Source organism: Notamacropus eugenii, chromosome 2 (genome assembly GCF_028372415.1).
Source record: "Notamacropus eugenii isolate mMacEug1 chromosome 2, mMacEug1.pri_v2, whole genome shotgun sequence".
NCBI lineage: Eukaryota > Metazoa > Chordata > Mammalia > Diprotodontia > Macropodidae > Notamacropus > Notamacropus eugenii.
Window position 1 is genome coordinate 492,901,649 of NC_092873.1, and position 144,179 is coordinate 493,045,827.

General features: G+C 37.8%; 1 protein-coding gene across 7 annotated transcripts; it reads left to right on the forward strand.

The window, feature by feature from the left end:
- The first annotated feature begins 24,575 nt into the window (after positions 1–24,575).
- On the forward strand, positions 24,576–77,969 carry PRKACB (protein kinase cAMP-activated catalytic subunit beta). Of its 7 annotated transcripts, XM_072648859.1 has the most exons (13): positions 24,634–24,825; positions 25,301–25,366; positions 28,108–28,146; positions 51,273–51,334; positions 55,333–55,461; positions 60,146–60,217; positions 67,467–67,565; positions 68,594–68,676; positions 69,342–69,468; positions 69,589–69,684; positions 74,808–74,930; positions 75,327–75,491; positions 77,257–77,969. In XM_072648859.1, the coding sequence occupies exons 2-13, from the start codon at positions 25,327–25,329 to the stop codon at positions 77,380–77,382; spliced, it is 1,161 nt and encodes a 386-aa protein (XP_072504960.1). In that variant the 5' UTR covers positions 24,634–24,825; positions 25,301–25,326; the 3' UTR covers positions 77,383–77,969. The 7 variants fall into 7 exon arrangements, with proteins under 7 accessions (XP_072504962.1, XP_072504960.1, XP_072504961.1 ...); XM_072648861.1 differs by lacking the exon at positions 60,146–60,217 and having other exon boundaries at positions 24,576–24,825; XM_072648858.1 differs by lacking the exon at positions 24,634–24,825 and having other exon boundaries at positions 25,009–25,366.
- Positions 77,970–144,179: the final 66,210 nt, after the last annotated feature.

Here is a 144,179-nt window from a genome sequence, read left to right on the forward strand (position 1 = left end):
GATGAAAAGTTGATGAATGGAGGAAATAGGGGAACACTGAGAGTTTTGTCTTCCTGTTTCTAGCACCTACTACAATGCTTTTCACACTAATAAATTTTTGTTTAATAAATATTTGCTGATTAGTGAATTGAATTGAGTCAAGGGTAGCCACCCAAGATGGCTATGTGGGTCTGCCCCAAACCAGGACTTTTAAATTATCCCCTAAATTCACCCATGATCTCACATGGTCATTCTTTCTCATAAACATTACTTGTTTCTATGATTTGTTCTTTGACCCACTCATTATTTAGGATTTTATTATTAATTCTTCATTTGGGTGTGTATATTTTGTTTGTGGTCCCTGAATCAATGACTTATTTTATTAAGTTATGGTCTGTAACAGATGTATTTATTATTTCTGCCTTTCTACATTTGTTTGCAACATCTTTGAGCCATAATATATGATCAAGTTTTGTAAAATGTTCAATGTCATGCAGAGAAAGATCTATTTTCTTTTGTGGTCTCATTTTGAAGACTTCATAAGTCTTTTAGTTCTAGTTTCTCTAGCAATTTTCTCAGTACTATATTTTCTCTTTAGTTTATCCTTCTGTTAGACTTATCCTAAAATGAAAGAGGGATGTTAAAGTCTGTCACTATAGTGTTCCTATGTATTCTTTTTTTTAAAAATTATTTAGTATTTTATTTTTCCCAAGCTACATGTAAAAACAATTTCTAACATTTGTTTTTAAAACTCTGAGTCCCAGATTCTCTCTCTTAGTCCCTCCCCAATCCTTCTCATTGAGAAGAAAAGCAATTCAATATAGGTTATACATGTGTAGCCATGCAAGGCATATCCCTAATAGTCATGTTGTGAAAGAAAATACAGACCAAAAAAATTCCAGAAAAATAAAGACAATAAAAAAGTATGCTTCAATCTGTATTCTTTCTCTGGGGATGTATAGCATTTTTCATCATAAGTCTTTCGGAGTTGTCTTGGATCGTTATATTGCTGAGAATAGCTAAGGCATTCAAAGCTGATCTTACAATATTGCTGTTACTTTGTACAGAGTACATTTCACTTTGTATCAGCCCATGCAATCTTTCCATGTTTTTCTGAGAGCATTCTGCTCATCATTTCTTATAATATAATAGTATTCCATCATAGTCACATATCACAACTTGTTTAGCCATTCCCCAGTTGATGGGCTTCCCCACCACTTCCAATTTTTCTCCCCAGAAAAGAGCTGCTATAAGTATCTTTATGTGTGTGTGTGTGTGTGTGTGTGTGTGTGTGTGTGTGTGTGTGTGTGTGATTTTCCTTTTTGATTTTTTCTTTTGGGATTCAGACCTAGTAATGGTATTGCTAACTCAAAGGCTATTTGTGGTTTTATAGCACCTTTGTGCATAGTTCCAAATTACTCTACAGAATGGCTGAATCAATTCAACCCAGTTAAAGTCTCATTCTCCCACATCCCCTCCAACATTTGTCATTCACTTTTTCTATCCTATTAGCCAATCTAATAGGTATCAGGTAGTACCTCAGAATTGTTTTAATTTGTATTTCTCTAATCAATAGTGAGTTAGAATATTTTTTCTACATAGTTATAGATAGCTTTGATTACTTCATCTGAAAATTGATTATATCTTTGGATCATTTATCAATTGGTTCCTATTTTTATAAATTTGACTCAGTTCTCTATGTGTTTGAGAAATTTTATCAGAGAAACTTGCTTCAAATATTTTTTCACAGTTACTATTGCTAACTGGATTTCCTTCCATCTTATCCCCCCCCCCCCATTTATTCTAATCTCTCTCTCCTTTCACCCTGTTCCTCCTCAAAAGTATTTTGCTTCTGACTATCCCCTCCCCCAATCTATCCTCCCTTCTATCACACACCCTTACCTTATCCCCTTCCCCTCCTACTTATCTGTAGGGAAAGATAGATTTCTATACCCCATTGACTATTTCCCTCTTTGCACCACTTCTATGAGAGTAAGGTTCACTCACTCCTCCTCATTTCCCCCCTCTTCCCCTCCACTGTAAAGGCATTTTCTTGCTCTTTTATGTGAGATCATTTACCCCATTCTACACTTCCCTTTCTCTTTCTCCCAGTACATTCCTCTCTCACCCCTTAATTTTATTTTTTAAATATCATCCCTTCATATTCAACTCATGCCTGTACTCTTTCTCTATATACCTTCCTTCTAATTACCTTAATAATGAGAAAGGTCTTGAGTTACAAATATCATCATCCATGTAGGAATATAAACTTTTACTATATATTCTTATAGCTCATTTGAGGTTTCCTTTAAGAATTTAGATGCTAAGACATCTGTAGTATATAAATTCATTACTAATATTGGTTTGTTGTCTATGGTTCCTTTCACATAATGTAGTTTCCATGTTTATGCCTTTTTAAAAAAAAATTTGAAGGGTTTTGCTTCATCTGATCATATGCTTTTAACTCCTACTTTTTTTGATTTACTTGACGCATAGAACATTTTCCCCATCTTCTCACTTTTATTTTGTGCATGTCTGTTTTATTATATGTGTTTCTTGAAAGCAACAAATTTTAGAGTTTTATGTTCTTATCCAACCTGTCACTTTTTCACTTTATTGGATTGTTTAGTCCATTCACATTTAAAGGAATAAGAGTTAGATTTATATTTTCCTCCATTTGTCTGTAATATTGTTTTTTTAAATTTATTTATTTCTGATAGTATTCATTTGATAGTATTTTGATTTGATGGTATTTATTTGTATAGTATTTATTTGGTAGTATTTTGATTTATTGATAGTAAACGTAGTACTATGTCTCTTCAGTTACTTTAACATAATCATTTTAAAGTTGTTCTTAATCCCTTTGGTTTTCATCCCCTCATCCCTAGTCACTTCTCTCATTTGTTACTCCTCTCCCTTTGGAGTCTTGCTTATTAGTTTCATTTTCTTTCCTGATTTTATCTGATTAATTCCTCCTTCCCTTTTCCTTCTCAGTCAAGTAGATTCCCCTTTTCTTCTCCTTTTCTTTAACTAGTCCTATTTACTATTTTTTATTGCATTTTCTCCCTTTTCCCAAGAAATTTCTCTCCTTCACTTCCCACAGGTCCTTTCAAACCACATCTCATCAGATCCATGGATCTGAAATGAAACAAGTTTGCTCACATGACAGCCTCTGATCTAGATTTTGTATCTTATTGGTTTGGAACATTTTCAGCTTATGAGAATAGGAATGAAAATGGAAAAGGAAAAATGGTCAGTTACTTCATTCCTTTATCATTTTTGAAGATTTTTAAAGCATTTTCTTCCTCATAGCTATGTGAGGTAGAAGCATTATTGTCTACATTTTACAGATGAAAGAGCCAAAGTTCAGAGAGGCTAAATAATGATTCATCCAAAACAAGGATTGAACTCAGTGCTTCAAATTCCAAGACCAGGGTACTTTTCTCTGCAGCATACAGTGCCTCCACCCTTCACATACACATACACACACACACACACACACACACACACACACGCACTTGGGATTTATAAGGAAGCTTATCCCCTAAGGGATTTGATGAAAGGAAAAATTGTTAATGCTACAAGATATGTGACTCAGAATGGGGGTGGAAGGAAGACAGTGATTTGGGTACATGTGAAATCTTTCAAGAAAGGAAAATGTGGGACTGATCTGCTTTACCAGTTAATATATCTACCCATAGACACAATGGTCTTATGAAGAATAAATTACCTGACTTTTTACTTTCCTTTAATATCTTACTAACAAATAGAAGCTGCAAAATGAAGTTTTCCAAGTTACAGCAAAATTTTGGGAAGACAACATTGGTTTTGGAATCTGGAGACTTGGATTTGACTCCTTATTCTTCCATGGGTCTCTAACTCTGGATAAGGGATTTTATTTTTCTGACCTCATTCTGCTGACCTACAAAATGACTAGATGATCTCAAAAGTCCTTCTCAGTCCTAAATGTGATGATATAAAATGTATTAAAAAGAAAAACAAAAAACCATAACTCTCTTGTCTAAATCATAGACTTTGAAAAAAATACTTGTACTTCCACTATTATCTACAAAGCCAAGATCTCTGTCAGCTAGGGGTAATGGAAAAGTCATACAGTGGTTTCATGATTACTGGAAAACTGGAATTAAGAGTAACCAGGGGAAACCAGGAAATAAGCATTTACCTTTCAAAAAAATTTTATTATGAAGTTAAAACACATCAATAAACACGGACATTTTGCTATTCAGAGAACAAAAAGGGTTTGTAACTAAAACAATTTCATACAGTACAAATATATATACATTTATTTGCTTTTACATTACATTTCATAGAATACATTTGACACAATGCATCAAGTACATATTATATTTAACACAGTAGTAACAAAATACACGTAACTTTTTGTTCCTTTTTGAACTTTCTTCAGCTCCCTTCTCCATATTTTTAAAATATTACACTGACACTCTGTTTGTTTCTTCTGTTTTTGCAGTCCTATCACTAACCCCCAACTTTCCTTTACGCTCTTTCCCAACAATAAAACAAACCCAACAAAACAAAGCATGCAGTCTTCCCTTGTTAAAAAAAAAAAAAAGAGTATACAAAATAAAATAACCTGGTGGTTATCATTCTGTACCACCAGTCCATCACCTCTCTAACAAGAGCTGGGAAGCAGTTTTCATCCTTAGTCTTCTAAAGTCATGATTGGTCACTACATTGATCATAATTCAGAAGTCTTTCAAAGCTATTTTCCTTTACATTTTTATGGTCTTTTTTGGAAATTGTTCTATTCACTTACCTCTGCATCAAAACATGCAAGTCTTCCTGGGTTTCTGTCAATCCATCATATTTGTTATTTCTTAAGGTGTGACAATTTCCCCTTACATTTATACAGAATAATTTTTTCAACCATTCCCCAAATGATGAGTATCCACTTTGTCTCCAGTTCTCTGTTACAAGAAAAAGCACTGCTTGAAACATTTTATTACATATTGATCCTTTCATGTTCCTTTTGACTTCTGTAGGACATATTCCTGGTCATGGCTAAATCCAAGGCTATGCACAGTTTTTGTGATTTTTTTTTTAAGATAAACTTCCAAGATGTTTTCCAGAATGGTTGAACCAATTCAAACCTCTATCCATTCATTAGCATTCCTGTCATCCCATAGCCCCTCCAGCAATTGCCAATTTCATCTTTTGTCATTTTTGCTAGGTAGGGTACTAGGTAGAATCTTAAAATATTTCTAGAATCTTGGAATTCTTTTAATTTGCATTTCTCTTATTAGTTATTTAGGTGTTGCTTTTTAAAAAAATATGGCTGCTGAAATCTTGAATTATTTCTTTTGAAAACAGCTTGTTCACATCCTTTGACTATTTATCTGTTGAGGGGATGACTCCTATTCTTGTACATTAAAATACATCTTCATATTGACATTTACTAGCCATGGTGAAGCATGGAAGAGTTAAACCAGCAATTCTATACAAATGGATTTTCTGCTCTCCATTCTTTGTATTTTAAAATTCTTAGGGAATAGAATGAGGCAATAGCAAAGTCATTAGTTTAAGAAGCAATCAAGTAATCCTAGTTAGAAATATCGGGAACAAGACAATCATTTGAAGTTTTTTGATTCATCCCAAAGAGATGGAGGGCTCTGGCAGGGTATCAGGAAGTCCATTGGATATTAGAGTAACTGCCAAGTTGAGTGGGAACAGAAATGGGAGCCAATTCAAGGAAGTTAGATGAATTGTTTTTGATCATGTATTAACTTAGGAATAATAAAATGATAACTCACTTCTATATAGCCCTTTAAGGTTTATAATGTACATTTCTCACAACTGTGAAGCTGGTTATATAAGCAACCCCCCTTTTACAAATGAAGAAATTAAGAGCCACAGAGTGATTTGCCTATTGTCATTCAGCTAGTAATTGCTAGTCATGAAGCTCCAGCCCAGGTCCTCCGACTCTAAACCCTGTACTCTTTATTTAGTTTCTTCTTTGCTTAATTGTACCCTGTAGTTAACTCCTTCATAAATCCATTTCTCCAACTACATCTGTTCAAGTGGGACTACTAAATTTCAATATCCATAAAATTTTTAAAAGCAAGAGATCTCCTTTTAAGAAATACCTGTCTGCAGCAGAGAGAGATTAAAGCTTATGGCAGCTCCATTAATCAAATAGCAAATTACACACTTTAAATATTCATTTCATAAAAGAAAATTGTTACTAAGTGGGAAAATATTACCTGAAAATAGATCAAGCTGTTCAGAGAGGTGCTGTTTTCTGACCAGGATCCTGATGTGAACATAAGGTATAATCTGTTCATAATATGTACAGTACAACTTTTTTTTAAGACCTCAGTTCTGTTCAGTGACAAATTTTAACAGTATCTGTTCTGCACTAGAAGGTTATTCAGCACCTAACCAGAACTCTCCCTTCTCACATAAATGACATGAAATCATCCAACCTTTGTTTAAACACCTTTAGTGATGGGGAGTCTCTTACCACCTGAGGCAATCCATTCCACTTATGACTAGTGATACTCATTAAGAAGTTTTTCCTTACATGGAACGAAAAATCTATCACCTGCAACTTCTATACATTATTTCCTGTTCTGTCTTTTAGAATTAAGCAGAATAAGTCTAACCTCTCTTCCAAAAGATGTTCTAAAAGAGATCCTACTTAGGTACAGTGTAATCTTTGTGGTCAAGCAATCAGGGGGTTTTTCCTCTTTCTTTGAGGAAAAGGGTGTGTGCGTCTCCCTTAGGCACATCACTTAACCTTTCTGTGCTTTTATCATTCATCAAATGGGAATAATAATTGATTTTACTATCTCATAAGATTGCTATGAAGATCAAATGAGAAGGCACAGGAATGAACGTTCAAAATCTTAAAAGCTCTCAGTATCCAACTCCTTGGAAAGAAGTGGGACAGGATGAGGTCACTTTTTCTGCACAATTTGGTGGATCTGTATTTTCAGGCCTGCCTCCTAATGCCTTATTTGCAGAATTCCTCATTCAACAATTCAGTTAAATTTAACCAATATTTATTATTCACCTACTTTGCATGAGGTACTTCGTTAGGCAGTAGGGTTATACAGTCAAAAATAAAACAGACTTTCTGCTCTAGAATTTACACGCTAAAGTAAATATAAGTTAATTTGAGGAAAGAGCAGATGTTTGCAAATAGAGAGAACAAAAGCTTTACATAAGAAGAACTATACAACCTGATCCTTAATGGAAATAGTAGAAGCCATTTTTAAAATAATTGATTTTGGTTTTTGTCAAAAACTGAGGACAGCATTAAGCATAGATTATGAAAAATATTATTGTGGAAAAAGAAAAACTTTGAAAGCTCTCCTTCCCCTCCTCCACATGTGCTTTTTACACATATTCACCCTTTCAATTAATATTCCTCCTAAGAAATTCTACTTTGATGATGCCTCATCATGGTGTGAAGAGGACATTGGGTTCTTGAGGGCAATGCCAGGACAAAAAAAGTTCTGGCATGTTCTCCTAAACTAGAAACACTTCCAGTTCTGTCCCAGTGACAAATTGTTTCTGCTGTTTGGGGACCAACCTTGGCTATGTATAGGGCAGCTCATCACCAACCCTTTGGTAAGTAGATGATTAATTCTCTTCCATGGTTATTCATGTAACTATAATATTAAAAAATGGTTCTTTTGTTTCTGCAATTATGGTGATGAAATGATGGGAAATGGGACAGAAAGTGACAAGAATCACACCATTTTAGGATGTCTACAAATATTGGATGGTGGCATTCTACACATGAAGTCCTTGACCAATAACCTATGAGTTGAAATATAACTAGTGAAACAGAGGCATAGTCATATTTATATTCTTAGAATAAATCAGAAGGCATAAAGATATATCTAAAATGAAAGTATGATTTAGATTCTCCTTGACAAGGTGAATAGATTTCCCTTGTATCCTAAAGTTTTAATATGAACTCAGGATCATTTATTCTATCCAGTTCATTGCATGTCTGTGTTCTAGGGGGGGAAATCTGCAAAAGTCTATGTGTTACTTTTCTCATATTTACTTTAAAAATATCCTTGAAAAAGATTTTATAGAGATTAAAAAATACTTATTTGAATTGGTAGATGCTAGTGTCTTCTAGGTCAATTTGTGTTGGTGATAATGGCATCTGCAATGTTTTCCATTCTTTTGGAATCTTACCCTCTTAGAAATATCTTAAACTGATCCCTCAGTACCTTTCAAATTATTATCTCCATTACACATTTCTTCTATTTATATTTGGACAGATGCATTCATTCTGCTTGACTTTTCTTTTAAGTGAATATTTTACATTTTCATTTCACATATAAAGTGTTAAGAATTCAAATGTGATGGCTTCTTTTCACTAATAATGAGAATACTTCACTATAGAAATACTAACAAATGTGTTCTATCTCATAAATATTTGTTGTCTTCATTGAAGTTTTATTGATAAGTACTTTTTGGATAAGCTGACAGTGTTAACGTCAAGTTTTCTATAGGCTCATTTTCTCTTCTACTATTTCTTTCACATTTTGTGAGGTAATACTATTCAATATCTTCTGTAATCCTTCTCCATAATGTGTTGCAAATGAGAATTGCATTCTAAAACAGTGTTGCCTGTGGCTGCCATGATTTTTCCATTTGACAAGAACAAATGTTTGTTGGCTCTGCTAGCTTCTAGGTTCTTTCAGTCTCATCATTATGAGAACTGCTCTCTATTCATTAAAGTTATCTAGGAAATGGTACTATTCACAGTCAATGTCTTATATTTTATCTATTTCCCATTTTTCAAAGTCAACAACTTGTTTAAATAGGTCAGGTTGGAATTGGTGTTATTGAACACTGTATCTACTCATCTTTATCTTTGCCTTCAAACTTGATATTGATTTTGACCTTTGCTGTAACTAACCAATTATCTGACTACATAGAGATGTCTGCTTCTGAAATGACTGTTACATTGGTAACAAATCATTTCTGTTAAGATATGGACAGTTTAATTTTTATTTAACGCTGTTCAGTGTTGGCTGTACACAGAGCTTTTCAGATCTCCTCTTAAAGACTTTGTGAAATGCAGACTTGAGCTTCTGTATTATCACTAAGGATCTGTCTTCTTTCACATCTTAATCTCAATGCGTATTTTCCAATAGTCTTCTCACCATTCTACTTTTTGCCCACTTTTACATTGAAGTAATAAACTGAATCATAAAAATCTGTTGCATTCATGTGTGTCAAGAAATATGTTTATTTCATTTGAAGATTATCAGATTTCCCAGAATTTCTTTAAATCTTCATTCTCTACATTAGATTTTGGCACTTAAATTTTAAATATCCTCAGGGTAGTTTCCTTGTTCATCATAAACACAAAAATGATGATTCAATTTGTTTCAGTTAAGGTCAATTCGACAAAGAATTATTAAGTGATTATAGTGTCCACTGCACATCCAGAAAAGAAACTTTAAGGGGACCACACACTCCATTTGATTGTCAATTCACCTATTTTTTTTTTTTAATCTGAAGCACAGAAGCCTGCAGGAGAAGGGCCTGCTCCTTCAATCAGTCACAGTACACCTCTCAGTGACACATTCCCAAAACAAGGTTATAATTCTACCATAGATTCTGCAAATCTCTTATCGGGTTAATTCTATCAAAGATCTATATCACAATCCAATTCAACCAAATAAATATGTATTAAATTCATACTAGATGTAAAACATTGTCCTATATTCTGAATTTACAAAAACAAAAGTGATAACCTGATTCAGGAAGTTTCATTTTACTTGGGAGTAGGGGTGAAGTAGATGTCATGTACTTAAGCAAATACAATTCTATAGGTCTTAACCAATAACTTACAGTTAATTATTTAATTGTATCACTGTGTATCAAAATGTGTTAAATTACAAAAGAAAAACATCATTCATTTTGGAAATGTCTTGAAGTGAACATTTCACATGTATATATACACATATATTTTAATAAGAATTGTTCAGATTATCTTAGTTCTAAATTTTCTTGGCAGGAGTAATTCTAATTCATGAGTTCCATAGAGAATTCATCAGTTGTTATCTGGACTGAAGTGTGGCTCTTCTTGGATGTTCCTTTACATACACAAAAACTTAAGTCATTGACTGTAGGGAGGTATTCTGTTAAGAGCCAATGAAACAATCCATTACCAAAAGTTTATCACAAATATAATATAAATTTTATTATTATTATTATAAATTCCTTATGAGTTAAAGTTTGATTCCCCAGTCCATTTGTCAATTTCCTTCACAGTTTAAAGAACTAGAATTCAGATTAAATCAGGCTTGAGAAACTTTTCTTCCTTTTCATACTATGTGACACTGCATTTCAGAAAAAGAGTATTTTTGTGTTGGCCAAAATCCAAAGGGAAGATTTGATTTTCACTTGCATATCTCACATAAAAGCTCTTGCTAAATCCCTTGTCATTTGAGTGCCACTGTCCCCTAAATCAGACGCATAAAATGTGTGGTTTGTTAAATTCAACGCCATGTTTTTCTTGTGACTCAAGAAAATACATAATACCCATATTTACGAATATGGCTACTTTTCTGTTAAATCAATAAACTGGGATCGAGACAGAAAGCTTTCATAGAATCATAGATCTTAGGGCTTCATCCCTTCTGTGCCTGAGATGTGAAAGGGAAAATCTCACAAAATGAATGAAAATGACAACTATTTGATCTCCTGTAATAGGAACAGTTAGTATCCAATGTTCTGTCTTATTGTATTTGAAGAGCTGAGAGCAATATTATAGCAAGAATTACTCATCAAGACTTAACATTTGTTCTTTCATGAAGAAAAGTTTGCAAATTACATCATAAAAGTATGTGCGCTTCATTTCTCTTCCAGCCAGTCACCCCTGCTTTGGTCTCACTTTTTCTCTTCGCTCTTGGGGTTCCTAGGGGAACAACCTATTTTGCACTAGACCCATACTATCCAAATAACTCATGGTAGTAGGAGAGAGTTAAATTTGCTCCTCCCATATGATGTATTGGTGTGTTACTGCTCTTACCTTCAGGGCTACATGGTGGCCCCCTCAACTTGCCAGAAGGCTAGATTTAGGGACTCTTGCACTCCTTGAGAAAGCTAGGTCCTGAAGCTTTCACTACCTTACCACTGCCTCAGTTGGCTGACATTTCTGGACCAAGAAATTTCACCACTGCCTTTCCATGTCTGGGTCCAGAAATTCTTGCTACTTCTACAGCACCCCTGCTTGCTTCCATCTTTTAGAACCTGCCCAGTGTCTCTTCATGGCTGGTTTCCATGCTACTTCATAACCGTTATTCTCATTTCTGAATGCTCTTGAAACGAGCCTTTCAATTTTGTTAGTAAGGGCAAATCTAGTTTAGATGGATTTCAAACCAAGTTTTCTTTAAGTTGCTTATTATTTAAGTTGCTTTTCTTTTCTCTTTTGTAATGCCACATTTGTATCACATTATCATCCCCTATAATATTTTACAAATGAACTTGTACTCTACAAGTTTGTCTTGGCTCTCTACTTAAAAATTGCCCAAGTGTCTGGTGGTAGTACTCTTTTAGCCTCCTCACTGTGGCAGTCTTTAAGAAATGATGATAAAGTCAACATCTTTACTGTTTTCTATTTCCCATTTTAGTTATCTTAGTTATTGTTGTTCAGCCATTTTTATTTTAGAGAAAGTTTTTGTTCTGTTATACATTGAACTAGATGAATTCTGAGGTCACTTCTGATGCTATGGTCCTGTAAGAAAGTCATTTAAAGTTGATAATTCCAGTTCCATTAAACAATAGAAGGTAATCCAGCACTTGCTATATATGCAGTGCCCCATACTAAGTGATTAGTGTATGTAAGTTAGTACATGACAGTTTCTGCCTTCAAGAAGCCTCCAGGATAGTGAGAAATGATATTCAATTATGAAAAAATGAGTTGACAAAAGAGTGCTACAGATGAGTGCCATAGAAATGCAGAGGAGGGAAAGATAACTGGGATTTAAATGTTTATGGAAGTGTTCATAGAAAAATTGGAATTTGAGTTAGCCAGGCACAAGTAGGATCTGAATAGTGATTCTAGTTAGGAGAGTACTTACAAACAGAGATGGGAGCAAAGATGTTGAGATGTTAGACTCTATATTGTACCTTAAGAGTCTGTATTCCTAGTATTAACCAACAAGTTTATTCCTCCTTTGCAGATCAGGTCCCAAAAACTCTAAAGTCCTTCACCAAGTGTACTGCCAACATTCCCAATTAGAAATTAAGTTAAAAATAAAAAACAGAAAATGTTAACACAAACAGAAAAGTCAATTTATCCATTGCTCTCCCCTGAGTGAAGGGGATCTAAAACTAGCTAAATTATTTAAAGTTGGAACAGACCTGAGAGGTCATTTAACTCAACCAATCTTTTTTATAATAAAGGAACTGATGTCTAGGGAAGTAAATGATTTACCCAAGGTCACAAAGATAGTAAGAGGCAAAGAAGGCATTTTAACTTAGGCCCTAATTTTTGAGGGAATATTCTTTCCACCATACCATAAGAAAGCTATGAAACTCTTGTCCTGATTTCTAGGTGCCACAGTCATTATGTATGTACATGCCAAAGAGAAAAGAGACTATCCTTTCTATCAGCTTAAACACAAGTTCAAATGTGGACAGTTTATTAATTCCCTGACCTTGAAAAGGATCTTCTAACCAATTATTCCATTTCTGTCACTGATATTGCTTCTGGTTTTGAATACGTCCTCTCCTATATCCAATATATCCCCAACTCATATGATTTTTACCTTCAAAACATCTCTAGGATTCACCTTATCCTATCTATCCTTGTTTCCCATGACAATCTAGATCCTAAATACTTCATGCCTAAAAAACTGTAAAAGTCTACTAGCTAGTTTCTCTGTCTCATCTCTTTCCCTTCTCTGTATACCAACCACAGCTGTTTCTTATTTCCCACTCCATATCTCTCTGATCGGTTTTCAAGACCCTCTAAGAATGGGTCTCACTGTATTTATCCATCTTTATTTCCCACTACTTCACAACACACAATGTCACTGTCCTCTGTACATTTTTAACACTATATCGCTACATATGCAGACTAGCACTTGAGAAGAAACTCAGTATTCCCACTAACCACTTGAATCAATTCTCCTGCAGACAAATTTGCAAATCAGTGTAAGACCTAATTTATTTTCTGACAGTCTGTAAAACAGACACAAATAGCATTTAACGGGTAAGTCTCCTTGTTAACAATCTGAGTACATCTTGTATTTTTATTATCCCCTATCTTGAATTCAGAAGATTAAAATCGTGCCCAAGTTGTACATTACCCTTGTTATCTCTGTGAAAAATATGAGTTCATGAAGACCACAGTATACAAAAAGTGTCTCATCACGTATATAAGAATATGTATCATATGTATGGTATATATGTCATATATGTTATAGAATTTTTTCTTGGAGTAGGACTGTATTGCAAAGAAATGTGCTTTGGGATAAAACATATTGCTTCAAAATGTAAAGGTTATTTTTGTTTGATGTAAAAATAAGCTGTATATTCAATATTGTATTACTCATGATAATAAAAGGGAATTTTTAGGTTAAGTGACTTCCTATTGCTACAGATCCTGTAAACACAACCTCTTTGTCCATAATGACTCTGGTTTTCTTCAGGTCATTTTAAACTACCATATTACCTTGGTGATTTAAATTAATTGGATGCAGTGCATTCTAAATTATTCAAGTGCTGAATTATAGAACATTTTCAAAGAAATTCATTCTTCAAGATTTGTTACTTAGCTGCTATGTGTCAGCTATTATGCTACGAACTGAGGGGGCTACAAAGATGACTAAGATATGTTCCCCGACCTCAGTTTATAATCTGAGTAGAAAGATAAGGTAACACAAATAACTTTAATAATATGTGGTAAGTACCATCAGAAAAGCACAAATAGGCATTTTCATTTACTTTCAATTGGGAACTTTTCAACAAACTCGGTTGAACAAATTTTTAACATTTACTGTATGCAAAACACTTGGATATGCACAGAGGTCAAAGGACTGCACCATTCACTAGTAAAGCAACAAGGATTTAGGACAAAAACTGACACCTTGTCAAGGAGCCACATTGGAAAGGGGGAAATTATTCCTCCTCCTGGACCATTGCTGGCCATGTCTGCTATATGTCCTTTCTAAGAACACACACACACACACACACACACACACACACACACACACACACATACACACAGGCAAAGAAAGGGAGTGGGAGATAGAGGGAGAGGGGGAGAGGGGGAGAGAGAGAGAGAGAGAGAGAGAGAGGGAGGGAGGGAGGGAGGGAGGGAGAGAGAGAGAGCGCACAGTCTGTCCTGAAAATAACAATTTCAGTGGCATAATTCTCAGGGCAATACAAGAAACTTACACATAAAACCTGTGTCCTATTGATGAGTTTGGGGCTATATACTGATTTAATTTGAAGCTTTCTTGATATTTATTTTTCTTGAATGTGCAACTATTTAAGGTTTTACTAGGGAACAGAAGAATTTGGCTTATTTTCCCCCACTCATAGTCTACCCTGGAAACATATACTCTATCAAAAAATATTCCTCGGCTCCCATGCAAGCACTCGGGCTAATAGGTTATTGAATATAGGACAAGTTTTATTTGATTTGGTGATAACAAGAACCACAATAAACACAAAGAAATCATGACCAAGTCCATTAGCAGGCGATACACAAGTCCCCTTTCCTCTTTGTAGGTTTCCAACAAACCATCTAAACAGTCCTCCAGACTTTACATGGGTCACTAACTCTACCCTCCCTCCCCCAACCCAAACAACGGGAAAGAAATTAGGGCTACCAGTCAAGCACCTGTTCATTCTTGTAAGTCTCATATTCCCTAAGGATGCACAGTCCACATGACTCACAGTACCAGTGAGGGGAGAGATCCAGATTATTCCTCCATATCATGGTTCCTTGTTATGCCAATACTGTTGCCCATCTCTGTCTGACAATGGCTACTACTTTCCTTCTGTTTCTCCATACAGTACTGATTCCTTGATACACATGGTTCCCTAAAGAAATGATGGTTCCATCAAGAGACAAGCAGTTTCTCTGAAGAACTACATGATTGTGTCTGACTCCCTCAATTTCCCAATATATGTATTTTTGATTCATTATTGGTCTGTACCTACATATCTCCTCTAGAACAGGGATGATTCAAGACACTGAAGGTGGCAGTAAGAGTGAAGAATCAGTCTAATGTAAGTAAGAGAAGGGGAAAACTGTGAGGATGCAGGAGGCTGTGCTCAGACAGTGGAATTTCAAAGTTCTAGATTTTGGAAGTGGTATGATTGCAAGTTCTAAGGTTGTGCCAACAACATGGTTTTAGACAGGGAGATGGGTTCAAATCTTAACCAACACTTCTTACCTCTACAAGTCCTCTTTGGGCAAGTCATTTAACCTCCTTCTACCTCAGTTTTCTTAAATGTAAAGGGCACTAAAACACCTCTATTCCCTACTTCAAAACATTATTATGATTATCAAATGAGAATAAAAATAAAAGGCAACTCCTAAAGCACTATAAAAATGCCAGTTAAGAATACATTATTATTAACATTGCACTGTCTACATCACAGTTGTTATGAAGAAAGTATTTTATAAACCTGAACATATTATATAACTGTGAACTATTATTATCATATGACTTAAGTGGGGAAGAGTAATGCAAAAGAAAAAAGGTCCTTGAGAAATGGTGTCAGAAGACTAACTCTATTTGCCCCTCCCTCCTCCTTGCCCTATAAGGCAGGAGAAGAGATAGGAGATTGCAAGGAATTTGATAGTCTAACAGGAGATCCCAATTCTGGTTAAAACAAGAAAGTGTGGAAAACTTTGGCTGGAAAGTTAGAAATCAGGGTATTTGCCGAGATTAGAAGAGGTACCCTAAGGCACAAGAGAAAATTCTAGAAGATAGGATAACTCTGAAAGGAGTCTAGGGAGAGGTTGAGTTGATTAGAATAAAGTTGAAGGCTCAGGAAGGTTGAAATAAGCATAACAAAGCAAAAAAAATATTTTAAATAGATATAACTCAACACATTTCTAAGACAAAATCAGATTCTATGAAAATATATGAACCACAAGGTCAAATTGTAGCCAGTTGGCAACCCTGGTTCCTTCCCTAATGCACGTCTGTGTTTGCACTCTCTTCATTGGGTTTGCCTGTCATCCATCATTACATGGACATGGCTAGTAGAGCTATACATGTTTATTCACTGCTTTTTTTCCCTTTAGGACTAAATAGCAAGGGGACTATTAAGAAATAAGACAGGAAAGCTTTATTGGAGACAAATCCTTAAGAGCCTTGAATACTAGGTTAAGGTGTGTAGATTTAATTTGGTAGGCAAAGTAGAGCTATTGAAGATTTTTAAGCACGACAGGCAAATGATCAAATCTGTACTTTAGGAAGATTGATTTGGTGACTCTTAGAAGGGTAAACTTGAACCAAGGAGAGCCTACAGCACGCTATTATAATAGTCCAGACAAGGGGTAATAAGAGTTTTAACTAGGTGTTCTCAATAGAAATGGGAAGGAAATTTATTTTATTATTGACAACATGATTAGGATGCTGAGGGTATGTTTGGCAATGCCCTATGCTTGAGAATTTATTTCAGTATACATGCTGATAACTACTTGGACATGCTGGTCTCCCATTTCAGCAAACTCCTCAATTCCCATAGGCCTTCACTACTCTTCAAACAAAGAGCAAAGATCATACCTAAATTCTACCATTATCTGTATATAGCCTATGATCGAATTCCATGATCAAAAAAATATGAAATTTCTCTATCAGACCATAATGTCCTCTCTTTCTACCTCTCAAAAGACATTTCATCCTCCAGGCAAGTTCTCATCACCCCACTGCATCACCTACTTCCAGTCTATCACTCTTTCTCTGGTTTCCTTTTCTTTTCTTTGCAATCTTGACCCAATAGCTGACTCCCTGTCCCCCTTGTCTTGTGCTTTCTCCACCATGAACCCTAGGTGACCCCAACTATCTCCTTAGCATAGCACCTGGTATGCCATTGGACACTAATGGAAGTTACACAACCATTCATGTTGCTGCAAATCTCTTGGCCCCTTATTGTTGCATGACAATCCTGCTGTTTTTCCCTGATTGTCTATCACACTCCCCATAGTAGTGGGTCCAACCTTCTCTTCTCTCTTCAAGATTTTGCTGTCAACTCAGTTTTGCCTTCCAGTTTGCTGAGAAAACAGAAGCCATCCATCATGAACTCCCTCTTCTTCCCAATTCATTACCACAAGATCTCCTAACATATTTCTCTTCTCCTTTGCTCCAGTATCTGACAAATGTAGCTATTCTCCTACCAAGGCCAATCCCTCTACTTATGCCTTCAATTCCTTTCGCATATATACATTATATATGCATGTATACACACATACATGTATACATACACACATGTAAACATATATACATGTATATGTATACATATATGTATATCTTCAATTTTACTACTATTTCTACCTCTCAATTTTCAATCCTTTTCTAACTGCTTTTGCTGATGCCTACAAACATTTCCTGGTTTCCCCATCATTAAAGGATCTTCGCTTGATCCTAAGTCTCCTAAGTTTTCATCTTATATCTGGCTTATCACTGTTGTTATTTTTTAGTCATTTTTCAGTAGTGTTTGACTCTTCATGACCCCATTTGGGGTTTTCTGGGCAAAGATATTGGAATGTCTTGCCATTTCTTTCTCCAGATCATTTTACAGAAAAGGAAACTGAGGCAAATAGTGTTAAGAGACTTGCTCAAGGTCACACAGCTAATGAATGTCTGAGGCCAGATTTGAACTCAGGAAGCTGATGCTTCCTAACTTCAAGTCCAGCACCCTATGCATTATGGCACCACCTAGCTGACCCAGACTTTCACTACCAAACTCCTAGAACAAGCCATTGACATTTGTTGCCTCTATTTTTTTCTGGGCAGGTAGGTGGCACAGTGGATAGAGCAGCAGGCCTGGAGTCAGGAAGATATGAGTTTTAATCCAGTCTCAGATACTTACTAGCTGTGTGACCTTGACCAAGTCATTTAGCCCTGTTTACCTCAGTTTCCTCATCTGCAAAATGAACTGGAAAAAAAAAGAAATGGTAGGCCACTCTAGTAGCCTTGCCAAAACAAAAAACAAAACCCACATGAGGTCATGAAGAATTGGATATGATTGAACAACAACAACCTTTCTTCTTTTCAATTCTAAACTTGTTCCAATCTGACTCCCAGTCAAATGAAATTGCTTTCTCCAAGGTTACCAACAATCCTTTTATTGCTAAATCTGATGACTTTATCTTAGTCCTCATCTTTCTTGACCACTTCACAGAATCTGAATTTTCTCCCCAAGTTTTTTTTAGTGTGACAATATACTCCTTTGATTCTTCTTCTATCAGACTGTTACTACTCTCTCTTCTGATAGATCATCACTAATTTTTCACTCCCTAATTATGGATGTCTATCAAGGCTTTGTCTTCTTCTCTCTATACATTCTCTTAGTTGATGATATCATCAGTTCTTGTGTTTTCAATAATCATTTCTATGCAAATGATCATCTGATATATATGGTCCTAGTTTCCTTAAGTACTAGGTTCCCCATTACCCACTGCCTCTTGGATATCTTCAATTAGATGACCCATAGGCATCTAAACTCTTGGAACGGAATACATTACCTTCTCCACTCTAAATCCACTACTCTGTCAGACAACTCTTCAGTTTGGGATACCATCATCCTTCCAGGCCCCCGAGTTAGCAGCCTTAGAGATCCTCAATCTGTTCTCTTCCTTCACTACATCTCACCATATCAGTTGGAGCCTAAAAGGGCAAGGGGATCCCATTGAATGCTGATCCATCTCCAGTCATCCTGATGAATATCTGGTCACTGGATCCGGATGGCTCAGAAGGAGAAAGTGAGGCCGGTGACCTTGCACAGCCCTCCCTCATGCAAATCAAAGTCAACTGCAAGTCATGTCATCATTTCCCTGATATCATGGTCCTCTTCAAAAATGAAGGACAAACACAACAACCATATCAGTTGCCAAATCTTGTTAAGACTACCTTTATAATATATCTAGGATTTATCCACTTCTCATCCCTCACGAGTACCACCCTAGTTCAGAACCTTGACTGTCCTATTGATCTCAGCTTTCACCTTCTCCCTACTCCAATCCATTCTTTCTATAATTGCCAAAAAACTTTATGAAAGGACAAGTCTATCCACATCACCCTCTGCTCAAGACCCCATTGCACCCAGGATAAAAACCCCAAATGACACTAAAAACCTTTTACAATCTGAGATCAGACTCCCTTTCCAAGTTTATTTCATATTATTTTCCTTCCCAAAGTCTGCATTCCAGCCAACTGGCCTATTTACTGCTCCCTGAATTTGGCATTCCATCTTACACCTCCACACATTTGTACAGGCTGTTCCTCGTGGCTGGCATGAACTTCTTTCAATTGCTAGGTTCTTTCAAGGTTCAGCTCAGGTTACAATTCCTATAGGAAGCCATTCCTAATTTTACGAGCTGCTAGTGTACTGTTCTTTTGAAAATAAGTTGATTCTACTCAGTAGAATCTAAATTCCTTGAGGGCAAGGATTGCACTTTATTTTGTCTCTCTATCCTCTATATCTAGCATAGGGTATATCTATTCTTATTAGATCGGATTGGCTAGGATCAACTGGGAAAATGGAATGCTTATCCTGAAGGGAAAAGACTTTTGGAGGCTTAGAGCTGTCTTTATGTTCTTGAAGAGTCATCCTATGGGACAGGAATTAAGCTCACTTTTCTTGGTCCCAGAGGCCCAAAGTAGGTACAATGGGCAGCAGTTGAAAAGGTCAGATATATGTTTCATGTATGGGAAAAAACCCAAAACTTCACCATTAGAGCTGCTCCAAATTAGAATAAGTTGCTTCAGGAGGTAATGAGTTCTTCATTACTGGAGACCTTCAAGTGCAGACTGGATGACCACTTGCCAGAGATGTTGCAAAAGAGGCTGCTGTTCAAGTCGGGGTTGGACGAGATGGTCTCTGAAGTCCCTTCCAACTCTGAGACTCTGAAAATAGATTAATTCAACTTAGAATAAGAAAAGTGTTGCCTAGAAATGGTCTTTAGGTTACTTGCTTTAATGAATGACAATTATTTGTAATTCACATATAAATTAATCTTGCAGTAATGGGTATCTCTAAGTGTTTGAAGATGCACTTCTACTGTGCTTGAGTTAAGATAGTTATGTATTTTAAACATTTCCTCTTTAATTTCATTTATGCTACTAATCTGCAGTATGAGAACTTATAAGCAAAGTCAATCTATAGTCTAACACCTATTAAACTACTTCAAATTCAAGGGAACTTAATTTTGCTTGATTTTCACATGAACCAAATTCTGAGGTTAGGTTGCCTATATAGATTCATCATAGTGAGAAAGCTTGAAAAATAAGGTCTTATTGTTAAAAGTGAAAAAAAATTAAAAATCTTCCTATTTCAAGATGTTAATTTTGATATATATCTTCAGGGGAATCTAACTTTATCTGTTTTCAAATAAAAAGCTTCCTGTAATTTCTCTTAATGTTATGGAGTTAGTAGAAATTCTACAGTTCCATCTCCACCAGTTTACAAAGCATCACTAAAGCTAGTTGTAGAGGAGAAAGGGACTTCAAATCCTACTACCTATCTTCTAACTTTGTGCATGATAGAAAGACTAGTAGTTGTTTCAAATCTTTGCAGGTCCCTGCAGAGTTGAGCCTCTCTGCAGCAAATGGAACAATAAGAATTATTCTATCCACGTAGAACTGGTCAGGGAGAAAACTAAAATAAAAAAAAAAATCCAAACAGCTTTTCAGTATGTACTTACACCTTAACCCAAATCTTTTGTGACGCATCAAAGACCTTTTCAGAGCCAATGGTATTTTGAAAACTCTAATAACTGCATCCAAATCTGGACATCTATTAAAATGCGTTATTTTCTCTTTTCCACTATACTTATCTGTTGATAATTCATTAAAATAGTATATGTCCTGCATATAATGGTGAAACAGCATTTTTGTTGTGATGTCATAAGTATTTTGAGTTCTCTTCAGAATTTATGTCATGAAGGTCATACGTCAGATCTTAGCAACATTTGTTATGCCCATTGAAATAATATATAAAATTCAAGCTGCTCTGATTATATGCCCAATTATTTCATGTCATTTATTCTCATCACTGAACAAATTCCCCTTTATTATATCCTGTGCCTCAGTTTCTCCATCTGTAAAATGAGGGCCATAGGAATTGTGTTACCAAATTCAAGACTGCTGTAAGAAAAGCACTAGAATAAAGTTTAATTCAACAGGCATTTAAGTGCTTGCTAAAACAGTCCCTGTTTTCTATGACAATACCCTCTACTTGATGATTCAAGATTTGTTTTTGTTTTTTTTGTCTTTGTCTAGACTCTAGAACAGTGCCCAGCATATTGTAGGTGTTTAATAAATACTTTTTGGATGATTGAATGCAAAGCTTCAAGAGTTATATAAATATGGATTATTTTCTCCATGTTCACTGGAGGTAGTATTTAATCAAAATCTCCTAGCTGCAGCACATAGAGTTAAAATTATCATGTTTCCAAGTGTGTTCATAATGGGACACTTATATGCTAACAAGCAACATCCTAGCGACAGAGGTTACTGGAAAATCTTACTAATTACCATAATCAGTTCCCCCTTTTTTTTGTCTTCTTGGAGCTGCTTGCATCTTTAAAATCTTGAGGTATTTCTCAGTATATTGCTTTTAAATAAATAAAAGTATTTATTAACCCTATTGTGCTCCTGGCACAGCCAGCCAAAAGATACAAAAGAAATTAGAGGAGTGGGCCCTGGAACCCTGAGGTTAGTAACTTACTTTTTAAAGTCGGGTTTTAGAATTCGCATTTACAGAGCATTGGAGCTCAAAGACAAAATCCACATTTTAAAAATGCTCTTGTTACAAATATTAACTCATAAACAACTAGGAACATCCTTGAAAGTGCAAAATTTTATAAAGTGTACAGTAAAAGGAGACCAAGATTATGCAATGAAAAATAGCACTGAATTTACAATAAATTCTGAATTTTAATCCTGCTTTTATTTACTGCCTCTGTGATCTTAGGCAAATCATTGAACCTAACTGGGCTTCTGTTTCCTCATCTGATAAAGTCAAGGTCCCTTCCAGCTCCAAGTCTTATGAACTTTATTTTGAGATCATTACAGAAAGTTGATATAAATACAATACCAAAGATTATCAATACAGTATATCTGGATTGCTATTGCTCTGCAAAAATATTTGCAGTAGGTCAATCAAGGAGTTCTAAACTCAATTTCTTGGCTAATCAAGTTCATCAGGCTACTCCCCTGATCATCACTCTACATAATATATCTTGTGAAGCAACATGTTGTAAAATAATAACTTGCCTTTTATATAGTGTAGCTCAAAGTACTTTATATACATTACTTCATCAGCAACTTTGTAGGAGTTGGTTCGTTATGTGTTGTCATCCACATTTTACAGAGGAGGAAACTGAGGTTTATTCGCCCGTGGTCACAGGTAGCTTTTGAGTCCTTGACTAAGTAGTAATCTACCCAAATCATTCAATGACAAATGTATTAAACTCGAATTAAGCACCTACTAAGCCCGAGGTGCGGCGAAGATACCGTGCCGTGTTATACAAAATCCAAAACAAAGGCGGGGAAGGGGATCAAACAAGGTGTTTTACAGAGGAGGGTCGCACCTGTCTTATACCTTGGAGAAATCAAAGATTCTGAAAAACAAAGCTTAAAAAAAATGCATCTCTTACTACGGGGTCCGCTCGCAAAAATGTACATGACGGTGCGCCCGAAGCGGGAGATGCGCTTGGGATAACCGCAGGAATCTTACAGTTTGGCAGCGCGCTCTGTTACCGGAGTAGCGCGAGATAAGGCGGGAAAGGTTTATAGCAGGAACTCGCACAGAGAAAAGAGCGCTTGCATTCCGAGTTTGTATCTGCGCTCTCCTCTTTACGATCCCTGCGATCCCTTTTCTCGCTTAATCTATGCTGTTAAAAGAATGTTTAAATGAGTTGACTTCGCTAAGATCCTTCCCAGGTCTAAGTCTTGCGAACCCTCTATCTACTGTTCCCTTCTATGCTAAAATGACCGAAATCTGTGAGACCCGAGTGTGCAAAAGCGGCGTGTGAAAGGGGAGAATCCTCAGCATCTTTAAAAGTGCTTGTCTACTGTGCGATAAATACTTTGTTACAGGATTTTAAGCGGTTGGGTCCCGCCGCTGATAGAACAGATTGAGACCCATCCGCTGGCTTCTCTCTACCTGTTTCCATTTCAATCGCCAGCGGCCCGGCGGGCATCGAATCCCGTCGGCCACTTCTCTGGGCTGCCGATTCCCTGCTCTCCGCAGCTTATCCATCTCGTAGAGCAGACTCACCCTAGGTGCCTAGCAGCCCTTTCTCCTGTGAAAACACCTCTAGGTCTTTTAGCGTTCTTTTGGTACCACTCCGTGGCAATACTCAGCCGGCCCATCTATTTACCCTTCAATTTTTTACTCCATGACCGACCCTTCTCTTTCTCTCTTAGAATACATTTTGGACAGTGTCTTCCCGCAATGCGCAAATCAATGCAGCAAGGCATCGGACTTGCAAGTCATCGCTGGCAATCGGCTTCTCCAGCCTCCTTACCGCTCTTGTTCAGGGTGACCCCGCATTCCCGATTCTTTCCCGATCCGCAGCCGCGCGGCCAAGCTCTCCCAGTTATATTGTATCACTAAGAAAATATTGGGGTTCAGAATAAAAATATAGAGAGATAAAATGGGGTTCGGGTAGATTTATTCTTTTTTCCTTTTTAATATTTGTGCCTGAGAACTGCTTAGGATTAGGAAACGCACTGCGCAATTTCCATGGAAAACTTGTTTGGCGCATGCCCGCCTGGGCCGGGAAAGCGAGCGAGAGAGGCTGGGAAACACGCATTAAAAATGGGAATGGGGTCTTTAGCAGGGGTCCGTAGGTAGAGACTGAACTGATGAACATAAGCGCCCCTGCCCCTGCAGTCAAGGGCTGCTGGGGCCGTTGGGACTGGGTGGTCAGGGCCGGCGGGCTCGCTGGACTCGTAACTTACGGACTGGTTTACGCACAGAAAAGTACCCACACGCAGTCCATTAACACAGCATTGCGTGCGCTCTAAGTGACAATAGCCTGGACCCCATGTCCGAGCCATTGTCCCCTTGCCCTGGGCTCAGGGGCACCGCTTTCTTTTTCTTTACTAGCCCGCTGGGTTCGGGTTCGCGCTCGGCTTGGCCGGCGTACCGCAGGTAACTTGGCTTGAAAAACCCGGTTAGCGAACGCGGCCGCCTCGGCTTGGATTGCTGCAACAGCTGCGGCTGCCCTCTTGTGGACAAGGTGCTCCGCGGGACAGCTGCAGGAGCGTCGAAGAAGGCTCGGGTACCACGGGCTCTGCAGAGAGACCAGAAAGCCCAGTGCGTAGCGGGCTATCCATGCCACCCTTGAAAACCAAGGTGTCTTTAATAAAGGGGTTCTAAAGTGACCAATGAAATCCTGCTCACACATATGTATTTAGTTACTATGTTATTCTTTATGAGTGCCCACCTTGTTCCCACTGTCCCACTCTAGAGAGACGCCCCAGAAAAACAGAATCAGGCAGGCTAGGGCCTTCTCCACACTTAGTCATTGACCGTCACCTGAAGATCCAGTCTGCATCCCCCCCTGCCTTTCCCCAGCCCTCTCCTCAGTTACGAGTCCCAGGACCCGTTGGAATCACTTCTGAGTTTGTATGTTTTTGGGGAAGGGGTCTGCTTGGGGAAAGGGTCTACTATCTCTCTGGCTGGGCCAGACTGGCTACGTGAGGCAGCCTGGCAAGGAACAGGCAGACGGGTGAGGGAGGGGGGCTTGCTCCTCCGTGAGGGGAGGGGGAGCAGGGGGTGGAGCCTGATGGGGAGGGGGGCAGGGGTGGGTGGGGTTGGGGGCGTGTCTGCCCGCCAGCGAGAGTGTCTATCCCGCGCCCGCCAGTGCCAGTGCCACTGCTGTTGTGACCACCGTCGCCAGCAGCCTCCAAGGAGTTCCCTGAGCGGAACCCCTTAGAGTTTGCGAGTGAGCCGGGAGCTGTCCTCAGCAGCTCTCTGCCCGCACGCCTGCCGCAGGCACCCCAGTCACTGAGCAGTCAGGCGGCTTGCCCGCCTCACCCAGAGCCGACGACGTCCAAGCGTCCTGAAGACCTTCCCCTTCCCTCCCCTCCTTCCCCCGAAGATCCCGATCTCCCTGACTCCCCAACCATGGGAAACGCTGGAGCAGCTGCTAGAAGGTGCACCGAAGGTGAGAGTGGTGAGTCCTCCCAGGTGGGGAGGGCGGACGGACTTAGCCTCTTCCCCAGTCCCCCTACACGTCTGTCCGCCTGCCTTTTGGTCCCTGAGGGTCTCCTCTAATTCTGGCCAGCCTCCCCTAAATAAGTCCTTTAAGACCTATCCTTCAAACTCCTATAAGTCCCGTCTATTACTTTAGCCTTAGTCCCGTCTGGTTTAGTCTGTCTCAACGACGTGCTACCCCTCTGTCCAGCTCGTTAAAGAGCTCACTGGACGAATGAAGGACGGGGACAGGAGCAAATTCGAAGTGCTCCTCCCGAAGTCCACACAAGGATGCACCCCACGAATTCCTAGACACTACCCAGTCCAAAGTCCGGTCTACTGGCCGCAGACAACTTGGGGCAGCTGTCTCTAGCTCCCCATGTTTTTTTCCCGCCCTCCCAGTTCCTTACCTCCTACCTTTATGGTCCAGTTCAGTTTGTAAGTCCCCTTCTGTCCCAGTTCTCACCATCAGTCCACCAGACGGTAACCAGTCCTCTCTTGAGCCTCTACCCGTCTGAGGGGCAGGCTGGGGCTCTCCCAGGACAGACGGACTTGAGCAAAGACGAGGCAGGTGTTCCTCTCCCCCTGCCCAGATTAATCCCCTTTGAAAAGAGGCTATGAGGCTAGCAGGGGAGGGTGTGGGCGGGCAGGGGTCCTATTAGGGAGAGTGACAGTGAGTGCGTGCGCAAGTGTGTGCGCGAGTGTGTGCGCGCTTGTGCAAGCGTGCTTGTGCAAGCGCGAAGCGAGGTAATGAAACCTCCACGCACGCACGCGGGACCTGCCCGGTAAGTACTAAAGTCACGTTTCTTTTCCCCTTTTTTTCCCTCCTTCAGTATGTGTTAAGCTCTGAGCGCCCGGCTACAGCCGCGCGCACTTGTGCCAATCCCCTGAGCGAGCGCCACTCTTGACGCACGCGCCCCCTCCTCCTCTTGAGGGACTCAAGGAGGGCAAAAAAACACCTATTAGCCACCCTACGCCCCTTCACACTTGGCACTAACTCCCCTCCTCCCACCGCCCCATGAGGCACAGCTGTAAAAGACTCCCCCGCACCCCCATTGGCGGTGCGCCCTCACGGCAAACAGACTAGGAGCGCTGTCTGAGGTATATCCTTCATAATGTCTATGCTTTCGCACCTTTTGGGAGGGGGGAAATGCTGATTTAGCTAAGGGGGCGTATTTGAGGGGAGCAAAAGGGCCAACGCCGACGTTTCTAGAACCCCCGCCCCCCAAAAAACTGTCGCAATAAGTTTTATCAAAAATGAAAAGGTGACGCTCGAATTGAGCGGGAGTAAAATGATACTTCGCCACATACGCAATCATGTTGATTCCTCCGCTTTGGGGAGGGGGAAGTATGGCAACTACCACAAACAGTACAAAACACGACAATTCATGCCCCACCCGCACTCCTCTGCACCCCCCCCCCCGCCGCACTCCCCTCCCCCGCCCCAACCCCCTCTCGCTCTTCTTTCTCCTCCTCCTCCCTCATCTCCTTTTTCTCCCCTCCTGTCTCTCCTCTTCTAACTCCCTCCTCCCCCCTCATCCTCCCACTCTCTCCTCTTCTCCTCCTTCCCCTCCCTCCTCTTCTCCTCCTTTTCCTCCCTCCTCTTCTCCTCCTTTTCCTCCCTCCTCTTCTCCTCCTTCCCCTCCCTCTTCTCCTCCTCCCTCCTCCTACCCCTCCCTTCTCTCCTCCTCCTACCCCTCCCTTCTCTCCTCCTCCTACCCCTCCCTCCTCTTCTCCTCCTACCCCTCCCTCCTCTTCTCCTCCTACTCCTCCCTCTTCTCCTTCTCCCCTCCCTTCTCTCCTCCCCTCCTTCCTCTCACTCCTCCCTTCTCTCCCCCTCCCTCCTCTCCTCTCCCCCTCCCTCCTCTCTTCTCTCCCCCTCCCTCCTCTCCTCCTCCCCCTCCCTCTTCCTATATATTGCCAACTTAATGCTAATGCATGATTACATCCTTATATGTACAATGTACACACTGATGTATAGTCTGCTGGGGTTAGAAGATATTTTGTAACTGGTCAAATAAAAAGCACATACTGGTTTGTTTCTTATGAACTCCAGGGAACATTTAAAGTGAATTGAAGGCATACATAATGTCAAACTTTAGAGGATTCTATCTCTGCATTTTAAATAAATTTGGTTTTGTTTATTGACCAGTTAATGAATATTTTTTTCTTTAGCCAGGTTTCTGTGCTAGAGCCAAAGTAAAGCAATTTTTCCTAATCAGCATAAAGAAAAAAATTAATTCTAAATTATGTGCCCTTAAATCATTAAAGAATAATTTTTAAATCTTCCAAAATTCACTGATCAATTGATTTTCTATCTGTTTTAATTTGAATATGAAAACTGAATATTTGGCTTCATGGTGGTAGACCAGTATGGTCTTGCTGTTTACTTGTCATGAGCCAATAAAAAAGTGTTTTAAGATGTTTTCAAAACTATAAGAAAATAATCATTTTTAAGCTATCATGTTAATGAAGGGCTAATATAGAAGCAGATCTACTTGCTGTCTGCTGCTTTTGAAAAAAATGGAAAAAATTATAGAAACTTAGAAGCCTGCTATAGAGAAAAATATCCATCGAGTGTCAAATTAGTTATTTATCCTATTAATTTAATTTAAATGTCTCATTAAAGTGACTAAAACATGTGTTGGTGCCTTATTCCTAATACAAAAGAATGTATTTGTGAATTGAATCATGCAAGTGTTTTCCTTTTAGCCATGGATGGAGACGGATATCTTGAGAATGATCCTTATGGTAAGATGGGTTTTATGATGATCTGCATATTTAATTATTGGGCTACTAAAGTAGTCCTTCCTTGCCAGTGTTAATGTAAGGTTCACATGTATGGAAACATTCTCAATACATTTAAGAAATTGAAAAGGAGAAACCCCCAACATTTAATTAATTATTTCTATACACTCTTTATATAATGAGTTTCTTTTTAAAGGCTCAAATGTTCATTGCCAGCCTAGTTCGCATGTGTTCAGTACATTATACATGCAAACTGAAGATTACTGAATAGTTTCGAACAAATGATAGAAAGTGATAGGAAATAGCAAATGATATAACTTAGGGACAACTACTTAATATGTTGTGTCCCTGATTTGTGTGCATAATTTCAGCTGGAAGAGTGTTATTCAAGGGCATTGTTAATGTCCTATTAGAGCTAACCAGGTAATTGACCAATTGATAAATCATAAGAATAAATAAAAGAACCATTACCATAACACTGGGGAGGTTTATTGCTTTCGGTACTTACTGAAAATTAATTTAGTTAGCCTAGCTGTGAATCACCTAAGTGTTTAATCTGTTTTTTCTTTAAATAATTTTTCAACACTTGAGTGGATTCAGTGACCTCATAGATGTAGTCACTCCCTCCAGTGGTGCAGATTACCATGCCTATACTCCCTTCCGTAACACAGATCACAACCCATAAACTCCCTTCAATGGTGCAGCTCACAGGTTGTCCACACCTCATTCTATGTGCTTCTTATAGCAATTTACAGCTATCCATTATCATTCTAATAAATATAATGCAATAGAAGCAATGAATAAGTATTTATTAAACACCTGTTATGTGAAAGGCAGTAGACTAAAATGTGGAGGTACAAACACAGGCAAGAAAATCAATAGAGCTCTATTACAACTCCTCTATTCATAAACTCATAGATTTTGAATTAGAAGTAACCTTAAATGTCATCCAGTTCACTTGCCTCATTTTACCAATTAAGAAGCTGAGAGGTAAAGTGAGTTGCCAAAGGTCAATGAGTAGAACCAGGATTTGAAACTATGTCTTCTGACTTCAAAATCCTGAACTCCATCCCTTATTCTAACTGAACTGGTTTTTAGATTTTTTTTTTTATGGTAGTGGGCTAGCCACCCCTCCAATTACTTTAGTTTTTTGTTTTCAACAAAGGGAAAATAATGAACTCTGCAGTGTGGTTGGCTAACTACCTATACTTAAAATCCTGGTAAAATTCCAGAACATTCTATTGAAGTAGAGGCTAGTGAAAAGCTAGAAAAGGAAATGGTGATCATGAAGAGGCAACGTGACTGGCAGGCTTGGGGAAGGGGGCTAGAGAAGCCATGCCAGATTAACTTCATACTCTTTTTTGACATTCTCCTCTACCCACTCTTACCCCCTCCCTCTCAGGCCCCATCCCTGCCCCCCTTATCCTGCCAGGACCCATCTCTATCTCCTCCCTCCCCCTTCAAGTTCCATTCCTTGTCACCCCTTCTCCCCACCAAACCCCATTCCTGGTCCCTCCCAAGCTCCCTCCCTACCCTTCCAAACCCCATGCCTTGCTCCCCCTCCCTCTCAAGCCTCATCCCTTGCCCCCCTCCCTCCCTCCCAACTTCCATCCCTGGCCCCTCCCTTCTCCAAGTCTCATACCTTGCTCCCTCCTCTCTTCATTCAACCCCCCTACTCACCTGTCTTACACCTTGTCAAAAAAGGAAATGAAGTAATTCTGCCCTTACCTTTGTTTAACCAAGCCACAAATGATGCTAACTTTTTGTGATCATGGTTCCCCAACCATCTTTAATAGTACCTTCTAGAATTGTCACAGGAATTGAATTAAAGCTCATGGGCCAGGCATCCCATAGCCTTCATTCCCCTCCTCCAATTCATTTCTCCTTTTCCAGTCCTTTAGCATGCCTCCTATTCTACAAAACCTTTCATAGGTTATTAATGTAGCAACTGAACCCACCTGTTCTTTTAGGAGCCCAAGATTACATTTAACAGGATTTGATGATTTAAACCCAGCTAAAGCACTTGGCTTGGAATTTACTTTCTACTTCTCTTGAGTATCAGTTCCCCAGTAAATATTTGTTTCATTCTCTCTATTCCAAAAATTATTCTCCTTATTAGAGAAAACAGAAGAATTAAATAATTACCTGCTTTCTCTCCATTGTCTGTGATAAGTCAGCCTGTTCCCCTCGAGAAGCAGCCTCTTTCTTCTTTGATCTTTTCTCTTTTCCCGATATCACTATAAAACCCTAAATAAAGAGGCAGCCCCCAGTTTTATTTGTCCTTAATGTGCATAGGGAACCTTTGCTCTCCTAAGCCTTGATGCTCTTTTTATTTTTATGTAACTATCAATGCTTTCAAATTCATCTCCTGTTCCTTGCTTTAGCTCTGTTTTTCACCTATTATTGAAAAACTCTTAAATTCATTACTGAGTTCCTTTTGCATCCACATTTATCTCTTTAGGCAATTCCCCATGTTTCTCATTAGAATGATTTTTCTTTTTGCCCTCAGAATTTCATTCATATGTAGTAGCTATGGCCCAAAAGGCAACTCACTTTGCCCATTGTCTCCTTGATGATATGGAGACTTGATCTGTCCTAAATCCTTGTCTCCCACCACCCCCTCCATTGCAGTACCCCTTTATTGTAGCATTAATTCAAATTATTAGCTTTAGTTTCAGTAGCATTACAGGTTAAAAACTAATAGGGAATGAGAAGCAAGGACACACACACATGAACATGAACTTCGAGGGAGGCTAGGACAGCCACATCCCCCACCCCCATTACCCATATATAGTTATATATTTGTAGGTTTCAAATTGCTATGTAAGTTATTAAAATTGTTTATGCCAACGTAAAAAGGAGCCAGGTTCCTCTTTGACAGGAACAACGTAATTTATGCCAGATGGAGAAAAAACAAAAGGAAAAGAATGGCCAGAGTAATAAGTAGCAAAGACTTTGCGTAACCCTGACTTAAGAAATATAATAATAGCTTGTAGTGATATAGTACTTCAGGGTTTAAAGCCCTGTGTGTGTGTGTGTATATACATATATAAAATATATATATGATATATGTATATAAAATATACATATATTATGTGATACATCCATCTTTTGAAGGGAACCCTTTATAATCTGTTCTCCTAAAACCCATTGTCCCCAAGACTTCCTTAGGGGTAGCTACAACACAGAGGAAGACAAGCACAGACACATAAGGAAAATTAAGCCCACCAAACTGGCAGGTCTTTCCTGTTATTGCAAGAAGAAATCTCACCTGGGTCTCTTACCCTTCCTCTTTACAACATACACAATTCTGTGAATACATAATCCTTGGCCAATCTCAAATATCAGCCTAGAGGAGGGATTCTTAATCATGAACATCTCCTTCCCTGTTTTTAAGGAGGGGTCTGTGAATTTTAAAAAATATCTATGATTGTATTTAAATATAGTTCGTTTTCTTTCTAATGCTAAATTAGTTATTTTATGCTTTAAAAACAATTATTTTGAGAAGGGGTCCATAGGCTTCAACAGAATGCTGCCCAATGGGTCCAGGATACAAAAAAGGATAAAGACCCTTGACCTAAACATTCTAAGTCTTTCTGCTTTTGTACAGTGTCCCCAAAATCTTAATGCAGGTTTAAACTTTAATAGCGATCAGCTAACTGTTATTTTAAGCAATTAAAGCTTTAAACTGCACTAAGACTTTTGGGATACCCTATATACTGACTAGACCTCTTAAAAGTAGGGGAGAGGTTAGCTCCCCCTATAGGGATATTGGAAACAGCTGCTGCTTTCCTGCCCTGCAGATCAGCTGCCTTGACTCACTGAATAATATCACAGCAGTATTCTTTCTGCTGTACCATTCTTACTTATGTGAAAAGTTAATTAAGTTAACTAAGCTATTTATATGAAAAGTTAACTATATTTCAATTTAAATTTTAGTCACACATGCATGTACATATGGATATATGCAAGTACATTCCCTATATATGTTCTTCCTCTGATGTCTCATCATGGGGACAACTTTGGGTTTTCAAAGGCTATGCCAATGAAGCATAAGCCCTAACAGATGAAAAGGCAAATTTTATGTGACTGAGTAGACTAAGTCTGCTGTTCAAAGATCAGCTTAGTTAATTACCAAGAAACTCATCACAAGTAAGCTGTTCATCAGGATTTGGGGGCATTTTAAATGAAAATTAGTCATGGCCCTCAGTCCTACGTAACCCCTATCTGGTTCCCAATTGATGGTTGAGATGAAGTAGCAGAAGATGAGGGCAGGGGTTCTTATTTTGGACCCCTTGGACCTCTTATGGTCTCCTCAGAATCAAGTTTTTAAGTAAATAAAGTAAAATACACAAAATTATAAATAAAACCAAATATATTGAAATACAGTTATCAAAATTTTTTTAAAAGTTCAGAGACTCCAAGTTAAGAATCCCTGCTTTAGTAAATAGTATTACTGAGTTGCTCTGACAAAAAAAAATTTTGACCTTAAATTAGTTCTGATTAAATCTAGGCTTATGAATTTGCCAATTGTCAACTAATCTGTTTTTTTTTTCTAAAAATTAATAAGAAAAACAGGTCTTTTGTGACCTCATCCAATCATAGATATTCCCATTAATAATATGTATGGTTTGTTTTACATAAGGCAATCTCAGATTCCTTTTTTTCAAAGCAAATACATTGCAGATGTAATAGGTTTAAAAAAAATAGATGGTTTACATGTTTAATGACCAAAAGTAAGTCATCCCATTGACTGCAACCTTTTCAAAGATGAATGTTCCTTTAAAAAAATGTACTGCCCTATACTTAAACACTTAAAAATTTGTTCTATCTATCTAAATGTTTCCGACACTGTTGGTAGATCATATGCTTTGAAGTGTGTTATTTTAATAGAAATGATATGGTATATGGAGTCTTATCCTGGTAACTTGTGAATATGTAAAATGTGTGATTTGGGTTAGGTATATGCTTGGTTAATTGTGAAACAAATTTTCTCTGGGTGAGGTACTTGTTTGGTTAGAATGACCTTGGCTTCATAAGAACCTGAACTTTGTTAAGCTAAACTTTTAAATGTCTTGATACTAAAATTCTTTTTTTTAATTGAAAAGGAAATTATTGGAAATTATTTTCTTTTAATTAATAAAGCATAAGCCCTGTAAGATACTCACATTGTTAACTTTACGTAGGGTAAATTTTTTTCTAGATTTAAAGTATTAAAATAATAATAATGAGAGGACAGAAGACTAGACTCTGAAAATCAGAAGTTCTGGGTTCTAATCCTTTTTCATCCACTAACTAGCACTAAATAAGTCATAACTCAGTTTTTTGTTTCATCAACTATGAATTAAAGTGGTTGGTCTAAATGACCTCTGAACTCCTTTAAGTCTTGAAAACGCTGTGATTTTGATACCCTCATTAAGGATTTTTTAAAAATTAATGACAAGACAGATATATATATATATATGTATATGTAATAACAATAGATGGATAGATAGATAGATACATAGATACATACGTACATACATACAGCCATAGGAAATTAAAGGCTGTATGGGTAAAAAAAAGTGGCATGTCAGTTTCAATGTGAGCAAAAGTGAGGTAGTCTACAGGTGTCTCAAAGGCCTTAGTGCATTTTTAAGCCATTTTTAGCTTTAAAATATTTGAGCTAAATAAGCTTGAGGATTTGAACCTCAGCTCTGCTAGTTAGTACCCATATAATTGTAAGTAAATCATTTAATTTCTCTGAACTCATTTCCTCTTCTGTAAAGTGAGGATTGAACTAGATGAGTCTGAGGTGCCTCTAAGAAAGGCTCATCAGGTTCTAAATTTATGACATTATTAATTCAAGTAAAGAAATTCAACAAGAAAGGTGTAGCTGAGGCTGGGAGCCTCAGGGAATCTTTTCATATGTACCTACTGGTGCATAAGGTAAGCAGGGACTCATTATATCAAACTGAGGAGGGGGACCAATAGGTAATTGAAGCTTGTGATCCCCTCTCCTTCAAGAATCTTATTTAATGTCCCTGTGCTTTGGTACTCACCCTAGAGGATGGGTCAACCAGATGGGTGAGTCAATGATGATACAGTCATTCAGATTTCCAGGACCCATATCTGAAAAGCGATTGTTCTGAGACTCTACCATAGACTCCAAGGGTGTGTTCAAAAGCATAAGATTTTATAGTAAAAAAAGAAAAAAACTCAACCTATTCCTTTTAACAAACATTTGTTAATATATACTAAGGCTATCTATAGCTGTAAGTTTCTTGAACAATTTTACGCTATGTTTCAATTGGTAAGACTAAGTAAGGGATCATTATGGGGATGGGGGAGGGTGATCCTAGGATCACAAATTTAGAGCTCATCTAGTCCAGCTCCAACCTTTTACAACTTGGAGTACCGTGTTCTAGAGAAATTAAATTAATTTAATTTAATAAATTAAATAACTTCCCCAAAGCTACATAGGTGGGAAGTAGCAGGGTCAGAATCAGAACCAAGGTCTTAATTTTTCAGATGAGCCTCAAAACTATATATCTGTCCTCAGTTAAAACCCTGATTACTGCTCACCTGAACTATTACAATATTTTCCTAATTAGTCTACTGTCTCCCATCTCTTTTCTCTCCTGTCAAACTGCCACCCACTTGTCAAACTGACATTCCTAAGACATAGGTCTGATCTTGTCACTACCCTACTTTTACTCAGTGACATTACGTTGCTGGCTCTACTTAGCTTGCAGTCAGTTATGATGCCCCCCAATTTTTTCTGGCACATTTATATTTGTTTAATCTTTCACAGTTTTTTTTTTAACTTTGAGTACCAATTGTGTTAGTTTATAAATAGGGCCATTTCTTCAACTTATCAAAGTAATTTCAAATTTTACATCTCTTTAAGAGTATTAGCAAGCTCACTTAATTTAAAATAAAAACACTAATGAGTATATTTTCAATCTTTTATCTGAGCCATTGATTGCACAAAAACAGTGAGAGAACTTTGCCCTCATCTCTTAGTTTAGAAAAGTAAAGCCATCCTTCATTATGTAGTCATTTTATAGTCTACTTATACACTGAGACAGACCTTCTTCCCCCAGAAATGTGTAGCAATTTGGGAAAATAGACTTTAAAAAGTTCTGTTACGTTGAATGTTCCCAGTGATGAGTAAGAATAATAATCAATTATTTGTATAATTAATTAAGATTTTTCCAAGTGTTTTCTGCATAACAACCTTGGGAAGTAGATGGTACAAGTATTGTTATTCCCCTTCTGCAAATAATAAATTGAAGTATAGAGAAATTAAAGGAGTAATTTAGAATAAGAAAGTCCGGATCATAACCCAGGATGTGTGATTCCAAATTCAATATTCTTTTTTCACCCAAGCATACCAATTTCTTCTTTTTTGTGACTGGTTTTCACACATTGTGACACCTTGATATCCTAGCAACACTAACAAATTCACAAATCCTTGACATAAGGAAGGAAAGATGGGAAAGAATGATAGTTGAGAATTTAGATCTAGAGGTTTCGGGATTTTCCCCCTCGTCCTAGAACACCAGTTCTTAACCTTTTTGTCATGGACACCTTTGACAATCTATTGAAGTCACTGACCATTTAAAAAAAATTTAAATTCTTAATCGAAAGAAATGCTAAATTTTAGTTAGAAGTTAGTAAAAATAAAGATGTGATTTTCCTATTCCCCCCTTGCATCATCCCTGCTGTAAAAGAAATAAAATTCTTCATTCCCAATAAATTTCTCTTGAATTTCTATTGGACATCCCCCCAAAAAGAGGAATTTTTTTCCAGAAAACTGATTTTTTAAAATAACTAGTGTTTCTAATACTAGTGTTTACTTTTTCTCATCTAATTAAAACATGAAAAGAATTTAACATCAGCCTACAAGAGGCAAGAAGTGCAACTTGGCATAGTAAAAAGAAGTTTGGGTTTGAAGTCAGGAAAGACGAGTTCAAATCCTGCTTCTTATACTAACTAGCCATATGATGATGGGCAAATGACTTAAGCAATCAGTGCCTCAGTAGCCCTATCTCCAAAATGGGTAAAATAATATCTATAGTGCCTACCTCCAAAAGTGGTTCTTGTGAGGATTCAGTGAGATAATGTATGTAAAACATTGTGAAACCTTAAAACTTTGTATAAATATCAGGCATTAATTCTGCTTTCTGCATATATCTCAAAAGCTAGACAGAAATATAAGATGAATATTTTATATTTTTGAGCATTTCAAAGAATTTCTAATTGTAGCAAATCCAAAATTACTGTTTATCAAACCTGTTTGAAGCTTGTATTCATTTTTCCCAACTAAATGAAAATTCAATTCAACAAACTTTTGGTACATTTGATAGCCCATTATTTTCATAAATTCTTAATATGCTGAAAATTAGAAACTATGAATCTACATGTTTTAATTAGTATTAGTAGAAATACTAATGAGTAATTAGAAAAAGTTTTGAGTGGTATTAATGTAAACCCAAATCCTTGGATTTTAAAGCATAGTTTTAGAAGGCATGCTTTTCTGCTCCTCTCTGATCGTTGCCATACATTCAAAAATTTTTTGAAGTTAAAGATGCATAGAGAATGGAATGACATCTTAAATGTTACTGCAAAAGTCATCAGTTTTCAATTGTTCAAGCTAATTGAGGGAGGACAGGTGATTTAAAATAAACACATATTTGATTTTGGGATCCCTTTAAGAAATTAGTTTAGCTTCCATTTAACTTAGGCTAATTCTGTTTAACTTGGTAGAAATTAAAATTAGATTATGTTTCCAGAGCATAAACCAGATGAGGGAAAGGAGATAGGCTTAGTGATATTCTAGATAGTATTGGGAAAGTCAGTCTCAGAATATAAATTTTCTGCAAAGTAGGTCACTGACTCATAGATCATTGGCAATTAGGTCCATTATTGGTTTCTATAGACTTTTTTTTCCTTCTTAAACACTCCCTTTTTATTACTGAGAAGTAAGCAAATATTGTATTTTCATAAGGAGTCTGTCAACTTTAGTTGTTTTTTTTTTTAATTTTAGTACATTTAGTATATTAAGAAATGCACAGACTTTTGGCGCATCTAGTATACATACCACTTAGGATCTTAGAATCATAGCCTTTGTGATAGGAAAGACCTTGGAGGCCACTAAGTCCAACCCCCCCACCCCTTATTTTATATAGTATTTAACTTGCACATGGATCCAAAATGGTGGTCAGATATTCCAATGAATTATTCTAAAAGGAATAGTGAAAGCCTTGCTAAATATGTAAAAAGTCTGAATACTCATGTCCTGCTATTTCAGGGTCAGGCTTCATTTTTACCTTGAATTCAATCTAGTCTGACTGCTCTAAAAGGTAAATGATTTATTTTTGGCCCTGGGGACTTCAGGAATGGGGTTTGATTAGTCAGCAAATAAGGCTGTCACAGATTTCCAATTAAAGTATTATCCAAAATTTGATAGGAAAAAAAACCAATAGAATATCACTAAGGGACCTCTAGTATACAGGACTTTAGTGAAAGGACTTGAGGCTTTTTCCCAGTGTTTCTCTCTCCCTCCCTCCCTCCTTTTTCTTTTCCCCTCTTCTTTCCCCCTTTCTTTCTTCCCCCTCCCCCTCCCCCTTCCTCTCTCTCCCTCCTCCCCCTTTCTCTCCTCCTGCCCCCTTCTCTCTCTCTTTACTTCTCTGCCCTCCCCCTCTCAATTTACAATGGAGAAGCTATTTGGAGAGTAGTTGAAAGCACTATCAAATTCTGATGAGGGAACTAAGCTTTTTGTTCTGTAAATGTATCTTGCTGATTGACATTCCCAGCTTTGTCAACATCCCAATTATCTTATGATTCATCATGAAATCCTTTAAAAATGCAAAATTTAATTCATATAGAAAGAAAATTTTATAAAACATCATTTTGAGGAGGGCTCTATGAATCAAATATAATGTAGTTATTGTATGGAGCTGGTTCTGCACCAAGAGTTCTTTACCTTTTTTTTTTTTCTTTTGGCAATCTGGTAAAGCCCATAAACCTTATCTCACAATGATTTTTTAAAAATTCATGATTAAATAAAATATTAAATTTCCATTAGAGATTAGTAAAAATAAAGTTGTGATTTTTTTCCTATCCAAATTCACAGCACCCTTGAAATACAATCCATGGATCCCAGTTTAAGAACTTCTAAGGGAACTTCTAATTCTGAACAGTCGTATTAAAATGTGTCTTCAGTCTCCCTGAAGCTTTAACATTCTCATAACTTTTTGTCTCTAAAACTTTACCTTTTAAGATAGATATGCAGTATTGATTCATCTATTCAGGGCATTTTGTTTCCTAACTATAAGGTTGTTGATTGAAAAAATTAGTAGATTGATTATGTTACCTGTTGAGCTTTAGATATCCAAAGGTAAACCATCAATACCAGGAGGTTACTAAATTGTAGTGAAAACTGATAGTTGGCTGCTCCCTTTCTGGCTTTTCTCTTTTCTTTTGTACTCACTCCATTCTTTATTGGTATGAAATATATTATGTGAAATAATACAATGTTATGTTTTGAGGTGGGAAGTTTAGAAGAAATAGGATAAAGGAAGGAAGAGGATAAAGAAAAAAAGGCATGAAAAAGCATAGAAATGTAAGATATTATAGAGTGTAGTGACTGGCCTCCTCCCTTTCTTCAATGGAGCATTGAAAGACTTCGAGAAAAAAATCATTTTCATAGCAACAGTTGTAAGGTGACTGTTAGGAGGAAATGAATAAATAAATGTACTGCAAAATCCTGTTTTTACAGAATGAGTTGGGACCAAGGTCATTCTGTATAAATATATATTTCTGGGAAAATGGAAGTTGAGAGTATATCCTGAGAATTTTATTGGGGAAAAAGTATATATGCCAAGAGGCTCTGTGATGCAGTGGAAAGAGTTCTCAGGTTGGAGTCAGGAAACTTGGGTTCCAGTTATAGTTTTGCCATGAATTGGCTCAGTGACTTGACTTCTCTGGGCCCTATTTGCTTATGTAAATGATTATGTTGGACTCTAAGGCCCTAGGTCTAAAAATCTATGAATATTGAATAATAGGAGGTAAAATATAATGAGGTTATTTCCTTGTATTAATGAATTAAGATTTATAAAAAGAAAAAAACTCAAGAAGGGAATATCTTCTTAATATTTGTTCTGTCCTTGGATCAAATTTGTATTTACTTACCTCCTTGTACTAGTTACATGCTTCCCTCCCCCCACTCCTATCTGAACAAGAATGATATGGGAGGTAGGGAATCTAGAATTTCTCTTCTAAAGGTCAGTGGGATCTGTAAATGCATAAATCAGTCACTTTGATGGATGATTATATGGATATATTGGCCATCCTCTTCACTTGCCCCAAAGTCACCAATACATCTCTTCACCCCTCTTTCCTTGAAGATGAGGAATTCAGCATTTGAAAACTTCCACTTATTGGGGGAAAATGAACGATGGCACTTACATTAAATTCTGTTGGAAGGACACTTTACAAGAAATATATACAATGGAAACAAAATACTGTATCCTTTTGGATAAGAAGGATGAGATTAATTTACACAATAGCTTTACTATTAGGTGATATGAGTAGAAAGTAGAGAGTATTTGCTTTTAATCAGATTACACAGCATGTATTGGAATAATTAGCCCTCCATCATCATTTTTTTTATTGTTCTGTACTGTTTTGACCATGACATAAATTAGAACATTGTGTGTACTATCTGTTAGAATTAATTGACTGTTGGAGACTGCAAATTTTATTCCTAATTGATATTATAAGTTGATTTTTGGAAATTTGCTTATTTTGGTTCTTAATCAAAATTATAAATTTAGATTATTATTCTATCCAGAACTTGTTCCAAATAATTCCTTCGTTTTAAAGATAACTCCTAATGGATACATGTTATAAAACTTATTTACCTTCTTTTTATGATAAAGTCATAAAAATATATTGTGGGGCATGCCTTTGAAAGAAAGGTTGGATTTGACCTCACAAACATTTTTGCATTATAGTCACTGATGGAGTCTACCTTTTATTATTAGGGTCATAGGATCTTAGATTTATAGCCAGAAGGGAAATGCTCTTATTTTTACAGATGAAGATTTCCAAGGTCATAGTGGTAGTAAACTCTGATTTGAAGCCCAGGTTTTTTTACTCCAAATTTGGCAGTTTTCCATTATGAATCATCTGTCTATGATTAGTTATATCTAGTGATTAGAACAAAGGTTAAAGTAAATTTAAAATTGGAGGTAAATATAAATGTTAGACTCTAGTAGCTCTAACCTTTCCTGTTTATGTCTATAGACTCTTATCTATAGACTCCAAAAAATAGGAAATAGATGAAAATCAAGACATTAACTCTATTATCATTTTTGGAGAAAGTAAACTATACATGGCAGTTGCCACAATGGGGAGGCCAGAAGGGTGCACAAACTATTTTAGCCAACAAGTACTTGTTTTTTGGTTTTTTGTTTTTGGTTTTTTGTTTGTTTTTTTTGCCTATGCAAAGTTAATCAAGTTGGTCAAGGACAATATATGTACAGGCTCATTTACAAAAAGTGAAGGAGGAAGATGACAGATAGTAAACAGTTTCACTTCACAAAATAGTGAAAAGTTGCTCAAGGGAAGCCAAGAATTCTGAGAGTATGGTATCTGATTTAAGTCAGCTTAACCTGAGATCATTTTGCAGATGAACTACAAGGACCACAAGTAGATGTGAAAGGGAACAGAATGGTCTGTATGGTCTGTTATCATTAGTGAGGATAGGAGAAACCTTTGGACTTTAGCAACTCAGTACCAAACATAGTGTGGCAGGAAAAATGGAGGTATTTGAAAAGGGAAAGTCAAAAAGATCTCAGATCTCTCCTGACTTCCCAATCCAATAGTCTAACTGCTATATCACCCAGTCTTTACATTATCACATAGATCCTCTTAAATATCCCTGTCCAACAGGACCAGTGGCACTATCTCTGGATTATAGATAAATCATCAAAGGCTTTGAGAGGTTAAGTAGTTTGTTTTAGAATTTAGTAGTTTTTTTTTGTTTGTTTTTATATCACCATGACTAACACACTCTCTGGCCCTCACTGTTAAGACACTTAATAAACTTTTATTTTGTTAGATTGAATTGAAGCTACCCAGTTGCTTAAAGCCTTTTTAAACTGGTGCTAAAGTATAACAAAATCCCAGTTACTTAGGACTTTTAGCTCATGTATGAGGAGTCATTTTAGTCATTGATAAAAATGACTTCATTTTTAATCAGAGTTTCCATATTTGTTTTAGTTTAACCACTCTTCCATGTATATATCCTATCTCTTAACAAATATTTTTGTTTTATGAAGTAACAATATTAATAAGCTTTTAAAAATTAGCATAATTTCTGGTCTCTTGGCTAGAATTTATTCTTTTGTTCTAGCTCTCTTCTAGAACATTGGAAGGTTACTATTTGTAACACATTTTTGAGTTGAGACCTAAAATGTTCGTGATAATCCTTTACTAACTATTACTAACTATTCCACTAACTATTGATATTCAACTATTGAGCTAACTATTGATATTCAGTTTTACAGTGCTAGTGTTTCTATCTGTATAAGTTAGTCAAGGTCCATTTTTATGCAAAAAAAATCACTTTATCTGGAAATACCACAAACCATTAAGTATTAACTAAATGAAAACCTCGCTTTAAGCATAAACTGGATATATAGTAGAGTAATAAAACAAAGATGTATTTGTAAAGGAAACATTTTGATTTTTGGAGATATCAGTGCTAAAAAAACAATCAGCATAATTATTTGACTATTTTAAGAATAGCAGGGATTAATATAGCTCCAGCCTACAGCTGTCCCAGAGCTCATCTAGTTCCAAAGATGTGAAGGACTCTAGGCACCAGTGGCTTCCACACTTACTCTAGAGAAGTTTCCCAGGGTTCAGAAAAATCAAGATCTTTTGGTATCACCTTAATAAAGCTCGAGACCTCAAATGATACAGGGACTAAATGACTGAGGAGAAAATACACTCATGGTACATATGTACATTTTGGAAAAGCTGTGGTTTCCTAGATTTCATCAATATTAGTTTATTAATATCCCACTAAAATACAAATTTTTCATTGATGTGAAATAGACTAGTGTAAAAAACCCTGGCAATGACTTTCCTTATGGAGAGTATTCTTTAATAAGGCTATTTTTTTAAAAAAAAGAATGTGATTATAGTATATAATTCAATTCAACAAACATAAAGTAGTACACAGCCCTTATAAGTCCCTAGATTTAGAACAGTAAGGATCCTTTGAAGCCATTGAGGCCAATCTTACAGTTGAGGAAACTGAAGCAAATGGAAGTTAAGTGACTTGCCCAAGGTCACACAGCTAGTAAGTATCTAAAGTGGAATTTGAACGTAGGTCTTCTTGACTCCAATTCCAGTGCTCTATACACTATGCCATGATGCTTCCCATTATTGACCAATAAGAAAAATTGAAACTAAATTTTATGCTAATGAGTTCAGTTGACAAAGATCGCACTTCCTTGGGGTTGATTGAATTACAAAACAAATCAAAGTTGTGTTACAAATGTAGTTGTTCCCTTCTAGCAGTAGATGCCAGTAGAGTTCTTCTGAATTAAAATAGAATTGAGACCAACAGGGCCATAGCAACAACTTCCTCTTAGAATTGCTATTTTTAGAAAATATGATATAGGGCTCTTATAGCCTTATATCATATTTTTAATAGGACTTTATAACAAGTCTTTGCAATTTTTGTTGAAATTATGTGAAGATTTTTCAGTTTGATATTTTACAACTATTTAACCGTTTAAACTTTACTCGATTTTACAGTTATGTTTACTTAGAGAACATAGTCATATTTTTATCAATTAAAATTAGAGTTCAACTCAGAAACTTAGGAGATTGTTAACTTTGAACTCAGGTATTCTTGGGTTGTAGGGTCTAGAAAATGTATCAGTTGAAAAACTTCAATGTATTCATTCCTTTCCCTATAATTATAATGGTTTAACTAATGGCAATGGGAAATGAAAAGCAATGGGAAGCATTTATTTAGCAAACATTAAGTAACTACTTTGTGCATCACATTGCTAAGAGAGATATGAAAATAAATAAGTGTACTCTGTCCTCAGGGAACTTAAAATCTATTTAGGGATAAGATATGTATGCAAATAGGATTTGAAATCAAGAGAAGTATAAAACCATGCAGTATAGATAAATATTATAAGAATTCATAGAAGATAGGGGTCAATGGAAGACTTCTCATAAGAAGTGGGACTTTGTCAAAGAGAAAGAAGGAAGAAAGAAAGGAAAAGAAAGAAAGGTGAAGAGTAGAAGGGCCTTAGGATTGGAGATGGACAAATATCTTGACTTGCAAAAGAAAATAAAAGAAAGAAAGAGTAGGAGGAGGTGAATTTTTCACACTTTCCACCAAGGATCTTGATTTTGGATTTTGACAAAATTCTAGAACATTTTATTAAAGAGCTTGTGTGTGAGTACTTAGAAAGGAATATGATTTGTCAATATCAGTGCACAAGTCATAGTAGATTAATTTCATCTCTTTTTTGACAGGTTTACCAGAATGGTAGATCAGGGCTGTACTTCAGGCATAGTTTTCTTATATTCTAGCAAGGCAAATCCTCACAATTTCCTTATGGAAAAGGTAGAAGAATGCAGACTAGATGGTAGCATAGTTAGATGAAATAAGGAGGATTTACCCAATGCCATTTAATGAATGGAAGCCAGATGGGACCACCTCAGGAAGAATATATCCATGGGGATATATTCTGTTTAGTATTTCTATTGGTTGAATATTTTATTAGCTTTTTCTGAGTGACACAAAACTAGAAGGGCTAGCTAATGTTTTGGAAGGTAGATTTGAGTTCCCAAATTTTGATTGTCTAAAACAATGTTCTCAATCTAATCAAATGAAATTGAATCAAGATTCATACTTAGGTGGGGGAAAAAATCAAGTCCAAAGTACAGAATGAAGAAAACATAGGTAAAAAATAGTTCATGGGGAAAAGACCTGAGAAATCTACTAGACTGAAATAACTCAATATAAGGAAATTGCATCTTGTAAGTTTTTTAGTTAAATGATTTTATTTAATGTATTTCACAGAGTAGATAATTAGTAGTATTCATTAGTGATAATATTTCCTGTTAGTTTCTTATGTTTCCCAAATTTGCTGTTAGCTCAGGCAATTGTTGTTCACCTTTGTTGTATCTGTCATTTAGGTAGATGGTAGGAAATTTGGAAGAAAGAATATTTAAGAGAATCTCTCCCTTGAGATTGTTGCCTTCTAAGTAGCCTAAGTTAGACTTTGCATACTCAGTGCTGTACAGAGAGAGATCTGTTGCACCTTGCTCACAAGATACTCATTAAATACTACACAGTGCCCATGTTTTCTGATCATAGATCATAAATTTTAAATAATAATACTTTACTTAGATAGATAAGGAACTGAAGGTTACTGGAGTTTGCTAAGTGTTTGTAACTTCATTGGAAAGGAAAATAATGCTTAAATTCATTTCTTTTTTTTGCTAGATTTCCTGGTAATAGATATTAGCACCAAGGTTGCCTTTTTAATTTGGTCTAGTTGGCTGTTTTATTGACTTTCAATTATCTGCATAGATTGTAATAAGTTTATTTTTTTAATTGTTCTTTAATTGAGTTTTTTTAGACTACCATATATAAAATGCCTTTATATTTATTGATCTCATTATTGGGTGTTTTGATATTAAAAGACTGTTAATGTCAGAGCTTTTAAGGCAGATATCAAAGGGTGTTTTTTTTTTTTAAATCACCACCTTTTAGTTGAGGTGAAATGAGAATTTTTTACAAGTAAAGCTCAGAAATATTCTGTTTGATATAACAGGAAACAGAACAGCAGTAGTGGTTTGAATACCCTGCAAACAGGAAGTTTGATACTTGCTTAGCTCTTAGTTTCGATGTTAGAAGTTATCAGCTTCTTCTGGGTATCGTCTCTGGTATTGAAAAGTCTTATATAGATGAATGGCAGCTAGGAGGGAGCTGCCTTGTAACCAGTGTACAGGGACGACCACTACTCTTCAAAAACTTGAAGGTTTTGCTAGCCGATTGTTTCATAGACAGCCTAAGGGTACAGCCCATGATCTGAAAACAGCTCTGGAAAATGAGAGCCTTCATTTCTCTGAGTACACTGCCTTATGGGACAGATCAAGTAAGTCTTCCTCTGGTAGCCTTCAACTTGCAGATAACTAACAAAAGCTATGAGAAATTGATGATTGAATTTGATCTAAAGAACAGCATGTTGCCGGAGTCTTTTTCTGACTTACAGTTACTTATTCCTTCATAGAAGGACATTTTGTGGGTTCAAATTAAAGCTACTCCCATATTACTTCATAGCTCTTACAGTTTTGTTTTTCTCAATCATCAGTAGATAGGCTACTGTTCTTTTGTTAGCCTTGATGGTATTTATTAATTCTTTAGTTTCAGAGAAAAATGACTAGATTAGAAAATAATTTGCTTTAAGTTCTTGGAAGTGCTAAGCCTCAAATTTTGTGAAAATTGATTACATTTTTAATTGAAGGATTCCTTTATAAGAATGTCAATGTTTCCATTTGGATTGCAGTTTGTGAGTCATTTCAGCATTATAAGCAAGGTTCTACAAAGTTAAAAGCTTCATGCTATTGTTTTAATTAAAATTTTGCTTATAGGATTATATATTTAATTGTCTTCTATAATTCTCAATGGTTTTGTATAACTTGTAATTTCAGGCTAATCAAATACTAGAATTTTATAACAAAATGATAATTACTTTGATTCATACATCCAGGTCATAGTAAAGTGTTTAGATTATATTTTTTTCTAAAATATGAACTCAAACTATCTGTGGAAACTTTGTCCTTTTATTTTAAAAATTATGTAAAAATAGGAGCATCTCCTCAAAATTTCATGTCACCTTAGAGTCTCTCCTAAATTGTTTGATTTGCTTCTTTTATTGGATAGAAAATGGAATACTTCAGATTATCTTGTACCCTTTAATGGATTTATTAATTGATCATCAGATTTTACTCATTGAGTGCTGAGTTTGTCCTTTTTAGTTTATATCAGTTATGGACATATGCCCTTCCTCTGACATACTTACTGGTAGAGTGATCCTGGGCAACTCACTTAACCTCTCGGTGGCCCAGGAAAATACCCAAGATGATCAATTGCAGAGAAGTTATGAATCCCTATCACTAACCCAGGAGTTAAGGGGAAGAAGCCTAAAATTTAAAAAAAAAAGCAACTCATCTGAATATACTAGGTCTATTTAACTCCCCTTCTTTCATAGGTTGGAGATGGTATAAACATATGCATTTCAAAAGTGTTTTACCTCCTGTCAAGATATTAAGATATATAAAAAGGCAATTTATATAAGATATATTTGTGTAAAAGCCATTCATAGTTTCACTTAAAGTGTCTTGATCATATCTAGGCAGGCACCACTGTATAGCTAATATTAGCTCTGTTTGATAGCAGAGGAAACTCAGATACAATTTTAGAGTTAAGTGAATGGTTCTGTCATAATAAATTAATTAAAATCAATTAAAAGGCTCCTTATAACTGAAGTATCCCCCACATGACCTTGTTGTAGTCTACTGCCTCACTCTCTTAAGCTGCTTTAGAAATAATTATTATTCTTCATAAAGGTCTAATAGTCTAATAATTCTTTAATTGCTAGTATTTGGACTTAAACATTTTTGATGAATAGGTTTCTTTAGTAATAACTACAGAAATCTAGGAGTGGGATAGTATCATAAGCAAAAGACCTCTATTTGAAATGATAGACTGGTCAAATGGGGTATTAATATAACTTTACCTCATGAAAAAGATGGTGCTAACACTTAACCTTAGTATAAATTTCTAAGATTATAGAAATAGAATCTTTTTTGGCTATCAATGCACAAACCTAAAAGGTATTAACATTCAAGAAGTCTTAGTGGTAAATAAATAAGACCTCCTGGTTCAAAAACAGTGGAGTTTTATTAATCAAGTAATCTCCTTATTTGATTATCTCTTTATTTTTAGATGACCCTCAAACATGTGGGAATAAAAATATGTTAGGATGTGCATTACAAAGAAAAGTATACTAATAGTACTTTATCTTAAATTAAAGAAACTTGATTTATAATATAGAAGAGAAACTATTAAACAGTAAAATAATGTTCATTAATTAAAGTTTGTAAAAGTTCATTTTATACAATGTAGAAAAATATTTAAATATAGTAGCCTTTCTTCATTTCTTTAATAAAATGAATGTTGGCATAACATGAACTGTTTACATACAAGCTGCATTCTTCTTAGATGTGGAAAGCATCTACTTGCATAACTTGTTTGACAAGGAAATGGAATGTCATATACACTGATGATGATTTGGTGAATAGAATTGTTTTTAAGATGCTACTTTAAAAAATTCACTAAGCAAAGAGGCTGGCATGTATATATCAAACAAATGAGATTTGTGAGCTATTGAGTAAGTCTGTTGACTATAAGGTAGACATAAGGTGCCATTCAACCACACTTACCTCCACAATTTTTTGCTTCTGAGGTGATAAGGCAACCATATGATGCTGACAGTCTTGGAAACGAGTTACAACTATCTAGTAGCAGGAAGTTGATTCCTTTTCAGTGATACAGATAAAGGGGGAAAATGAGCTCTTTATACCTTTAGATATACCCTATACATCTTGTACCATGTCAGAAATTTCTTAGAGTTATTTTAATTCATACCCTTTCTAGAATATCACTAGAAAAGTGGCCTCCATATTGGCTCACCTCTGGATGCATGCAATATCTCTATTTGCTCTGGTTCCTTCAAAAAATCAGAGGAAAAGAGCTACTGTAGACCTTACAATTGAAACGACATAATGATGTATTGGTCTGATTCTTTTTATGAAGCCAACTCAAAAATACTCTGTTTTGTGGCACTTTAAAAGTCACTCTGTTCGATTTTGACCCTTAAATTTTAATTTAAAAATCACATTGTGCCTGCTCTTTGCCCTATAAGTCTTACAATGACCCTCTATCTCAAAAGAGTATAGTTATGACCTGACTTGTCTAACTTCTATTCCAGAAGCACCAAGTTCTTAAGTTAATTACTTGGTTTATTTAGATATGTATTTTTAATTTGATGGTTTATTTGGGAAACCATTAAGTCATATACATTATGAAAAACTTAAAAAACAAAAAAATATTATATGATTATTTGCCAAAAAGAGGTATATGGGTTTAGGAGTATTTGCTTTTGGTAGGCAAGAAAATGAATACACATAGAAAGTGAATGACTTGTCCAGAGTCTTACAGGCAGTAAATGGCAGGGCTGGAATCTGAACCCAAATTACTCAACCATTTGACATTGTTTTATCCACTAGTGTCCAGAGTGGTTCATATGATTTGCCAACATCTCTGACATCTTTCCAGTAGAATCTGAAAAATACTTTATATGTCAGCAAGTACTACTAGTAGCCTCTGATTTTTGTCATCTTAGTGGCCACTTAAAGATTCATATGATCAGAAAGCTGGGATAAAACCAGTTTTAAGGGACAAAAAGCTTAGCAGCCCTTGTGATACTGAATTTAATGGAAGTTTAGAAATGTTAGTATGTTTCCTTCTAAAATGTGGATATATTATGTTACATTTTATGTCACTTTCAAAGAGTAGCAAGCTTGAGTAATTTATCTTAGCAGTACTAGGCAATGTAGCTCCCTTTCATTCTGGCCCTTGAAAAATAAAACCTATTGCCAGTCTGAGGAATAAGATTCATTGCAACAGCCACTGAAAACAGCACGTGCATTTTAGTTTCTGTAAGATCGGCTGCTAGCAATAAGATCTGAGGGTAATTGAAGGATATTTAGAACAAGTGATTTTGTTGCTTGGCCTTTGCCAGATAGAGAAATAAACATTGTGCTTGAGGAACATAGTAATTCATGAATAAACTTTTATATCTTTTGAGAGTTATAAGAAGTGTTACTACCAGATGAGGGCTGGAAATGACATATGAGGGTATATTTAAAGCCATCTAACACCAAAAAATAGAGGAGAATCCCTATATGCTTGCATCGATTAAAGCTTTAAAGCAGCTACTCATTGGTTACAAGTGAACTGATAATTCTGGTCTAATGTTGCCATGGTAACAAGTCATGCTAGGTGTAATCAAGAACATTTTAAAGATACTGGCGTTTGAGCATTTCTTTCCTCTGCTATTTTACATTCCTGTTGTAGTGGTGGTGTATGCAAGAGGAGAAGATGGCTAGAGGAGAACTTAATAGACAAAACTAGTTGTGCATATCTTGGCTGTTCTTTGATGGTAGCTAGTGGTGTCTTGGATTGGTTAGTTGGGCTTTCCTTCCAGAAGTTTTCTTAAGGAAGAAAAGCCTTTATTCTCTTTCTGTGTGGCATATTTCATTTCCAGTGAATACGTTTCCAGGATCAGTGTTTCTGCCTGCAATTAAAATAGAAACATAGCATGTTATAGTGAACAGAGAGTTTTGGGCTTGGAGTCAAGAAGACCTGAGTTCAAGGCTAACATATATACAGTGTGTGCAACCCTGGGTAAATATTTTAACTCTTAGTGCCCGAGGCACATCTCTAAGAAGACAATATAATTTAAATAATAAAGTGTTGTTGGTCCCCTGTAATGACTATATAATCTCTAGTTAGATCTTGGAAGTAATAATCACACGCTTGGTATATAGAGGTAGCACTTTAATGATTTTGGTGGGGGTTTGTTTTATCATAGGATATATTGTTATTATCTGAAAAAAAGTGTTGTTCTTTTCCCTTCCTTTGGTTTTTTTTTCACACTCAAGAAAAATCTGTACGTAATTCACATTTATCTTGTCCAGTTTTGTCCATTCTATTTCTCCATTTCTTCCACATGAGTAGGAAAGGGATGGTTAATGAGAGATGGAGGAGTAGAACTAATAAAACTTGATCATGGGTTGGATATGGAAGGTGAAAAAGAAAAAATTAACCTGCATGGCAGGGAGGATAAAAATAGAGGAAATTTAGAAGTTCCAAAATAAAGGCATAGCTCTGTGTCATTCTCTTTTTCAAAAACTTCTCTCTGGCATCATTGAACAATCATTAAATTGCATTGTGCCTTTACTGAGATAAATGAGGAAGATGAAAGTCACTTTTGGAAATTTTTTTAAGATGCAATTTTTTAAACAAAGACATCATATTAGGGATTAGATGGTAATCTGCCTTACCATTTGGATACCAAAATATACATTTATTGGAGAAAATAACAATTCACATTCTATATACTGTAATGGCCAGTTTGTGTATAGCCAGACTTTATGTTCTCATTGCCCATATTGTGCTGTTTGTTAATACTGTTAGTTTTTATTTTTAACCTTGTGAAATGTTTTCCAATCAGTTACTTTTAAACACCTAAAACAATTATCTGCAAATAACTACTGCTTGTTAATCACTTTCTGGCATGGCCCAGCAAAACAAACAAAAAAAAAAACACTTTAAAAGCATTTATTAAAATTGAATACCTCCAAATGGAAACAAATAACTTGATACTCATATAAATAAGAAGCATTTTGGTCTTAAATTAATGTGCGTTTGTGTACTTTTTTAACTGAACAGAAAAGTGTTTTTTTTCTGACTGCAGGCCTCTATGTTGTGCTGTGCTATTGTGGTCCTGTATCTTGCTGTTACCTTCTGTGATGCTCTCCACCAGTACTTGTATTTACAAAAAGATTTTTGTTAAGGGTGATTTAAAACAACAGAATAGCACCCACAGCTCTTATCAGGTTGGATGGTAATGAAATTAAAAGATGTTTATGTGTAATAGTTATCTTGTGTCTTGTGTTGGTATGAACCATTTAGCATCACTTTCAACTCTGTTTGTTAATTTGCCATTAGATTTGGAATTGCCAAAGCAATTTTCATAGCATGATACTCTAGAATAATTTTTAATAAAATTATCAGGGCCCAATAGCAATGCTTGCTTCATTTTTAGAAGGAGTAAATCCTTGTCATGTGTAACATGTTTCTGAGATGCATGCTTTTTAACACAGTTGTTATGGGAGCCATAACTAACATTAGATAATTATTTCAAATAATCATTAGCAAAAAAAAAATGCATTCTATATGTTTTCAGTGAGAGACTTCCTGTCAAAGGCCAAGGAAGAATTCCTGAGGAAATGGGAAAATCCTACCCAGGTAAACGATCTTTAAAATTTTCTGTGACTTTAAAATGTTATAAAAAGTAAAGGCCTGATTATTTCCTGAAATGATAAACCAATTTCTGTTCATATAGCAGTGATGTATGATATGCTTAAATGTTTGAAGTGAAAAGATACTGAATGAAAGTTTGCAATATGAATTTTGCTACATTGAACAAATGTAGATGCTACTTATTTGATAATTTTGATGAAAATTTAATTTTACTCACTTTCTATTATGCCATGCTGCTTCTTATAGTAGTCACAGTAGAAATATTTGGTAATTAGTATTCTTGAATAGCAGTAATGTTAAGTACTGTTGTCTAGAAGTGCAAATGCTGTATGATTTTTAAAAATATAATCATTATCAGGATCTGCCATCTTACCAGTTGAATAAGAATTCCTTTATAAACATAATTTTATTGGTAACAAGATGAATTTAGATAAGTGTTTTGCTTTTCTATTCTCATTTGTAAGCACAGTGCCTTAGATAGTTTAGACATGGAACAAATATATGCTGAATTTGAATTTTGAAAGATGAGATTAAGAATAACTTTTAAAAGATTTTTTTTTTTATAAATTTTTAATTCTTTGGGGAACTAAAGAAGAAGATGGCGATATTAGCTGTAAAATGAATTTTGAAAGATTTTATTTTGTAACAATGAACTTTAAATATTTAAGAACTCTTTCCACTAAAGAATATTTAATTCTAAATAATCACAGTAATTTTATAATCCCTGCCAAGATTTGGGGGGTATGACTTATAATTTAAAATGTAGTCATACTAATAATGGCAAACACTATTTAAAACATTATGTAACAGAGAAATACTGTAGGAGGTAGGGAATACCCTGAGTATGAAGAAAAAAAAAGAAGGCCTGGCAGAAATGAAGATTTTGTACTAAATGTAGGTTTTGTAGGGGGTAAAATGCTACATTAGACAGAGAGAAAGAGAGACAGACAGAAACAAAGACATACTTATGGAGTGCTCCTATTTTGATATGACTGCAATAAATATTTCAAGTGGTCTATGGTGGCAGATTGAGAAAGTAAAAATTAATCAAATTACAGTTAAAAGGATATAGTCTTGAATACATTTCCTTATTAAGATATAAAATTTTAGAAAATTAAGGTTGAAATATAAATGAAAGCAATTTTTACCAAAAGAACCATCAAGTCAGTGGTGTGATATTTTTTTTTTCAGTTAAGAGAAGGAATCACAGAAAGAAACCTGCTGACTGACTGCTCAGTCAAGGCTTCACATCACAGGGACTGCTAAAAGGTCCCCTTTTCAATTCTCAAATCTGTGATTCTGTGAGGATGTTCTGGTGGGCTTACTGTAATTCTCGGGTGTAGTTTTCAACTTTGAAGGTTCAGAAACTCAGTTTTTGTCAGTTCACCCGAGGGTAATCAACCTCTAGAGCATCAATTCAAGTTAACCTTATTAACAAAAAGTGATTCATAAACCCAAATGCCAATTTATAAATTTACAATGGGGAAGAGACTTCTGACCGGCAAATTTGGACCGGTTGCCTAGAGGGGCCCACTCCTCTCCTGGTTGCTAAGTTCCCCCCACAGGTGCCATGGAAAGAGTGCAAGATTAAGGCTCAGAGGCACCTGGATTCATATTTTGGCCCTATCTCTTACTACTTATGTGACTTTGGGTAAGTTAATTAACTTCTCTGGGCCTCAGTTTCCTCATCTGTAAAATGAAGAGGTTGGCATAAAAAATGACCTCTGAGGTCCCTTACAGCTCCAATTCTATGATCTTATGGTCATCCTAAGAAACAAATTGCACCATCAGAAAATTGCTTGTTAAGTAGAGGATCAAAGTGAGAGGAATGAGCTTGTAAGGAATATGTCCTAGTAGCTAAGGTAGCTTGATGATCTGAGCTTCTCTACCCCAGAAATATTTCTTTTAAGAAATAGTAGAGGTTGATCCTGCATAATCAGAATTCCTTCTCTACTGGACAGAGCTGGAGACACAATGGCAAATTCTTTTAAATTCTCTTCTTTCCAGCTTCCTTTCCAAGCAGGTAAAGTGATTGTCCCTAAAACACATTATCCTAACAAAGATGCCAGTTTCAAGATTGTAGCTTATTCTCAGTTACATTTTCATAGGAAGCCTTTGCTTTTAAGGAGGTGCCCCCCAAATCCTTGAGATCTGGAAAGCTCACTAATCTTATCAATGATACTTTGAAAAACAATTTTCTCAAAAAAAATTCTTTGAATTTGTAATTTTTGCAGATGGCTAAAATTATACATTTCATGTTAAATCTTGACAGTTTCCAATTTGGGGTGGGAGATCCTTTTCCCAACATTGTCCCCAAGTTCTGTTAAGGTGATTGGAGAATGATAAGTAGCCAGAAATTTGCCTTTCAGTCATTTACATAGTTAGAACCAGGCAATTACAGGAACTGAAAGGGAGAGACCAGGACCCTGCCTTTGCCACCATGGACAGTGACTCTGAGTAGAGTGATGGTGGAGGCAGAAATGAGGGAAAGACCTAGTACTGTAATTCTGCTGCTGCTGGCAGAATTAGTTTGTTCTCTGGTGAAGAGAAACCAGTTGACTTTCCTGCCTCACCTACCCCACTGTCATAGAAAAATCATTGCTACTGGGAGAAAAGGTTTTCTTGGACATCCCCATAGCTGAACAGGTACTAGGGGAATGCATACTTCTACTACCCTGTAATCTAGTTTTCCCATCCTAAAAATAAGGAATATTTTCATAAAGTCATAGCATTCTAGAGCTGTGGTTGGGGTGAGGTCAAATCTAACATCTTGTTTTAAAGATGAAGAAACTGATTCCAAGACTGTGCTCTTTTATGCACCCTATTCTTTTCTGGAATCATGTCAAACTCTACACTTTGATGCTTTGGTGGATGCTTGACCCCATCAATTTGAGCACTCCCTCCAGGGGTGCATATAAGAACATGTCCACAACTTCTCATCCTGTGCAATCCTTGTCTATTTCCTTCCATAAATCCTCCATAGAGGAATGGAATGGGCTGCCTCAGGAGGTGGTGGGGGCTCCTTCCTTGGAGGTCTGCAAGCAGAGGCGAGACCAGCGCTTGTCGGGTATGTCATAGTGGGGACTCTTTTCATGTATGGGTTGGACTAGATGGCCACTGAGGTCCCTTCCAACCCTTCAATTCCGTGATTCTATGATTCTGTGAGTCTACGCAATGGCCTGAGTTCTTTCTTTGGTTATTTTGATATTTTGTGGATACCCATGTAATCTTTGGGTTTTGGAGCTATTATGCATCATTCATGAATAGTTCACCATGCATACGTGTCTTTGATGATGTTTTTTTGGCTTCATTTCTCATTTAAGTGAATGTTAGTAATATTCCACAGTCTACTTACCCTTGCCGTGTGTCTTTCCATTGCCCCTTTGGGTCATGTGCAATTTTTGGTTTTTTGTTTTCCTTTTCTAAGATCACAATCCTGTAGCCATGTAGCATGACCAGGAGAATGTTATTAAAGAGATGAACCTTTGTGTTAGGAAACAGTTTAAGATCACTGAAGGTGTTACTCAGTTTCCCAAAGGTGATCCCGCCTGCTCTCCTACTTTGTAATTCTGGGTCCAGCTCATTGTCCATCTGAGTTCCTATCCAAGATCAAAGAATCTCAGAGCTGGAAGGGACCTCAGAGACCATCAAGTGTAGCCCATATATGAACAAGAAACCCCTCTACAGCATTCTGGATAGTGGTCACTCAACCTTTGCTCAAAGACCTCTCAAGGCAACCTGTCTCACTTTTGTATATTTCTACTTGCTAGAGTTTTTTTTCTTATCATAAGTCTTGATTTTGCTCTTTGCAATTTCCACCCACATTGCCCTTAGTTTTGTCCTCAGGGGCCAAACAGAAAAAGTCTTAGCTCCTCTTCTGCGTGACACCCCATCATTTGTAAATTCCATGTGCCTTGCATTTGTTAGGCACTTTCATGCTTGTTGAATTGATTTGTTAATCAACCCTACACTCTTACACGTAGAATACTGCAGCACTGGATGACTTTGAGAGAAAGAAAACCCTTGGAACTGGATCATTTGGACGTGTCATGCTTGTGAAACACAAGGTCACCGAACAGTATTATGCCATGAAAATTCTTGATAAGCAGAAGGTTGGTGCATTCTGTCATGAATTATCCGTAGTGTAAACTTGGGTTTTGAAGGCTTAGACTCTAAATGTATCTTTACATATATATATATATCATATATTAGTGCTGATTTCAAATTTCTTAACGTTAGTTAAATGAAAATTGTTGATGGTTTGGATATTTGTGAAAAAACAGCTATTTTAATGATTTCATTAAATATGCTTTTGTGTTCCTTTTTTAATACAAAATTTTGAATTTAGCATGGATTGTCCAACTTTAGTATTATCACCACATTCCTTGGGATATAGAACATGGCATATCTAAAATGCTTAAAAGATATTTCATATTCTGAAATCAGTTCCTAGTCAAATGCCCTCACACCTCCTGCGTTCAGCTAATGGAAAAACCCCAGAAGTAGAGGCAACATTTCCTAATCCTAATCCAAGAAAAATAGCCAAGGAAGAAGGAAATCTTTTCTCTTATCTATAAATTGCAATGCCCTAAAAACATAGATATATAGATATATCATCAAGGAGGTGTGAAATGAGGGCTTCTTGTTTTAAGAGCATTTGCCCCAATGGAACCCTCCTGCCCCAACAAGCCAGAGTTCTTCATCTCCCTATTCAATCCAGGTTCATTATTTTAAAACTTGAGGTTGTTGTATAGAATTATTTAGTTGCCTTTTGAATCATTTTTTGAGCATCAAATTTGTGGGGCCAAGGCATCTATGATACGAATGACATCATTTTAGATAAGATGACTAGATGAGCATCTTGGTTCTTAGAACTCAGCAAGTTATATCAGAGAGGTAATGCTACATATTTTCATACTGTTTTCCCCCAACCTCCAGTTTGGTTGGAATGTAGTCTATGCCATTTCCTGCTTAAGAATAGTGGTTCAAAAGTTGCAAAGTTCTATTACAACATAAAAGGTTTCAGCTTGTTTGTATGTATGGTTTTGTCTGCTAAAACAGCCAATTACAAAAAAAAAAAATGATGATTAGATAAATGTGTCTTAATGTCAGTGATATGTTAAACTGTATATCTTAGAATCAATCTCATATATATGCATATATAATACTTCACTTTGCATACGTCATCATTGCCGTATGCAATCATATGGCATCATTGTGGGTAATCACTCTGATGGTACAGACTGGAAACCATCCATGCCTTCTCATTCTGTGTAACTCTTGTCTATTTCTTCCAAAAATCTAGACAGAGGGTCTACTTCATGTTACTTGGATACTAATGAACCTAATAAGCTTTGCTTTTTCTATATCATTGGCCTACCCGCTTCTTTGATCTTTGACAATACTAGTCATTATTTTCCCCCCAATCATTTGGTGCTTTCCCCACTTTTGGATATTTTGAGGCTCAATTCCTCAACACCTACAAAATTTTTCACCTCCAGAATAGGCCTGCTTTAGGTGTTTTCTGAGCTCTTTTGGCCTCCTTGTTGTGTTAATCGATTTCTAGAAGCTAAGCTTTCCATATGTGGATCATTACCTAAAGGTTGTCCACTTCAAAAGATCTGTAATTTATCAAATGAGGATTTTCCATAATCAAACTAGACTGGAATAATAGGATGTTCAATTTAAAAGACACCTTATAGATCATCTATAAATCCAATAGTCATATTTACAAATGAGAATTTGAGGCTAAGAGATGCCAAGTGATCTACCGGTAGCAGAGCTAAGATTAAATCCAGGTCACCAACTCTGAATCCAAATCCTTTTTCACTTTACTATACTACTTTAATCATTCAAGGAGCTATGATCTCACTGGTGGGAATATTCTCACCACTCATGAAGAATCATCTCACCAGAAACTAGAAGACAGTTTTTGAGTTGCTACTTTTTGTCTGGATGGGTTGGGGGAAGGGGTCCAGAGTCATGATTTTATAAGTATGGGGAACTTCTGGTGTGGAAACCCCCTCCAATGATGCAGATTGCAACTCACCTGAAGCCTATACTCAAAGAAAGTTACTTGGGACACTGAGAGGTAAGTGATCTGCCCACGATTACCCAGCTAGTATATATCAGAAGTAGGACTGGAACTTTGGTCCTTTGCAATAGACCAAAAGAATCATTTGAAGACAAGACCTCTGATACTGAGACAACATGTTAATTAACGGTTGCCAAAATTCACAGTCTCAGGTTGCTCAATAATGATGTGATTGGTTTGTGAAATTTGATGAAATTTTTTTCAGCTCTATTTGTTAGTGTCATAGAAACTCAGAGTTGAAATGGAACTCAGTGCAACCCTTACCCAGAGCCTTAGTTCTGCCTTCAAAATCCCTTAATAGTGGACTTGCAGCCTCCGCTTAAAGACCTCGGTTGCAGGAAAGTCATCACTTGACAAGGGCAGTCATTCCATTGTTTTTAAAACTGTAGGAAACTTTTCTTTATACAGACCCAAAATCTGGCTCTCTGTGACTTGAACCACTGTTCAGTCCTATTTCTGCCCTCCAGGACCCATCAGGACAGCCTGAATTCCTTTTACATACAACCACACTTCAAGTGTTTGAACAATGCATCACAATTTCCTCTCCTTAGACTTCTCTTCCATCGGCTAACCATCTCCACTGAACACTCATGGAGAGAAGCCAAGTTCTTACAGAGGCTTAGATTTATTGATCAAGCCTATTTGTGAATTCAGTGACTGCTGAGATCTCTTCCAACCCTCAAATTCTATGATATACTGAGTCTTAAGAATGATACTTGAGCAGAGAAGAAGGAGCATTGAAGTTAAAATGACTATAACTGGTATTTTGAGAAAAGACGATGTTGGTTGTGGGTCCTGAGAGGGAACTCTTTCAGCTCGACTGATGAGGAATATAATTTGATATCATCCTCAAGACCCTCATTTTGAAACTAGTCTGTATCCTATTGTATAGAATTAGGATGGAACAATATGAAAATAGTGATTTATTCTCATAAAAGATTCCATATTGATATAGCTGTGATATCTTTTAGTCTTAATTATTCATCTAGATTTGGATATATGTTTTGTCTGGCAAAAGTTCAAATTGATTAAGATGACTATTTGGTGATATTGTTACCTTTCCCTTTTGGAAATATTTATGGTAGTTCGTTGTTTGAGCTGATTTCCTTTTAAATGTCATTGGATATTGGTTTTTTAAAAATATTAGTTTGCATTAGCAAATGACTGGAAATTGGGGGAACTTAGAATTATTCTCCTAACTTCCATTAGAATACTAAAGAGGTGTGCCTTACTTTATATACTAGATGGGTTTTTCTAAAATATTGTATAAGTAGAATTATATTTTCAATAAAATTGGGAGCTCAATACATAAATGATTAATTCCCATGGTAAATCTTTTTTGTAAAATTGCTAGCAAGCTCCTCTTAAATTCACCTGTTTGGAAAATCTAGCCCTTCATATGTTTGACTTTGTCATCTTAGGAGAGTGACAATGTCATATTACCTCTGGAGGGGAATAAGAAAGGACACAGCTGTGTGTTTGTTTTTGGATTTCATCTGTGATTTCATTCATATGGGGAACTCCTAATGAGACAATTCCCTCTACTAATGCAGATGAGTACCTGTTCTGCCATTCTGAGAGTTACTCAGAGGCCCCAAGAAGTAAGTGACTTACCTTGAACCACATAGCCTATAGGGATCAGTCAGAACTAATCAGAATCCAAGTCTTCCTGATTCCAAGGTGAGGGCCTTCTATCCACTAGGCTAAAGCTATGGCTTAAATTTGATGCCATTTTCAATGTGTAGGCATATACACTGAAGGGCCCTCTTTAAATGTTCAACTCAGTAATAGCCCAGATGTATCTGCCTTAATAATCCAAGGCAGAAAGCATAGAGTATAAGAGATGCCATAAATGAAAGACTCCTCTTCGGATGTTCCTCTCTTTGTTTGACAAACTCTACCCATTAGGCACTTAGAGTAAACAGGATTTCTGTAGTTTCTTATCCAAACAATCAGGGTGGAACCTTGCTTTAGCTTGTCTTTGGCAGAGTTCCAATAATCTTCTGAAAGAAAAAGAAACAATGACTTTAAGTCCATTAACCCAGAGGAAAGCAAATCTCTGGTACCACAATCTTATGAGCTTTGGCTTCTAGTCAATGACTAGAAGAGTCATGGACATGAAGAGTCCGTTCATGGACAGTCTGCAATGTGCAGGCCATTGTCATAGTTACCATGGGGGATTTAGAAAGAGGTTGAAAAGATTAGTTGGAGACATAGAACACACACTCAAATATTTGCATGTATATTCTGAGTCTCCACTAAAAATCCTACTGTGATACTGTTTCATAGTGAAGAGTTGAACTTGGGTTCCTAAAGACAATGCCAGCAAATCATGAGTAATTTCAGCCCATATCAAGCTGGAAAAGTCTTCTTAAATAATCAGGAAGTAGCCTTCAAAGATCAGCCTACCTAATATCCAGCTTCAGTCCCTTACTGTCTATGTGGCCGTGGGGCAAGTGGCAACTTCTCATTGCCTGTTGACAACTCTAAGACATGCTAATCTACACTGGCAGAGAAAATTCCTTCCTGGGAGTTCCCTATACCAGTATAATCACAGGTTTAGACCCCCAAAGTAGTTCTATCCTGGTCCTCTGATGTACATCAGTAAAGATTGTGAATGAACGTGATTTGCTGTGCGTCTTGTTTGGGTTCACTGTGTGAGGTACCTTTGCATTCTGGTTTGGTTTTTGCTTCCTGGGCAGAAAGAGAAGACTCTGGTAGAGAATACTTGCACTAAACAAGGCAAATGTGCTCCACAAACACAGCAGGAAAAAGTAAGTTAGTTCATTCAAATTTTATTTAAGAATTAAGCTAGAGTATGTTCTTATGAATGTGCCATTTGAGAAGCTTGGAACCCTTACCTTGATATATTTGCTTAATAAATTTATATTTAACCTGTATTTTCCTGGCCAAGAAATGATGTCAGTCAAAGTAGAATTCTAAAACACTAATAAGTTTTGTGTGTGTGTGTGTGTGTGTGTGTGTATGTGTGTGTGTGTATGCGTGTGTGTGCATGCCTATGTGTTTTTTGAGAGGGAGGGGGGAAAGGGAGGGAAAGAGGGAGGGATGGAGGCAGACAGAGAGAGGCTTTTCCGAAGGAGATCATTCTCAAGCATATGTGCTGTTTGACTTCTCAGCTTTCATATTATGAATCATACTGACAAACATATGCACATATGTATATGAGCTAATATATATACCTTTGAAAGTTAAGAAACTCCCTAGCATGTGCCCAGTAAATTGACTTTGGTTATTTTGAAGTTTTTTTCCTTTTCTGGGAAAGGTTGGGTTTTTTTGTCATTGGGTTCTGTCTTTTTTTGTTTGTTTGTTAGTTTTTCCTTGTTTTGTCTTTTTGTTTTTGTTTTTTTAACCTCAGGGAGTAGGGTCTGGTGCTAGGCAAAGGGTACTGGATTTGGAGGCAGAGGACTTGAGTTCATGCCCCATCTCTGCTATGTAATACCCATGTGACTGTGCGCAAGTCACTTAAGTCACACTGGGCCCCTGTTTTCTTATCTGTAAAATAAAGGAATTGGACTAGATGGATGATCTTTAAGGTTCCTTCCAGCTCTAAATCTATGATCCTATGATTTGATTCTTAAGGAGGACTATTAGAATAAGTGAATGAATGGAAAAGCATTTATTAAGTACTTACTATATGCCAAGTGCTGTGCTAAACACTAGGAATTCAAATGGACAAAGCAAGATGCTCTCAAGGAGTTCAGATTCTAGTTGGGGAAGAAGGCACCTAGGAGGTGCAGAGGGAATAAATAGCAAAGCTCAGGATTAGAAAGGGTGGATTGGTGGGTCAAATGACCCTGGGGGTCTGGAGGGTAAAGAATCAGGGCAGATGCCCCATACAACCTAAGATTTTAGTTGTTTCAGCTGACAAAGACATGAAATTAAAGGCATTTTTTATTTGCTGGTTTGCTTTCCTGCTATAATGTAAATTGATTCAGTGCTGCATCCCAGAGTATAATGATTGTAAAGAACTATTCCATAGCATTATATTTAGAGAGTAGACAGTCAATTCACCAAAAGGGCAAATTTACAATGAGGTTATAATTCCAGTGTGCGTGATACATATCTGACAAGTGGGCATTCCAAGACTTCCCTATCACCCTAAGAATATGTTTGAGAGCCATAGATGTTAAAATAGAAATATACTAACCAATTCAACTTAATTACCTGGGGATGTTTAGCATGGAGAAGAAAAGATTTGGGGAAGGGGGAAGGATAGGGAGGAGTACATAGCTCTTTTCAAGTAGTTAAAGGAATGTTAAAAGGAAAAGAGATTAGATTTCTCCTCCTTGGCCAGAGGACAAAACTAGAATTATTGGTAGGAAGATACAGAGAGCTAGAACTAAACTTGATATAAGGAAATACTTGCAAAGAATTAGTTCGCTCAAAATAGAAATGGATTTCCTTTTACAATGAAAAAACTATAGGGGATTTGTGGGGAGGGACAGATGGCAAGAAAATGCAGATTCAGGTAAATTGCAGGATTTTGTATCTGAACTGTGATGCTTATCATTGCTCCAAAACTGGTTTACCTCTAGAGGAGGAGACTTAGAACTGAAAGACCACAAGTCTTTCAGAGCTTGATTCAAAGGCAAAGAATGCCAATATATTTCTTTGTCCTAGTACTACTCCTATCAAAACTTCTCTAAATCAGGACTTACTTCATCTCTTCTAGATTTGAATGCCAACTATAGGGCTATCAACATCCTGGACATTTACCCTCTCTTTTCTATGATTGTTTCAATACAACTTTCCCTAAGTGGCCACTTCTATGAGCTCCACCATGCAAAATTATCTCCCTTGGCCTTAGTTTCCTCATGTGTGAAATGAAGGGGTTGAACAAGAATCTAGTCATGGCCTAGTCTCTAAGACCTCTTCTAGATTTAATGCCTTGTAGCATTTTTCTTCTGGCTCTCTCTTTTGCATTCCAGGGTATATTGTACTTATCTGTGTATAAATATTACCTTTAATAAGGGCATTGCCGTTTTCATCATTCCATTCTGAGGACTTAGTTTGGTACCTTGCTGATAGCTGGTACCTGGTAACTGTTTGGTGAATTGGTGGAGACTTCATTTACATTATCCCACTGGTAAAATAGCCAGTGAGATCAGAGAGTGAGGCAGATCATTGTGGCCTATCTATATCTCCCTTCGCTCCCCCAAATCCCATGTACTCTAGCTGGGTTTGCTATCTGCTCAGAGGCTGGGGTTCAGGATGATGGAGGGGGTCAGTACCCCCAGGAGGGCGAGTCTATGATGACACAATCAATTCAGATGTCCAGGACCCATATCTGATTCGTGGAGTGTTCTGAGATTCTGCCCATTCTCCCTGGAATGTGTTTGAGAGCCACATATGTAACAATGGAAATCATATTAAACCATTAAATTCAGCAAACATTATAGAACCTGTTGTATAAGGAGCACTGTGTAAGTCTCTGGTGTGGAAGTCAATTGATAAACCTTCTTCAAGACTTGCTGTCTTGTGGAGGTAAAACTCATAAACTTAGATTTCCATAACCCAAAATATTACTTGATAAATGCATTAGGAACTTGCAAAACCTAGGGCTTTGCTCAAATTTTAGGGCATCCAGGAAGGCTTGAGGAGATGTTATTTTCCATGTCTATTAGAAGATTAGAGATAGAAGGAATGTTAAAGACCATCTAGTCCATATCTGAAGCCAGAGTTTAGTATAGGAAGTGAACAAAAAATCATATTAAAATTTGAATTTATTAATAGGGTAAATAAAATATACTACTTAATATGACATGAATATAGGCTATTGTGGTCAGTGTGATAGTTAGAAAGAATGCAGATCATGGAGTTAGGAGGAACACGGGTTGAATCTCCCTCTGACACTTACTGGCTGTGTGACCGATAAACAAATAATCCTTCCTCTCTGCAAAATTAAGTGTAATAACAAATGTAGTACTTGAAGAGTTGTTGAGTGCATCAGATGAGGTAATTTACATGAAGGACTTTTTAACCCTCAAAACTCCATATAAATGTGAGCTATCATTAAGTTCATAGTGATATGTATGTCATTAGTATGATATATACACATATACTGATATATATAGATATATACATGTCTAAAGTTAAATGTGTATACTACTATGAACATAATAACTTTTATCTTATTCACCATTTTCTAGAAACATTGTCCTTCTTGATAGGATTAGAATATGGTTCTACTGTAAGTTCCATTATTTTTTCATTGGCTAGTGTATCAATAATACATCATAATGTCATGGTTTCAGAGGGAAGGTTAATATGATGTCAGATATCTAGCAAAATTCAAAGATTTGCTCTGATAAAAGAAGAATTGTTTTTTCTGTCGTCATTATCTCTATGTAATTTTAGCTGTCTTGCCATTTGTAGGGTTGGGTTTTTTCTCATTTTTCAAAGGGGACCCCCTTTCATATTCCTTCCTCCCCTTAGAAATAAGTCACTTGGATTATTTGTAAGATGTTTCACAGTCATGATCGGTGCTGAGTAGCTATTTTTACAGAATTCAGAGAGAGGTCACACAGCAAGGCAGTGACAGACTTGTGGTTCCTTGAGTTCTTTGGATTCCAAATTAACTGCCCTTGATTTAATCGTACCATTCCCCTTTGCTAAGGAACTCTATCACTTTTTTAAAAATGGCTCAGGAAAGGCACCTATTCCCACCACATTCTCCTCTAATAACCATAGGGCTGAATGTAATTGTTTCACCGGTTTCTAGCAATGTTATTGTCATGGGAACAGCAAATCATTCCTTACCATAGGACCATAATGGTGATTCTATTGTGAATAGGAACTTAACAAGTTGCTAGTTTAAAGATAGCCCTATTTGTGACTCTTTTAAAGGACTATTAGATCAACTTTTAAAATTTCATTTTATTTTTTTTAATTTTTAAAGACTTTTTTCTTTATTTCTAACCTAAATCCTCCTGAAGACAACTCTTAGTTCTTCTGGATCAATAATATTACAAAGATGACTTCTTTGTAATCTAACCATTCATACCACTAAATATTGTTGTCAAATTACTGCTTCAGCCTTCTCTTTTTGTGCCCATACAATTCCAATTCCTTTCATATGTTTCCACATAGATTGGACAGATACTCTTTTCCCACACCCTAATTGCCTGAAACCTTTGCAACTGCCTCTTTCTTATACCTAAGTGGAGCCCAGAACTGAGCACAATTTAGAAATTGCTTTTTATCTGTGTATGTCAGATGTCTAAAAATTCCCTAAGCTAAGTGTTTGAGAAATATGGCAAGGGCCCAGACCTTTTCAGAGCCATGTAACAACTAATTTTTCTGTTGTTTCTCTGTCCTGGGTCTAAATTAAAAAAAAAAATTAAGGTCAATTTCAGGGCTCTTTAAATCTCTTATCAGGATAAAGCCTATCATGTCTGGCTCCATTTAGTTTTTTGGAAGGGGCTTAGTGATAAGAAGAATAAGATGAAGGAGAAAAAGGAATGGGAAGTGTATGTCATTTAAAATTCCAATTCTTTTCTTGCATTTTCATTGCAATGAAAAATTTCTTTATGATTTCTACATATGATATTCCTTATTCATACCAGTTCCATTTCTTCTTTAACAACACTAATACATTTTGAATTTATGTTGAACTTGGTTGCTTTTTTTCTGACTCTTTGGTTGACTAGAAGCCTTTGACCAGTGTGGAGAACCATTTTCCAACTAATTATGCATGTATCTGGCAGTGCCAATTTTCTGGTTTATTTTATTTAGTGTGCTTGCACGCCATTTGATTCTATCTAACAATATTTATTAAGTTCCTGCTGTATGCAGGGTACTGTGATAAAGACTGAGGAAATAATATTGTTTAAATAAAATATAGCCCTTGCCTTCATGGAATTACAGTCTAGCAAGGAGATAACAATCAAAAACAGTTAAACATAATATACATTACATGATATACACATTATAGGAACATGAAATAAAGTGTTATGTGAGGTCCACAGAAGAAGGCTATTACTGACAGGGAAAGCTTCATGGAGAAGATGATGCTTTAGCTGGGGCTTGAAAGACCAGTAGGAATTTAATAGAGAAGAGAGAGATACAAGGCAAATGAAGTTTAAAAACAGTGTGAGTCAAATAGTTCAGCAAGGGGAATAGAAAGTGGTCTAGTTTAGTTAGAATGTATGGAGGAGAAGAAAAGGAGGCTGGAAAAATAAGATGTTGCTAGATTGTGAGAGAGCTAGAACGCTAGACAAAGAAGTTTGAACTTTCCTCTCTAAGCTGATAGGATGACTTGAGAAAATCTATCTATGAAGACACTTCAATCTATGGCATGTAAGAGAGATGAAAGGCTAGGAAAGGAGGCAGGAAGACTTGTTAGAATGGAATTGGTAGGTCTTGTTAACTGGATATGAGAAAGCAAAGAGGTAGTCAAAGATAAAGAGTACCAGTAATTTGAATATGAGAGACAAAGAAAGTGATTATGTTAGTGACAGAAAAGAAGTGAAGTCAGTAGCAGGAACAGGTTCAGGAAGAAAGATAGGTTGATTTGAAACATGTTCAGTTTGACTTGCCAGTTATAGATAGGTGGTCAAGAAAGACATTGGGAATGAAATTATAATTTTGAGAATTATTTCCCTTGAGGAAGTGGGTAAAGCTACAGGGAGTGAATGAGTGTCAGGAGAGAGAGAGAGAAAGAGAGAGAGGGGGAAGGAGAGAGAGAGAGAGGTACAAGATAGGACCTAGGAGAATATCTTAAGGACCCATAAAATGAAGAGCTAGTAAAGGAGACAGAGTGGGAAAATTTAAAGAGATTAGAGGAAAGTGGGAGAGGAAAAAAATCTAACAGAAGGAAATGATAGTGTCAAATGCTACAGAGAGAGTAAGTAGGATCAGAGCTTGGGGAGAAGGGGAATAAGAAATCCATTGGAAGTGTTGAAATATAGTAACTGTTCCTATACTGCAGTAGGAAGGCAAGCCAAATTGCGAAGGGTTATCAAAGGGTGGGATGAGGAAGTAGATGTGTCAATGTAGACAGCTTCAAGTCATTAAGCAATGACAGAGAGACAAGTAGGAGAGGAGCTGGATTCAAAAATAGAATGTTCAACAGGATCTGGGAGACCTTAGTACATTTGTAGGCAATTAAGAGGAAGAGACTGAAGATGCCTAGGAGACAGAGGATGACCGCAAGGGCAAGGTCTTGGAAAAAGTGTAGAGGGAGTTGAATTAAAGGCATAGGTCATAAGATTAACCTTAACTTGCTGTTAAGGATACCACTGTTGCTGGGGCAGAAGAAAGGAGGAATGAGTAGATGATGATTCTGACAAGTTTTAGGCATGGAAGAAGAGTTAAGGTTATTCTGATTGGGAACCCCATAAATGCAAGATGCCATTAAAAGAGCAATTTGCAAATCTCTAACTGATGAAAGAGATGGAAGTGAGGGTAGAGGGGGTTTCTAATGACTCTTGCCTAAACCACTCTCCTTACTAGGTCTTTCCATATCCACCACCACTAAGAACTGTACCTCCCACCCATGGCCAGTCACACACTGGCAGATTGCCACTGAGCATAGAATGGGGCTTGAGAGTGAACACAAGATTTGCCAAGTCATGTAGGAAAGAATCACAAACCTTGCTAAAGTCAAAATAAATTACTTCCTTCCTTGCTGTACCAAGTCTATCAGGAGGAAGTTTAATTAATTCAATAAGACCTAGTCTTCATAAAGACATGACATTTTTTAGACAATCCTCTTTTATTCTGTATAAGTAAATTGACATTTCCACCTTACCATTTTTCATTAATTTAAAAACAGAAACCATTTCAATTTTCAAATCACAACTGATCCTTTTTTTAATCTCCTGCAATCATTTGCTATCTAATAATTTTGATTTAATTGATGTTGTTATGAAGATAAAATTCTCAAGACTTCCATTAACCCAAGTTTAGCACTATGTGAAAAATCTTCCATTTAAAATGGATTCTATTTCTGCTCTTCCACATGTTTGTTCTGAAAATGTTTACATTATACTTCCCCAAAAGGTTGTTAAGCTGAAGCAGATTGAGCATACCTTGAATGAGAAAAGGATCCTGCAGGCTGTGAATTTCCCTTTCCTGGTGAAGCTGGAATATGCTTTCAAGGTAAGTTTTGCTTATGGTAAAAAAAAAAAAAAAAAAAAAAAAAGAAAGAAAAATTTCAATAAAAAGAGAATATAAAGTAACAAGAGTTTACATAGTTAAAAACCTCTTGTATTTATAACCTTATGCAGTATTTGAAAATTTTCCAGTTTGTCTCTGGATAAGTTAGGCAAACTGACATCTATACTTATTTGTGAAATGCTATTATAAAATCAAATATTTGAGTTTATCAAAAGCCATGGTGACATCTGGCAAAACATTAGATTCATGCAGATTTAGATCTACCCACCATTTTTTCAGCTTCCATTTAATCCCTGCTGGTACTTCTTACTCAGTCACCTAACTTCTAGTTTTTTAATTTGTTAAGAGTCAGCTTAGTCCTTGATTCTCCATTCATATGACTATGGAAGCTGCAGAGATATTTTTTCTAATGTATTTTGGCATTTTTTTTCTTGCACTGTAATTGTGGCATTTCCATTATCTAGAATGAAACCTATCATCACAGTAAAAGTATGAGGTACTATATATATCTCTTGGCTATTTTACCTCTCACAAAAGAGTTCTGTTTATCCCCTGAAAAGCAAATGAAGGGAGAAGAAATGATCTCCTTCTCTTGACCTGTACCATAGGTAAAAAAACAAATTTCTTTAGTACCTGTTTTCATGGATATTCTAACTTAGTTTTCTTGATCTTTCCCACATATATATATATATGTATATATACTAGCATGTTATCATATTTGGAGTCTGTATAGGATACCCTTAAGTCAAGTTAGAACCATGGATATTGTGAGCTGAGAAAAACCAGGATGGATTTATGACAGTTCCCAGAAGTAAGTGGACGAGTGCCCTAATGTTGAGAGCCTGGAAGACTTTGGTGCAGCGCTCTGTTCCCACATTATTAACCTGTCAAGTAGATTGTAAAAGTGTTCTTTCCTAATGGAAAAGAGTATAACCTAAAAATATTTTTCAAAAAACAACTTAGGTTGAGTATTTTTTCATGTTATTTAAATTCTTTTCACTTACTCACAGGATAATTCTAACCTGTACATGGTTATGGAGTACGTGCCTGGTGGTGAGATGTTTTCCCACCTGAGAAAAATTGGCCGATTCAGGTAATCCAGGTCTTTTTCCCCCCTAAACTTTAAGTACTACAGTTTATTTTTAACTCCCAAATTTTAGAGAACCCTTAACATCCTAAATACATGCTAATTGGATTAAATAAGTTGGGGTCATTTGAAGAATGCAGTAGAAGCATACGTAACAAGGCATAATGTAATAAGTGCATGCATTTATTAATCCAAATAAAATAATATAAAATAGGCATTTTCTGCTAGTGCTGGCAGTGAGTTTTGAAAGAGACCTCACAGAAGCCCATTGGGCTAAATTCAGGAGTGCTTGTTTACCATAAGAGGAACAATGTGGCATTCCATGTATGACCCGTCCCTCACGTTTACTCTTTGGGCTCATTTTAATTCAACCCACTACATGCAAGTATTCTTGAAATGCAACAAAAGGAAATCAAAGTAGACAGATTGAGTATCCTTTTGATGAGTTTAGAATGGGTTAGCAACCCAAGGCAAGGACATCAAAAGCACCCTCTCAGGATGTTTTTCAGTGGCAAAGGAAAAGGCAGACAACCACAATCATCAACTTTTCAGCCCAAATGAAATCCTATCATTCAGGAATTTTCATAAATATTAACTGCATTCATTGAATTGAATCATCTCAATAGATATGTTTATATTTATGGAATCCATCATGTTTTCATTCCTTACAGCGAGCCCCATGCCCGCTTCTATGCCTCCCAGATTGTCCTGACTTTTGAGTATCTTCATGCTCTTGACCTGGTCTACCGTGACCTGAAGCCCGAAAACCTTCTGATTGACAAATATGGATACATTCTGGTATGAATTCATCAAATTAATATAGGAACTATTTTCATTCATTCAGAAAGCATTTATTAGAATTGCCTTAACTGATACTTTCAAATAATAAAAAGATAATTTTTTTCCATTTTATAATAGGTCACTGACTTTGGATTTGCCAAAAGGGTGAAGGGCAGAACCTGGACCCTTTGTGGAACTCCTGAATACCTGGCTCCTGAGATCATCCTCAGCAAGGTACATTTTATTAGAAAATCTTGTACAGTGAGCAACCTATTGCTTACATCATCCTGAATTGTTTTCAAATCCAATTTTCAAGTCCAATTTTAAAATTAATTGACAAAGAGTCTTTGCTAGGATCTCTAGTTCTAACTTACTAATTTAAATCTGTAATTTCTGCCTTAACTACTAAAAATTGTCTGTTTAGGGCATCTCATTGCTTCTACAACCTTAGTTAATTGCTACCCTCGTTGTTAAGGAGATAGTATAAATAAATCCCTGGTTATGAAACCAGATGAATAATCCAGCACTTATTATTTCTAGTAATGGGGACGTCACTGGGATAAGGAACCCCAAACACAGACATATTGACAAAAGGTGCATATTAGTCACCAATTCATCCCATCTATTTAAGTTACCAGTTAAGCTGCAGGTATAGACATCCACTCATGCATGAAACTTCATATTAGGATATCATTCAGCACAGTAAGAAGCCCATAATTATGATATACTTGCAGACTGACTGGAAGGATTCTAATATACCCAGTAGCTCACTGCAGCACCAACATCCAAAAATAATCGTTTTCACTTTCATTTCATTTCCTTTAATTCATGGTAGCTTAGACTGTAGGGAGGAGGAGAAGGGATTTGAATAGATTCATTCAATTAGATCATTCTTGATGACAGAACAAAAGAGCTGGAAAGAGTTCAGCTCACTGATTTCCAACACAGTCAGGTATTTCTATTATACAAGGTGACTGTTGAGAAAGCATCACTGTACAAGATTATTCATCTTGGAGCACACCCCAAGCCAACCAAATAATGGTATTGCAGTGTGGTTCGTATTTAGAGTGAGTAAATAGCTTTATTATACAAATTGTTTCATTGTATTATTTTTTAATGGAATTCTACTTATCTTAAAGTAATCCATTGTCAAAGTAACTAAGAACTATGGTAATAAGCTTTAGTTTGAATGTACATTGTTTTGTTATTTTATTTTGAATACTTATGCTTGTTCATCAGTGATTTAAAAACGTAAATCAGTTTCCTATAAATTTTTAATATTGATACAAATTAAATAAATTGTATATCTGTTGCACTCTAATGAACTTAATGTGTGAATTGAAGCCGGTAAAGCATAAATCATGTCAAAGTGACATAATTGCCTAAAGGATCTGTGATTTGGTTAGTGCAGGTACAACCTTCACTAGGCAGATCACAACCTCTGTATAACTCAGTAGATGGTCTTCAAGAGTTGCTGTGGCCAAAAAGTTCATCACCATTTCCCGACATGGTGATGAATGGCTCTTTCCCAACCTGACAAGATTAGTCCTTAGATAAGAGAGACCAGACCCCAATTTTCAAGGCTTTGTGAGCTTGGTAGATCTGCTAGAGCTTGTGTCCCCCGGCATAGCCTTTGAGAACCCACGGCCTGTTCCTTGCCACCACATGGCAGTGGAGTAGGATTTTAGTGGAGGATCACAGTGATATGCATTTCAATAAGTGCATGACATCCATATGCAGGTGATTAGGCATCCCATTCAATGTCTCTTTTCCAAAAGTTGAGACTGTGATTAAGCGACCTTGGCACATTAATCCTTCTAAGTTCTAGCAACTTTGAAGGCAATTCCACACATTTTCCTGATGTCCCAGAGCTACTGTCTTATTTGAAGTTCCTGGTTATAATGTCGGAACCCTGTCTATTAGATGATGGGGGCTCGGAATCTTAGTAGCTCCTGCTTATATAGTGCTTTCTAGATACACAGCACTTTTGCACGCATTGGTAGAATTGCAGTTGGACCTCTGAGGTCATGTAGTTCAAATGCCACCCAAGCATAAATTCTATCTACACCATCCCCAACAAATGGTCATCTAGCTCCTGCTTGAAGACCTCCACTGACTGAGAACTCATTACCTACACAAACGGCCAATTTCATTTTGGGGTCGCTCTAATTGCTAGGACGTTTTTCCTTATATTAAATCAAAATCTTCCTCTCTGTAACTTCCATCCCTTGGTTCTAGTTCTGTCCTCCAGATCCAAGACGGGCAGGTCAGACCCCTAATGGTGGAGACTTGAGATTTTACAATAAAGTAATCATGCACCCTTTAAATCTTCTCTTCTCCGAGCTAAATCCCCAGTTCCTCCAACCAATCCTCATTTGGCATGCTTGGGAGTTCCTTTACCATCCTGAATGCCCTCTCTGGACCCATTCCAGCTTGTTAATGCCATTCTTAAAATGCAGCACCTAGAACCTGACATAGTACTCCAGATGGGCTCTAACTAAAGCAGAGTGCAGAGAAGCAAAGTATAGTGTACCTCCCTCACTCTGGATGCCATTAATGTAGCCTGAGATTACTTAAGCTTTTTTGGTTTCCTCATCAAACTATTGGTTCAATTGGAGTTTGCAGTCCACTAAACCCTCCATGGTTTTTTATTCTTTCAAATGGTCTGCTTTGTAATTATGGATACCCCATCCTGTTCTTGTCCAGGTGGGTTTGGGGGTTTTTTTTGAACTTTTCAGAATTTTTCCTTGTTTAACTTCATCTTGATAACTTTAGCCCACTATTCCAGCCTATTGAAATTATATTAGCTAGCTCCAGACTCCAGTTTTATGTCACATTCAAATTTGGGAAGCTTTTCATTTGTACTTTTATCTGTGTTACTGATAAAAATATTTAACCAAGCCAAAGAGAGGGGGGCCCTGTGCCACTGCTAGCAACACTATTTGCACTTGGCCATTTGAGCACTACTGAATCTACCTTCCTATATATTGATCCTTGAGGAGATTGTAAAATATTTTGCCATCTGCCTTACCTAAAATAAGATATATAGATATCTGAATATCTGCCATACCCAAATCGAGCTTTGGCTAAGGCAAGTGATAAAGTATCTACTGATCTAGTAACCCTCTCTGATAATAAAAAGAAATTTGTTTGTTATAATGTGTTCTTCACAAACCCATGATAGCTTAGAGTGTTTATCTCATCTCTTTCTGAGGATGTACAAATTGTCCTTTGTTCTAATTTTCAAAAAGCTCTGGGCCAGTGAATGTGACTAATTACTAAGGATATCCTAGAACAACGCTGGCCAGATGCAAGTCCTGTGGCATACTTCCTACTTGCCAAAATTGATTTGAATCATGATTCAGCAGTCATATTGAAAGTTCACTTGACTCCATGAGGGCAGCTTTAGTAATGTGCTTTCTTACTGTCTTCTCACTTATCTTGCATCTCATGGTTTGCTAACTAATTTTGTTCTGTCCTGACCAGTCTGAAAATCTATTACTCTCAGGCAACAAAAAGTTGCAAAAAAGGCACTGAATAGTTCTGCCTTCTTTTTGCTATTTGAGGTCATCCCCCCTTATATTCACTTTAATCTTCCTCTTGTCTCCAACAAAATTAAAAAACTCTTTTCTTTAGCATTTATTGAAAACCTTAGCCCAAATCAGGCTATAAGTTCTCTACTGCTCTTTGCACGAGATTACACCATTCTGCCTTTTTATAACTCTACCATTATGTGCCCATCTTCCATATCCTGAACTTGTCCTTTATAAAGTGAGATCAGCACTGCTCTCCATATACAAGTACATTGTCCTCCTTAGACATGTCTCCCTTTTCTTCCTCATGGTAATTATAGTCATCATTAATTCTTTCAAAGGAGTAATCATTTGTTATTGGGCATCAGAATTTCATTCCGGAAAGCCTCTAAGTTCTATTGACATTGACTTCCCTTTTAGCACCTCAGACCCAAGAATCCTTGCTATTCTATCTCAAAATTATTGAAACCTTGTTCACTTTAAGTCTTGGCCTTGGTACAGACTGTGGAAGACATTTCCTGATGCCATCTGGAATGGCATTGTTTCTTCCTCCCAAGGTTTGTGTCACTTTCACTTCACTGACCATGTCCTTCTTTTTAGGTAGAATCGGATATACCTAGCAGTTCCCTTTGTCTTTCTCTTCCACCTCAAAATTATTAAGAAGGAAAGTCAAGAATTGCTCAACTCTTAGCAGAGAAAGATCACCTGTAGATTTTCCTTCAAGGTCCAATTTAGGTGTCACCCAGCTGTGAAAGCTTTTCCTCAGTTGTATTTGGGTTAGGAGGAGGAGGAGGAAATCAACATATAACTAAATAAAAGGAAATCTGAAAAGGAAAAGAACCATACAACTGGTGGGTGGAGGTGTATAGGAGAAGGATCAGGCACTGCTCCATTTTTTTGCTGGTGTTCTTTATATATACTCTGTCCTTGGTGAAGAATCCTCTTTCCCCGCACCATCTTCTTAGCTACAGATTCATCTCCCAGATATTTTCAAAGTCCTTTCTATCCATTGGTAGTGATCACAGAAACACCTCCTGGGCTCCCAAGTCTAGCATTTTCCTCCTGACGTCTTCATAATATTGAGAAATTCTTCCCAGGTCTCTCTGGTGATATCATTTGTTCTTATGTGAGTTACCAATAAGGGTGTCAGTCCTTGGGTTTGGCAGATCTTAGGATGATTCCTTGAAACATCCTGAGTATCTACTCTGAGAATAACCATAACAGAAGTAACATTTATAAAAGTCTGAAAAAACACTCTATCTCCATTCTCTTCTTTGCTCCTCCTAACAATCATGTGAGGGAGGTAGGGCAAATATTATCCCCATTTCACAGATGAGGAAACTGAGTCTCAGTGAGATTAAGTGACTTATTCATAGTCATATAGCTAGTAAATGGTGGAGCTGGGACGCAAATTCAAGTCTTTTGACTCCAAATCCAGTGGGGGTTTTTTTCCACGACACCATGCTGCCTTTTAAGAGGTCATTTGGTCCATCTCCCTGCCTGCAGGGGGGACGGTATATTTTTGAGATTGGCTGTTTATTGTATTATTGATGGTCTTTGGTAAATATTTTCCAAGTTTCTTTAAAAGCCTGTTCCAATTTTTACCAGTCATTAGTTTCCAAAATTCTCCCCTTTATTTAACCTGAATTTGTTCTGTTATAGTTTAAACCCATTTCCTCTCCTGCCCTCAGTAGTTGCTTAGTAACTGCTATGATATTCTTTCATGTGCTTGAAGATCATTATACGATCATTAACCTCCCCCTAGGCCCCATTTGATTTTAGGAAATGAAAGAGTAATTGACCTTCAATGCTGGTTTATCTCAGGGATACAACAAAGCTGTGGACTGGTGGGCCCTGGGAGTGCTGATCTATGAGATGACCGCTGGTTATCCCCCCTTCTTTGCTGACCAGCCCATTCAGATCTACGAAAAGATCATTTCTGGAAAGGTGAGCAGAGATCGTTATCCCACCCCCACTTGCTATTGAATTCCCAAGGCATAATTTAAAAAAGAATTCAAGTCAATAAAAAATTCAGCAAATTCCCAGATCCAGTTGATTGATTGACCAGTCTAGTCAATGAATCTGCCACTGAATCAGTCATGCTCTACCAATCACTTCATTACCCTGCAATAATACGATGATGTGAGGGAATCAAATAAAGACAATGGGTACCTTTATATTGCAGTACTGCATTTACAGACCATTATTTATATCAGGGGTAGATTGAAGGTCATGTCTTTTTATGTCCTCCTTTATATAATTTAGGGAAGAAGAGTCGAGGGGGGAAAAATATAGAGAAAAGGTATAGAATACATATTTCAATATGTGAATGTCTGTGTGTAGGTCCGTTTCCCCTCCCACTTCAGCTCCGAACTCAAGGACCTTCTGAGGAACCTGCTCCAGGTCGACCTGACCAAGCGTTTTGGAAACCTGAAGAATGGGGTTGGCGACATCAAGCACCACCGCTGGTTTTCCGCCATTGACTGGATTGCCATTTTTCAGAGAAAAGTAAGCCTGCTTCTCTCTTCTTAATTTAAATAGCTGAAAAGGAATGATTGATGCTTTGGTTTCAGACAATGGAGCCCCAAGAAAACATCAAAATACACCATTTAGAATTCACACAGTGATTTTAAGAACAATTTATCAATTAATTCATTAATCAATCAATTAATTAATTCCCAGTAAAGCAGGGATGATAATACTTATTTACCTAATAGGATTACTTCTTTTAAGGAAAATTATTTATAAACCTAAATGCATAATTATGCATTTATTTATAATTATTTATAAACCAAAATGCATTAAAATGCATTATTTTGGCTAACACTAATAATCATTCTGTGTATCACTTAAAGCACACAACTTAAATTATTTCTCTCCCTGAGGAAGGAAAAGGACATGTTCCCCTTTATGACTATAATTTCAAGGTACTTTTCCTGACACTGGGTCTTACCCTTAATCAGTCACCTATTCACCAATGGTCTCTTTTCAAGCACAGCTCTATGTCTGGCATGTATGCAACATACTTCTTGCCCTCCAAGATTTGGCATTCCCAAATGGATAACATTAATGTGGGCATGTAGTTATATTTTTATGGAGATATTACAGAAGCTAATGAATTCACCCAGGCAAAAATGAGAGAATCCTCATTTCTCATTCATTGCATGGAAGAGCTCAGGTTCCTCACTGCTCTTCTTAGCAAGAAGGATTCTCAGGTTCTTTGAATTAAGAGATCACTGGGTGTAGAATCCGAAACCAGTAAAATAGATCTGATAAAGCTCTTTTTTTAGATATATAGTATTTAATGCAAAGAGTAGCTCTTCCAACATTATGATACTCTTAGACAGTATGGGAAGGTGGAAGGAAAATTTAAACCTGAGTGAAGACTTTTTTGCCAAACAAATTTTTAGTTATAAATTCCTGACTGGGACAATAGAATGTATACTTATACAAGGGTGAGTGTACTGCTAGAAAACAGAATTAGACAGAAAACCAAAGCCCCAAATTTAACAATAGTTTATAAAAAGAAACTGCTTTTTTCTGCATTAGTTGACAGTGCAGTAGTTGTAATAATCAGTAATGTATTAATTACTGCAAGACAGAATGTGATTAATACATCACCATACTCTTCGTATTAAATGGAGGCATTTATGAAAAGATGTCACTGGATTGAATCATAATTGTCTGCTCTTTTGCTATTTAAATGCCCATTGAAAAATCATTTGTATGCAGTAGTTCCATCTAAAATGTGCCTACTCTGTTTTCTTCCCCATGGAATTTTAGTTTTTACACCCTTAAAGATGGATTTTTTTCATATTTTTGAGATATTCAGGAATTAATGAAGCCACTTAGCCTTGTGAGTATATTTCTTTGGGGGAAAAAAATTAAGGAATTATCTAAATGTGAGCTGGTTTTGTGCTAGTTATATCATTTTTAAAGGATTATGAACTATTTTTTATATTTTGATAATTGTATTTCAATGTAATCGGTTTCCTCTATAATGCAATATATTTCATCTGATGCATTTAAAAGCATCATTTTAATAAAGGGTCCATGAGGATCACTGGATTGTCAAAGGGGTCTATGACACACAAAAAAAGTTAGGAATCCCTGGTTGGTTGCTATTTATTTTCATGTTTTTTCCTTTGGACTGCTCACAGAGATGGTGATGTGGCATAGAATAAAAGAAGAGTCTTTCTAGTCTTAGGAATGTATAACCATCAAGAGCCTACTCTTTCTTCTCACTTTTTTTCTTTTGCATTTCTAATTTTAGGTGGAAGCTCCATTCGTCCCCCGCTACCGAGGGGCTGGCGATACCAGCAACTTCGATGATTACGAAGAAGAGGACATCCGTGTTTCTCTTACCGAGAAATGCGCGAAGGAATTTGCTGATTTTTAGAGTGGGTCCAGCAGGCCCCACTCCTTTGCATCCTGTTATTAAAAAAGGCGAAGCTGAATATCATCGTGTAACAAAAAATCCATCTATCTAGTTCCTTCATTCCACACCGTTAAGTGATCATCATGCGTAAAATTATGAAAACCCAGATTACCTAGGCACAGGGCCGGCCAAGGGTATTATTTTTACTTTAGCCCTTTTTTTGTTTGTCCTTCTCTTTGGATTCTATAATTTAGCTCCTCCCCTTTTCAAATTACAAAGTCCAGCGCCTGCCCCCCCCCCCCCCCCCCCCCCCACTATGACCTATTTTGTTTCGATCAGTTTGGTGTTCAGAAATGGGAAGTGGTACAGATAGTGATATTTTGATGGATGAGTGAGGGAGAAAGAGAGAAAAAGAGAGAGGAGGGGGGAGAGAGAGGGAGAGAGAGGGAGAGGGAGAGGGAGAGGGAGAGGAGAGAGAGAGAGAGAGAGAGAGAGAGAGAGAGAGAGAGAGAGAGAGAGAGAGAGAGAGAGGAGAGGAGAGAGAGAGAGAGAGAGAGAGAGAGAGAGAGAGAGAGAGAGAGAGAGAGAGAGAGAGAGAGAGAGAGAAAGAGAGAGAGAGAGAGAGAGAGAGAGAGAGAGAGAGAGAGAGAGAGAGAGAGAGAGAGAAGAGAGAGAGAGAGAGAGAGAGAGAGAAAGAGAGAGAGAGAGGAAAGGAGGAAGGGAGGGAGAGAGGGGGAGAGAAAGAGAAGTATTTCTTCTGGTCTGAACCAGCTAGTCCCTTTTATCTACAATCCCAAGACATGGTTTCTAATAATTATGTTAACTTTTTTAAAATTTTCCCCGATTCAAACTACCCCAAATTATTGGAGATTTCCAAAGACAAAATACCCAGTGTTATGTAAATTTATGCAAAATTAACCTAAAACAAAACAAAGCAAAAAAAAAAAAAAAAACCATCATTCGGGAAACTAAATTAAATTAGGCACTAAATTGGCATCAAGTCAGGGTTGGCCGGCCGGTCCCTGTGCCTTGGTTTTCTTGTGAACAGTATAATTCTTTCATCTTCTGTTGTAATTCTTGCGTGTGTGTTGTTCTGTAAATCATGAGTAGCCTGTGCCATGGGAAGCATGTGATCTCAGGCAACAGGAACATTTGTAAATGGTCTGGATTGTAAACCTGTTTCCCTCATATAGGTAACAGCATCGCCGTCTGTATTCAATATAATTAATGGTTTCAGTATTGTAAACAGCGCATGAGTATTTAAGTGATTATTGTCGAGGGTCATAAAAAATCCCTCACTTTAAATCTTTTCGCTTTTAAAAAAGGAATTTGCTTCATTTTAAAATGGATATTTGTGTGGTGAGAATGCTTGGCCTTGCTAGGAGAAAAACAAGTTAAGTAATTAAGTGGCTTCGCTCTGGCAATTTATATTATGAATGCACTGCTAGCTGATTGCGGCTACTTATTTTCAGTTCTTAGTGATTTTAACTTAGAGCATTTTGCCATGTTTTTGTTCTGGTATGCTATATTAGTAAGCTGAAGATTGAGTACTGCATCAATCATTTTAAATTTGTTTCTACAAGGAAAGGAGAAACAAAATCTACAAAAACTGCCAAATTGAGTTTAATTTTAAAGGTGCGCTCTCTTTTTTTTTTCAACAGAATCCTCTCTTAAGTTGTAATCAATTTTTAGTTTCCGGTGAGCCAGATGTTACGTCAACGTAACCGCAGCAGAATTAAGTTTTTGGAAGTAGTGATGTTTTATACATTCTCACCAAATGACTTAAATCAAATCTTGCTGCCAAGTGCTGGCTTTGGGCGCTCTTTTTTCTTTTCCAATTTTTCCAAATTACACGGCTCAGCACATTTTTTTTTTCTTTCAAACATCCATCTGGTACTAGTTTTTAACCTACTGGATCTCTCAGTGACCTATCTTCACACAGCACACCTCCGCAGTTCAAAGGACTGGGGCATAATTGCAGATCAATATCACAATTCAAACTTCACAGGATGATCGTTTTTACAAAAAAATGATCCTTATTGATATACCACCTCTATATCTATTCCAAGATTTTATAGGTCACTGAAACGACTTCCTTTTAATCCGCTTACTACTCCTTTCTGAGACAAAAAATAAGGTTTATACTCATTTTTAAATTATAATTGAAGTGTACTCTTTCTCCAACTTTCAGTATAACACCAGACACTTGAGCATCTTAGTAGCAGCAATGTTGCTAAGAGGCTGACACTGATTTTAAGTATTGCTCTGTTTAACCATGTGCTAGAAAAGTATAAGATAATTTGCTGTATCAGAATTTAAGTAAAAATCATTTGCCATCCCATCAACTAATTTGAAAATTATTTGTAAGAAAAAGTTTAAATTTTTTGTATTTCATTTAGCTCCAGAACATACTTGGTTGGATGCTAGCTGTATGCGAGAAACTATATAGTAACTTTGACGTTGTTGAAAGTTTTAAATAAATGCTCTATATGTGTCGCAGTTTGTCTCTGTTGTGCTTTTATTTGCCTGATTGATTTTCTTCTTGGTACAAACATACTCTGTCCTTTAAAAGGAAAAGTTCCTTGCAAGATTTCTTTTTTGCGGGGGGGAGGGGAGAAGGGGAAAATAGCCCAATAGAGTAATTTAAATCTACATACATTTTTAAGGTGGAAATTGAGTCCCAATAGACATAAGTTTTAAGGGCTATTCATTCCATTTTATTCTACAATTTAAATTGTATCAACAAACTCTTGGATATGTAATAAGGAGTGTCCATTTTCAATTTACACATTATACTGAACAAGAAAATTTTAATTTGATTCCAGAAGCAATTTCCCTTGTTTTAGTAGGCACATTGAACATATGAAACCTCTCATTTTAAGCCCCTTAGCCAAAGAGCATTGGTATGAATTTGAATCAAAATGATTTTCACAAATTTAGTATTTAATATCAGTTGAAACTTTCTACAGTTGAAGAAATTGTGCTTTTGCCCAATTTAGAGCAGGAAGAGAACATGATGAAATAGAAAGACTGGACATGGAGTCAGAGATCTGAGAGGAACACATGTACAGTTCTGCAATTAACCAGTTTTGTGGCCCTAGATTTCACTTACCTTTTCTAGGTCTCCATTTCCTCAGTTATAAAATGAGAAAGAGGGACCAGATAACTTCCAAAGTTCCCTTTAACCCATAAAATTCTAAAATGATGGTCATGATTGTGAATCTTTCACATATGAGATCAAGTTCTTGGAAAGGACATTTGAATCAATTGATGCTCTTGTACTTAAATATCTCCTTTCCAATGATAGGTTCTGTATGTCATCAGGGGCACTGCCTTTTCTGCCATGCAAACTTGGTCAAAGAAATTCATGCATAACCCATAAACTTCTTTCAAAGGTAAATTTGATTAACTACCACAGATAGCTTGTGTTAATGTATCAGTATTTCTGGCTCTTTAGGCTCCTCACCTACTCTTTACCCTGAAGAAACCTTCCAAAATAGCTTTGGGTCTAGGTCACTACAGATAGTAGTAAAGAGTATCCCAGATCCCATACTCAAGAAAATAGTGCCTTATTCTACCCCATGGAAATACGCAAGAGACTCAGGAGCAATAATAGAGAGGACTTAAAGTGGCCCATAAACAATGAATACAATTCTTCTCTGATGGGTCCTCAGATTCTCTCAGCTCAGAGCCACCATGTTATTTGGACGCTTCTTGGCAGGAGAAACACTGGGGTTCCCAAATGGAATATCCAGGCCTGAATAGTTCATTTTAATGGCTTTATGCAAATTCCAGCTCCCTTGTTCCTCCTTATCAAGGATTGAGTCTTCTTCTTGGCTGCTCTACCCAACAACAAATAACATGTATTTAAATACTAAATAGTAATTGTTTCTCTTTTACCCAGGAACCTGGAGGGTCTCTTCTCCTCCCAGTTTGATTTTTTTTTTTTTATTAAAGGGGCCATCCCTTGAGCAACTACTAAAAGATGCCTATTCATTGAATTCACTCAAAGTAAGAATGCTGTAGGACCTTAACCTGAAAGAGACAAGGTCTCCCATTGTATCCTGAGCCATCTCCAGTCATCCTGGTGAATATCTGGTCATGGGATCCAGATGACTCAGGAACAGAAAGTGAGGTTGGTGGCCTTACTGAGCCCTCCCTAACTCAAATCAAAGTCAACTGCAAGTCATGTCATCCTCTTGATGTCATGGTCCTCTTTGAGAACGAAGGACAACACAACAGCCTACACATGCATAGGCCTTTTCTGGAGTCAAAAAAGCACCACGGTGGTGCTATTTAAATGATTCCTCTTCTCTTAATCAAAAGCCAGGATTACGTGCCAGACATAGCTTTGCTTGGAACAAGCCAAATCTTTCATTGGAAAATCTTTCATTCACTACAAAACTGGATTTGGGGATTGTTAAACTAGAAAATCCCCCTTCTCTGGGGAGAAGGACAATTTCTGGTATTCTTGAACTTGGGGCTCCTAGAAGCAACCCCCAGGAACTCTCATCAGTAAGCCATGTGATTTCCCTCTCAATAGTTGCCATTTGCTTGAAAGACTGTTTCCATGACTGGGACCAGGAACTCCTCTCAAGAGAAGGTTAATGCTGGCCAAGAGATCCCTCTTCTCACTAGAAAAATGGAATCTGTGGTCACATTCTTTGGCAAAAATTTTTCTTTCTAGAGGGACTCCAAAGTCTAGGAAGCTGGATTCCAGGACTGTTGAACTCTTAAATGCAAGACAATCAATCCTCAGAAATTCCCAGCATTAGGTCATAGTGTTCTGTCTTTATGACTGCAATATTGTCGGGAGATTATGCCAGTTCCTTTCAAAGATGTGGGCCAGGAACTTGACATTGAGGAACTCTGCTATGTGCCTCCCCAGGATCTCTCAGTGAGCTACCACAGACCTAAATGCTGCTATCTCTTGTTTCAAGAGGCTAGGGATTAATCAGGTTGATTCCCGTAATCGAGGAACTCTCTCCTTGGGTCAGAAACACATGCACATGCTATGTAATTCTGACCCAAGGCAACCATTATTGGCTTCTAGAGGAATCCTTTCTTGACCTGCTATTCTCTCAAGATCTCATTGGAAAAAAGGGAAAGAGAATAAAGATCCCTAAAGGATCAGTTGTCTCCCTTTATAAGCTTTATTACAGGACAGTACAAAGAGTTGGCTCCCCCCACCCCAAATAGTCCTCAAAATAGAGGAAGTCAAATGATTCACCTTGAAGGTAGTCAAAATTCATAACAATCTATCTTCTAGGAGGTTCCAAAGTTCTTGCACATACTCTCCATAGAAAGACACACAATCCCAAACAAAGGCTTTTCAAGCCTTCTTGACCAAGCTTCTCATCAAGTTTTTGATGTAGTAATTCATTTAATCAACCCCCTACACTTGAAATAGAATGCAAGATTAATAACAAGAAACCATGGGCAGCAGATGTTCCATCACCCTCTTTCCAAAACTCCCTCCCTCTCCTCAGTCCTGAGAGGATTTAAGTCTGCTTATCTCTCTCCTTGCAATAATTTCTCAGCACAGCCCAATAAATTATCGGGGTAGGGTCAGTTCTGGTGTTCTCTTGACCCAAATATCCAAAATCACCTTGTATTACTTTTATAATCATGGATTGGTATTCTTTGACAAGCACCAACTATATTCTTATATCTTAGATTATCTCAGTCATAGTCTAGAATGGTGCTCCATTGAATAGAACCCACCTTTTCTCATTCTCTCAAAACTATAGTGCCCTTCTGGGGAATGAAATTGAAAGTCTTGAGGATTACTCTCCTACTTCTTGGCCTACATGTATTTCATCTTCTTCATGTAGTTGCTATGCTAATTTTAACCATCCACGGACAACCACAATAGAGAATATTGGTTGAATGTCGCACAATTTACTTCCATAGATGGTGCATTTCAGTGGAATTTTGGGCTCTCAATCACATTTTAATGTGTTAATCATCATAGATATAGACAAATATGGCCTATGGTATAGTACTTTTGAATCCAAATAAGATTTCTCTGACTTCTAGAACTACTTTACCTCATAGTTGGTCAGTACTCTGACCTCTATCTAGCAAGCAGCATTCAATTTAGCACTGGTCAGAATGTATCAGTGAGTCATCTGTCCATACTAGAATTAGAGCTCTATAGACAGTCTCAAAATTTATCAATAACATCTCACTTCAAAGGCAGAAACTCCGATTTATAAATGAGATACCAGGTCTTATTGTTAGTAAATATCTTTGTAGAGACTGAAATCTGGTAGCTGTTGTTTTCCTATATAAATCAACTCTAACATCCTCTGGGACTGGCTTTAACATAAAATAAAGGGCTATTTGGATTTGTGTAATATGTACCATACTATTGACCAAATCCTTGACTTGCTCACATTTCTCCTGCTGATGATTTCAAATTGTGCCCAAGAGTTCGGATCAGATTACCCCTTTTGTCCAGTACTTCTGGATGATTTACCCATGGGTGATATAACTAAGAGGCTTAGTCATAATAGCTCCTTTACAAATTCCCAATGATAACCAAAGCCCATAACCATCTTTGGCTCTTGAAAATTCTTTGGGGAGGGGGGAGGTTGGGGGGGTGGAGCCAAGGTGGCAGAGTGGAAAGATGCACATACTCTAGCTCTTCCCCCACAGTCTATAAAATACCCGCAAAAAATGGCTCTCAACAAATTCTAGAGCAGTAGAAGCCACAGAACAACAGAGTGAAAGAGATTTCCAGCCGAAGGTAGCCTGGAAGGACAACAGGAAAGGACTATTGCCTGGGGCATGGAGCAGAAAGCAGCCCAACATTGGCCACAGCACAGGGAGGAGCAAGGCCAGAGCAGGCCTCAGGGGTGGAATCCCCAGAAGCAGCAGAGATTCTCAGATCCCTCAACCCACAAATGACAAAGGCAGCTTCAAAGGTCAGTGCTTTGTTCCCTCAGTGAGAGGGGAGCAAGGTCCTCCCCTGGTCCCAGCCCCAGGTGGTGGCAGTGGCAGGGGCAGCACCTGAAGTGGCAGCCATGGTAGCATCAGCGGTGTTGGTGGCATCCATTTGTGGAGCTCTCAGCCTGGAGCCCCTGGAGGAATTGAACGGCTGATCTGAATCTCAGCCCTGAGAGTGGTCCTGGTGTATGGTGTGCAAGAGGCAGTTGTGGAGAGGGAATTCTACTGTTTGCAGATTCTGGGCAGAAAAGCTTTGATAGCTCCCAGACCAACGCACATGCCCTTGATTGTGCCATCTTGGAGGAACTGAGAACTTATGGGTCCCCCGAGTATACCCTCCTCCTGACAAAGGACTCAAAAATCAAATAACTCACTGGGAAAATGTCCAAAAAAGAGGGAAAAAATAAGTCTATAGAAGGTTACTTCCTTGATGAAGAGGTACTTTCTTCCATCCTTTCAGATGAGGAAGAACAATGCATACCTTCAGAGGAAGTAAAGGCTTCCATAGCCTCCAAAATAAATATGCAATGGTGTCACACCATAGAAGAGCTCAAAAAGGATTTTGAAAATCAAGTAAGAGAGGTGGAGGAAAAATTGGGAAGACAAATGAGAGAGATGCAAGAAAATTATGAAAAGCAAGTAAACAGCTTGCTAAAGGAGACCCCAAAAAATGCTGAAGAAAATAACTCCTTTAAAAATAGGCTAACTCAATTGGCAAAAGAGGTTCAATAGGCCAATGAGGACAAGAATGCTTTAAAAAGCAGAATTAGCTAAATGAAAAAGGAGGTTAAAAAGCTCACTGAAGAAAATCGTTCTTTAAAAATTAGAATAGAGTAGATAGAAGCCAATGACTTTATGAAAAACCAAGAAATTACAAAATAAAACCAAAAAAAATGAAAAAATGGAAGATAAGGTGAAATATCTTATTGGAAAAACAACTGACCTGGAAAACAGATTCAAGAGAGACAATTTTAAAATTATGAGACTACCTGAAAACCATGATCAAAGAAGAGCCTAGACATCATCTTTCATGAAATTATCAAGGAAAATTGCCCTGAGATTCTAGAACTAGAGGGCAAAATAAATATTGAAAGAATCCACCAATCACCTCCTGAAAGAGATCCCAAAAGAGAAACTCCTAGGAACATGGTAGCCAAATTCCAGAGTTCCCAGGTCAAAGAGAAAATATTGCAAGCAGCTAGAAAGAAACAATTCAAGTATTGTGGAAATACAATCAGGATGACACAAGACCTAGCAGCTTCTACATTAAGGGATCGAAGGGCATAGAATAGGATATTCCAGAAGTCAAAGGAACTAGGACTAAAACCAAGAATCACCTACCCAGCAAAACTGAGTATGATACTTCAAGGGAAAAAGTGGTCATTCAATGAAATAGAGGACTTTCAAGCATTCTTGATGAAAAGACCAGAGCTGAGAAGAAAATTTGACTTTCAAACACAAGAATCAAGAGAAGCATGAAAAGGTAAACAGGAAAGAGAAATCATAAGGGACTTATTGAAGTTGAACTGTTTACATTCCTACATGGAAAGATAATATTTGTAACTCTTGAAACATTTTTCAGTATTTGGGTAATTGGAGGGATTATACATACACACACACATACTTGTGTATATACAGACAGAGAGCACAGGGTAAGTTGAATAGAAAGGGATCATACCTAAGAAAATAAAATTAAGGGATGAGAGAGGAATATATTGGGAGGAGAAAGGGAGAAAAGGAATGGGGTAAATTATCTCTCATAAAAGAGGTAAGAAAAAGCTTTTTCAGTGGAGGGGGAAAGGGAGGAAGAGAGAGGGAAAAAGTGAAGCTTACTCTCATCACATTTGACTCAAGGAAAGAATAACGTGCACACTCAATTTGGTATGAAAACCTATCTTATGCTACAGGAAAATAGGGGAGAAAGGGATAAACAGAGTGGGGGTGATGATGGAAGGGAGGGAAAATGGGAGGAGGGAGCAATCAGAAGTAAACACTCTCGGGGAGGAACAAGGTCAAAAGGGAGAATAGAAGAAATAAGGGGCAGGATAAGATGGAGGAAAATATAGTTAGTCTTGTACAACATGACTATTATGGAAGTCATTTGCAAAACTACACATGTATAGCCTATATTGAATTGCTTGACTTCTCAGTGGGGATGGGTGGGGAGGGAGGAAGGAAGAGAAGTTGGAACTCAAAGTTTTAGGAACAAATGTTGAGAATTGTTTTTTGCATACAACTGGGAAATAAGAAATACAGGTAAAAGGGTATAGAAATTTATCTTGCCCTACAAGACAAGAGAGAAGATGGGGATAAGGGAAGGGAGGGGGATTAGAAGGGAGGGCAGATTGGTGGAAAGGGTAATCAGAATGCTCACTGTTTGGGGATAGGGGGAGGGGAGAGATGAGGAGAAAATCTGGAACTCAAAATTTTGTGGAAATGAGTGTTGAAAACTAAAAATAAATAAATAAACATTAAAAAAAAAAGAAAGAAAATTCTTTGGACATGACCAAGTAGTATGATCTTTTCTAACTCAATCCCTGCAAAGGTAATGGACACCTATGTACTATGTCCTTTATATAAATTGCATACAACTGGGCCATTTGCTAATTGATAGCTTTCACACCAGAGCTTCCTAGCTAGTCTAATATTTTAAATGACCCTTCATAATGCTTTTCTAATGTCTTTTCAAGTGCTGGAGGATCATCTTATTATATTGTAACTCATATCACAACAACTTTTTTCATGAGCAATTGAAAAATGTCAAGGACTCAAGAAATGCCTTGGGATGTTCATTGAAATTAGTAGAATCCTACTGGTCATCTTATTTACATCATTTGTAGAAATCTGATAATATCCAGTGCACAAGTCCAGTGCAAAAATGTGAGCTACCTAGCTGATAGTTTATCTGATGGTTCATTTTAATTTTTTTTCCATTTAATAATCTATTTTAATCTGGGTCTTCCCAATTTCTTTTCATACCACCTCTGTGAATGGGATCGATGGTCTGTGAGACCACAAGATGATGATATTTACCATCAGTTCCTTTGGAGAGATTTCTAAAATTCTCCATCTCAGAGAGGGTAGTTTTCTAAGACCACATTCAAGCAAGAGAGTCTTTGAGTTGGGTGATATGCATTGATTCTTAAGCCTATCTCACAGATTTCTCCTGCAGTATCAGGCTGACTTTCCTCCTCAGATGACTGTCCTCAGAAGCAATGTTGGAGATTCACTGAAATCACAACTCTTCAGACCCATCTATGATATTAAAAGGTCCATGCAGGGGTGTACAGAAGCCAGCTCAAAATAATTACCATGAGTCAGTTGTTAAATTTTTAATGTGAGAGTTTATACCACAGAAATCAGCAAATACTAAAAATTAGAACTTGCTTTACTGTTTCATTGATTTCTAGACTTAAGAAAGTGATAATGTTAATAATATAGATGAAACTGAAGTGTGTCCTGCATCCATTTCTCCCTACAAAGCCTACTATTAAACATTTACCAGCACAACTCTGGGTCCATAATTTTTGGATGGTCACCACTTGCTTCTACATCCTCACTAGCTTCCTAATCAGTGACACATATTGTCGGGGATGGGGCAGGGTCTAAGTATTGAACCTGTAATTGCTCTTTTCAATACTCTGCTGGTTCTTTGAACAGACTGGAATTTGTTCCAATCACAACTGACACTCCAAAGATGTTCTTTGAATCTCTATACGTTGATGTCATGCAGCATACCTTCCTGTTGCTGACACAGCTTTCCTAGAGAATTTCAAGGTCTCACTAATGTAACCAAAATATTAGCATTCTTCTCACATTAATCCATGGAAGATTATCACCTGCATAGGCTAAAACAGGGGTAGGGAACCTGAGGCCTCGAGGTCACTTGTGGTCCTTTAGGTCCTCAAGTGCGGCACTTTGACTGATCTAAATTTCACAGAACATATCCTTTTATTAAAGATTCTGTAAAGTTCTATGAAGTTTGAATTCAGTCAAAGGGCTACTACACTTGAGGACCTAAAGGGTCACATGTGGTCTTGAGGCTGCAGGTTCCCCACCCCTGGGCTAAGGCAGAAGTTTAATGTATTCTTCATAAAATGACTGAATTACAGTTATTTGGGTTCTTCTGTTTAATTCACCTGCACATTCTATATTGTCATATGGGGTTGAGTCAAAATGAGAAGGATCCAAGAAAGATTGAGGGGGAAGAGATTAGGTTCTCCAGAATCTGGGATAGCCAACCCTTGACTCTATTTTTTTTTATGCCAGTCTATTGGACATCAGCTTCATAAAATCATAGACAGAAATGAAAGGCACTTTAAAATCCATTGAGCCCAGTTTTTTCATTTTACAGATGAGGAAAGTGAGGCGTACGTAAGTTAAGTAGCTTCCAAGAGTTGCATAGTAAACACCTGAGGTTGGATTTAGACCCAACTATTCCTGACTCCAAGTCTAGTGCTCTATTTACTATGCCATGTCTCTCCATGCCTCTTAATTTGATATTCTTCTCATGAGTACACCAAGTATGTAGGTGTTTAATCCACAGCAAAAGTAACAAAGCATACTGATGTCTTTTGGGTTGTGGTCCTTTCAGTGCTATGCTGAAAAAAGGATACTTTGATTTCTGGTGTCATGCTCCTTTGTCCCTAAAGGGAGAGTCACTCCATCCACTATGACATTTTCTATTAGTCTTTGCCCACGTTTTTGCAGTGGAATAAAAGAATCTCTTATTTAGTCTTGGAGATCCATACCTGAAGAAAGTCATAAAACTAACCAGAACCAGTTATCCCTATTGCCTACCTTTCTGTCTCTGTCCATTGTCTTTGTTGCAAATGTCTTCATCAAGTAAGTGAACTTCAAGTAGCTGAGAAACTGTCCTAGCTGTTCATCCAATGACAGGTGCCTCCATATGGTTTTGTCACCTCCCGATACTTTGTCCTTTCAGATCATTCTGACAGCCTTTCTAAATGGAATATAAAGGCAGAGGCCTTCTCTCTACTCTATTAAAGGATATTGAGGAATTGATTAAAGGATTCTCCTACATTTTTAAATTTTTATTTTTTTAATTAACAAACTTTTATTTTCTCTCCTTATCACCATCCCCAAATTGGTAAAAGAAAAGGAAAAAGAAAAAAAGTCCATATAATACATGTTCATAGTCAACTAGGAGACGAAGTGGATGGAACATAGTTCTCAGAATCAGGAAGACCTGAGTTTGAGTCAGACACTCCTGAGCTGGGTGACCCTGAAGCAAGTCACCAAACCTCTATGTATTTCAGCTTCCTCATCTGTAAGAATGGGGTGACAATAACACCTACTTTCTAGTGTTATAGTGAGGATCCAATGAGTGAATGTATATAAAGTGCTTTGCAAATCTGAAAGGGCCATACAATTACAAGCTATTACTATTAGTCAAACAAAACAAACTCCCGTACTTGATCATGTCCAAAAATGTACTTCTCATTCTGTGCCTTTCCATCAGATTAGCATGCTTCATCATCTGTCCTCTGGGATTTTGGTTGGTCATTGCATTGATCAGAGTCCTTAAGTCTTTCAAAGTTATTTGTGTTTATACAGTTGTGGTTATTGTATAAATTATTGTCCTAGTTCTTCTCACTTCTCTATGCCCTTTCTGTATCATACACTATATTTTCAGGGGGAGTAGGAGGTCAAAAGTTCCCAGGGGCTTTCCTATAGCCTTGTCTTTTCTCTACATCATTTTCCTGTCACTGCTCCATTGCTTCCATGTCCTAATTAGTCTTCGAAGCCTTCATTTGATGAATGAGGACAACGTCTCCTTGACAAGGACCCTATAACTTCCCACACTGAGTCACTTGAGTTAGTCCTGGTAGGCTGATGCTATATATTCCACTGTTTGTTGCTTCTGTCCTGCCTCTGTCCTGATCTGCTGTTGCTTTGCCTGTTAGCACACCCCTTACTTCATCTTCAGGGACTCCTCATACTAGGAAGGCTTCAAATTTCCCCATTCATTTCCTCTCAGCAATAAAATGTGCTTGTGAATTAAATAACTCTTCCCCCCTCTATATTTGTTTCTTTTCAAGAGAATGTTTCAAATGCCTTTCTTTTGTTGAAAGTCTGTTGAAAATGACACAATTTTTCAGGATGGTTCCCATATAATCCTATTTATAGATAACTTTGAGAGTGCTAGTATGCCTCTGCAAATGACAAAACATGGCCACCATTTTCTTATACCTATTTTCCTAGCCAATATTTCATATTCCTTCCTCCCCCCAACTCCAAGTGTCCTCCCCATGATATAAAGGAATTCACTACTTTGGACATGTTTCCCACCTCATGGTTTAAGTTATTTATTCTATATTTCTTTTTAAGAATTCATTTCATTTTTTTTATCTCTGCTTTATTTCTTCTACTGTCAGAGTCTTTGGAGTCTCTGCTTGTGCTGGTCATGTAATTACTCTCTTCTGAGTTTCTTTCTTGGGTTTTTCTTAACCCATGGCATTTCTTCTTTATATTTAGAGCTTTCTTCTGTTTTCTCATATCTCTAGCTTCATTTCCTGGATTAGGACTTTGTCAGTATCATGCTCTGCCCTTTATTTCACACTTAGATGGGAGTGGGTGAATCTGCCTGGACCTGTCCCTGTATGTAGAATATTGTCATCATATCAAGGTGTACCCTGAAAAATACAACTTTTACAACTGTTAATATATATAATGCTAATAGTAATAACAACAATAATAGACAGCGTATGTATAGCACTTTCAGGTTTCCGAAGTTCTTTGTCAAAACAATATATAGCCTGTATAATCAAGTCCCAGGAAAGAGCATAAATCTTTCAAAGATTTCATTGTCATGGAGTCTCCTCAGCTATGTACCAGATACAATGGTCCTTCAACAGTGTCACATCAGCAATAAGAAAAAAAAAGTTTTTAAAGAGTTTTGACACAGAAAAGTACAAAATCTCAGTAGCTGTTTACTGTAGTATGACTGGTGTGTTCAACAAGAGATTCAATAAAAGAGGAAAAAAAGCCTTTTTTTTACTATCAATTAGAAAGAAAATTAAAAAAAAAATTTCAATGTCTCCTCGCATTGTTAGAGTAAACATGTTAGAACGGATTGAAAACTGCAAGGAATGTAATCTATGTCATCATCTTCCATTTGCAAATGAAGAAATAGAGGCTCCAAGAGGTTAAATGACTTGCTGAAACACAGAGAGTTCATAAGGTGAAAAGGTAAGTTATAGCTCCTGGTTCTTTGACTTAAAATATAGCATTTACTCCACCTTAATACACTGAATCCTATAGTCTCAATGAAACACAATATTCAAAACAATTTTATTTTTAATACAAAAAATGCTTTAAAATTAGTATTGTAGACTGAATCAAATAAAATATGGTGGTCCAATACTATAATCAACTTGCTAGAACCTATTTGTATTCATCATCCATTCAAAACCAATGTTAATAAACCCACAATTTTCTCTAAATCTCCCCATGTTCAATCAGTCAGAATTAATCACATGATATTTTAGTAATGAAAAAGAATAATTGCTTAAAATAGAATACAAAGTACATAAGAATGTTCAAAATTCAATAGACATTCAATCATCTGTTATTCCAAACCACCTCCTCATCCACCTCCAGTCAAAGGCAGGGGAACTCCATAGATACCAGAAGGAAAAATGAAGAGCCATAACTGAAGGAAAAACAAAAAGGAACATAATTTTTTAAATGCTGAAAGATGAAGGACTTGATCTGAAAATACTGAGATTCCAGGTCTTTAGGAGTAATCTTCCCCAGAGATGGGGTCGTCATCACTGTACAGAGGTTGCTAATAACAATGCTAGAATAGGGCTTCATTATCATCTACTATAGATGCTTCTCTAATCTCCTGTCTGCCATGATGATTAGTCAGCATGGGGAGCAGCAACGAATTGACTCACCCTCCTAAAAGGACATTTTGAGAAATGGGTGATGGAGTATCTGCTGCTGATTTTTATTCCTTGATGGTTGCCTTGCATTCTGTGTTAATTAAGTTTCAATTTGTCTTACAATGATACCATATGTTTAATTGTGACTGATTGGGAGAAGATTCAGAAGAAAACACTCTTGTGAATAGTGGTTCTGCACTGATAGAGGATCCACCCAGATTCTAGGAATTTGAAAGATGTATTGGGGTGCAAGGTCTATTTGGTACATTTTTTTGCTATCTGATATCTTTGGGTTTGAAATTTTTCCATTCCATTTTCTAAAAATCCCCTTCATACCAATTGGAAAGGTAACTATCCAATACTTATTTGCCTTTATAACTTGCCTTTGAAAAGGCTGAGCTATGAGTTCCCATGGTGAAAGTCTGGCATAGGTCTTCTTTCAAATATCTAGTACTTAGCAAAATCTGATCCAAAGTTCCAAAGAACAAAACAGTTCTCCATGGTTATGGGATGAAGGAAGCACAGAAACGTCAAGCCAGTTGTTACCCTATTCTTGGTAATCATGGAAACTTCAGTTACCTCTCAACTATCATCAAAAACTACATGGATAATTTAAACCCTTATTTTATTCCTTGACTTCTTCATTTTCTGGGTGTCTGTCTCTCAAATTTACTCATTGCTGGGGAATTCTGGAATAATGAAGGTGTAAGAGAGATGCTGAGCTAAGCCCTCCCTTTATCACTCAGAGAGATGGCTCATGCTGATTGGAGTGAGAAAGAAGAGTTCAAATCTGACCTCACACCTTTATTAGTTGTGTGGTCCAGGGTAAGTCACTTTACCTCTGTCTTCCTCATCTCCCTCATCTGCAAAATGGGGATAATAACATCACCTACTTCCCAGGATTATTGTGAGAATTAATAAGATAATATTGGTAAAGTGCTTTGCAAATCCTTAGGGTGCTAAATAAATGCTAACTATTACTGTTGCTGCTTCATTGTTCAGTCTTTTATATATATAATATATAATTGCACTTATTTACCTTTCTCAGGTGTTTGTTGGTTGAGATGTTTGCAAATCTAATAACTGCTCACCTCTGTGTATGTGTGTGTGTTTTTGTAGGAATGTTTCAAATGCTTCTTTTTAGTGGAAAGTTACTTTTTTTCCATTGATGAGTAGGTACAAGTGTTCAGGATTTGTCATTTGAGGTTTTAACTTGAGCTACATTACTTTTTGGAATACACAATTCCATTCTCTACCATACTCCGTCTCTAGGTATTCTTCCTGAATCCCTGGACACCAAAACAGTCAGCTGGTCTGGGTGCCTTCCAAATTCTTGGGCTATCCAAATTCTTTAGAAGTTGGCCAGTCTGGTGACCTTGCAAGCATTTTCTCTGACTGCCCAAACTCATAAAACATGGAAAATCAAACTCCTCTGCACCTGAATACTTGCCTACTTTCCAGGGACAAAATGAAAATCTGGGATATCTCTATCTTCAGGTTGAATCTCATTCTTTAGATCTCTTTGAAGTTTGACTCATTCCTCCTTCTGCCTTTCCAGTCTTCTCTACTTATATGCCTGTGATCTGGGCTCTTTTTCTGACTTTCTCCCAGGCTTCCTTTAAGATACAACTCAAACATCAGCTCCTCCAGGAGGCCTTTGCTGGGCCCTCTCTCCACTGGCTCGCCTCCAGCTGCTAGTGTCATCCTTTCTAAATTACCTTCCATTTACTCTGCATTTATCTTGTGCCATTTGTTTTCTCCTTGAACATAAGCTCCTTGAAAGAGGGGATGGTTTGGCTTTTTTCCTTATATTCACAGGGCTTAGCATGGTGCATGGAATACAGTAAGGTAATAAATGCTTGTTTGATTATTTGATTGACTGATGACCAGCATTGAGAGTATACGCTACAGTGAAAGAGGAGTGGCTGAACAGTGAAGAGTGATTAGGCATTGAAGAGAGGGGCTAAAAAACCAAAAATTTGAGAGAGTAAGATAATTGGGAGGATGGTAGTACTTGTATAAAAATAGGGATGGTTAGAAGAGAAGAGGGTTTGGGGGGGAAGATGATCTCTTCTATTTTGGAGTTCAAGATGGTTATGGGACATCAAGTATGAAATCTGTTTTTGTCCAGGTGTGATGGCATGGGCCTGTAAATTCTTGCTATTCAGGAATCTGATTTTCTTTTTTTTTTAAGGTCTTCTCTACTTCTTTTTTTAAATTTTAGTTGTTTTTAGTGTTCTACAATCACTTCCATATATCTTGGATTTTTCCCTTCCCTCCCCTCCTTCTCCCTTACCTCCCCACTCTCTCCCTGAGATGGCATACAGTTTTATATAGGTTCTACACATACATTCCTATTAAATGCATTTTTATCTTAGTCATGTTGCATAGAAGAATTAAAATGAATGGGAGAAATCATAAAACAAACAAAAACATAATACAAAAGAAAATGATCTGCTTCATTCTGTGATTGAGTTCCATAGTTCTTTCCCTGGATGTGGAAGGCATTTTGCCTTAAGAGACCATTGTGAATTAGTTAAGTCCTTGCATTGCAATGAAGTACTAAGTCTACCAGAAAAGTTCCTTGCACACTATGACTGTTGCTCTGCACAAAGTTCCCTTGGTTCTGCTCCTTTCACCGAGCATCAGTTCACATAGGTCTTTCCAGGTCTGTCTGAAGTCTTCCTGTTCATCATTTCTTGTAGCACAATAATATTCCATTACATTTATATACCACAACTTGTTCAGACATTCCCCAATTGATGGGCATCCCTTTGATTTTCAGTTTTTGGCCACCACAAAGAGAGCTGCTATAAATATTTTTGCACATGTGGAACCCTTTCCCATTTTTATGATCTCTTGGGGATACAGCAGGAGCCTGGTTTTCAAGGTGATCTTGAGTTCAGTAGTTCTGAGTTGCAATGGGTTAATCTGATTGAGTCCACACTAAATCCAGCAGCAGTTTACCTAAGGAGAGCGGAGCTAGTCCTAAATGGAAACAAAGCAAGTCAACACTCTTATGCTGGTAGAAGTGGTTCTGGGTCTATTAATATTAGCACCTACCCTTTCAAACTTTGAGAGGAGACCCAGTAATAAAAAAAGAAAAGAAATGGGAAAAGGAAGAGAAGGGAAGGGAAAGTAAGGGAAGGGAAAGAAAAGGAAAGGAAAAAGAAATATGTAATAGGTAGTTGGAGATATATTACTGGGGCTCAGACCTGGGAAACATCTGTATAGAAATAATGGTAAAACTGGAGTGGGGGAGCAGAGGGTACAGCTAATAAGGTCACCAAATGAGAAAGCATAGAGGGAGAAAAGAAGAGATACAGGACAGAATTTTGAGGTATGAGATGAACAGTGTGCCCTGAGAGATAAGGGGAGAATCAGAAGAGAATACTATCAGAAAAACCCAGAGAGAAGAGACACTGTAGGAAAAGAGATTTATCAACAGTAGCAAATATGTCAAAGAAATCAAGAAGTTATGAGGAAAGAAAAGGCAATTAAGAGATCATTGGTAACTCTGAGGACAGCAATTTCAATTGAGTGGTGAGAAAAGAACCTAGATTGTAGAGGGCTAAAAAGCAAGCTTTTCTTAGCAGAGGTCACCCTTTTTGTGGTGATTACCCACTAAAGGGAACTGAGTGTTTGAGACCATTAGGGCTGTGTCATTAAGTGAGAGATAGAAGGAGGACATAAGTTCAAAGGAAAGATGTTATAACAAGAAATACACATAATAAGGGGGGAAATCCCCAATAGATCTAACATTCCCCAAGTTGGTTTACAGAAAGCTCTTCATTGTACCATACTGCCTCTTTCATGAATTAATATGCTTACAAATGGAGTTCCTCAGAAATTAAAATAAAAAAAGATATGAAAGGGCAGTGGTGTGTAGTAGGCTAGAAACTGATAAGAATTAAGCTGGCAAGCTCTTTAGAGGAATTTTTTCCCCAGGTGGATGGTCAGGGGCCCATCCTTAAGTGAGAGGCCATCTGGAAAGACTTTTTCAAAGAACATGTAGGGGCTGCTCTTTCCTTCCCACTGAGAGTACTTGAAGCTTGACTGAAAAAAACTACCATTCAATCCCCCGTCTTGTTTGGAGGTTGCTAAACTTACCTACAAGGGAACGCAAGATGAGCCGTATTCACTGTCACTGTGAGTCCATTTTTAAGTACAGCAGCCACTGAAGAACATGTTGAGAGTCTGGGCATTCTATTGGGTCAAAACAGATTCAAGCATCAGGTGGGGATCAGGGGGTAAGGTAGAGATTTTTAATTACATTAGTATGTGAACTGCTTAGAAATAAGAACAAAGCCATGTGCTAAGAAGCTGGTTAGAAGCACAACTAAAGTTTGTGTCCTCAGAAAACTCAAGAGTATGGAAAACACAGAGAAAACAAGAGAGTGAAGCCTGTGAATGAGTGATTAGGGCAGGGATTCTTAGATTTTACTGTATCATGAATCCCTTTTACAGTCTGGTGAAGCTTAAAGAGCCCTTCTCAGAATAATGTTTTTAAATGCATAAAATATAACAAATAGAGTTACAAAGGAAACCAACAATCTTTTTAAAAAAGCAACTGCCAATTTAAAAAAACCCACAAGTTCATGGACCCCAGGCTAAGGATTACTATCTAGTGCATCTGAGAGGGAAAAAGGAACAAAAAGTGAAATGAAAACCACAATTTTTTTTATAAGGATGTTAAAAATTAATGTCTTGAAATTAAGAGAAAGGTTGATGCAGAAGAACAGAGAGAATTTGATATCACACTGTTCTCTGACATAAGGAAAGGAAGAGCAAAAGAAGGAGAAAGAATAAAAAAATTAAACTCAAGGGAAATTTGCTATGGAGGAGGGTAAATTGGTGGGAGGAAACTAGGATCAGATTGTTGTTGTGGTTTCTCAACTTCATTTCATCAAGCCAGACAACAAAGATGTTTTAAGCACCAACTATGTGCCAGGCACTGTGGTAAGTACTGGGGATACAAAGAAAGTCAAAAGACAGTCCCTGCTCCCAAGGAGCTCACAGTCTGATGAGGGAAATAATATACAAATAAAGCATGCTATGTTTTTTACACACACACACACACACACACACACACACACACACACACCTCCTTATATATGTATATATAATCTATACATAATCTATATTAATAGATTATATATCTGTACATAATCTATATATATAGATTATACATACATACATAAGGGTATATGTGTGTGTGTGTATGTGTGCGTATGTGTGTTTGTGTAATTAATTGGGGGAATCTCAGAAGAGGAAAAAAAGCCATAATATTAAAGATGACTGGGAAAGCCTTCTTGTAGAGAGTAAGACTTAAGTTCGGACTTGAAGGAAGCCAGGGAATCTAGAAGATAGTGATGAGAAGGGAGAGATTTTCAGGAAAGGAGGACAGAAAATGAAAACATATAACATCAGGAGATGGAGTATTTTGTGAGAGGAAAAGACAGAAAGTCATTGTTACTGGATCACAGGTTATGTGGGAAGGGGCTAGGTTATGAAGGACTTAAAAACCAAAACAGAGGATGTTATATTTAAACCTGAGAGTAGGAGGTGGAGCCAAGATGGCAGAGTAGAAAGACACACATATGCAGGGTCTCCCCACACAGCCCATAAAATACCTGTAGAAAGGGACCCTCAACAAATTTTGGAGCAGCAGAAGTGAAGAACAACAGAGTGGAGGACATTTCCAGCCCAGGGTGACATGAAAGCCCACAGGAAATGTCGGTTGCACCAGACACGGAGTGGAGGGCGGAACCCAACCCAGCCTTGGCCACATGCAGATGGCTTGTGAACAGTGCTCAGGGCAGATTCTCCAGTCACAGCAGCAGAGGGTCCAGAGTTCCCTCAACCCACAGGAACCAAAGGTCAGTGACGGGGGTTTTTTCAGCTGGCCGGGAAGGGAGAAGGGCCTTCCCATAGCTCTGGCCTCAGGCAGCGGCCCACAGAGGTCACATCAGGCAGGCAGCAAGAGTTCTTGAGGCAGCCCCTACAGCAGCCCGAGACCATTGTTGGATTGTAAAAACCCCTGGGGGCACTGAGGGAGCTGGTCTTTGTCTCGCACTGAATGGTGGCCCTGCCCCCACAGCTTGACTGAATCCCACCCCCCTAATGCTAGCTTGGCAGAACTGGAGGTCAGGTGCCTGTGGAGAGGAAATTCTGCTAAGATTCTAAGCACAAAAATCCTTCCCTGCACCCAGTACATGCTTGATTGTGCTACCTTGGAGGAACTGATATCTTACAGGACCCCAGAGTATATCCTACTCTTGACAAAGGACCCCAAAGTCAAGTAATTGGTTGGGAAAATGCCCAAAAAAGGGGAAAAAAAATAAGACTATAGAAGGTTACTTTCTTGGTGAACAGATATCTCCTCCTATCCTTTCTGATGAGGAAGAACAATGCTTACCATCAGGGGAAGACACAGAAGTCAAGGCTTCTGTATCCCAGCCTACCCAATAGGCTCAGGCCATAGAAGAGCTCAAAAAGGATTTTGAAAATCAAGTTAGAGAGGTGGAGGACAAACCGGGAAGAGAAATGAGAGAGATGCAAAAAAAGCATGAAAAGCAGGTGAACACCTTGCTAAAGGAGACCCAAAAAAATGCTGAAGAAAATAACACCTTGAAAAATAGGCTAACTCAATTGGCAAAAGAGGTTCAAAAAGCCAACAAGGAGAAGAATGCTTTCAAAAGCAGAATTAGCCAAATGGAAAAGGAGGTTCAAAAGCTCACTGAAGAAAATAGTTCTTTCAAAATTAGAATGGAACAGATGGAGGCTAATGACTTTATGAGAAACCAAGAAATCACAAAACAAAACCAAAAGAATGAAAAAATGGAAGATAATGTGAAATATCTCATTGGAAAAACAACTGACCTGGAAAATAGATCCAGGAGAGACAATTTAAAATTATGGGACTACCTGAAAGCCATGATGAGAAAAAGAGCCTAGACATCATCGTTCATGAAATTATCAAGGAAAACTGCCCTGAGATTCTAGAACCAGAGGGCAAAATAAATATTCAAGGAATCCACAGAACACCACCTGAAAGAGATCCAAAAAGAGAAACTCCTAGGAACATTGTGGCCAAATTCCAGAGTTCCCAGGTCAAGGAGAAAATATTGCAAGCAGCTAGAAAGAAACAATTCAAGTATTGTGGAAATACAATCAGGATAACACAAGATCTAGCAGCTTCTACATTAAGGGATCAAAGGGCATGGAATAGGATATTCCAGAAGTCAAAGGAACTAGGACTAAAACCAAGAATCACCTACCCAGCAAAACTGAGTATGATACTTCAGGGGAAAAAATGGTCATTCAATGAAATAGAGGACTTTCAAGTATTCTTAATGAAAAAACCAGAGCTGAAAAGAAAATTTGATCTTCAAACACAAAAATCAAGAGAAGCATGAAAGGGTAAACAGGAAAGAGAAATCATAAGGGACTTACTAAAGTTGGACTGTTTACATTCCTACATGGAAAGAGAATATTTATAACTCTTGAAACTTTTTTCAGTATCTGAGTAGTTGGTGGGATTACACACCCACCCACACCCACATACACACACACACAGAGAAACAGAGACAGAGAGTACAGGGTGAATTGAATAGGATGGGATCATATCTTAAAAAAATGAAATTAAGCAATGAGAGAGAAATATATTGGGAGGAGAAAGGGAGAAATGGAATGGGGCAGGTTATCTCTCATAAAAGAGCCAAATAAAAGGCTTTTCAGTAGAGGGAAAAAGAGAGGAGGTGAGAGAAAAAACATGAAGCTTACTCTCATCACATTCGACTAAAGGAAGAAATAAAATGCACACTCATTTTCGTATGAAAACCTATCTTACAATACAGGAAGTTAGGGGAGAAGGGGATAAGCAGGGTGGGGGGGGGATGATGGAAGGGAGAGCAGTGGGAGGAGGGAGCAATTTGAAGTCAACACTCTTGGGGAAGGACAGGATCAAAAGAGAAAATACAAGCAATGAGGGTCAGGATAGGAGGGAAGGAATTATAGTTAGTCTTACACAACATGACTATTATGGAAGTCATTTGCAAAACTACACCGATATGGCCTATATTGAATTGCCTGCCTTCCCAAAGGGAATGGGTGGGGAGGGAGGGATGGGGAGAAGTTGGAGCTCAAAGTTTTAGGAACAACTCTGTTGAGTATTGTTCTTGCAACTAGGAAATAGAAATACAGATAATGGTGTATAGAAAGTTATCTTGCCCTACAGGACAAAAGAGAAGATGAGGATAAGGGAAGGGAGGGATGTTAGAAGAGAGGGCAGATTGGTGATAGGGGTAATTAGAATGCTCGGCGTTTTGGGGTGGGGAGAGCGGAGAAATGGGGAGAAAATTTGGAACCCAAAATTTTGTGTAAATAAATGTTGAAAAGTTAAATAAATAAATTTTTAAAAATAAATAAATAAATAAACCTGAGGGTGATACGAAGCCACTGGGATTTATTGAGTAAGGGAGGGACACATAGTGACTTGATCAGAATTGCCTTTAGCATGATCCATCTGACAGCTCAGTGAAGGATTGACTGGAGTGAAGAGAGACTTGGGGCAGACAGACCCACCAGCAGGCTATAGCAATAGTCCAAAGATAGGGTGAAGAGGGCATGAACTAGGGTGATAGAAGTGTCAGAGGGGAAATGAGAGATATTGCAAAGGTGGAATTAACAGAAATTGGCACCTGAATGAATATGAAGCAGGAGAAGGAAGTGAAAAGTCAATAAAGACACCTAGTTTTAAGTCTAAGTAATGGGTAGAAAAGTGGTACCCTCCAGAGTAACAAGGAAACTAGGAAGAATGAGAGAATTGAGAGAAAATATAATGAGTTTAGCTTTGAATATGTTGAGTTTATGATGTGTACAGGACATCTATTTTGAGATGACAAGTAGGTCATTGGAAATGTAAGACTGGAAAACTTAAATGGTATAGGGTCTAAGTTTTTAAATTAAATATTGGCTTTAATATCCCTCTTTCAGAGTTAGACAAATAAAATAACTATTTTTAGAAGAAGAAAAATATAGAGCTGAATAGATTTTGGAAAAATAAGTTTGAATAGTTTATAAAAAAATTTATAAAAATAATTTTAAAAAAAGGTATTCATTTTCATTTTGTTAAATGGATTGTGGTCTTACACATGGGAAGCACTCAATAGTTGTTAAATTGAATTTAAATGCCCAAATAAATCCAAAGGTTTGCATAATTCAATTGTGAAATGTGACATTGTATTCACTGAATTAATATGTTCATAGGTTTTGGTATAACTAACTCAAGTTCCAAGCTACTTTTGACAAAAGTAGAAAACAACATAGATTTCCAATGAAAAAGGGAAAGCCTATAAGAAAATAGTATTGTTTTCCAGGCATATGAAGGTACTATTATTATTAAGTTCAGAATAATTATTTCTAATTTTTTTTACTGCCAGTATAAGGTGGATTGACATTATCTGATTTATCTCATTCTAGAATAATAACAGATCTCTCTCACCAAAATTTTTTGAAATGCAATTTCAGTGGATACATAATCTAGCACATGGAGCACATCCAGAGTTTTATAATGCCTTTATGTACTTTTTTGTAATGTGCAATGAGAAAAACCTGAATCTTGGAGTCAGAAGACCTGAGTTCAAGTCCAGGCTCCAACACTTACTAGCTTTATGACTCATAAACAAACCATTCACCTTCACTGAACCTCAAAATCCTTGAAGGTGATAATACTTATGCTATCTAACTCACAATACTATAAAAAGTATTTAGCAAACATGAGAATACTACATTAATGTGAATTACTGTATATAACTGAGATTCTGAATATTACAGGAAAAAATTGGTAAATTAATATTTTAAGGCAAACATGTATCCATATATGCCCCAGTTAACTTTATTATGAGAGACATAAAAATCTGTTGGATAGGAAGCTAGCTTTAGATTCATGAAGATATGGATTCAAGTATTGCTTCTGATATCTTTCACTACATGACCATGGACAAGATGCTAAAACTCTGGGTGCTGTGGCATTAAAATGTTTGAGAGACATAGTTTCTGGGTAATTTAATCATTTTATTAATAAGGCTAGCATATTTATCAATAAAATAACAGGTCAGTAGAACTCTCAAATGCCAAAGATCCTTCTGGTGATGGGCTCATTATTTGCTTACCCTTGGAAGAGTAGATGCTCCTGAGGCAATCAACTCTGGTTGGTTAACAATTATGAGAGAATGAATATTATAATGAGAGGCTAGGCTATATTACAATGAAGGTCTGGGGGCATGTGACTTGGATCACCCAAATCTTGGTCAAAGAGACTTACCGATTTCCATATCACCTGACTGACAAAAGGGAGAATCTACATTATTCCACACCTGTCTGAATAAACACAATAAGGAGGAATATTTCCATTAGCCCATAGATTCCCAAAGTGGGCAATACCACCCCCTAGGGGCATTGGCATGATCCAGGGGAGTGGTAGTAGCCTTGGGTACATTTGGGGAACACTGAATAAAAATAAAGCAGTGATAGAAGCATAAGGAAAGAAGAGAATTTTGAAAAAAACATTTGTACGTGTTTCATCTGTTGTATAACAAAGTTAAAGTCATAGTGATTACATGATTTTCCAAATAAACACACAAAATGCAAGTTACAACTGATCAGTCATCCAGTCTACTGACAGGACTTAATGAGCAAGTGTTGGCAGGCAAATGTGTCTTGTACTATCAGGCAGTCCAACACGCATTGACAAGAGTATGTGCATGTAGTGACTTGTTTACAATATGTTACTATACAATTGCATAATGCAATAAAACATCATCAAAATTTCAGTGCGAGAGAAAAACCACCAATTTACAATAAGTATTACATTTAACATGCATCATTTAAAAATAATTTTTTGAAATGACACAAATTAAAAAAAAACAACAACATTAAAAGTTTAAAGAAAATAGATTTCCAGAGGGGCACTGAGTAACTTTTTTTTTAAGGGGGTGGTAGGTCAAATTTTCAAGCAAATTCTTTTACTGTTTGATTAGATCTTAGGCTGGCTAAATCTTTTAGAAACATTTCCACACTGGTTGATTTCTGGATGAGAAAGTAGAAAAGGGGGAAAATATTGGTTCAGATTCAATAATTAGTTATTAATACAAGAAATAAATAATAGTTTGTCTCAGTGCCCCAGGATATTTTGTGAAACTATAAATTATAGACTATTTGATATTCTAGATCTGTGGAGAAAGTTTGTACACCTATGAAATCACATGATGGACCTCTCATACATACATGTATATTTATACATATATGCACATACAAAATGTATATATGTTCAAGTAAATTAAGTAATAATAATCACATTTATATAGTTCACAATTTTCATGCTATATAGAGGTTGATTCCTTCAACAATTCTATGAGTTAAGTAATGCAACAATCATTCATATTTTACAGATGAGAAAATTGAGGCTGAGAAAAGTTAAGTGACTAATACATGGTTAGACAGACTGTTTTTAACATTTTAAAGCTTGCCAGGGGTAAAAGCATAACTATCCTGTTTTTCATATGACACAAAGTTGGGATGGATAGCTAAAACACTTGAGGGGGAAAAAGTAAGATGCAATTAAACGGGGATAAATGGAAAGTCTTAAACTTGGACCCTAAAATTATTTTAACAAGTACAATATAAAGAGTAGAGAGCATGCTAAGATCAAGACCCTCCTTTCCTGATTGGTACCATTTTAGGAAGGATCTCAACCATATTTCACATAAATCATGCCTAGACTCTCCTAATCTTCTTCATTTTTGCTTGCAACATTGCCCTTCACCCGGTACCCTTTCTCTCTCTTCCAGTTCCCTCCTTATGAACTTTCACTTGGGAGTGGGTACTGTCTTGCTCACTTATAGAGTTTAGCACAAGGTGTGGCACATAATTATCCATCAAATAGCATTTAAGTGCCTACTATGTGCCAGAAACTGTGCTAAAAACTAGAGACACAAAGAAAGGCAAAAGACACTCCCTGATCTTAAGGAGCTCACAGTCTAATGGTAGAGTCCACATGCAAACAATTACATATGCGATACACACAGAATAAATGAAGGGTTTTCCCAGAGGCACTAAATAAGAAGAACTGAGAAAATATTTTTGCAGAAGGTAGGGTTTTTGCTGAGAGCTGAAGCAAAGCAGAGAATCTAGGAGCTTGAGATAGGAAGGGAGAGAGTTCCAGGTAGGAGAGACAGAAGGTGAAAATTCCTGGAGTCACGAGGAGTGTCTTGTGTGAAGAACAGATGAAAGACTAGTGTCACTGGGTCACAGTGTACATGGGGCTGAGTGTGATATAAAAAGACTGGGAGAGTAGGAATAGGCCAGGTTGTGGATAACTTTCAGTGCCAAACAGGACACTTTATATCTGATTCTCTGGGTAATAGGGAATCCCTGGATTGGAAAACATCAGTTTATATCCCAGTCCTAAAGAAGGGCAAAGCCAAAGAATGTTCAAATTACCAAACAATTGCATTCATTTCACATGCCAGCAAGTTTTACTTAAGATTCTGCAAGCAAGGTTTTAGCAATATGGGAAATGAAAATTGCCAGAAGAGCAGGTTAGCTTTAAAAAAGGCAGAGGAACTAGAGACCAAATTGCCAACATCTGCTGGATTATGGAGAAAGCAAAGGAATTCTAGAAAAACATCTACTTCTGCTTCGTTGACTGCATTTAACTGAGTGGATCAAAAAAAATGTGGTAAGGTCTCAAAGAGATGGTAGTATCAGATCATCTCCTGAAAAACATTATATGCAGGTAAAGAAGCAACAGTTTGAACTGAATATGGAACAACTGAGTAGTTTAAGATTTGATAAGGAGTACATTGAGTCTGTATATTGCCACCTTATTTGACTTATATGCAGAATACATCATGTGAAAGGCCAGACTAGATGAATCAAAATCTGGAATTAAGGTTGCTGGGAGAAATCAACAGTTTTAGTGTACTGATGAAAACCATGAGTTTCTCTTTACTTTGACAAAGTAATGTAATTTTTACCTTATTTATCTGTATGAAATTCCAACAATTAATTTGAACTTTTTTTATATAATGTCTGTATTTTTAGGTCTTTAATACAGTGTTTCTATCTCTCATTTGTAACAACATGTATTTTTCTGGGAACTACGGAATAACTCACTGAACTGTCGTGTGAAACACTTTTTACGATCATCTGTATAAATGTATATTAAGGTAAAATAAAACTGACAATGATTTTTAGGTGCAAAAACAATCAACAATCCCAGATATGCAGATGATACCACTCTGATGGAAGAAAATGGAGAGGAATTAAACCTCTTGATCAGGGTAAAAGAGGAGAATGTGAAAGAGGAAAAAGAGGCTTGAAGTTTAATAATAATAAAAAAAAAAACCTAAGATCTTGGCAACTGGTCCCATCACCTCCCAGCAAATAAAGGGAGAAGAAATGTAAGCAGTGTCAGATTTTAAATTCTTGGGCCCAAAGATAATGCACAATGACTACTACCATGAAATTAAAAAGCATACTTTAAGGAAAGCTGTGGCAAATCTGGACAACATACTAAAAAGCAAAGATGTTACCTTGCCAACAAATGTCTATATAGTCAAAGCTATGGTGTGTTTTTTTCTTCCCAGTAGCAATGTATGGCTTTGACAGTTGGATTATAAAAGAAAGGTGGGCACTGAAGAATTGATACTTTCTAATTGTGGTGCTGGAGAAGATTTTTGAGAATTCATTGGACAGCAAGAAGATCAAATCAGTCAATACTTACAGAAATTAATTTAGATTATTCATTGGAAGGTCAATACTGAAGCTGAAGCTTAAATTCTTTGACCACATAGTGAGAAAACAGGAATCATTGGAAAAGACATGGATGTTGGGAAAGATTGAAGGCAAAAGGAGAAGGGGAAGGCAGAGGATGAGATGGGTAGACAGTGTCATGGAAGTAATGAACATGAGCTTGGACAGACTTTAAGAGATAGTAGAGGATAAATGAGCCTGGTGTGTTATTGTTCCACAGAATCACAAAGAATCAGGCATAATTAAATGACTGAACAACAACAAGGAGTTTATTGAATAAGAGAGAATATGGTCAGATCAATCCTTTAGAAAGATCAATTTGACAGCAAAGTGGAAGGATCGACCAGACTGGGGAGAGACTTGAGGCAGACAGATTAGCCAGCAAACTACTATAATAGTTCAGGTGTGAGGTGATAAAAACCTGTTCTAGGGTGATTGCAGTGTCAGAGGGGAAAAGGGGACATACATGAGAGACGTTATGAAGATAACAACAGGATCTGATGAGTGATTAGATATTAGGACATTAGATTAGATATTAAGACAGATTAAGAAGAGTAAGGAGCTGACGATGATACCTACATTGCCAGCCTGAGGAACTGGGAGTATGATAAATTTTTTAAAATAGTTTAATAACTGTCTCTCCCTCTCTCCCTTCCTCACCGCTCTCTTCCCACTCCTGTCTGGGGAAGAAAAGATTCAGAGGAAACATGTTAGCTTTGTTCAAGTTTGTGAAGGGCTTGAAAATGGATTAGGATTGTTCTGTTTGGTTCCAGGGAACATAACCACTAGCAATGGGTAAAATTACAAAGAAACAAATTTAAATTTAATGTCAGGGAAAAAAAGCTTTCTAATGAGTAAGAGGTATCTGAGAGTGGATTGGGCTGCCTTGGAGGAGAGGGAGAAATAGTTGCTTAGTTCCTCCTCTTTAGGAATCTGCAAGCAGAGATTAGTTTAGTAGGTGTATTATAGCAGGAATTTCTTTTAGGGTATGGGTTGGACTAAAGGTCATTTCTAACCCTAAAATTCTGTGATCGATATTAAAATCTTGACTTTGTCGCTTGTGGGTCCTTGGGCAAACGGCTCTACTTTTCTGATCCTCATGTATCTCAGCTTTAAAAGAAAGGAGTTGGACTCAGGGGTAGGGAACCTTTGGCCTTGAGACCACATGTGACCCTCAAGATCCTCAAGTGCAGCCTTTTCACTGAATATAAACTTCATAGAACAAATCTGGATTGGAGTCAGTCAGAGGGCCACACTTGGGGACCTAAAAGGTCACATATGGCCTTAAGATGCAGGTTCTCTACCCCTGGGTAACTAGATAATATCTTAGGTCTCTTTCATTTCTTGATTCAAATATACTAACTCTACACAAAATTTATGAAGACCTTACATTAAGATTTGGAATTGAACTCTTGAGTTTTCTGTGGTGAGTTGGAACTTCACTTGAGAGAATGAGAACCCCAAGGATGAATTTGTCTTGATGACCAAAGGAATAAAATTTTATTCATGAATGACTTTGTTATCCCCACATCACAGAAAGGGCCTGAGAGAATCAGATATGACAGTTTCTGCTGACCTAAGCACCAACACTTTTTACTACATTAGAATAGTTTCTGTTGGAGAAAGGCTTTTTTTTTGTCTTTTAGCAGCAAGAAGTTGATCTAAGCAGAAACATTTTGTCAAATGTCCCATAGTAATAACTTTTTAAATGTATTTTCTTTTCATTCTTGAGGTCCCAAGCCTCTGAAGGCTTATGTTCAACAAGTATTGTTCTATGTGACAGGTTATAGTATCATTCTCTAAACAGAATCCCTTTACTTTTCCTAGGTGGTAGAAAACTATTGCAAAAATGAAAATCTCTTTTTCCCCTTTAATATGGGACCTGCCTGTTTGATGCCAATGGAATTATCTGCTTTATGGAGGCACAACAATATGCTGTGAAGAGTAAAAGGAACCACATTCAAATTCCTGTTCAAATCAGTTATCTGTGCCAGGCACTGGGAATACAAAGAAAGGTGAAAGACAGTCCCTGTCCTCAAGAAACTTATGATCTAGTAGGGGAAGGCAACACATAAAAATAAGTCAAAGGAGGAAGAGAGAGAGAGCGTCACTGACTGTGTGATGGTATCATGGAGTTCTGATGGGTGGAAAATATGATGAGATGGCTGCCCTGGGCATCCTCCTTAAATGGAGGATATTGGAAGAACTCTCATATTTCTGACTTTCACCATCTCCAGTCAGAGTGAAGAGGGACCCTAGAGATGGGGGGTACTGGAGGGGTGTGATTTTCAGACTGCTCTCTGTTTCCTGAGTGTGTGTGTGTGTGTGTGTACATATACATACATACATACATACATACATACATACATATATACATATATATATATATATACCATGGGGAGAGGGGTATCATCAAGGGATAGAATAAATATCTCTAGCTTCTTCTCCCCCATTTCTTCTTCAAGGGAGACTTTAGTTTCTGCCAGGAGGGGAAATAGGATGTGGAGGCTGACCATTCTACTCCCCTTAGAGATACGGTGTACTGGGCTAGAATTCCATCTATCTATTCCCTTAAATATTATTAGTCTAGGGGATGTGATTTTCATATTCAAATTAACTTAATTACTATTTTATTATTGGGAGGAGTGGGACCTCAAGCTTTTTATCAAAGATTTAACTCTCTTTCCACTGAACACAATGTGTGTTCCACAATAAACACGCATATTACTTAACCAAGAAACCCATTTATCCAAATCAGTAGCAAAAAAAATCTGGAAGACAGAGAAAGTATACTTAGGAGAATATAGACCAGACAATACTGAGTGAAGGAGCTCTCCCATTGGGAGCTAGGTAATTCAACCAAGAAGAGAAAGGGTCCCAGATCTCACGCAAGGGAAAGTTCCCTGAAGTCTTTAGTGTGGCAAGCTGGGGATAAGGACATGGTAGAGACTTCCAACTCCTCTCATGTTGGCTTCTTCCCAGAGATTTTTCCTCCAGCAACATGAAGTGGGATTGCAATCATTGATCTTCTCCCTTAAAGGCCAAAGTTAGATGTGCCCAAAGATACTTAATGATTTGAAGAAAAATGAAGAACTTGAAGAAAACTGAAGAGACTTGGAAATAACATAAAGTTTGAGGAAAACTGAAGACCTGTTCTCACCAACTTTACCCTGCTCCTTATATACAAACACATATTTGTATATATATATGTATATTATTTATATAATATACATTTATATTTATATACATATGTACACACAGTTTGTAAATATATGCATAGATACATAATCAATAGATATCTATAAAACATAATTGTTGCCATGTTGTCTCACTCAGATACTCACTAGCCATATGACCCTAGACAAATGTGCATCAGTTTCCTCAACTGTAATACAAGGATAATAGCACTTACCTCCCAGGGCAATGATGAGCAAATGAGATAATATTTGTAAAGCACTTAGCACAGTGGTGCACATAGTAGGCATTATAAGTGCCAATTTGCTTTCTTCCTCATTAGATTGTAAACTCCTTGAAAGAGAGTAGGCATTGTCTTTTGCCTTTCTTTGTGTCCCCACCACTTAGTACAATGTCTGGCACCTAATAGGTGCTTAATAAACGTTATAGACTGACTGACTTGATGGCCTTGAAAGATCCTTTCAATTATAAATCTATAATCCCATGATCTAAGGCCCTTTCCAGCTCTAACTTCATGATCCTGTGCAGTGAGCTCCCTGCAATTGGAAGTATTCAGGCAAAGTGGTTTCTGAATGATGCTAATAGTGGTATAGAGATTGATTCTTGAATTTATCAGGAAGGTAGGTTAGAAAACATCCAAAGTCCCCCCAAACTTAAGCTGCTAGCTTTCAACAAAATAGGCTCCAAGTGATTTAGCAGTCATACAAACTCAAGTTTATAGAGTAAATCATTTTCATTTCTCCCACTGGTAAGAATGAGTAATGTTCATACATTAACCTTACCAGCGAGTGGGAGGCACAAATTTTTCACCTACAACTCTACCCAGAGACAGCCTCAATCTAAGCCCTTTAAAACTGCAATCTCTTCATGTACTTAAGCCTGGCTAACTCCCTCAGAATGGTACTGAGGTATGCAGAAGTAGAAGACAAATTACTTATTCCTGCATGATCACTTTAAGTCTGACAAAAATTTTCCCTCCAAAACTATAACCCCAATCCCTACTTTTAACTGCCCTGTCCCCCTGTCAACTGCCAACTCACAGCTGTTCTCCTAATACGAAGATGGACTACAAAATTTCCAAGGTTCCTTCTAATGCCAAAGCTCTGTAATTGTGAGTTTCGTTGTTATGCACCCCGGAATGCAAGATGGGGAGGAGGAAGTAGCCCCTACTTTTGTACCTTCTTAGATATGGCAAAGGTCACTTGGACAGTGGTTATGTCTATTTCTTGGAGCAAAATCTCAAAAATGCCATTCCTTAGGGGAATTTCTAAATCAATCCCAGGCCCAAGGCTAAGAAGGATCCCAATTGAACGTGTATAATGAATGATAGTAGGAGGGGATATATGTTCCAGGGAATTATACATTAGATTAGATTAGCTCCTAGAAAAATACTTCAAGGAATACCAGAATAACTCCCCTCCCCCCGCTAAAAAGAGTCAAATTGAAAGGGTGATTATATAAAAAAAAATTTACTTTAAAATAAATCTTGTAGTATTTAACATTCTACCTGAATCAAAAAGATAATAATTGAATAATTTCCCTACCCCCACATACACACATGTCAAGTTGAGATTTTAACTGTTACTGACTAGACTGTTACTGTTAGCACTTTACTGCCAGGGCTGCATGCCAGACTTAGCTGTCATGCTACTGCTGCAGTTTGGGTTGCTTCAGGCTCATTCTCATTTGCTCTTCTTGATCAAGTGGTCCTCCTTCTCTGGAGGATAAGAGGATAGAGGCAGAAAAGAAAAATGAAAAGAGGAAGAGCAGAAGGCAAAGGGGGACAGAGTAAAGAGGGAGTGAGAGAAGAGTATTGATAGGGAGTAAATTAGGCTTTCAAGTCAATGTTGTCTTTTCATTCTAAGCATGTTTCTTCACAAGCCCAAGTCATGCAACCACCAAGGATGGGATAGGATGGGATGGGATGGATTGAGGGGTGAAATGCAAAAGGAAGCAGGAGTGAAAAAATATTTTTAGTTCCAGCAGAGGAGTCAGCACCATGGCCAGCAGTTGTGGGAAAGCTATCTGGCTCCCCACAGCTAAGCTTGCCTTTTGTTTCAGTTTGTGATATAGCCTTTTTTTTCTTCAGGCGGGTCTGGGGAAGGATCTGGAACTATCTTCACCGGGGGTAGAGAACACTCCTCTCCTAAGGAAACTCCATTTAACATGCAGATAGATAAGTGTTCTGCAGCTTATTATCTTAGAGAATTGCCTGCAATGCTGATAATTTGTTCCAGGTAGCAGCCAGTTATGTATCAGGGGTAGGACTGGAATGAAGGTCTTCTAACTCTGAGGCTGTTCTATCCGTTGATGTCATGCTGTCCCTCAGTAGATAGCATTAGTCAAGATATTTGAATAAGAATAGATATAGATGGTGGTAAATTTAATTAAACTGGCCAGGGTTTGTGTTTTAGGTGATTTGGATTGTTAATGAAGTAAAAGATCCTGTGGTGAGATCCTGTGAGAAGTGGGAAAGGGAACACTACTTTGTTTGGGTTTCCAAAGGGGAAATTTCCCTCACTTGGGCATGTCCTTGTGTCTTTTCCCCAGCTAATTGTCAGGAAGACAACTTGGAGCTGTCTGTGTATCCTTCCTCTGAGTATTTAACGTCTTGTGGCAGCTCTTGGTACTCTTATTTCCATTAGAGATTCCATTCTGTGCTAAGAACAGTCTGTTAAGAGAAGAATTTTGAGAGGTGGCTTGTTCTGAGATTTCATGACATCACTTTAAAAGTATATTTTGAAAGTTCAGATATAACAGATTAAAGTGAAGAATTCATTCTACTCTGAAAATCCAGTCTCTTCATAACATCACTTTGTGATTTATACATAGATTTCCTCAAAATAATCTAGTTGGTATTTAAAGCCCTTCACAACCTGGCACAAAGTGACTTTTCCTGCCTTCTTACTTATTATTTCTCTTTATGTAGAGTGAAGTAAGTTACTCAGTAAGAATCAACTCCTTAATGTCCCTCATCCATGACATTCCATCTCTCACCTCTGTGCCTTTGCATTAGCTGATATTAACTCCTTCATGACCTCACCTTGTAGAATCCTTAGTTTCCTTCAAAATTCAGCAGAAATGCCACAAACTTACAATTCAGAAAGTCTTTACCTGGCTTTATAAACTAAAAAAAAATTTGTTGATCATATTTCAACATAATTATTTCCTTCGTAATCCTATATGTTTAATTTTATTCATTTAGAAAACATTACTCTGAGACAGGATTTGTAGGTTTCACCAAACTGACAAAAGGATCCAGGATTCAGAAAAGGTTAAAAAACTCTGATCTACGGAGAACCATTCCCGATACTTCCAAATGCTAAAACCTTCCCTCCAAATACTTCATTTTTCTCCTCCTCCTCCTTCTCTTTCTTTCATATTTGACCTCACCTGCACACCCACACGCACACCTGCACACACACACGCGCACACGTGTGCACACACACACATATTGTCCCTTCTGGGTGAACTATCAACTCCCTGAAGGCAGGAACTGTTCCCTTTTGTCTCCTCTGCACCTACCACAGGGCTTAGAACTTAGGTTGTGCTTATTATTTGTTGACTGATTAATCTGAAACTCTTCATAATGTTTCTTCCAATTCCTGTATCAATATAATGAGGCAAATACTTTTTCTGTAGAAATATTTCCTTCCTGTCCTCTATATTGGTTCCCTTCTGGCTTTTTCTTTTACTTGTAATGTCATTAAATATTTTTTTAAATTAAATACTCTGAATAGTGCTGTGCTAAATGACAAAGAAAATCCAAGATTTAGGCATGGTACAGTCTCTACTCTCAAACTAGCATTCCAGTAGAATAGCAAGGATAATTCACATTAATATACCATTTTAAGCCTTTGAAAAATGCTTTCCTCACAACACTGTTGATGAAATTAGGCAAATATTATTAAGTTCATTTGAAAGATGAGGAAAGTGAGACTCAGAAAAATTAAATGACTTGACTTTCGTCATACAACTAATAAGCAAAGGAGCCAGGATTGAAAAACAAGGTTTTTTTTATTCCATAAGGAACATAACTATTCTTTTATATGGCAATTTGGGAAATGTGCTACTGAAAAAAATAAATAATAGATATTAAGATGGGAGGATTGAAGATTGGTATACATATATATTATTGTACAGTTTAATATTTATGCTTCTGAGCAACCCCTCCAAACAGTTTCATTTAAAATGTTTTAGTATAAATGAACCAATAAATATATAAAGCTTTTTAAGGTTTTCTCAAAGAAAAATGTTCTGTAGCCAATTCTTAATCTTTCATGATAATGGGTAAAACTCATGGTATGATAGATCTGTGATCTTGCCAGTATGAGTAGAGCTTCCAATGATACAAATCAAAACATAACCATACTTCCCATCTTATGTGACTCTTGCCTCTAACTTTCCATGAATTATGCAGGGAGAGTCCACCCATCATTCTGAGGATTCTCCACCAGACCATTTGACATTGCATAGATAACAATGGAAAATGTGGTCTCTCAGTTAGCTCTCATTCTCTCTACCTGACCACCTTCTTTTATAATCATACATCTCCCTAATGATGGTCCAATAAACTTCGAGCTCCTTGAGAACAGGGATTGGTGGAATCTGGGGGTTTTTCTGGGGGGGGAATGAATTTTCATTTTATCCCTAGCACTTAACTGAATGCCTGGCACATAGTAGGTGCTTAATAAATTATTCTAGACTTGACATAATAGATTATATATTGTTTCTGTTGCATAAACCATTGTTGGCGATGTTGGCAGTCTCCTAATCTTCCTTATGCACTGCTCCATTATCTTCTGAATGACCCCAAACTTTAATTCTTTAGACACTTCAGTATTCCATGGTTTACTGTCAAAATGTATCATTGGAAATTACTTTTGTCAAGAAGGTGGGCCTTCCTTTTGGAGAACCTTAGGGTCACTAAAATCACTATTATTTTCCAAAGTCATCCAGTCTTCTCTATTCTTCCTATTCAATTCTGGGGCCATTATTTATCCTCAGTGCCTACCTAAGCTATAGGTACTGATGGACCAACCCCAATGGCTGGCCATATTATGTCATAGTCTGGACAATAAGCATTCTTCATCCTTTTGGTTTTTCTTTGTTGATGACCAGGCTAAAACTCCTTTGAATGATTATGCATCTAATTTTGGGTGTCCTGCAATATTCTGGGGTTTGATACAGTCAGCACAATGCCACCCATAAACAAGAGCATCAGAAAAACCTTTTTCATCTATAGGGAATCCCTCTTCCATTTTGATGATGTGCAGCTTGAAATAGTAGGGAAAATACTGGCTCTGGAATCAGAAGGTATGAGTTCAAACACTGTTTCTGTTGTTTACCACTTCTGTAACCTTTTACAAGTGACTTAATCTCTTTGTAACTCAGTTTCCTCACGTGTAAGATGAAAAGATTGAATTAAATTACCTCTTATGCCCCTTCCATCTCTTGATCTATGGTTCTCTAATCTCCCATGATAGCGGCAAACACCTTTAGTGGACATATATTGTCTTCTCTCATGCCTTGCTCAAATTAATGCTAAAAGAATTCAATCAATAAACATTAATTATGAATGAGGTAATATTTACAAACCATTCAGCACAGTGTCTGGCACATAGTGGGCACTATAGAAATGGTTATTCCCTTCTCCCTTCCCCACCATGTGCCAGGCATTGATCTATGTGCTGGGGAATATAATAATAAAAAAAAATAAGGCTTGCACTCAAGGACCTTTTGTTGTATAGGTGAAGACAGCACGTGAACACACATGTATGAATATATACAAGGTAAATATACATGAAAAATGAAACAGTCCTTGCCTTCAAGCTTCACTATGAGGTGACATGTACATACAAGTACATACAAAATAAATACGCATAATTTTTAGAGTAGGAACCAAGGAATCAAGAAAACCCTCACCTAGAGGATGATGCTTCTGCTGAGCTTGGAGGGTGAACAAGGCTCAAGAAGGAGCACATTCTAGACTTGGGGGAGTACCTGAGACAGGAAATCAAAATATTAAATACAAGTTAAGAGTAAGTAATGGATAGAAATGTGAAATCAATCTGGAAGTGTAGGTTGGACTGAAATTGAGATGGGCTTTACATGTCAAAGGAGTTTGTACTGGATCCTAAAGATAAAAGGAAGCTACTGGAGTAATACAATCTTTAGAAGTATCACTTTGGCAGCTTTATGGAGAAAGACTTGGAAGAGGGACACCAATAAGGAGGTTATACAATAATTCAGGTAAAAGATGAGGAGCACTTAAGAGTAACAACCATATGACTGGAAAGAAGGGGACAGATGTAAGAGATGTGAAAGTAGAATCAACAACATTTGGCAACTGACTAGATTTGTAGAGTGAGGGAAGTAGGGAGCTAATGATGATTCCAAGATTGTAAGCCTACATGATGATATTCTTGAAAGAAATAAGGAAATTTGGAAGGGGGAAAGGGGAGAGGGGTAAAGAGAGAGGGGGAGAGAGGAAGAAGGAAAAAGGGAGAGAGAGAAGAGAGCACAGAATAGAATCTTGGGACACACACATATAGTAAGGGACAGCATTTGGGTGGATAATAGGTCCTGAGAAGGTGCAATAAGCATAGCTGTCTAGACTTTATGACTGTAAAAGTATGTTCTGCTCTAAAAGTAACATTTATGAAAGCTGTCCTACTCACTTCTTAATACCTTTATCAGACAAGGTATTAATATATACAGATTATCTGCAGAAAACTATGATAAAGTTGCAAAAATAAATTTATGGGTCAGTAGTTACTGATTGCTTAGTAATTTTTTTGCTAAAAAATAATAAGGTTTGATCATTTTCTTTTGTGTTATGTTTTGTTTTGTTTTATAATTTCTCCCATCCATTTTAATTCTTCTATGCAACATACTAAGGTGAAAATGTATTTAATAGTAATATATGTATAGAATCTATATAAAATCTCAGGGAGGGAGTGGGGAAGGAGGGGGAGGGAAGAGAAAAAAATCTAAGATATATGGAAGTGATTGTAGAACACTGAAAACAAATAAAATAATTTAATTTAAAAAAATTAGGTCTGGGTTTTTTTCAGGCTTCTGGTATCCCCTCTTCCTTCAGATAATAATAAAAATACTTATATAGAACTTTATTTGCAGTGTACTTTATGAATATATTTTTTTATCCTCATGACACTTCTGGGAGAGGCATGTGCTAGTATTATCCTCATTTTGCAGATGAGACTGAGGCAGATGATAGTTAAGTGACCTGTCAAGGGTCACATAGCTAAGAAGTATTTGTGGCTAGATTTGAACTTTTGGCCTTTTCAATTCCAAATTTTGCATTCTATCCACTATACCATCTAACTGCCCCAGAGACTGTGAGAACTGATTTCTCAACCCATTCACAATATGATTTACTCTGCTTCTGCCAGGTCTAGTCAAACATTTCTTCCAGTTTCCATTCTTTGGTGCCATTTGCATTTCTCTTGGAATACATCAGGGTCTGTAATGTTGAAACCTCAGTGTGGTAGCTTGAGAGTCATTGGTGGAGAAGAGAGTTTTTTGTGTAAATTTGTTCAGATCTTTCTCCAGTTTTCACTGGTTCTATTTTTTTCCTTACTATTTCATTTTTAAATTCTCCTGTGATGATTTTCATTAATTAACACATTTAATCAACATTTGTTAAATATCTGCTATACATGAGGCATTCTTCTGGAGACCAGAGATACAAAACAAAAATAAAACAATCCCTGTTGTTTAGGTACTTATATTTTACTAGAGGAAAACATCATGTACTTAGATAAGAAAAGAAAAAGTAAATAGAAGTTACTTTTGGATGGTGGGCAGGTACAATTACAACTACAGAAATCAGGAAAGAATTCATAGAGAAGGCAGCTAGGACTTTAAAGTGGCAGAGAAGAGAGTATATTCTGGGATAGCCTGAGCAAAAGTGTGGAAAATGAAAATGGATTACCATGTACAGGAACAAAGAAGTAGGCAAGTTTGACTAGAATATAGAGTAAGTAATGGGAAATTATGTGAGATTACTCTAGAAACATAGACTGGTGCCAATTTATGGAGCATTTATTCCTGAAACCCACTCCCCTTCCTAAATTTCTTATTTCTTTTGTTTTGCATTTCTTTTTTATTTATTTGACATTCATTTTAACAAAATTTTGGGTTCCAAATGTTCTCCCCTTTTATCCCCTCCCCCCCCCAAACACCAAGCATTCTAATTACCCCTATCACCAATCTGCCCTCTCTTCTATCATCCCTCTCTGCCCTTGTCTCCATCTTGTCTTTTGTCCTGTAGGGCCAGATAACTTTCTATACCCCTTTACCTATATTTCTTATTTCCTAGTGGCAAGAACAGTACTCGACATTTGTTCCTAACACTTTGAGTTCCAACTTCTTTACCTCCCTCCCTCCCCTCCCCCTCCCTTTGGAAGGCAGGCAATTCAATATAGGCCAAATCTGTGTAGTTTTGCAAATGACTTCCATAATAGTTGTGTTGTATAAGACTAACTACATTTCCCTCCATCCTATCCTGTCCCCCATTACTTCTATTCTCTTTTGATCCTGTCCTTCCCCATGAGTGTTGACCTCAAATTGCTCCCGCCTCCCCATGCCCTCCCTTCTTCCATCATCCCCCCCCACCCTGCTTATCCCCTTATCCCCCACTTTCCTGTATTGTAAGATAGGTTTTCATACCAAAATGAGTGTGCTTTTTATTCCTTCCTTTAGTGGAATGTGATGAGAGTAAGCTTCATGTTTTTCTCTCACCTCCTCTCTTTATCCCTCCACTAATAAGTCTTTTTTTTTTTCTCTTTTTTTTTTTTTATTAAATTTATTTATTTAACTTTTAACATTCATTTTCACAAAATTTTGGGTTACAAATTTTCTCCCCTTTTATCCCCTCCCCCCCCAAACACCAAGCATTCTAATTGCCCCTATGACCAATCTGCTCTCTCTTCTATCATCCCTCTCTGCCCTTGTCTCCATCTTCTCTTTTGTCCTGTAGGGGCAGATAGCTTTCTATACCCCTTTACCTGTTTTTCTTATTTCCTAGTGGCAAGAACATTACTCGACAGTTGATCCTAACACTTTGAGTTCCACCTTCTTTACCTCCCTCCCTCTCCACCCCTTCCCTTTGGAAGGCAAGCAATTCAATATAGGCCAAATCTGTGTAGTTTTGCAAATGACTTCCATAATAGTTGTGCTGTATAGGACTAACTATATTTCCCTCCAACCTATCCCGTCCCCCATTACTTCTATTCTCTTTTGATCCTATCCCTCCCCATGAGTGTCGACCTCGAATTGCACTCTCCTCCTCATGCCCTCCCTTCTATCATCCCCCCCACCCTGCTTGTCCCCTTATCCCCCACTTTCCTGTATTGTGAGATAGGTTTTCCTACCAAAATGAGTGTGCACTTTATTCTTTTCTTTAGTGGAATGTGATGAGAGTAGACTTCATGTTTTTCTCTCACCTCCCCTCTTTATCCCTCCACTAATGAGTCTTTTGATTGCCTCTTTTATGAGAGATAATTTGCCCCATTCAATTTCTCCCTTTCTCTTCCCAATATATTTCTCTCTCACTGCTTGATTTCATTTTGTTTTAAAGATATGATCCCATCCTATTCAATTCACTCTGTGCACTCTGTCTCTGTGTATGTGAGCGTGTGTGCATGTGTAATCCCACCCAGTACCCAGATACTGAAATGTTTCAAGAGTTACAAATATTGTCTTTCCATGTAGTAATGTAAACAGTTCAGCTTTAGTAAGTCCCTTATGACCTCACTTTGCTGTTCACCTTTTCATGGTTCTCTTCATTCTTGTGTTTGAAAGTCAAATTTTCTTTTCAGCTCTGGTCTTTTCATCAAGAATACTTGAAAATCCTCTATTTCATTGAAAGACCATTTTTTCCCCTGAAGTATTATAGTCAGTTTTGCTGGGTAGGTGATTCTTGGTTTTAGTCCTAGTTCCTTTGACTTCTGGAATATACTGTTCCATGCCCTTCGATCCCTTAATGTAGAGGCTGCTAGATCTTGTGTTATCCTGATTGTATTTCCACAATACTTGAATTGTTTCTTTCTAGCTGCCTGCAGTATTTTCTCCTTGACCTGGGAACTCTGGAATTTGGCCACAATGTTCCTAGGAGTTTCTCTTTTTGGATCTCTTTCAGGCGGTGTTCTGTGGATTCCTTGAATATTTATTTTGCCCTCTGGTTCTAGAATCTCAGGGCAGTTTTCCTTGATAATTTCATGAAAGATGATGTCTAGGCTCTTCTTTTGATCATGGCTTTCAGGTAGTCCCATAATTTTTAAATTGTCTCTCCTGGATCTATTTTCCAGGTCTGTTGTTTTTCCAATGAGATATTTCACATTATCTTCCATTTTTCCATTCTTCTCTCTTTGTTCTGTGATTTCTTGGTTTTGCATAAAGTCATTAGCCTCCATCTGTGCCATTCTAATTTTGAAAGAACTATTTTCTTCAGTGAGCTTTTGAATCTCCTTTTCCATTGGGCTAATTCTGCTTTTGAAAGCATTCTTCTCCTCATTGGATTTTTGAACCTCTTTTGCCAATTGAGTTAGGCTAGTTTTCAAGGTGTTAATTTCTTCAACATTTTTTTGGGTCTCCCTTAGCAGGGAGCTGATCTGCTGTTCATGCTTTGACTTCATGTCTCTCATTTCTCTTCCCAGCTTTTCCTCCACCTCTCTAACTTGATTTTCAAAATTCTTTTTGAGCTCTTCCATGGCCTGAGCCCATTGGGTGGGCTGGGACACAGAAGCCTTGATTTCTGTGTCTTTGCCTGATGGTAAGCATTGTTCTTCCTCATCAGAAAGGAAGGGAGGAAATGCCTGTTCACCAAGAAAGTAACCTTCTATAGTCTTATTTCTTTTCCCTTTTCTGGGCATTTTCCCAGCCAGTGACTTGACCTCTGAATATTTTCCTCACACCCACCTCACCTCCTGATCCTCCCAGCCCGTGTTTGTGGTCTGAGATTCAAATGCTGCTTCCAGCCTCAGGGCTTTTGGCGGGGGCAGGGCTGCTATTCAGTATGAGATTATGATCTGGTGCTGAGATCGGGGCAGGGCCACCTCTCAGGCTCAGTTCCCTCAGGGGGTTTATGCGCAGACCTTCCGCAATGGATTCAAGCTCCGGTCCGCTTGGGGAGCCCCTGTCTGCAGCCGCCTCTCAGCTTCTACCTCCCGGGGGGGGCCTGAATTATGGGTGCACCCCACTCCCCTCTCGACCCGCCAAAGAGACTCTCTCACCCACCCCTGTCACCTGTGGGTGGAGGGACTTGTGCGGCCGCTGGAGATCCCGTCCCTGAAGCCTGCTCGGATCTGTTTCTCTCGGTGCAGCCGTGGCCGCAGCGGGTCTGGGCTGGGCTTTGTGTCTGCAGCGCGACGGACCTTTTGCGAGAGGTTTGCAGATCCCTCTGTGGGTGGAGGGACCCGCGTGGCCGCTGGAGATCCTGTCTGTGAAGCCTGCTCGGATCTTTTCCTCTCGGTGCCGCGGCCGCGGCAGGGCTGCACTCAGCTCCCAGTCCCGGCGCCCAGTCCGCGGCACGAAGGACCCCCCCGCGAGAGGTTTGCAGGTCTCTCTGGAACAGAAATCTCCCTCGCTCCTATGTTCCGTGGCCTCTGGGTGCGGAATTCGCCGTGAGTTACTTCCCTGTAGCCATTCTATGGGTTGTGGGTTCAGAGCTATGTGTATGTGCGTCTTTCTACTCCGCCATCTTGGCTCCCAAGCTAATAAGTCTTTTGCTTGCCTCTTTTATGAGAGATAATTTGCCCCATTCCAATTCTCCCTTTCTCCTCCCAATATATTTCTCTCTCACTGCTTGATTTCATTTTTTTAAGATATGATCCCATCCTCTTCAATTCACTCTGTGCACTCTGTCTCTATGTGTGTGTGCATGTGTGCATGTGTGTGTGTGTAATCCCACCCAGTACCCAGATACTGAAAAGTTTCAAGAGTTACAAATATTGTCTTTCCATGTAGGAATGTAAACAGTTCAACTTTAGTAAGTCCCTTATGACTTCTCTTTGCTGTTCACCTTTTCATGCTTCTCTTCATTCTTGTGTTTGAAAGTCAAATTTTCTTTTCATCTCTGGTCTTTTCATCAAGAATGCTTGAAAGTCTTCTATTTCATTGAAAGACCAATTTTTCCCCTGAAGTATTATACTCAGTTTTGCTGGGTAGGTGATTCTTGGTTTTAGTCCTAGTTCCTTTGACTTCTGGAATATCCTATTCCATGCCCTTTGATCCCTTAATGTAGAAGCTGCTAGATCTTGTGTTATCCTGATTGTATTTCCACAATACTTGAATTGTTTCTTTCTAGCTGCTTGCAATATTTTCTCCTTGACCTGGGAACTCTGGAATTTGGCCACAATGTTCCTAGGAGTTTCTCTTTTTGGATCTCTTTCAGGTGGTGTTCTGTGGATTCCTTGAATATTTATTTTGCCCTCTGGTTCTAGAATCTCAGGGCAGTTTTCCTTGATAATTTCATGAACGATGATGTCTAGGCTCTTTTTCTCATCATGGCTTTCAGGTAGTCCCATAATTTTAAATTGTCTCTCCTGGATCTATTTTCCAGGTCAGTTGTTTTTCCAATGAGATATTTCACATTATCTTCCATTTTTTCATTCTTTTGGTTTTGTTTTGTGATTTCTTGGTTTCTCATAAAGTCATTAGCCTCCATCTGTTCCATTCTAATTTTGTAAGAACTATTTTCTTCAGTGAGCTTTTGAATCTCCTTTTCCATTTGGCTAATTCTGCTTTTGAAAGCATTCTTCTCCTCATTGGCTTTTTGAACCTCTTTTGCCAATTGAGTTAGCCTATTTTTCAAGGTGTTATTTTCTTCAGCATTTTTTTGGGTCACCTTTAGCAGGGTGCTGACCTGCTGTTCATGCTTTGACTGCATGTCTCTCATTTCTCTTCCCAGCTTTTCCTCCACCTCTCTAACTTGATTTTCAAAATCCTTTTTGAGCTCTTCCATGGCTTGAGCCCATTGAGTGGGCTGGGATACAGAAGCTTTGATTTCTGTGTCTTTGCCTGATGGTAAGCATTGTTCTTCCTCATCAGAAAGGAAGGGAGGAAATGCCTGTTCACCAAGAAAGTAACCTTCTATAGTCTTATTTCTTGTCCCTTTTCTAGGCATTTTCCCAGCCAATGACTTCACCTCTGAATATTCTCCTCACACCCACCTTGCTTCCTGATCCTCCCAGCCAGCGCTTGGGGTCTGAGACTCAAATGCTGCTTCCCAGCCTCAGGGCTTTGGGAGGGGGCAGGGCTGCTATTCAGTGTGAGATTAAGTTCAGGTGCTCAGGTGGGGGCAGGGCCGCCTCATGGGCTCAGTTCCCTCAGGGGCTTTATGCAGAGACCTTCAACAATGGATCCAGGCTCCTGCCTGCTTGGGGAGCCCTGGTCTGCCGCTGCCTCAGCTGCTGCCTCCCGAGGGGCCCTGAGTTATGGGGGCACCCCACTCCCCTCTCAACCCGCCAAAGAGACCCTCTCACCAACCCCCGTCACCTGTGGGTGGAGGGACCCACGTGGCCACTGGAGATCCCGTCCCTGAAGCCCTCTTGGATCTGCTTGTCTTGGGCGTGTCAGGGCTGTACTCGGCTCGCAGTCCCAGCGCCCAGTCCGCGGCACGAAGCACCTTTTGTGAGAGGTTTGCAGGTCCCTCTGGAACAGAAATCTCCTTTGCTCCACTGTTGTGTGGCCTCTACTGCTCCAGAATTCACCGCAAGTTCCTTTTTACAGATGTTCTGTGGGTTGTGGGTTCGGAGCTATGTGTATGTGTGTCTTTCTACTCCCCCATTTTGGCTCCGCCCCCCTAAATTTCTTATTTCTGACAAGAGCGCCAACATCTTTCTAGTCACTTAGGTTTGCAACTTTATAATCATCCTAGACTAGGTTTATGTCTGCTCTTTTATCCATCTCCATTTTTTCAGCCTTTATGATTCATTTAAATAAGTCAGGTTGGGGTCGCCTGACTTGGATATTACGCTTTCTAATTTGTATTCTTATAATTTTGAGGAAAGATTTTGAGTTTTCATCTTACATGTTGCTGGTCAGAGTATAAACAGGTGCCTGGTTCTAAAATTAATCCACATCAGGGACTAGTCAATTTCTCTGTTAAGATAAAATCAAATTTGTTGTTCTACAGTACCATTTAATTCTTGTTTTATCTGTGTCTTAGGAGCTGTGTAAAAAAACAGTAGAAAAGCAGAGGTGGGGGTGGGGTGGTTCTAATCAGAGACTTTTCAGGAAGTTTTCAAAATAGTCCAGGTGATAAGAGGATAAAACCTTATAGAAGGTGGCTCTGTAGGTGGAGAGATCTTGTAGACATATAATTGAAAGGACTGGGCAACTGAATGAATGAGTGGGGAAGGGTGGAAAACAAGAAAAGACAGTCAAGGATGACCCCCAAGTTTATGAGCCTGAGTACCTGGGAAGACAGCAATAATATATCATTAAAGCTATTTTATTTTATAAAATTATAGTATTTTATTTTATAAAGTCATAATAGAAGAGTATAGAGGATAAGCAGGTTTAAGGTGGGGGAAGGAAGATAAAGAATTCTGGTTGAACTACACTGAATTTGAAATGCTCATGGGATAACCAGGTAGCAAGCTCCAATAGGCAGTTGGAGACTAGGAACTAGAGTTCAGAAAAGAGATTAGGGCCGGATATATAGATATTGGAGTTATCTGCATAGGAACAATAACTAAACACATTAAAGTTATTACTACTACTGATAATTATCATGATTATACTTAATTTTTATTATTTTTAGGAAGTTTAGAGAGTGAAGGACAAAGCCTTGGGGATAACGTACTCATGTTTACAGGGTGGGAGATAGATGATTATCAAAGAGGAGTGGTTGGATCAGTGGAAAGAGAACTAGAAGATGAGTGTGTCATGGAAAGCAAAGTAAGATAAAGAATTCAAGAGGAGGATATATATGGTCAACACAGTATCAAAAGCCACATGTAGTCCAAGAAAGAAGAGTACTGGCAAAATGACAATAGCCTTGGTAACTGAGAGATCACTGGTGACTTTTTTTTTTAATTGATTAATTTATTTAACTTTTAACATTCATTTTCACAAAATTTTGGGTTCCAAATTTTCTCCCCATTTGTCCTCTTCCCCCACCCCAAAACGCCGAGCATTCTAATTACCCCTATCACCAATCTGCCCTCTCTTCTATCATCTCTCTCTTCCCTTGTCCCCAACTTCTCTTTTGTCCTGTAGAGCCAGATAACTTTCTGTACCCCATTACCTGTATTTCTTATTTCCCGGTAGCAAGAACAGTACTCAACAGTTGTTCCTAAAACTTTGAGTTCCAACTTCTCTTCATCCCTCCCTCCCCACCCATTCCCTTTGGGAAGGCAAGCAATTCAATATAGGCCATACCTGTGTAATTTTGCAAATGACTTCCATGATAGTCATGTTGTGTAAGACTAACTATATTTCCCTCCATCCTATCCTGCCCCCCATTGCTTCTATTCTCTCTTTTGATCCTGTCCCTCCCCATGAGTGTTGACCTCAAATTGCTCCCTCCTCCCATTGCCCTCCCTTCCATCATCCCTCCCACCCTGCTTATCCCCTTCTCCCCCACTTTCCTGTAATGTAAGATAGGTTTTCATACCAAAATGAGTGTGCATTTTATTCCTTCCTTTAGTTGAATGTGGTGAGAATAAACTTCATGGTTTTCTGTCACCTCCTCTCTTTTTCCCTCCACTAAAAAGTCTTTTTGCCTGCCTCTTTCATGAGAGGTAATTTGTCCCATTCCATTTCTCCCTTTCTCCTCCCAATATATTTCTCTCTCACCCCTTAATTTCATTTTTTTAAGATATGATCCCATCCTCTTCAATTCACTCTGTGCTGTGTGTGTGTGTGCGTGTGTGTAATCCCACCAACTACGCAGATACTGAAAAGTTTCAAGGGTTACAAATATTGTCTTTCCATGTAGGAATGTAAACAGTTCAACTTTAGGAAAGTCCCTTATGACTTCTCTTTGCTGTTCACCTTTTCATGCTTCTCTTCATTCTTGTGTTTGAAAGTCAAATTTTCTTTTTATCTCTGGTCTTTTCATCAAGAATGCTTGAAAGTCCTCTATTTCATTGAATGACCATTTTTTCCCCTGAAGTATTATACTCAGTTTTTCTGGGTAGGTGATTCTTGGTTTTAGTCCTAGTTCCTTTGACTTCTGGAATATCCTATTCCATGCCCTTTGATCCCTTAATGTAGAAGCTGCTAGATCTTGTGTTATCCTGATTGTATTTCCACAATACTTGAATTGTTTCTTTCTAGCTGCTTGCAATATTTTCTCCTTGACCTGGGAACTCTGGAATTTGGCTACAATGTTCCTAGGAGTTTCTCTTTTTGGATCTCTCTTTCAGGTGGTGTTCTGTGGATTCCTTGAATACTTATTTTGCCCTCTGGTTCTAGAATCTCAAGGCAGTTTTCCTTGATAATTTCATGAAAGATGATGTCTAGGCTCTTTTTTTGATCATGGCTTTCAGGTAGTCCCATAATTTTTAAATTGTCTCTCCTGGATCTATTTTCCAGGTCAGTTGTTTTTCCAATGAGATATTTCACATTATCTTCCATTTTTTCATTCTTTTGGTTTTGTTTTGTGATTTCTTGGTTTCTCATAAAGTCATTCTAATTTTGAAAGAACTATTTTCTTCAATGAGCTTTTGAAGCTCCTTTTCCATTTGACTAATTTTGCTTTTTAAAGCATTCTTCTCCTCATTGGCTTTTTGAACCTCTTTTGCCAGTTGAGTTAGCCTATTTTTCAAGGTGTTATTTTCTTCAGCATTTTTTTAGGTCTCCTTTAGCAAGGTATTCACCTGCTTTTCATGCTTTTCTTGCACCTCTCTCATTTCTCTTCCCCCTTTTCCTCCACCTCTCTAACTTGATTTTCAAAATCCTTTTTGAGCTCTTCCATGGCCTGAGCCCAGTGAATATTTATTTTGGATGTTTGGGATACAGAAGCCTTGACTTTTATGTCTTTCCCAGATGGTAAGCATTGTTCTTCCTCATCAGAAAGGAAGGGAGGAGATATCTGTTCACCAAGAAAGTAACCTTCTATAGTCTTATTTTTTTTCCCTTTTCTGGGCATTTTCCCAGCCAGTGACTTGACTTCTGAGCTTCCTCTTGACACCCACCTCACCTCCAGATCCTCCCAGACAGCACTTGGGGTCTGAGATTCAAATGCTGCTTCCCAGCCTCAGGGCTTTGGGCAGCGGTGGGGCTGCTATTCAGTTGAGATTAAGTTCAGGTGCTCAGGTGGGGGCAGGGCCGCCTCTCAGGGCTCAGTTCCCTCTGGGGTTTATGTGGAGACCTTCAACAATGGATCTGAGCTCCTGCCTGCTTTGGGAGTTCCTGTCTGCTGCTGCCTCCGCTGGGCCTGAGTTATGGGGACACCCCACTCCCCTCTTGGCCACCCAAAAAAGACTCTCTCACTGACCTTTGTCACCTGTGGGTGGAGGGACGTGCGCAGCCACTGGAGATTCCTTCCCTGCTCCTCTCAGTGCTGCACAGCCAAGGAAGGGCTGGGTTATGCTCCGGGTCTGGCGTGCGATGGACCTTTCAGGTCAGTTTTTCAGGGCTCTCTGGAACAGTAATCTCCTCCACTCCATTATTCTGTGGCTTCTGCTGCTCCAGAATTTGTTGGGAGTTCTTCTTTACAGGTAATTTATGGGCTGTGGGTTTGGAGATAGCATATGTGTATCTTTCTACTCCACCATCTTGGTTCCTCCCCCCACTGGTGACTTTTTAAAAAAGCACTTTTAGTAGAGTAATGAGGCAGGAAGTCAGACTGTAAAAGTTTGAATAAATGAGTGAGTGGTGAGGAAGTGAAGGCAGGGAGCATAACAATTCTTTAGGAAGCTGGAAGCAAAGCAATGAAAGATATGAGATGATAGCTTGAGGGGATGGCAGCATCAAGTGAAAGTCTTTTGAGGATGAAGAGTCTTAAACATGTTTGTAGACAGTAGGAAGGTGCCAATCCTAGCTGCTGCTAGTATTATCCTCACCCTCATCCTCCAATCCTGGGAAAGTTACCCTAATTATTAGTGTGTTCAGGCTTTGCCTCAATTGGCACTTAACACTTTTCACCCCTCAATAATTTCCCTCCCAGTGAGGAGGGTGATGAGGAAAAAGGTAAAGAGAAAAAAGCAAAAATTGACTAATTTTTCCATTTGTAGCATCTCTTGTCTAATAAGGAAACTTTCAACTCAATTTGAGAATTGAGTGTTAACTGTGTTTTTATAATGTAATCCACAAAGCCCTACTGTAATACCTTGTCCTGGCATGGTAATGACCTTAAGCTTTTCCAAGATTATGGCAGCAGTATAATGCAAGTTCTGGCAAGGAATGATTCTACCATGATAGAAAGACTTCCAAAACAACCTCAGCATAAGAACTCTTAGGAGAGGAAATTCCCTGCACTAATTCAGATTGACACCTTGTTTGTAACTTAGAATCTCAGATTGCTTCTTAGATCACCAACAGGTTAAATGACTCAGCTAATCACACAATTAGTATGTGTCAGAGGCAGTAATCAAATCCTTGTCTTCTTGCCCTGAAAGTCAGTTCTCTATCCAGTACACCACTGGAACAAAGGAGAGCAACAATAAAGATATAGGATTGTTGTTTGGGACAGATGGGATAACAATGCCAACAAGAGAGAGAAGACAAAACTTCCCAAGTCTGACTGCTTCTGTTTTTCATTTCAAGGAGATTGGTCATTGGCCTGGAAAAGCAAGAAACAAAAATGACTAATTGGAATGAGACACTGGTGATTAGGAGATAGTTAAGAGACCATCATACTGCTCTTAAGGAGTTCATGTTTCCAGTCTCAGATGAAGTGAATGCTCAGTTACTGGAAACTGACAAATTTGATTGTTGAACCACCATCAGTAATCTTTGAAAGATCATGGAATATCAGTGAGACAACTGCAGAGATCAAAAAGAGCCAATGACCTGATTTTCAAAAATAAAAATTGGAAGAAAGTAGAGTATGACAAACTGTGAGCTTCTTGAGAGCAGAATAGTTTCTGGTATATAGTAAGTGCTTAATAAATGCTTACTAATTATAGGTCAGTGTGTTTGATTTTGATTTCTAGGGTAACACATTTCTCCCAGGCCCCAGACAGAATTGGCGCAGAAGACCTCAAGGGCCAAATATTCTGAATGATAGTTAAGCATCTTGGGATTTGTGGCTTTGATTTAACCTCCTAGCCAAGAAGTATCATGTGATAATAAACCAGTCGGCATGTATTAAACAGTGCATAAAAAAGATATTAGCCATACATTCCACTAGATCCTAAGCTTAGCCTCTCCCAACTCAAAAACCTTTTTAGGACTGAAGTATGTCTTTCCTTCTTTCATCTCCCATCATGGGATGGAGAGCTAATCCACAAGTTCACTCTCAGATCAGAGTTGAAAGAGTTTTTCACATCCACAGTGCACAATGATAGACTATTAATTAATGCACTATAGGGGAGGGGGCAATGGAAGCCCCCTGAGAATCTCTTTTGAAGATAGTTTGAGCAAGTAAGGTAGGACTGGACAAGGAAGTAGTCATCAATGCTACAATATAATTTCAGAATTAATTCTCCAATGGAGTATTCCAGTCCCTAAGGATTTGCATTTGGTCCTGTTCTCTGTAATATTTTTATCAAAGACAAGAATAAAGGCATATATGGATGGCATGCTCATCAAATTTACCAACGAAAGCTTATTGAGACAGTTATCACACCTAATGACAGGGTCAGGATCCCAAAAGATCTTGACAGGTTAGAACACCAGGCTACTGTAACAAGATGGATTTTAACAGGGATAAGTCTTATACTTAGGTCAAAAAAAATCAATTTCACAAGTACAAGATGAGGTGAGGTACGGCTAGTCAGCAGTTCATCTGGAAAAGATCTGGAGGTTTTTAGTGGAGTTTGGTTCAATATGAATCAACAGGGTGAGATAATTGCTAAGACAAAAAAAGCTAATGGAGTCATAGGTTCCAAAACTAGGAGTGTGATATGTCTATGTTACTCTGTCCTAGTCAGACCACATCTAAAAGATCATCTTCAATTTGGGGGCAACATATTTTTTATTAAGGGATAGGTTAACAGAAAGCATCCAAAGAAGAGAAACCAAGATGATGAAAGGTTTCAAGTACATGTCTTATAAGGATCAGTTGAAGGAATCCAGGGTTTTAACCTGGAGAAGACTTAGTAAGGGCAGGCTGGCTCTCTATTTGGAAGGGCTGTCACATGGAAGAAGGGTTACATTGCTTTATTTGGCACTAAAAAGAAGAATTAGGGTGAGGTAGGGAGATGATAATCTCGGTGCAAGTCAGTGCAACATTGTGACCAGTTCTGGGTACTCTATTTTAGGGAGGACATTAAAAACTGCAGAGTGTCCAGAGGAGGACAACCAAGGTGGTGAAGAGTCTTGAGTTCATGCCATGTGAAGGTTAGTGGGAAAAATTGGAGTGTTTAGTTTCTATTTAATTTTTAGCCCAGCACTTAAACCAGGTAAAAAAATCTCAGACTGAGTCAAACAGGTCATGTTGGCACCTATCCCATTCCAGAATGCTTTCTGGGAAATCTCCATATGTGCTCAAGTCAAGGCTTTCACAAAGAGAGGTAACAGAGTGCTCTGCTCTTGTACAAGTACTCAAAGTAACAAATACACATCTGGTAGATAATAACTTTTATTTTCTCTCTATTAAAAAAAAGTAGAGAAGATGTGAAGAACTCACAGAAGCCCATAAACAGATATAGGAAACACATAAAGTAGTCACAAGAGCCAACAAGTTCTCCTCAGAAGAGAATTAAATTTATCGCCACCAGGGCAACAGCTTGACATTCTCATGAATCCTTAGCTCTCTCCACAGTCTTTCCCAGATCCATAATGCTACCTTGTGCTTTGGATTCCTTCCAGAAGATGAACACACTTTGGGACTATGGCACAAGCAATCCCCTTTCAGTAAGAACATTGTTTAGTCATTACAATCATGTCTGTCATTTGTGACCCCATTTGGGGTTTTCTTGGCAAAGATACTGGAATGGTTTGACATTTTCTTTTCCAGATCATTTTATAGATGAGGAAACTGAGGTTAAGTGACTTGCCTAGGGTCACACAGCTAATAAGTGTGTGAGGCCACATTTGGACTCCATCAATAAGATGACTTCCTGATTTCAGGCCCTGAACTCTATCCACCTAGCTGCCCCATAGGCATTTCATAGGAATGGCACTGTCCAAGTATCTCACGATAATAGTATGTTTATTTCTCTTGGGGGCAAAGTATAGGTCTTTGGCTCTTCCTGTCTTGGAACTATAGTCTCTTACTCCTCCAATTGCATAGGCTATGGCAGTGACTCTTTTTTCTCTAAGAGATTTGCTGCTTGGGAACTATTCTCTACTCTAGGTCAGATCTCTGAACTCTTGAGCTTAAAGTTATTCTCCAAACAACACCCAAGGCTGAAATAAGAAATTCTTTTTGTTATCCAGAGGGCTAGCTACTCTTGAACTTTCATCACCATCTTCCTTAACCCTACACCCTGTTTGTCCCAATCTAACACTTCTTTCTTTACCCATCCATTGTGCTCTATAGAATTCCCATTCCATGATTAACATACTTTCCTTAGTTTTAGAACTCTTTCTGTTGTGCTTTTTTCACTTTTTTTTTGTACTCTCAAAGACCTAGATTATCTTTGATGACACTTTACACTTGGCTGTCCTCTCTAATACTGAATACACCTTTCTCATACTTTTCATCTCACTGGTTCTAGAGAAGGAATCAGTGGCTGCTGTCACTTGCACACTCTCCATTTGTACCCATCACTCAGGACTCCTATTTCTTTGAAATTTACTGTCAAAATTTGTCATTTAATCCAGATTATAGCAGCTGTGGTCTACCAGCCCCAAAGTCATTCTTTTTCTTTTCTCCAGTAATTCATATCCTGGATCACCATCTTCCTCTCCTTCCCAATTCCTACTTTTATGATGGGACACTCCAATTTACATGTTGCGTCTCCTTCAAACATCTCAACTAACCTCTCCATTCTTCAGTATTCTCAGATGCTATGACCTACTCCTTCACACTTCAATCAGAAAGAGGTAAAATCACAGTCTAGATCTTGCCATCACCCACAAATATTTCACTTCCATGAAAAAAATGACATCTCTTTCCATGCCTTACCCCTTCACCATGGCCTCTAATCTCATTACCTCTCAGTACTTTATTAGGCCACTACGTTTGATCTGACTTCGCTTTCATCTCTGGGCAATCTCATCCATATCCATATTTTACCAATTCAACTCCACATTTGTTCTCTGCTCTCACTCTTGTCTATTGCCACCCATACTTTGCCACACTCCAGCCTTGGATTACTCTCACCATTTAACTTCTTCACTCTTATTCTCATGCTGATGAATGGAATTGAGGAAGTTACACAATCAGACTGACTAGTTCTTTTACAAATTTATGCTAATTTCAACCATAAACTTAATCTAGCATTGAATAGCAGGCAAGAGATTGACTTGGATCACATCTGAGACTTCGTGTTTCAAGATGCTGCCTTCCACAAAAGCCTGTATTTTTAAAATCAGTATTTTCTAAGAGACATTAGATACCAGCGAATCATTGACTATGCCAGTCTCTGAGAAAGAAAGAATGCCAGTAACTTCAAGGGTAATTTAATTGTAGGTCTAAATGGGTAGGGGCAACTTATCAATAATGACTTGTAAGCAAGAAGTATTATCAAAACACACATTTAGCATACGTATGATCAAAAATGGTTGTGCAGCTATGACTTATCAAGATTAAAGGATGAGAGAGAGATAATTCTAGTGCTATACTATTATCTACAAGATAATTAAAGAAGCCAAAGGAAGCTCCCATTAAGTTGAGTGGGATCTCTATGGAGGACTTTGGGAAAGATATCACCAGAAATCTCACAGGATGAGAAGATATAGAGGGGTTATGATCTGTCCCAAAATGGGAATTACCACCACTGATGAGAGATCATGGTTCTACCACCTAAGCACCAAAGCCCCTGGGAGAGGGAATCACATGAACTCATGTTTTCATAAATTTTGTTTTGACATGGTCCCAATCAATCCAGCTTTGCTGTAGGAAAGGTTGCTTTGTATTGTTATAACCATCATTTTCATCAGGTTTTAGAGACACTCAAGGGATCTGCCAAACTTCTGTAAGTGTTCCCAATCAACCTTTCATAGTTACAGCAGATGGTGTGAAATGAGATGAGAAAAAGGAGCTAGAATCAATGAATCTTACACTTGCAAGATACTGGATAAGAGCAGCACCTCCTTCCCTCACCCCATTCAATGTAATAATCCTTTCTTTCAGCTAATAACTGGTGTCTCTATAGTGGTGTCTCTATAGAAAATTTTACATTGTCTCATTTGATCATCACAAATATTATTATCCTCTTTTATAAATGATTGACCTAAAAATGCCAAGGGACAGGGCAGTCTATTCCATTTTTAGGTAGCTGTAATTTTTAGAAAGTGTGTTCCTAATATTGATCCAGAGAAAAGGGAAGTTAATGTTAATAAAGATTACTACATAACCTCCACAGAGACCTGGGATCAAATCCTAATTTCTGCAGCTTCCTACATATGTGACTTCAGCAAGACACTTAAGCAAGACACTGCCTAACCTCCGTTTCCTCACCACTAGAATCTGTGGGCTGTACTAGATGGCCTCTGAAGCCTTCTCTAGCTGCTTTGATGCATCATTGCTCAGTGGAGATGGCCTAGAATTCTTGATGAAGGAAAGGACATCAACCACTCACTGGAACATGGGCAGATTCTACCCAACTCATCCCTTTTCTTCTCCTACCAGACAGACCAACTCCCTCATCACCATTCTTCCTCTACTGAGCATAGGGAGAGAAAACTATAGGAAAGGCAGTCTGGCCCAATAGTACCCATTTCTCTTATTGGACCACAACGTGGTGGAGGCAATCTCTGGAATCTGTCCAAATGTTAATAAATCCAAAATCATTGAGATTTTCTTTCATATGATTTAAGCCTTTGGTTGGGAATGGGAGAAACAAAAGTGTTCTTTTTATCTTAACATTCTTACAGAGAAAGTTCATTGTCTCTATCTAATCTCTCTGTACCATTGTCTTATTTCCCTCTACCTCTCCCTTTACCAATAATGAATCACATAACCAGAAACAATTAGGATTGATCTTTCATATCAAATGAGTTCGCTTTGATACTAATTAAAAGAGAATATAAACAACTTTATAGAAAAAGAAAATTTAACATAAATGTTCATTTTTTTTTCCAGTGGAAAGGGAAGCAGAAGGGGGAAAGTGGAACATTGCCAAATGGGTGAGACCTTTGCCAAGGGAAAGTCAACCAATAAATCATGCCTTTTGTTCTAGTTTTCAGTAGCAACATGAAACCCAGGTTCACTCAGTACCTTCCCTACTAGCTACTTGACTAGTACTCTGTCAGGAAGGGAGAAAACAAAAATTTATTAATCACCTACTATGTGCCAAGCACTGTGCTTAATGATTTACAAATAATAATCTCATGTGATCCTCACAACAATCCTAGGAAGCAGATGGTATTATTATCCCCATTTTACAGTTGAGGAAACTGAAGAAGATACGGGTAAAGTAACTTACCTAACGTCATACAGCTAGTAAGTACCTGTGGCTAGATTTGTACTCATATCTCTCTGATACCAGGTCTAGCACTCTATCCATCTAGCTTCTTCTATCTCTTCTCCTCACTCTCATCATGGAACAAAACGCTGTACAAATTCTGTACCCTTGCTCACTTCCCACTGGAGCTGGGATCCAGCTGCCATCTGTAATTCTTGCCTTCCAAGTCCCAATATGGACTACAATTCTCAAAAGTTTATGCAGCTAGGTTCTGGGGGCCTTGTCTCTGATTTCAGAGGGGTCAGATGCCCCTAGCTGCTCCCTTCCCCCAAACTCTGCTACATTTAAATCATTCTCTTTGCAACTCCTAGCTCAGGTCACTAGAGTCAAAGAGAAGTCTAATCCTTTCTCCACATGGCAATTCCTAAAAGATTTCAAAACAGATGACATTCTTTTCCTAAATCTTCCCTTCTCTGGACTAAATACATGGTTCCTTCAATTGATCTCAGCATAGAATGGTCACTTGTGATTCCACCATCCTGGTCACCCTCTTACAACTTGTCAATGTTCCTCTGAAAGTGAACTTTCTCTAAACTACACACAATATCCGCCCCCTCCATGGTATTTTTTTTTTTTTAAGAGAAAAGCATTTCATAGTTTTTAAATGAATTTCATTTAAGGTACCTAAGGCTGAGCTGATGATACTTGAGAACCAAACACATTTGATTGGTTTCTCAAATGACTTTTCCAATCTGAGTTTCATATAAATATTTAAATATTAACTACACCCACACAGCCAGCCTGTACTTCATTAAAGTTACACAATGTTTGCTTTGGTTTTTTTAGCCTCCCAAAATATATTGTTTCTGATACTCTTTGGGCCTTGGTTACCTCATCTCACTTCCTGGTTGTTCCCTAACCAGGTTGCCCATGCTCTAGCCACTCTCCTCATCAATCCCCCTCCAGAAGCTAGGCTCTGTCCTCTGGGATCCTGGGCTCTGATCTTATCCTGTCCTAAACCAGACATCTTTTCCATGTCCTGGTCATCTCTAAACCATGATATTAGCCTCATACCAACATCCCCCTTTTCACACTAATGTTGTCTTCTCCCATTAGACTATTAGCTTCTTGAGGGTACAGACTGTCTTGCTTGCTTACATTTGCACCCCTAGTGAAGTAAGTTGGGCAGCAAGGTGCCAAAGTCTGAGCACCAGGCCCAGAGTCAGGAAGCAAGAACATCTTGAGTTCAAGTCTAGCCTGAGATGTTTATTAGCTATGTGACCCTGGGCAAGTCACTTAAGTCTGTTTGCCTCAGTTTCCTCACCTGTAAAATGAGCTGGAGAAGGAAATGACAAATCATTCCAACAGTCTTTGCCAAGAAAACCAGAAATGAGGTCACAAAAAGTTGGGAGATGACTGAATAATAACCGAGTAAGTGCTTATGAAGTATTTTTTCATTTTTGTGTTCATTCGTTTATCTTGCAAAGATTAAGTAACTTCTAAGGTGACTTTCAGCTCTAAAATTTCATAGTTCTTTGGATAAAGTCTGTTATGTTATGGGTAATCAAGGCTGCTCAGCAGAGTCCTTAAGGGAGTGGAGTCACTAAGTGTTCCAGTCAGATCCTGTTTCTAATGCTTATAGCCCTGCAAGTCTAAACAAGTAGTCACTTCACTTTTGTGTGACTTGGCATTCAGGACTTGGCTGGTTGGTTGTGGTCCTTCGTTCTCAAAGAGGACCAAAATGACATCACCATGATAAAGTGAAGTTTCAGTGTGTCTGACTGTGGCTGATCAGGTCAATACAAACTTGGAATATTCTACCACAGGTTGGGCACAAATAGTTCATGTGAATTTTTGAGGTGGATACTCCAAATTTGCACATCCTACGTTTACTTTGTGCTATCTCAATTCTGCTTTGCTCATTAGAGCACAGCACTCTTTCTGACGTGGGCACACCATGCTGAGTGGTCCTGTGCCAGTGTATCCCATGTTGCACAATCAAATCCAAAGTTCTTGACAGAGACCTTGAGAGTACATAACTACTAAGCAAAGACAATTGCAAGCTGCCTCAGTGGAGGAAGTTAGTGATGTGATTCACAAGTCCCACACATGTTCAAGGAACTGGGTATTGGAAAGGTAGACTGGTTTCCAAACAAAGAGCACAAATGAGAATATCATACTTGCTAAGTTTAGGTTATGTCTAAATGAATGATGTGACCCATACAAGACAATGGAAAGCTTGGAGCTTCAGAAGACCTCTCAGTATGTTATAGGTCACAGAACTGTCTCTGGAGTCAAAGGATCCCAATTCAAATCCTACCTCTGATAGGAGTTACACTAAGGGTTATAACAACAATAATATGGTGCTTCTAGGATCTACCAAGTACTTTACAAACATTATATTTAAGTCTCACAACAGTCCTGGGATGGAGGGGTTATTATCACCCCCATTATAGAGATGAGGAAACTGTAGCCAACTAAAGTTAAGTGTCTTGTCCATGGTCACATAAATAGTATCCAAAGCAGGATTTGAACTCAGGTTTAGCGATACCTAGCTGGGTCTTAGTTACCCTATCTGCAAAATGAAGGGGTTGGACTGCATGACCCCTTGCATGGGTCATGAGGCCCCTTTTAGTGCTAAATCAACAATTCTATTAGGACTATATGAGAGCCTTCCTACCTACATCCTCTTGCAGTCTGATAGTTGAGGGGGAACCTGAATACTTTTGCTACCACAGCTCTAGATGTCTAGGTATGTTCGTCCTTCATTGCTGAAGAAGACCATGTCATCAGAGAAATAATGACATGACTTGCACCTGACCTTGTTTTGAGTGAGGGAGGGCTGTGCAGATCGCCAGCCTCACTTCTCCTCCAGAGCCATCTGAATCCAGTGACCAGATATTCATCAGGATGACTGGAGATGACCCAGGATGAGGCAATTGGAGTTAAGTGACTTGCCCAAGGTCACACAGCTTGTGAGTGTCAAGTGTCTGTGGTGAGATTTGAACTCAGGTCTTCCTGACTCCTGCACTGGTGCTCTATCCACTGCACCACCTAGCTGCCCCACATGTCTTGGTAGAAGAAACAGTAAGCGATCTCTGGATAGGAAAATAGACCTGGTCAGAGGTCATCTAGACCAATTGCTTCATTTAAAGAAACAGAGGCCCAGACAGATTCATTGACTTGTCAAGGTAACACAGAGACCAAAATCTGAACAAAGATCCCATCTTAAAACCCAGCATTCTTTCTATTGCATCCCACTACCTCTCTGTTGCTAGTATTCTCTTCCATATGGAATTTGGAGGAAGGAAAGCAGACTTTATGACAAGCCCTGAGACTTCTTGTCGTTTCCTCCACCTGTCTGTAGCTTCATAACAATGCCATAGTGTGTGTCTATCTGTCTGTCTCTCCCCAAACTAAGAGTCAACAGATGTTTTGCAAGGCAATTTAATCTCCTTTGGGTGAAATACGCTGCATCCAGGTGAAGGAACATGAATGCCTTTTGATTTGTTGCTATGTACTTTACTATGTATGTCTTCTGGTACTGATCATAGAAAATGGGAAGTGTTCCCTTGAACATAAATAGAATATATAGAGATCAGCTCATCCGTCACTTGCTGTGCTCACTGAAACTTTTTACAGAAAGTGGAGCACAGTCATATGAAGGTTAGCTTCCCTTAAATCAGTAGAAAGCATATGGTACTTTACAAAGCATTGCTTCTCCAATAACAATGGTTCCCAGGATTTCCTTTGGATCTATGGGCCATCATTGTCACTATTTTCATAACCCATGTGGCTTCTGAATCTGTCAGCTGGCTTTCAAGGTGAGAAGGTCAGTCTTCATCTGGAATTTCATGAAGAGAAAGAAAATGTAATTAAATAAGGTTTGTTACTAAAAAAAAAAAATTTATTTTTTCTATTAATGTAACACGTTGGATTTCGTGCAAACATGCATAACTTTCCATTCTGAGAAGTAATATAATCACAGATAAGGGCTCGGTCTTCTATGCCAATAGATCCCATCAGTAAAAAAAAAAAAAAAAAAAAAAAAATTGAATATGTGCTCCAATGTGTGCGTATTTACTTATTCATAAATTATATACTACCTCTGTGACCTCTCTGGGCCTCAGTTTCCTTATCTGTGAAATCAGGAAGTGGCACCTCTAAGGACTATTATAATATTCAGAGATCACTTGACCTTTCTTCTACTTATCTATCTAGAGAGGTAGGTTAACTAGAATATACAGACTCCTCCATAAGAAGATCCATAATAGGGTCTAGGAAGACTCTCCTATGTTCCTGGTAGATCACAGTATTATACTGTTCACCTCAGAATAATTATGCACATAACAAAACACATAAAAATAGGAATTTATAAATGGTGAAGTAAAGATAAAATTATATTTAATACTAGAGTCAATAGGGAGCCTATGGAGTTTATTGAGAAGGGGAGTGATGAGGTCAGATTTGCAATTTAGGGAAATCACCATAAAAGCTGTTAGAAGATTAGAATAAGTAGAGGTAGGGAGCCAAATTAGGAACCGAATGAAATAGGCCATTCAAGAGGTAGTGGGAAGAGATGCAAATCAAAACAACTCTGAGGTACCACATCACACCTATAAGATTGGCAAACATGACAGAACAAGAAAATGATAAATGCTGGAGAGGATGTGGGAAAGTTGGAACACTAATTCATTGTTGGTGGAGCTGCAAGCGCATCCAACCATTCTGGAGAGCAATTTGGAACTATGCCCAAAGGGCTACAAAAATGTGCATAGGCTTTGACCCAGCAATATCGCTACTAGGACTATATCCCCAAGAGATCATAAAAATGGGAAAGGGTCCCACATGTACAAAAATATTTATAGCAGCACTCTATGTAGTTGCCAAAAACTGGAAGTCAAGGGGATGTCCATCAATTGGGGAATGGCTGAATAAATTATGGTATATGAATGTAATGGAGTACTATTGTGCCATAAGAAATGATGAACAAGAAGACTTCAGAGAGGCCTGGAAGGACTTATATGACCTGATGCTGAGTGAAAGGAGCAGAACCAGGAGAACTTTATGCACAGCAACAACCACAGTGTGTGAGTTTTTTCTGGTAGACTTAGATTTTTGTAATAACACAAGAACTTCTTACCAAAAAAAAAAAAAAAAATCCCAATGGAGGATCTCAAGGCAAAATGCCTGCCACACTCAGAGAGAGAAATATGGAAGTCACTCACATATTGTAGCAGATCATGTTTGTGTATGTGTATGTGTTTGTGTATCATGTTCTGATTTGTTATACGATTTCTTTCATTTATCTTAGTCTGACTACATAGCATGACTATAGTGAAAATATACTCAATAGGAAAGTATATGTAGAATCTATACAGAATTATATGCAGTCGTGGGGAGGGAGGGGGGTAGTGGGGAGTAGGTGGGGAGGGATAAAATCGCAATTGTATGGCAGTGATTGTTAAACATTACAAAATAAAAAAAAAAGAGGTAGTGGGAGCAGAACAGGGGTCCTTCTGGGACAATTGGAGATCTAAAGAAAAATCCCCATACCAGGTGTCTTCCCTATGAAGAGGAAACACCTCTAGGCTCTGGACCACTTAAACAAGAGGCAAGCCTTGAGGTTCGTGGGGTTGGGAGGCTGCCTTGGCCCTAGCCACAGGAACTTTTACTCCAGGGATGATGCAGGGAGTTGGGCATCTGAGCTAGGGAAGATCTATGGAATCTCTGCCAATAAGAAACACCAGACTGTGTTGAGGAAAGTGGCAGGCATGAGAAGGAACCAGAAGACACCCAGTAAGCATAGAAGCAGTGGGGCTGGATGTTTCTGTGGGCACTTACGGGAGGCTGGAGGTCTTGGTTTGAGTTCAAAGTCAGAGTGGAGAACTGAAGAGGATCAGAGCCCTGAGGCACCATCCCCTAGAGGTGATTATAAAAACTAAGCTAGTACAAGAAAAAAAAATGCACAAGCAAAGGAGAAAGAATCCAACCATAGACAGCTTCCATGGGAATAGAGAAGACCAGGGTTCATCTTCAGAAGAAGATGCTGAAGTAAAGACACCCTCTTCTACCCCAAAGAGTAATGTCAAATGTTTACCTACCCAAAAAGAATTCATTGAAGAACTTAAAAAAAATGTTAAAAATCAAATGAGGGAGATTGAGGAAAAACTAAAAAGAAAAATAAGAATAATCCAAGAAAAACAAGAAGATCATGGAATGAAAGTTAATAAGAAAAGGAGATCCAGAATCTTAAGGAAGAAAATGACTCCTTGAAAATCAGAATTGGATAAGGGAAAGCCAGTAAAGTTATGAGAGATAAAGAAATGTCTAAGATAGTTATTAGTAATTAGGTAGGTTATAAGAAAGACTGGAGAAGACCTGAGTACGATATGACTTCAAAAAGTAAAACCATTCAAGAACAGCTAAAAGAGTAATTAACTTATAGAAATGAGATTCAAGAGGAAGAACCGATACCCAGGAATTAGATTGTGGGGAGGGCTGGGGGTAGGTGTATGGGGGAAGATATTGATAGTTCTGGTGACTTATTTTTGTTGAGAATGGGTTCAAGAAGAAAAAATACATATATATCTAGAAGAGTATAAAAGTCTTCTAAATTTAGAAAGAAATAAAACTCTAAGGGGATGGGGGGGAGGATAAAGGAGGGATTGTTGTAGGGGGTAGATTAAGTAATAGGAGGGTAGGGTAGTGGGTAGAAGTAAAATAGAGGAGTTAGAAGAGATAGGAAAAAAGATATGCACAAACATAAAAGCAAAGATTAGGAATAGAATCTCTTAGGGAAAGTATGTTTATGTATGTATATATACATGTATATGTGTATGTATATATCAATCTATATATATGAATATATGCATATATCTATATCTATAGATCTATAGATATCCATGTTTAATTGGAACCTGGGGAGGAAGGGGAAAAAAAGACAAAGGAAAAAGTGTAAGGCTAAGAACAAAAAACCTACAAGGAAGCAAAGAAAAGGTGGAGAGCTTTCAACATAACACACAGTATTTAATATATAATCTTTCTTGAAATGGAAAATTATTGCTATATATTCTGAGTCTCTTCTATGTTCTGCTGTACACATGATGTTTTTTTCATTAAGTTTGTTTCTTTTTCTTTTCTTATTATGTATTCCAGTTTTAGTATTAGTCTAAAATTTAAAAAAAAAAGAAAAAGAAAATAACCCAAGACTCATGCATGGCATAATGAATGGAGAACTGGCTTCAGGGTCAAAAAGATCTGAAACCTGTCTCTGACACGTGCTAGCTGGGTGACCCAGGACAAGTCTCTTGACTCCTCTGTGAATCCCTTCTGGTACTGTATCAGAGAGGGTGCTGCTTTGCACGGGTAGGGATCATCACCACAAGCTCCTTATATGATGAAATCTGAAGTCCAGAAAAAAAAAAATCCAAACTGTCCCTTCTTCATTTTCTGACTTCATTAGATTTCTGATTTCCTTGGGATGGCTATATCCTTCACTGACACCAGAACTCAAGAATTCCATACTCTCTTTACTCTGGGATTTCTTTAAATCTTTAAATTCAATTAAGCACTTGTTCAATCACCTACTGTATGGCAGGCACTATCCTAGATGTTGGGGAAACCAAATGAAACAGACTGATTTCTAGGACCTTGGTGGAGGAAGGAGAGTGAAGACAGAGGGGAACCAACATGTTCACCAATAAGGAAATTTTAAAATATACAAAATAATTTAGAGAGGCAGAACACTAATAATTGAGAGAAGCAGGAAAGGCCTATCTACCCAAAAGGCTAGAGACAATTCACTGGTTGAGTCCTCTTTGCAGTTCATGAACACCCGTAAAATACATACAGGCTCTCCATACGTCCATCTGTCAATCCCTCACTACATGACCCTCTCATCTTCTTTTGTAGTGAAGCACAGGTATATTGATGTAGAAAGGACCTGGGAGGCCATCTAGTCCAATCTGGAATTTACAGATGAGGAAACTGCAACCTAGTTTGGATAAGTGACTTGCCCAAGGTCACATAGGGAGTAAGTCTCAGAGGAGGGATTTCAACCTAGATCTTTTGGCTAGAGCCAGTGCTCTTTCTACTGTCACCAGCTACTTTTTCTGGCCTTGGCAATGTCTTTTAGGCCATTTTTTCCAAGATGATATGCTATAACTTATTTATAACCACCATTTCTGAAATAAGGGAAGAACATCCCATCAATTATAGTGAATGGGGGAAAGGTTTGAGGCAGAGCTCAGCAATTATTAGGCACCAGAGAATGCACACCGGAGAGAAGCCTTGTAAATGCGGTGAAGAAACAACCCCAAACCTCAGTCCTCCTAATAATGTCTGTTCTGTTCCCTTCCAGTTCTGTTTGAAAAAATGTACTGGGAAGTTCCTGAAATCAGCTAACATCTCCTTGGTCTTAGCCTGGCCAAGAGGCTAAACACCAATCAGCCTCCATTTCCTCTGATTCTTCCTGATACCAGCATCCTAATCATAATTCTCTATTGGCCTGGCAGATGAGCCTCTGGAAGCATTATAGTCACGGTGCCTGGCAGACTGTTTTCAATTTGAGGAGACTACTCTTGCACAAGAGTGATGGATTTTCTTTCTGTCCCTGGGCTAATTCCCTAGACTTATTTAATTAGATAACTGGTCACAACACCAGGCTAAAATTTCTTGTGAATTCTTACACATTTAACATCTGCATTGATTATCATTAGTCTCAGAAGATGTGGATGAGCTGCATATGAAATATGTCTTGTTTGATTTCTAAGTTCTTAAGAATATTTGTGCCAGGTGTTAGAGATATGTCCATATTTTATATGTGCATAAACATTAGGCTCACTGTTACTGCAGAGTAATGGGATTGGGTGCTTGTCTTTTTAAATTGTGTTTTATTCAATTTACATTCATTTAGTCAGTAAATCCGCCAACAAGTATTTATTTACTATGTGTCAGTCATTGTGCTGAACTATGGGGAATACAAATTAAAGCAAACACATGATTCCTGGCCTCAAGGAGTTCATATTCTACTGGGGCAGACAAAATGCAAAAAACTATGTACAATAAAGATATGTTATACAATATGATAAATAGTAGAATAGAAAAAATGAAATATAACAAAAAGAAATACAGAAATATTGTAGCTGGGAGATAATCTCAGGGTGAAGATACTAGAAGGTGGGGTGGAGGGTGGAAGTGGAGGGGTGGAATGAATGTGAGATCAGGGAAGGCAGAATTTGAACTGAATCTTGAAGGAACCCAAGGAAGCTGGAGATAAGGAAAAAGAGCATTCCAGGTATGAAGGACAGCCAATAAAAAGACACATATAGCTGAGAGATGAAGTGTCACCTTCAGTGGACTGCAAGAAAGCCATTATACCTGGATCATGGAACAAGTGGAGGGAAATAATTGTTTCCAGTTATACTAAAAAATGGAACATGACCAACTTACCTGAATTGGAAAATGAATAGGGATAACATGTAAACATGCTTTATATAGCTAAGTATCCTACAAACACTCATGAACCAAAGAAGTCTTTCTTCTCGAAAGGCTTCATAAAAGATTCCTTTGGTTCATGAGTTGAACTAGATCCTAGGCCACTAAGGTCTCTTGCAGCTCTCAGAATCCATGATTCTCTAATTCTGTGATCTTTGTGGAACTACATAATAACACCATAAGGTAGGAAGAGCAAGGATAGTTATCCCCATTTTACAGAAGAGGAAACTGAAATTCAGAGATGGGCCTCATCCAAAGTTATATGGTTAATCAGTTTGACTTTGACTTGCTTCCAGTTTTTGCAAGTACAGACTCTTTCTGCCTTCTTTAATCTGAAATGTCTAGTCATAGAGAATCACAGGCTGAATATTCTTTCTTCAAAGAATCTCAGAAATTCAGAGTTGGCAGGGAATTTAACAGTCATCTAGTCCAACTACATCTGATCAGGATTACCTGTGTAACATACACAACAAAGAGTCAACCAGCTTCAGCATAAAGGATTCCATCCAGTGGTGTACCACAACTTCCAAAGGCAGCTCTTTCCACTTCTGGATTAACTGATTATTTTGATATATTTCCTTACATCCAGCTTGAATTTGCCATTTTCTATCTGATATCCTTTAGTCCTTATCCTATCCTCTGGGGCCAAACAGCAAAAATCGAATCCTTTTTCCACATAAAAACCTTTCAAATACTTTAAGAATTACAAATACCCCCCCACACACACACACCTTATGTCTTCTCTTCTCCTTGAAAAACATCCTTCGTTCCCTCAGCTGCTCCTCATATG

Coding starts and splice junctions, on each gene's coding strand:
- PRKACB (XM_072648856.1), top strand. CDS start 45,146: ATGGCAGCTAGGAGGGAGCTGCCTTGTAACCAGTGTACAGGGACGACC. Junction 74,931..75,326: donor AAAAGATCATTTCTGGAAAG/GTGAGCAGAGAT, acceptor GTCTGTGTGTAG/GTCCGTTTCCCCTCCCACTT. Junction 75,492..77,256: donor TTGCCATTTTTCAGAGAAAA/GTAAGCCTGCTT, acceptor TTCTAATTTTAG/GTGGAAGCTCCATTCGTCCC.